The sequence below is a fragment of the Pleurodeles waltl genome, chromosome 12 (genome assembly GCF_031143425.1).
Source record: "Pleurodeles waltl isolate 20211129_DDA chromosome 12, aPleWal1.hap1.20221129, whole genome shotgun sequence".
In the NCBI taxonomy this organism is placed as follows: Eukaryota; Metazoa; Chordata; class Amphibia; order Caudata; family Salamandridae; genus Pleurodeles; species Pleurodeles waltl.
Window position 1 is genome coordinate 35,710,614 of NC_090451.1, and position 109,271 is coordinate 35,819,884.

The following is a 109,271-nucleotide window of genomic DNA, read 5'->3' on the forward strand; positions in this document are numbered from 1 at the left end:
CGAGGGGGCTCCATGCCCATTGCTGTATCCTGGGGAGTGCAAAGCCACAGTCTCTCAAGTCTCTCCACCTTTATCCTGGGGAGTGCAAAGCCACAGTCTCTCAAGTTTCTCCAGTGGCTGGGTTGCCCACTGCTTTATCCTGGGGAGTGCAAAGTCACAGTCTCTCAAGTCTCTCCAGTGGGTGGTTTGACCACTGCTTTAGCCTGGGGAGTGCAAAGCCACAGGCTCAAGTGGATAACAGTCTCCACTGGTTCTGGAGGGGGCCTGGTGCCCAGAGTGCTTCATCCTGCCAAGGACTGAGGTAGTGGATGTCATTCTCCACTGGTTCTGGAGGGGGCCTGGTACCCAGAGTGCGTCACCCTGCCAAGGACTGAGGTAGTGGATGTCATTCTCCACTGGTTCTGGAGGGGGCCTGGTGCCCAGAGTGCTTCATCCTGCCAAGGACTGAGGTAGTGGATGTCATTTTCCACTGGTTCTGGAGGGGGCCTGGTGCCCAGAGTGCTTCATCCTGCCAAGGACTGAGGTAGTGGATGTCATTCTCCACTGGTTCTGGAGGGGGCATGGTGCCCAGAGTGCTCCACGTGCAGTGTGGCCGGTACAATTCCCTCACCTGGGTGTGCGCGCCACGAGATTGCTGAGGAACAGGTAGCATGATACGCCATGGAGGCAGCGACGTACCCCACACTGCTGCGGCTTTGCCTTCCTCCTGCAGGTGCAAACAGTGATGGAAGTCATGCCTCATGGCCAGGGTCCAGGAACTCTCCTCCAGCCTTGGACGACTGACCACTGGGGATGGTAGCCATGTCAGCGGTGGTGCCACTGTCCGAGCACGTCGCGGGGCTGGTGGCGGTGCTTGCGGCGGTGCTTGCGGCAGTGTAGGAAGTTGGCTCTGTATGCACTATTTCAAAGTAAGGAACAGTATGCACAGAGTCCAAGGGTTCCCCTTAGAGGTAAGATAGTGGCAAAAAGAGATAATTCTAATGCTCTATTTTGTGGTAGTGTGGTCGAGCAGTAGGCTTATCAGAGGGTAGTGTTAAGCATTTGTTGTACATACACACAGGCAATAAATGAGGAACACACACTCGGGGACAATTCCAGGCCAATAGGTTTTTGTATAGAAAAATATCTTTTCTTAGTTTATTTTAAGAACCACAGGTTCAAGATTTACAAGTAATACTTCAAATGAAAGGTATTGCAGGTAGGTACTTTAGGAACTTTGAATTAGCAAAATAGCATATACAGTTTTCACATAAATGACATATAGCTATTTTAAAACTAGACAGTGCAATTTTCAACAACTCCTGGGGGAGGTAAGTGTTTGTTAGGTTTTGCAGGTAAGTAAAACACCTACGGGGTTCAAAGTTGGGTCCAAGGTAGCCCACCGTTGGGGGTTCAGAGCAACCCCAAAGTTACCACACCAGCAGCTCAGGGCCGGTCAGGTGCAGAGGTCAAAGTGGTGCCCAAAACACATAGGCTTCAATGGAGAAGGGGGCGCACCGGTTCCAGTCTGCCAACAGGTAAGTACCCGCGTCTTCGGAGGGCAGACCAGGGGGGTTTTGTAGGGTACTGGGGGGGACACAAGTCAGCACAGAAAGTACACCCTCAGCGGCACGGGGGCGGACGGGTGCAGTGTGCAAACAAGCGTCGGGTTCGCAATAGAAATCAATGGGAGACCAAGGGGTCTCTTCAGCGATGCAGGCAGGCAAGGGGGGGGCTCCTTGGGGTAGCCACCACCTGGGCAAGGGAGAGGGCCACCTGGGGGTCGCTCCTGCACTGGAGGTCCGATCCTTTAGGTCCTGCGGGCTGCGGGTGCAGAGTCTTTACCAGGCGTCGGGTCTTTGAAGAAGGCAGTCGCGGTCAGGGGGAGCCTCAGGATTCCCTCTGCAGGCGTCGCTGTGCGGGTTCAGGGGGGTCAACTCTGGTTACTCACGGTCTCGCAGTCACTGGGGAGTCCTCCCTGAAGTGATTTTTCTCCACAAGTCGAGCCGGGGGCGTCGGGTGCAGAGTGCCAAGTCTCACGCTTCCGGCGGGAAACACGAGTTGTTTCAAAGTTGCTTCTTTGTTGCAAAGTTGCAGTCTTTGGTGAACAGAGCCGCTGTCCTCAGGAGTTCTTGGTCCTTCTAGATGCAGGGCAGTCCTCTGAGGCTTCAGAGGTCGCTGGTCCCTGTGGAAAGCGTTGCTGGAGCAGTGTCTTTAGAAGTGGGGAGACAGGCCGGTAGAGCTGGGGCCAAAGCAGTTGGTGTCTCAGTCTTCTCTGCAGGGTTTTTCCGCTCAGCAGTCCTCTTCTTCTTAGGTTGCAGGAATCTGAGTTCCTAGGTTCTGGGGATCCCCTAAATACTGAATTTAGGGGTGTGTTTAGGTCTGGGGGGTTAGTAGCCAATGGCTACTAGCCCTGAGGGTGGCTACACCCTCTTTGTGCCTCCTCCCTGAGGGGAGGGGGGCACATCCCTAATCCTATTGGGGTAATCCTCCATCTGCAAGATGGAGGATTTCTAAAAGTTAGAGTCACCTCAGCTCAGGACACCTTAGGGGCTGTCCTGACTTGCCAGTGACTCCTCCTTGTTTTTCTCATTATTTCCTCCAGCCTTGCCGCCAAAAGTGGGACCGTGGCCGGAGGGGGCGGGCAACTCCACTAGCTGGAGTGCCCTGGGGTGCTGTAACAAAGGGGGTGAGCCTTTGCGGCTCACCGCCAGGTGTTACAGTTCCTGCAGGGGGAGGTGTGAAGCACCTCCACCCAGTACAGGCTTTGTTACTAGCCACAGAGTGACAAAGGCACTCTCCCCATGTGGCCAGCAACATGTCTGGTGTGTGGCAGGCTGCTAAAACTAGTCAGCCTACAAGGGTAGTCGGTTAAGGTTTCAGGGGGCACCTCTAAGGTGCCCTCTGGGGTGTATGTTACAATAAAATGTACACTGGCATCAGTGTGCATTTATTGTGCTGAGAAGTTTGATACCAAACTTCACAGTATTCAGTGTAGCCATTATGGTGCTGTGGAGTTTGTGCATGACAGACTCCCAGACCATATACTCTTATGGCTACCCTGCACTTTCAATGTCTAAGGTTTTGCTTAGACACTGTAGGGGCACAGTGCTCATGCACTTATGCCCTCACCTATGGTATAGTGCACCCTGCCTTAGGGCTGTAAGGCCTGCTAGAGGGGTGACTTATCTATACCTGTAGGCAGTGTGAGGTTGGCATGGCACCCTGAGGGGAGTGCCATGTCGACTTAGTCTTTTTATCCCCACTAGCACACACAAGCTGGCAAGCAGTGTGTCTGTGCTGAGTGAGGGGTCCCCAGGGTGGCATAAGATATGCTGCAGCCCTTAGAGACCTTCCCTGGCATACCAGGGGTACCAGTTACAAGGGACTTACCTGGATGCCAGGGTGTGCCAATTGTGGAAACAAAAGTACAGGTTAGGGAAAGAACACTGGTGCTGGGACCTGGTTAGCAGGCCTCAGCACACTTTCAAATCAAAACTTAGCATCAGCAAAGGCAAAAAGTCAGGGGGTAACCATGCCAAGGAGGCATTTCCTTACACAAGCCCCACCCCCCCACCCCCCAAACGAAAGAGGATGAGACTAACCTTTCCCAAGAGAGTCTTCATTTTCTAAGTGGAAGAACCTGGAAAGGCCATCTGCATTGGCATGGGCAGTCCCAGGTCTGTGTTCCACTATAAAGTCCATTCCCTGTAGGGAGATGGACCACCTCAACAGTTTTGGATTTTCACCTTTCATTTGCATCAGCCATCTGAGAGGTCTATGGTCAGTCTGAACTACAAAGTGAGTACCAAAGAAGTATGGTCTCAGCTTCTTCAGGGACCAAACCACAGCAAAGGCCTCCCTCTCAATGGCACTCCAACGCTGCTCCCTGGGGAGTAACCTCCTGCTAATGAAAGCAACAGGCTGGTCAAGGCCATCATCATTTGTTTGGGACAAAACTGCCACTATCCCATGTTCAGAGGCATCTGTCTGCACAATGAACTGCTTGGAGTAATCTGGAGCTTTGAGAACTGGTGCTGTGCACATTGCTTGTTTCAGGGTGTCAAAGGCCTGTTGGCATTCTACAGTCCAGTTTACCTTCTTGGGCATTTTCTTGGAGGTAAGTTCTGTGAGGGCTGTCACTATGGATCTATATCCCTTCACAAACCTCCTGTAGTATCCAGTCAAGCCAAGGAATGCCCTGACTTGAGTCTGGGTTTTTGGAGCTGCCCAGTCCAGAATAGTCTGGATCTTAGGCTGGAGTGGCTGCACTTGGCCTCCACCTACAAGGTGTCCCATGTAAACCACAGTTTCCTGCCCTATTTGGCATTTGGATGCCTTGATAGAGAGGCCTGCTGATTGCAGAGCCTTCAAAACCTTCTTCAGGTGGACCAGGTGATCCTGCCAGCTGGAGCTAAAGACAGCAATATCGTCAAGATAAGCTGCACTAAAGGACTCCAAGCTAGCAAGGACTTGATTCACCAACCTTTGGAAGGTGGCAGGGGCATTCTTTAAACCAAAGGGCATAACAGTAAACTGATAATGCCCATCAGGTGTGGAGAATGCTGTCTTTTCTTTTGCTCCTGGTGCCATTTTGATTTGCCAGTACCCTGCTGTTAAGTCAAAGGTACTTAAGAACTTGGCAGCACCTAGTTTGTCAATGAGTTCATCTGCTCTTGGAATGGGATGAGCATCTGTCTTGGTGACAGAATTAAGTCCTCTGTAGTACACACAAAACCTAATCTCTCTCTTTCCATATTTTGTGTGAGGTTTGGGGACTAAGACCACTGGGCTAGCCCAGGGGCTGTCAGAGTGCTCAATGACTCCCAATTCCAGCATCTTGTGGACTTCCACCTTGATGCTTTCCTTAACTTGGTCAGACTGTCTGAATATTTTGTTTTTGACAGGCATGCTGTCTCCTGTGTCCACATCATGGGTACACAGGTGTGTCTGACCAGGGGTTAGGGAAAAGAGCTCAGCAAACTGTTGCAGGACCTTCCTACAGTCAGATTGCTGTTGGTCAGAGAGGGTGTCTGAATAGATCACTCCATCTACTGAGCCATCTTTAGGGTCTGTGGAGAGGAGATCAGGGAGAGGTTCACTCTCAGCTTCCTGGTCCTCATCTGTTACCATCAATAGATTCACATCTGCCCTGTCATGGAAGAGCTTGAGGCGGTTCACATGGATCACCCTTTTGGGGGTCCTGCTAGTGCCTAGGTCTACCAGGTAGGTGACCCGACTCTTCTTTTCTAGCACTGGGTAAGGGCCACTCCATTTGTCCTGAAGTGCCCTGGGAGCCACAGGCTCAAGAACCCAGACTTTCTGCCCTGGCTGAAATTCAACCATAGCAGCCTTTTGGTCATACCAAAACCTCTGGAGCTGTTGGCTGGCCTCAAGGTTTATACTTGCCTTTTCCATATACTCTGCCATCCTTGAACGAAGGCCAAGTACATAGTCCACTATATCTTGCTTAGGCTCATGAAGAGGTCTCTCCCAGCCTTCTTTCACAAGAGCTAGTGGTCCCCTTACAGGGTGGCCAAACAGAAGTTCAAAGGGTGAGAACCCTACTCCGTTCTGAGGCACCTCTCTGTAAGCGAAAAGCAGACATGGCAAGAGGACATCCCATCTCCTTTAGAGTTTTTCAGGGAGCCCCATGATCATTCCTTTCAATGTCTTGTTAAATGTTTCAACAAGACCATTGGTTTGTGGATGGTATGGTGTGGTGAATTTGTAAGTCACCCCACACTCATTCCACATGTGTTTCAGGTATGCTGACATAAAGTTGATACCTCTGTCAGACACCACCTCCTTAGGAAAACCCACTCTGGTAAAAATACCAATGAGTGCCTTGGCTACTGCAGGGGCAGTAGTCGACCTAAGGGGAATTGCTTCAGGGTATCTAGTAGCATGATCCACTACTACTAGTATGTATTGGTTCCTTGAGGCTGTGAGAGGTTCAAGTGGACCCACTATGTCCACATCCACTCTTTCAAAGGGGACCCCCACCACTGGAAGTGGAATGAGGGGGGCCTTTGGGTGCCCACCTGTCTTACCACTGGCTTGACAGGTGGCACAGGAGACACATAACTCCTTGACCTTCTGGGACATGTTGGGCCAATAGAAGTGGTTGACTAGTCTCTCCCACGTCTTGGTCTGTCCCAAATGCCCAGCAAGAGGAATGTCATGAGCTAAGGTTAGAATGAACTCCCTAAACTTCTGAGGCACTACCACTCTCCTAGTGGCACCAGGCTTGGGATCTCTTGCCTCAGTGTAAAGGAGTCCATCTTCCCAATAGACTCTATGTGTTCCTGTTATTTTTCCATTGGACTCTTCAGCAGCTTGCTGCCTAAGGCCTTCAAGAGAGGGACAGGTTTCTTGCCCCTTACACAACTGTTCCCTTGAGGGTCCCCCTGGGCCTAGGAGCTCAACCTGATAAGGTTCTAACTCCAGAGGCTCAGTTCCCTCAGAGGGCAGAACTTCTTCCTGAGAAGAGAGGTTCTCTTTTTCTTGTTGTGTGGAAGCTGGTTCCCCAGTCTTCTTTCCTTTTCTCTTGGTGGGTTAGGCCCTTTTTCCAGGCTCCAACACCACTTTTTCACCCTGAGCCTTGCACTGTGCCCTTGTCTTGACACACACCAGTTCAGGGATACCCAGCATGGCTGCATGGGTTTTCAGTTCTACCTCAGCCCATGCTGAGGACTCCAGGTCGTTTCCCAGCAAACAGTCTACAGGGATATTTGAGGAGACCACCACCTGTTTCAGGCCATTGACCCCTCCCCCCGCTAAAGTTACCATAGCCATGGGATGAACTTTAGTCTGATTGTCAGCGTTGGTGACTGGATAAGTTTGTCCAGCCAGGTATTGACCAGGGGAAACCAGTTTCTCTGTCACCATGGTGACACTGGCACCTGTATCCCTCAGGCCTTCTACACTTGTCCCATTAATTAAGAGCTGCTGCCTGTATTTTTGCATGTTAGGAGGCCAGGCAGCCAGTGTGGCTAAATCCACCCCAACCCTCAGAGACTAATGTAGCTTCAGTGTGACCCCTGATTTGCTCTGGGCACACTGTTGATCCCACTTGGAGACTGGCCATTCCAGTGTTAGCTGGAGTAGAGTTTGAAGTGGAACCTTTCTTGGGACTTGCCTTGTCTCCAGTTTAGGTGGAGAAGTGTGGCTCAATGGTTAGAGCGGCAGACCCTGAAGCAGAGATCTGGCTCAAGACCAGGGTTCAAGTCCCGCTTCAGCAGGTCTTGGGCTCAATTCCCCTTGACCAGATAATTCTTGCCTCGGTGCCTAATCTAATTCATGGGTCCCACTCTGCAACTCTGGGCAATAGCTTGCTTAATCTCCACAACGGCCCCAACAGCGCTTGGATGCCTGGCTTCACCCTGGGGGTGCTCAGGAGTGGGTGCCTCACAGGGAAAAGCCAGGAGGGGTTCCATAGCGGTATGAGTACAGCGCCTTGAGACCCTAACGGGTGAGTAGTGCGCTATACAAGTGCTAATTTACATTTTACATTTACATTTACAGTTTGGTGTCCAGGCTGATTACAGCTACGACACCAGGCCTTTTTGGGATCAAAGTTTTTACCCTTGTACCCAAAATTGGATTGTGAAGAGGCTCTGGGCCCACCCTCCTGAGCAGGTTTTTGGGGGCCTGTAGAAGACTATTTACTATTTTTCCCTTTGGATGTCTCAACACTCTTCCCCTGGGGAGGCTTTGTGACCCCTTTCTTTTGGTCACCCCCTGTGGAAGTCTTGGTCACCCTAGTCTTGACCCAATGGTCCGCCTTCTTTCCCAATTCTTGGGGAGAAATTGGTCCTAGGTCTACCAGATGCTGATGCAGTTTATTATTTGAACAATTACTCAACAGGTGTTCTTTCACAAATAAATTGTACAGCCCATCATAATCATTTACACCACTGCCTTGAATCCAACCATCCAGTGTTTTCACTGAGTAGTCAACAAAATCAACCCAGGTCTGGCTCGAGGATTTTTGAGCCCCCCTGAACCTAATTCTATATTCCTCAGTGGAGAATCCAAAGCCCTCAATCAGGGTAGCCTTCATGAGGTCATAGGATTCTGCATCTTTTCCAGAGAGTGTGGGGAGTCTATCCCTACACTTTCCAGTGAACATTTCCCAAAGGAGAGCACCCCAGTGAGATCTGTTTACTTTTCTGGTTGCACAAGCCCTCTCAAAAGCTGTGAACCATTTGGTGATGTCATCACCATCTTCATATTTAGTTACAATCCCTTTTGGGATTTTCAACATGTCAGGAGAATCTCTGACCCTATTTATGTTGCTGCCACCATGGATGGGACCAAAACCCATCTCTTGTCTTTCCCTTTCTATGGCTAGGAGCTGTCTCTCTAAAGCCAATCAATTGACCATCCTGGCTAACAGTAGGCCATCTTCACTGAGGCTATCCTCAGTGATTCCAGAGGTGCTGGACCCTCCTGTGAGAGAAACAGCATCTCTGACTATCACAGTTGGAGTCAGGGCTTGAGGAGCCCTGTTCTCCCTAACTAGGACTGGAGGGGGGGAGTTCTCCTCCACATCACTAGCTTCCCCCTCTGGGAGGTCATCCTCAGAGGGGTTGTTTTGGGCAAACTCTGCCAACAGATCCTGGAGCTGTAATTTGGTAGGGTTTAAACCAGATTTAATATTTTTTCATTTGCAGAGAGACCTTAACTCTCTCATCCTAAGATGGAGGTAAGGGGTGATGTCGAGTTCCATCACATTCTCTTCTGCATTAGACATTATGGCCCTCATTACAACATTGGCGGTAAAAGGCGCTTACCGCCGTGGAGAAGACTGCCAAAACACCGCCACGGCCGCGGAATTCCGCCACAGCTATTATGACCCACATCTCGGAATCCGCCGAAACTCAGACACCCACACAAGACCGCCACACCAAAGGTCAGTGATAAACTGGCGAAAACAAAACCGACACCGTCACGCCAACAGAAACACGCCCATGCTATTACGACCCACGAATCCACGCGGCGGTCTTTCAACCGCGGTATTCCATTGGCGGTACACACCGCCGCGCTCAAAATACACACACATCTCCAAAACACCGTCACATTGGACAATTACAAATACACACACCTGATACACATACAAACACCACTCCCACACACCAAACACAATATAAAACACACACCCACATCACCCACAAACCCCTACGACCAAAAATTAGGGACGAAGGCCAGATAGACAGAGAGCACAGCAACTGAGAACCCCACCACACAGAGGCACACAACACCATCATCCATACAACATTACACGCACAATATACCACACACCACTACACATCACCACACACATCACCCACACCATCTCATGTCACTCCAAAGACACCCCAGGTTTTCCGAGGAGGAGCTCAGGGTCATGGTGGAGGAAATTCTACGGGTAGAGCCACAGCTATTTGGCTCACAGGTGCAGCACACCTCCATAGCCAGGAAGATGGAGCTATGGCAAAGAATTGTGGACAGGGTCAACGCTGTGGGACAGCATCCAAGAAATCGGGAGGACATCAGAAAGAGGTGGAACGACCTACGGGGGAAGGTGCGTTCAGTGGTATCCAGGCACAACATCGCGGTACAGCGGACTGGCGGCAGACCCCCACCTCCTCCCCCACAACTAACAACATGGGAGGAGCAAGTCTTGACCATCATGCATCCAGAGGGCCTCGGAGGAGTCGGTGGAGGAATGGACACTGGTAAGTTAAATCTCAACTATTATATCCCCCACCCTACCTGCATGCCATCACACACCCCCACCCTCACCCCCTCCCCTATCACTCCAACTCCTCACTAATGTACTCCTAACACAAACCACCCATCCCAACACCAAGCCCCGCATGCAAAAACAAAGCATGGTCAGCCCTCACCAAAGCATGCTCACTGCACATACCCATAACAACCCCCTAACCATCATCACACAAACCCACACACAGGAATGCTTGCACTGGGGTACACAAACACCCACCCATTGCACACCATTACTCACACACATGCACTAATCATGCTCTTATATCCCTGCAGGACCACTACGGAATGTCACCACACCGGAGGGTCCAGACATCTCCACTCCACCCACAGAAGAGGCCCACAGTGACGACAGCAGCTCTGCCCTACTGGATCCTGATGACCAGCCAGGACCATCGTGGGCCTCGGGACAGTCGGTTCCCCTTGCACAGGCACAGCCCAACACTAACCTTCCACCCTCTGGTAACACCAGCACAGCACCCACCCAGCGGGCCCATACCTCTGTACCCAGGGCACGTCAATCAGCGGTGTGTCCACCACTACAGGGAACCCAGGATAACCCACCACCCCAACAACAACAGGGACCTGGGGGCAGTGGTAGTGGGCACACGGTCCAGGGGACAGAGGCACAGGAACACCGGGGAACTGGGAGGGCTGCTGTGCGACAGGGGGCGGACAGGCCAAGGGAACCCACCCTCCACGAGGCCCTCTCCTCCATCATGGGAGCATACCACTCCCACGGTACTGGCCAAGTATCAGGAGACCCAGCGCCTGCAGGACGAACTGTATTTGGGGTTCAGGGAGGAGCTCAGAACCATCAGCTCTGCCCTGGGCACCATCGTAGGGGTGCTGAAGGACATACAAAAAACCATGAGGGACATCTACAGGCACTAGGACTCGCACCAGAACACCCAGCACCACACCCCGCTCCCCTGCCCTCACCACCCCCACTCCCATTTACACGTCCCCTGTGTCCTCTCCCAGTGTGTCTGTGACGCCCCCTCCCAAAGTACTCAAACGCGGGCACCCACACACCCAACATCCATCCACCTCACGACAGCCTCCAGTACCTGCACCTGCACCCACAACACCTAAAGTGACACCTCCTACAACCACCTCCTCTTCCTCCACTCCCAGACCCCCTCCAGCGACCCATCCCAGTGTTCGTCATAAACTCTCCCTCAGCAACGTTGACCTCTTTGCCCCCACCCCCCCCCCCTCCAATTCATAAGTCCCGTAGTAGCGCCTCAGCCAAAAAGACTCCTGTACCAGTGGTGCGTGTTACAGGTGTGTGGAGTGCACCGGCCACCAGGGCAGGCAGTGTGACACGGAGCCAAAGCACTGCCAGTCCACCCCCTGTAAAACATCTAAAGTTGGAAAGTGGCCGACGGGACAGGGTGAAGACTCCGGGCGGCAAAACTGCTCACAAGGGTCCCAGGGGGATTGCAGAGTCAGCTGTGACTCCTCCAAAGGTGGTGAAGGGCCAGAGGAAGTCTGCACAGTCTGGTGCGAGCAGCACGGCGGAGAAGGGCGCCATCCTCCCCAGTGGCCGGGACGCCACCGCCAGCACCGTCGTCACTGGTCAGAAGACCACCACCAGAATCATTGCCCAGGAGGGCACGAGTATCGTCACTGGTCAGGAGACCACCGCCAGAGTCATTGCCCAGGAGGGCACGAGTATCGTCACTGGTCAGGAGACCACAGCCGGAGTCAGTGCCCAGGAGAGCCCCGGCTGCCACAGCCCCGCTGGAAAATGAGGGACCGTCATGCCACACACCAATGCACAGGTCAGAGACCGCCATGGCAAAGCCCCGCTGAACAAGGGAATCACTGCCATGGTGAAGACCGCTGAACAGGGCAGAGAACCGCTGAACAGATCAGAGCCTGCCATGGCAAAGCCCCGCTGAACAAGGGAATCACCGCCATGTTGAAGACTGCTGAACAGGGCACAGCACCGTTGAACAGGGCAGAGAACCGCTGAACAGATCAGAGCCCGCCATGGCAAAGCCCCGCTGAACAAGGGAATCACCGCCATGGTGAAGACCGCTGAACAGAGCACAGCACAGCTGAACAGGGCACAGCACCGCTGAACAGGGCGGAGAACCGCTGAACAGATCAGAGACCGCCATGGCAAAGCACCGCTGAACAAGGAAACACCGCCACATCAAGCATCATTATCCCATGTACAGCTGGGATTGTGACGGTACAGGAACCGTCACAGGGGAGCTAAATGCAGTGTGGGCACCATTCCCCCTCCAGAACCAGTGGAGACTGTTATCCACTTGAGAGACTGTGGCTTTGCACTCCCCAGGATGGTCCAGTGGGCAAACCACCCAATGTAGAGACTTGAGAGACTGTGGCTTTGCACTCCCCAGGATTGTTCAGTGGGCAACCCACCCACTGTAGAGACTTGAGAGACTGTGGCTTTGCACTCCCCAGGATGGTCCAGTGGGCAAACCACCCACTGTAGAGACTTGAGAGACTGTGGCTTTGCACTCCCCAGTTTGCCCTGGCCTAGGGGAACACACTGCCCACATCCCCAACCCAGACACCTCGTAAAGTGCGCAGTCAGCTGAATGAGAGTGTACTCACCCCCTTGTGGCTGTTGTGATGCCCTCAAGCGCCCATCCAACTCCGGATAGGCCACCGCCAGGATCCGGGACATCAGGGGGGTCATGGTGCGACGGGCACCCCTTCCACATTGGGAGGCCATCCCCAGCTGGCCCTCTGCCGTCTTCTTGCTCTCATCTTTTACGGCAGTGGGTGCTCCGTCTGTGGTAGACCCCGAGGGTCCGGACGTCCTTGGCGATGGCACGCCAAATACCCTTCTTCTGGTGGGCGCTGACCTAGAGGAATGGTACAGGGGGATAGGAAATTACTCACCCGTCCGGACCGTCATACTCATTGCCCACCAGTTCCCACCCTTGCCCTGACGCACATACACTCACCATCCACACATGCAGGCCTCAGACCCTCCATGTATCTTCCATCCACACCACTCTAAGCAGGCATTGCCCATGCAGAATGCTCACAGTGTACTCACCTGTTTGTCTGGAGGACCATGCAGTCGTGTGTACTGGGGGAGGACCCCATCCACTAGTTTCTCCAACTCCTCTGAAGTGAGGGCAGGGGCCCTTTCCCCAGACACTGTAGCCATTGTCGCTTCCAGATACAGGTCACAGCAGTACTTGCAGTGTAGGTCCTCTCCTGTTGAGGTCAGGTATCAAGTGAGTGAACAGACAGAAAATGGTGGTCACTTCCGCGGCGGTGCGTACCGTCACCACCGGCGTACATCGTCATTGGCTCCTGGGACCCATAGGGCCCAATGTTAACCAATGCAGAATTGCGCCGCGGTCTTCGACCGCCCACCTCGACGGTGTACAACGCCAGCGCAGTTACCTCATTTCCCCTTGTCCCACCTTACAGGTCAGGCAGCTGCCATTTCAGGGGGCCACATGGGATGGATGAAAACTGCGTCACACCTATCTAGGCCGGGAATACAGACAGATGCCAGCACATTGCGGATTACAAACGTTTCTGCAAATAACACATTGTGATACCTCAGTGTTGGATGACTCTCTGCTCGCTGTTCTCCACCATAGGGCACGTCTGCTAGGGCAGGTGATGAGATGGCGGCATCCTCCGGTGTACAGACCCCTGGTGGACCTGTTGACAATGGAAGAGAGACACATCATAATCACAAACAGACTTGATTGTGCAACAATCCTGGAACTGTGTGCCCAGTTGGAGCCAGATCTGATGTCAGCTATCCGCTATCCCACAGGGATACCACCTCTAGTGCAGGTCCTGTCTGTACTCCATTTCCTGGCCAGTGGGTCTTTTCACACAACAGTGGCCATGGCATCAGGGATGTCCCAGCCAATGCTCTCTAACGTGCTGTCCAGAGTGTTATCTGCCCTGCTGAAACACATGCGCAGCTACATCGTTTTCCCTCAGGTGGAGGATTTGCCCACAGTGAAAGGTGACTTCTATGCCCTGGGACATATCCCCAACATCATTGGTGCCATTGATGGTACACATGTGGCATTTGTCCACCCTGCAGGAATGAACAGGTGTACAGAAAACGGAAAAGTTACCATTCCATGAATGTGCAGATGGTGTGTTTGGCAGACCAGTGCATCTCCCATGTGAATGCCAAGTATCCTAGCGCTGTGCACGACTGTAGGAAAGTACCATCTTACCTGGCATGTTACCCCCATTTTTCACTGTATATATGTTGTTTTAGTTGTATGTGTCACTGGGACCCTGCCAGCTAAGGCCCCAGTGCTCATAAGTGTGCCTGAATGTGTTACCTGTGTAGTGACTAACTGTCTCACTGAGGCTCTGCTAACCAGAACCTCAGTGGTTATGCCCTCTCATTTCTTTCCAAATTGTCACTAACAGACTAGTGACCAATTTTACCAATTTACATTGGCTTACTGGAACACCCTTATAATTCCCTAGTATATGGTACTGAGGTACCCAGGGTATTGGGGTTCCAGGAGATCCCTATGGGCTGCAGCATTTCTTTTGCCACCCATAGGGAGCTCTGACAATTCTTACACAGGCCTGCCACTGCAGCCTGAGTGAAATAACGTCCACGTTATTTCACAGCCATTTTACACTGCACTTAAGTAACTTATAAGTCACCTATATGTCTAACCTTTACCTGGTAAAGGTTAGGTGCAAAGTTACTTAGTGTGAGGGCACCCTGGCACTAGCCAAGGTGCCCCCACATTGTTCAGGGCCAATTCCCCGGACTTTGTGAGTGCGGGGACACCATTACACGCGTGCACTACATATAGGTCACTACCTATGTGTAGCTTCACAATGGTAACTCCGAATATGGCCATGTAACATGTCTATGATCATGGAATTGCAGGTGTTGCTAGCCTATCCTCTCTCCTAGGTAGCCAAACCCACTTTTCTGGCTATTTAGGGTCTCTGTCTCTGGGGAAACTTTAGATAACGAATGCAAGAGCTCATCGGAGTTCCTCTGCATCTCTCTCTTCACCTTCTGCCAAGGAATCAACTGCTGACCGCGCTGGAAGCCTGCAAAACTGCAACATAGTAGCAAAGACGACTACTGCAACTCTGTAACGCTGATCCTGCCGCCTTCTCGACTGTTTTCCTGGTGGTGCATGCTGTGGGGGTAGTCTGCCTCCTCTCTGCACTAAAAGCTCCGAAGAAATCTCCCATGGGTCGACGGAATCGTCCCCCTGCAACCGCAGGCACCAAAGAACTGCATCACCGGTCCCCTGGGTCTCCTCTCAGCACGACGAGCGAGGTCCCTTGAATCCAGCAACTCTGTCCAAGTGACTCCCACAGTCCAGTGACTCTTCAGTCCAAGTTTGGTGGAGGTAAGTCCTTGCCTCCCCACGCCAGACTGCATTGCTGGGAACCGCGACTTTTGCAGCTACTCCGGCTTCCGTGCACTTCCGGCGGAAATCCTTTGTGCACAGTCCAGCCTGGGTCCACGGCACTCTAACCTGCATTGCACGACCTCCTAAGTTGTTCTCCGGTGACGTGGGACTCCTTTGTGCGACTTCGGGTGAGCACCGTTTCACGCATCCTTGTAGTGCCTGTTTCTGGCACTTCACCGGGTGCTACCTGCTGCTGAGAGGGCTCCTTGTCTTGCTCGACGTCCCCTCTGTCTCCTGACCCAATTTGCGACATCCTGGTCCCTACTGGGCCACAGCAGCATCCAAAAACCCTTACCGCACGATTTGCAGCTAGCAAGGCTTGTCGGTGGTCTATCGGCAGGAAAACACTTCTGCACGACTCTCCACGGCGTGAGGGATCCGTCCTCCAAAGGGGAAGTCTCTAGCCCTTGTCGTTCCTGCAGAAACCTAAGCTTCTACAGTCCAGTAGCAGCTTCTTTGCACCCACAGCTGGCATTTCCTGGGCATCTGCCCATCTCCGACTTGCTTGTGACTTTTGGACTTGGTCCCCTTGTTCCACAGGTACCCTCGACTGGAAATCCATTGTTGTTGCATTGCTGGTTTGTGTCTTTCCTGCAGAATTCCCCTATCACGACTTCTATGTCCTTTGGGGAACTTTAGTGCACTTTGCACTCACTTTTCAGGGTCTTGGGGTGGGCTATTTTTCTAACCCTTACTATTTTCTAATAGTCCCAGCGACCCTCTACAAGGTCACATAGGTTTGGGGTCCATTCGTGGTTCGCATTCCACTTTTGGAGTATATGGTTTGTGTTGCCCCTATCCCTATGTGTCCCATTGCATCCTATTGTAACTATACATTGTTTGCACTGTTTTCTAAGACTATACTGCATATTTTTGGTATTGTGTATATATATCTTGTGTATATTTGCTATCCTCATACTGAGGGTACACTCTGAGATACTTTGGCATATTGTCATAAAAATAAAGTACCTTTATTTTTAGTATAACTGTGTATTGTGTTTTCTTATGATATTGTGCATATGACACTAAGTGGTACTGTAGGAGCTTCACTCGTCTCCTAGTTCAGCCTAAGCTGCTCTGCTAAGCTACCATTATCTATCAGCCTATGCTGCTAGACACCCTATACACTAATAAGGGATAACTGGGCCTGGTGCAAGGTGCAAGTACCCCTTGGTACTCACTACAAGCCAGTCCAGCCTCCTACATTGGTTGTGCAGCGGTGGGATAAGTGCTTTGAGACTACTTACCACTCTTGTCATTGTACTTTTCATAAGAGAAAAATATACAAAACAAGTTCAGTGTATATACACATAACCAAAAAGTTTTGCATTTCCTCTTTTCACTCTTTTCTAAGTGCTGAAAAGTACTTCTAACTTTCTAAAAAGTTCTAAAAAGTTACAAAGTTTTTTCTGTCTTTCTAAAAGTTCTGAAAACTTTTTTTTCTCTTTTTCTATCACTTTAACTCTCTCTAAAAATGTCTGGTACAGGCCAAAATGTTGATCTGTCCAAACTTGCATATGATCACCTTAGCTGGAAAGAAGCAAGGAGTCTCTGCACAGAGAGAGGTTTGAGTGTAGGGAAGAATCCTTCCTTGGAATTATTGCTTAACATGCTTAGAGAACAAGATAAGGCTAAAAGTGCCCCATCTGTTGAAAAAGTAGCTAATGGTTCCCAATCTGATCCAGGGACTCCCCCAGGAAAAGATTCAGGAAAGAAACTTCCAAGCCTGCCCATTACTAGACAGTCTAGCATAGTTGGTACTGATGTTGAGTCACACCATACAGATAGTGTTGTCTCACATCATAGCAAGAGCATTCATTCTCATCACAGTAGAAATGATTTTTCTGTTAGCCAAGCTGTTAGGGTGCCCTCTGTAAGGGACAGGTCTCCTTCTGTCCATTCTCATCATACTTCTGTTTCAAAACATGTCCCTCCCACCCACCCTGATGACAGATTGTTAGAAAGGGAGCTCAATAGATTGAGAGTGGAACAAACCAGACTGAAGCTCAAGAAGCAACAGCTGGATTTGGAGAGACAGACTTTAGAAGTAGAGAAGGAAAGACAGAAACTGGGTTTAGAAACCCATGGTGGCAGCAGCAGTATTCCCCATAGTCATCCTGCAAAAGAGCATGATTCCAGGAATCTGCACAAGATAGTTCCCCCTTATAAGGAGGGGGATGACATTAACAAGTGGTTTGCTGCACTTGAGAGGGCCTGTGCTGTACAGGATGTCCCTCAAAGGCAGTGGGCTGCTATCCTATGGCTATCATTTAGTGGAAAAGGTAGGGATAGGCTCCTTACTATGAAAGAAAATGAAGCTAATGATTACAAAGTTCTTAAGAATGCACTCCTGGATGGTTATGGCTTAACCACTGAACAATACAGGATAAAGTTCAGAGAGACCAAAAAGGAGTCTTCACAAGACTGGGTTGATTTCATTGACCATTCAGTGAAGGCCTTGGAGGGGTGGTTACATGGCAGTAAAGTTACTGATTATGACAGCCTGTATAACTTGATCCTGAGAGAGCATATTCTTAATAAGTGTGTGTCTGATTTGTTGCACCAGTACTTGGTGGACTCTGATCTGACCTCTCCCCAAGAATTGGTAAAGAAGGCAGACAAATGGGTCAGAACAAGGGTGAACAGAAAGGTTCATACAGGGGGTGACAAAGATGGCAACAAGAAGAAGGATGGTAAGTCTTCTGACAAGGGTGGGGACAAATCTAAAAATGAGTCTTCATCAGGCCCACAAAAACACTCTGGTGGGGGTGGTGGGCCCAAATCCTCTTCTAATCAAAACAAGGAAAAGAAACCATGGTGCTATTTATGTAAAATAAAAGGCCATTGGACAACAGATCCCAGTTGTCCAAAGAAAAGCACCAAGCCTCCTACCACTACAACCCCTACTGCTACACCTAGTGTCCCTACTAATAGCAGTGGTGGTGGGAGCAAACCTACTAATAGCCAATCCAAGGGAGTAGCTGGGCTCACTATTGGTAACTTAGTTGGGGTTGGTCTTGTTAGGGAGACCACAGAGGCTATATTAGTCTCTGAGGGGGCTATTGATTTAGCCACCTTAGTTGCTTGTCCCCTTAATATGGATAAGTACAAGCAGCTACCCCTAATAAATGGTGTTGAGGTTCAGGCCTACAGGGACACTGGAGCCAGTGTGACTATGGTCATATAGAAACTGGTCCACCCTGAACAACACCTACTTGGTCACCAGTACCAAGTAACTGATGCTTACAACAACACACTTAGTCACCCCATGGCTGTTGTAAATCTCAACTGGGGGGGGGTTACTGGTCCAAAGAAAGTTGTGGTAGCCACAGATTTACCTGCAGACTGTCTACTAGGAAATGATTTGGAGACATCAGCTTGGTCAGATGTGGAGTTGGAGGCCCATGCAGCAATGCTGGGCATCCCAGGGCATAGTTTTGCTTTAAACAGGGCTCAGGCCAAAAAGCAAAAAGGACAGGGAAGCTTGGATCCTGGAACAATGGACCAAGTGCTCCCTAAAGCTAGGGCTAGTAGAAGTAAAGCACTTCCTACTATCCCTCCCTCTACAGTGGATTCTACTTCTGAGGAAGAAGAATTTCCACCCTGTGCAGAACCTACACCAGAGGAGCTGGAAGCAGACACTGCTGAGCTTTTGGGTGAAGGGGGGCCTGCCAGGGAGGAGCTGAGTGTGGCACAGCAAACCTGTCCCACACTAGAGGGTCTAAGACAGCAAGCTGTCAAACAGGCTAATGGGGATGTCAGTGACTCTCACAGAGTTTACTGGGAGGACAACCTCTGGTACACTGAAGCAAGGGATCCTAAACCTGGAACTGCAAGGAGGTTAGTGATTCCTCAGGAGTACAGAAAGTTCCTCCTAACTCTAGCCCACGACATTCCCCTAGCTGGACATCTGGGACAAATGAAAACTTGGGACAGACTTCTTCCCTTGTTTCATTGGCCTAGGATGTCTGAAAACACAAAGGAATTTTGTAAGTCCTGTGAAACCTGTCAAGCCAGTGGCAAGACAGGTGGCACTCCAAAGGCACCCCTTATCCCACTGCCTGTGGTTGGGGTTCCCTTTGAAAGGGTAGGGGTTGACATAGTTGGCCCCCTTGACCCTCCTACTGCTTCAGGCAATAGGTTTATCTTGGTGGTAGTGGACCATGCCACAAGATATCCTGAAGCAATTCCTTTAAGGACCACTACAGCACCTGCAGTGGCAAAGGCCCTTCTGGGAATATTTTCTAGGGTGGGCTTCCCAAAGGAAGTAGTATCAGACAGGGGAAGCAATTTCATGTCTGCATACTTAAAGGCCATGTGGAAGGAGTGTGGTGTGACTTACAAGTTCACTACACACTATCATCCACAAACAAATGGACGGGTGGAGAGATTTAACAAAACTCTCAAAGGCATGATTATGGGTCTCCCTGAAAAACTCCGCAGGAGATGGGATATCCTGTTACCATGCCTCCTTTTTGCCTACAGGGAGGTACCCCAGAAAGGAGTGGGCTTCAGCCCATTTGAACTCCTCTTTGGACACCCTGTTAGGGGTCCACTAACACTTGTCAAGGAGGGTTGGGAACAACCTTTAAAAGCTCCAAAACAAGATATTGTGGATTATGTACTTGGCCTCAGATCAGGGATGGCTGAGTATATGAAAAAGGCCAGTAAAAACCTTCAGGCCAGCCAAGAGCTCCAGAAGCAATGGCATGATCAGAAGGCTGTTTTGGTTCAGTACAAACCAGGGCAGAAAGTGTGGGTCTTGGAGCCTGTGGCCCCAAGAGCACTCCAAGATAAATGGAGTGGACCCCACACAATTGTTGAAAAAAGGGGAGAAGTCACCTACTTAGTTGACTTAGGCACTGCCAGGAGTCCCCTTAGGGTGCTCCATGTCAACCGCCTGAAACCCTACTATGACAGGGCTGATCTCACCCTGCTCATGGCAACTGATGAGGGACAGGAAGAAAACAGTGATCCTCTACCTGATCTCTTCTCTTCCACAGAACAAGATGCTCTAGTGGAAGGTGTAGTTTTGGCAGATTGTCTTAAGCAGAAAGACCACTGCATAAACCTCCTGGGTCAGTTTTCTGAACTCTTCTCTACTGTGCCAGGTACCACTTCTTGGTGTGAGCACACTATAGATACTGGAGACAGCTTGCCTGTCAAAAGTAAGATCTATAGGCAGCCTGACCATGTCAGGGACTGCATAAAGCAAGAGGTGCAGAAAATGTTAGAACTGGGAGTGGTTGAGCACTCTGAAAGTCCATGGGCTTCTCCTGTGGTACTTGTACCAAAACCTCATTCCAAAGATGGAAAGAAGGAAATGCGGTTTTGTGTAGACTACAGAGGTCTCAACCAGGTAACCAAAACTGATGCTCACCCTATACCCAGGGCAGATGAGCTCATAGATACACTGGCATCTGCCAAGTATCTAAGCACTTTTGATTTGACTGCAGGGTATTGGCAGATCAAATTATCAGAAGATGCTAAACCTAAAACTGCATTTTCAACCATTGGAGGCCATTACCAGTTCACAGTAATGCCTTTTGGATTGAAAAATGCACCTGCCACTTTTCAGAGGTTGGTGAACACAGTCCTGCAAGGGCTGGAAGCTTTTAGTGCAGCATATTTGGACGATATAGCTGTCTTTAGCTCCAGCTGGGATGATCACCTGGTCCACCTATGGAAAGTTTTAGAGGCCCTGCAAAAGGCAGGCCTCACTATCAAGGCTTCAAAGTGCCAGATAGGGCAGGGTAAGGTGGTTTATCTGGGACACCTTGTTGGTGGGGAACAGATTGCACCACTTCAGGGGAAAATCCAAACAATTATTGATTGGGTTCCCCCTACCACTCAGACTCAGGCGAGAGCCTTCCTAGGCCTCACTGGGTATTACAGGAGGTTCATTAAGAACTATGGCTCCATTGCAGCCCCTCTTAATGACCTCACATCCAAGAAAATGCCTAAAAAGGTATTATGGACAGCAAACTGTCAGAAAGCTTTTGAGGAGCTGAAGCAGGCCATGTGCTCTGCACCTGTCCTGAAAAGCCCTTGTTACTCTAAAAAATTCTATGTCCAAACTGATGCATCTGAATTAGGAGTAGGGGCAGTCGTATCACAACTTAATTCTGAGGGCCAGGATCAACCTGTTGCTTTTATTAGTAGGAGGTTGACCCCTAGAGAAAAGCGTTGGTCTGCCATAGAGAGGGAGGCCTTTGCTGTGGTCTGGGCACTGAAGAAGTTGAGGCCATACCTGTTTGGCACTCACTTCATTGTTCAGACAGACCACAAACCTCTACTTTGGCTAAAACAAATGAAAGGTGAAAATCCTAAATTGTTGAGGTGGTCCATATCCCTACAGGGAATGGACTATACAGTGGAACATAGACCTGGGAGTAGCCACTCCAATGCAGATGGACTCTCCAGATATTTCCACTTAGACAATGAAGACTCATCAGGTCATGGCTAGTCTTATTGTCCTTCGTTTGGGGGGGGGGGGTTGTGTAGGAAAGTACCATCTTGCCTGGCATGTTACCCCCATTTTTCACTGTATATATGTTGTTTTAGTTGTATGTGTCACTGGGACCCTGCCAGCCAAGGCCCCATAAGTCTGTCGTTTTCACTTGTCACTTTGACTTTCCATTTCACAGATCTGGGTCCCACATTGTGCTCTCTGCTATGTTTACTCCTGGCCTACAGCTGTGTTACATTGGTATGTGAACAAGTAAATTGACATTGCTGTATTCCATAAATATTGCAATTACACGTTTGTGAAAGCACAGACTGACTTGATTGTTTTGTGATTGAAGTGTGTTTATTCCTGTGCAAATAAGTGGAGGGGGTTGTAAAATGGTCAGGGGTGATGGTGGAGGAATGTCCATGGCAGAGCCCAGTCTATTTGTTTCACAGGTGCATTGTCCAAGGGGGCATAGGAAGTGGAGCAATGGCAGTTTAATGGCAGTTTAAGCTGGACAGGGTGACATAGTGGGACAGAAGGGTGACATTCAGGGGGGTCTTATTTCCTGGAAGGGGTCTTGGCAATGTTCTCTGTCTTGTTCCTGGATCTCAGGAACTGTTTGCGGGGTGGTTCTCCATCTGCAGGGGGTGGGGTGCTGGTGTCCTGTTGTTCCTGTGGCGGTGCCTCCTGTCCACTAGCGCCGGCAGAGGTTGAGGGCTGTTCATCGTCCAGGCTAGTGCCAGGGGCCCGTTGGTGTGCCACTGTGTCCCTCCTGGTGTTGAGAAGGTCTGCCAGCACCCCTGCAATGGTGACCAGGGTGGTGTTGATGGACTTCAAGTCCTCCCTGATCCCCAGGTAGTGTTCCTCCTGCAGCCGCTGAGTCTCCGGAAACTTGGCCAGTACCGTGCCCATGGTGTCCTGGGAATGGTGGTAAGTTCCCATGATGTTGGAGAGTGCCTCGTGGAGAGTGAGTTCCCTGGGCCTGTCCTCCCCCTGTCGTACAGCAGTCCTCCCAGCTTCCCTGTTATCCTGTGCCTCTGTCCCCTGAACTGTGTGCCCACTGCCTCCAGGTCCCTGATCGTCCTGTGTTAGTGGGGTTGCCTGGGTTCCCTGTAGTGGCGGACACACTGCTGATTGACGTGTCCTAGGGACAGAGGGATGGGCCTGTTGGGTGGGTGCTGTGGTGGTGTTTCCTGAGGGGGGAGGTTCATTGGTGGTTTGTGACTGTGTCAGGGAAACCGACTGTCCCGAGGTCCCTGATGGGCCGGGCATCTTGATCCAGGCGTGCAGAGCTGCTGTCGTCACTGTGGGCCTCTTCTGTGAGGGGACTGGATATGTCTGGCACCTCCTGTCCGGTGACGCTGGGTAGGGGTTCTGTTGGGGTGTAAATGCATAGTTATTGTATCTGTGTGTGCCATCTTGTGCAATGGGTGAGTGATCCTCTACTCCTGTGCTTGCATTATTGGCTTGGTCCTTGTGTGATTGGTGATTTTGGGGCATGAGTGAGTCTCTCTACTGGACATGCATTGGTGTTACATGCAGGGCTTGGTTTTGGGATGTGTGGGCTGTGTTAGTGGGGTATCTGTGGGTTGTTGGGGTGATGGGTGTGAGGGTAAGGGTGGCGGTATGTGATGGCATGCAGGTGGGGTGGGGGGATAAAGTGGTAAAGATATGTCTTACCAGAGTCCAGTCCTCCTGCTACTCCTGCGAGGACCTCAGGATGCCGTATTGCCAAGACTTGCTCCTCCCATGTTATTAGTTGTGGGGGAGGAGGTGGGGGTCCACCGCCAGTCCTCTGTACAGCAATCTGGTGTCTGGATACTATGGAACGTACCTTCCCCTGTAGGTCGTTCCACCTCTTCCTGATCTCATCCCGTGTTCTTGGATGCTGTCACACTGCGCTAACCCTGTCGACAATTCTGCGCCATAGCTCCATCTTCCTTGCAATGGATGTCTGCTGCACCTGTGATCCGAATAGCTGTGGCTCTACCCGGACGATTTCCTCCACCATGACCCTGAGCTGCTCCTCAGAGAACCTGGGGTGTCTTTGAGGTGCCATGATGTGGTGTGGGTGATGGGTGAGCTGGTGTCTGTTGTGATGTGTGAGGGGATGTGTTGGTGTGTGTTGTTTGAGGTGCGTGGATGTTGTGCAAGTGATGGTGTTGTGTGTCTGTGGATGCTGGTGTTGTTTTAGGTAGTCTCTCTCTCTGGCCTTCTTTCAAAATTTTGGTTGTAAGGGTTTGTGGGTGATGTGGGTGGGTGCTTTATATTGGATTGGATGTGTGGGTGTGGTGTGTGTATGTGTATCAGGTGTGTGTATTTCGAATTGTCCAATGTGGTTGTGTTTTGTTAGTGTGTGTGTATTTTGAGCACAGCGGTGTGTACCGCCAATGGATTACCGCGGTTGAATGACGCTGCGTTGATTCGTGGGTTGTGATACTGTGGGCGTATTCCTGTTGGCGTGACGGTGTCGGTTTTGGTATTGCCAGTTTATCACTGACCTTTGGTGTGTCGGACTTGTGTGGGTGTCTGTATTGTGGAGGATTCCGAGCTATGGGTCGTAATACCTGTAGCGGAATTCCGCGGCCGCAGCGGTATGTTGGTGGCCTTCTGCACGGCGGAAAGCGGGATTTACCGCCAGGGTTGTAATGACGGCCTATGTCTAAGTGGGCTACGGTATGAATGGACATAACTCCAGACTCCTCAATGCCTCAAGATGCTGGTTCTACATCAGGGTTGCATCACATGTGGTTAAATGTTCCTCAGCCCTCAAGGAGGCCAGGCCTATTTACCTAAGATCGCTTCCTTTTCAGGTAAGAAACACCACCTTTGTGCCTGGACCAGTTAAATACTGCCCTCTGCATCATGGCATCCATATCCAAAGCCATCATCAATCCAACTCTTTAGAATATTACAAACCAAGGGTGGCCAATATGGGTCCAGGACGGCCAGAGTTATTACACAATTCCAGAATATCCACATACAAAACAGTACAATGAATTAGAATAGAACTCCTTTACATAGACAGGGGTCATCCTCAAAGTCTGGCATGGATTTAACCTCCGGGACCGATGCTGGGCATGCCTAGTAAGAATCCTCAATGTAGGGATAAGCATTACTCATTTGGAGGTCTGCTGGGAACCAGTAGATCATCCAGTGAGTACAGCATTAATTTTAGGACATCCTCATCACTACTTCTCCTCCCTACTTCTCCATCATTCGTACTTCTCAACTCTCACCCCTACTTCTCATATCTACTTCTCATTTATCATCCCTGCTTTTCATCCCTACTTCTCATCCATCATCCCTACTTCCAGTGCTTAATTTATAAAAGAAAGATTGTCAGTGCTGAAGCTCTGGTCGCAAGCCTTCAGCCAGAGCAATTAAACATTGGCTCACTCTACATCAAGGCTCTGTAGACTTGAATCCACCTGATGCCTATTTAATCCACTGCAAGACACTCCCTCATCTTCATCTCAGGCTTTCTCCATTTGTGACAATTTTATCTGTCTTTCCCTTCCCCCTGCTTTCACCCTTTTGTGTTGTTCTCTCTCTGGCTCTCAAGAAAAGTTCAATGAGGAAAAGAAAAAGTGCTGGTCCTCAAAAATGAGTGCTGGTGGCCCCCAACAGCAACCATGGGCTCACATTAAGCACTGTCTACTTCGCCTCTCTCAATGCTACCTCTCATCTGTACTTTTCACCCATCATCCCTACTTCCAGGCATCATCCTTACTTCTCACCCATCATACATTCTCCATATGTCTCATCTCTGCTTCTCATGCGTCCTCTATCATGCCTACTTCTTATCCATCATCACGCCTCCTCTGGCATCATCTTTACTACTCATCGCTACTTCGCATCCATCATCTGTACTACCCACTCCCGATTCTCATCCCTACGTTTCATGTATCACCCATCCTAACCTACATTTCTTCCATTATCCCTACTTCTTACCTGGCATTCCTACTTCCATGCATCATCCCTACATCTCACCCTACCTGCCATCCCTACTTATCATGCATAATCTATCATCCCTACTTTTCATCCCTCATACACATTCCTAGTTCTCATCCGTACTTCTCATGTATCATCCATCATAACCTACATCTCTTCCATTATCCCTACTTCTCATCGCTGCTTCTAATTCCTCACTCTTCAGTTATACCAGCACAAATTTAATGTTGTGAAACACCCTGTCACATTAATTAGTCAGCAACAACCAATTAGATTGACGGAGAGGGTTGCATTATACTGGTATAAGCACTGAAAAACATCCTTCTTATCTGTATGTGCTATTTGAGTGCAGAGGAGAGGAAATACAACTGTGTGTGTCTGCTTTCAGTGAAATCACAGTATTTCATTTTATTTCTGTAATTGTTTTTCTGTTTACACAGGACTCTATGGGAAGCTCAGATGGTTTGGGGACGACAAGAGGCCGCTCGGGCTCAAGTCATAAATCAACACTTGGAAACAGCGTTATACAGTTCATTTGATTTTTGAGTGCATATTCAAACCCTTGTTCTACTTGAAAAAAAACAGAACAAATACTTAGTGTGACCTATTAAAAACATTTTTTTTTACAGGTACATGAATTAAGTAAACACCTATTGCTGTGTCTTAGATGCCTAATGTGGTGAAACAACTTTGTTTTGCACTATATGTTATAACTATTGAATGCATAAAAAGTCTCTGCAGTCGAGATATATATACAACTATGTTTTTTAAATAAGTGTTTTGTTTTGAGATGTTTTTGCAACATCATTTTATGTGCTACAGGAGCCATGAGTCTCAAGTGGCAAAGCTTAGAGTGGGCCATGATGGCCCTCCATTCCCATTACCAGAGATTTTTTTGTTTTGCCGTTTTATCTAGGACAAACTTGAAAAGGGTATTAGAGCTGTTTACATGAGCACAAATTAAGTTACCCAAGGACACATTCATTTCTTTCTGCACAGGGAGATTAAGTGAATCACTGAAGTTTGAGCTGACATAGAGACTCGGAATTAAAGTTTGCAGCTCTGGCCATTATGCAACATGCTCTGTTTTTGTATGTAAAGTGATTGTCGTATAAAATCTGTGAGGCAGTAAACATTTGCTTAGATTAATGTGTAACTCAGCCACACTTGTTTCACTGCCAAAAGGTCTGGGTACATATGTATATTCTAGCATGTACTAAACATGTTTCTGTGCCCAGAGCTTCCAAAAATACCAATCAATAGCAAGACAGCTTAGGCTAATACCATTTCATAAAAGTGGCGATATACAGAAATATAAAAATGCTTTTAAATGTATGCTTCCTTATGAGGATACTGTAGTTAGGGGAAAGAAGTGCAAACTGAAAAACAGCATGGTAGTAATTTTAAAACCAAAATATCGCTCTAAAAGATTTAGAAATAAAATCTAAATGTTCAGCCTGAAAAACACCATGCATGTCATAATCCCACTTGGGATGTAAAAACTGTGTGTTTCACATTTATCTACACAAGTGATGCCAGATACTGAGAGGGAAAGTTGCCTGTCACTATCAAAGGCTCATTTTGAACCTCCGCGCTTTACTCTGGTTGAGATTACGAGTTTAGGGGTTATTATTGCATCTGAATGTAAGAAATAACAGCAATTATGAGTCTGTGTGGAATAATACGCAGATTTTGGAGCTTGACGCATTAAGATCCACATGATACTGTAAATACTGTAGCGTTTCCCCCTTTAAAGTTAGGCAGGTTCAGCCTGACAAAATGTAATGAAGGTTGAGTTATTTAATGCTTCTGATAATTATCTGAAGTTTTAATTACCATCAAACTACTAATTGCAGCCTACTGGTAATCAGGCCCTATGTGTATTAAAAGCACAAGTCCAGTTGCAGAGGCCACTGGTTGCTTCCAAGGCCAAGATGGCCGCCTTCCTCGCCCATGTGCACACAGCAGCGGGGACATCTTGGAATGGATACCGTTCTCGTTTAAGGAATATAACGGTCTTCTGGAAAATCTAAAGAATAGAAAGTAAATGTAAACATAATGTTTAACTGTTAGAAGAACTAGAATTACTGCAGGAAATTAATGCATTAAAATTTTAAGATTTAATATTGAGTTGAATCTGACTAGTTAATATTTCTGCGCAAAAAAAAATTATATATATATTTTTCAAATACATGTATTATTGAATGCACTATCACCTCTTTCACCTAGTTGTTTCTCACTTTGCCTTCAGAGTCCCGCGATCGGCTCCTTGCTAAGATGGCGGCCGCCTTGTCTCGGTCGAACCGCCTTTCTCCCATCATGGCGCCTGTGGTTGGCGGAAGTGAGCGGCACGGCGAGAGCTGGGCGCTTGCTCCTGATGCTTGCAGCCCCCTGGTGTGTCGGGGGTCGGCGCGCGTGCCTCGGGGGTAACAAGGCCTGGGTATACGTCTCTTCCCGCCAGCTGAGGCACAGAGCCCTCCCCGGCTGTGGTTGGCAGATGTGGCCCCTGGTGCTGCATGGACTGTGCCTCGGGGCCAGGAGGGGCCCCGTCCTGTCCAGGTCAGTGCAGTGTGTGCGGTAACCTGCCCTGGGCTCGCGTGTCACCGGGGATAACAATCCATCCAAGATGCATCTGCAGAGGCTTATGGTTTCGCGTTTCCTTTTGTGAGCCCCGTTGTATTCTGGGACTTGTAGTCCTGCACGAGCCGTAGTTTAACCATAACCACGAATACCAACATTCAAAGAAAAAAAAAATAACTTGAACCTGACGCGTTTCTCAGCTCATGGAATCGGAACTCTTGAGAGGTCTGCAGTAGATGCAGAAATGTAAGCATGTGAGGGCAAAGGTTACCACTACGATTTGGAAATTTGTTTATTGACAGTTTTAAGAACAGTGGCCGTGTTAAGGGCTCGTTCTTAAAATCAGGATAGTAAAATACCCCAAAATACATGCAAATGTATTGCCCGCATGCAGGGCTGCCACTTGGACGGTATTCCAATGTCCAGGGCAGCAACAATAAAATTGATAATCTGTTATTTTCCCCTTTTTAGATATCAATTTAAAAAACATAGAAGCACGAAGAAATTGCTTAAAAAGTATTTGAGTTGGCCACATTATTTCTAAATGACTAGAACATCTAACAGTTGTTTATTTGCCAATAAAAAAGAATATTGTGGATTCCCCCATAAATTCATATCGTTTTACCAGCTCCTGCCACTTCCAGAATAGTAAAACAAATTAATGGCCTGTATGTTTTTTTTCTGGCAAAAATCCTATCGGCACGCGTCCCAACAATAGAGACTACACCCTTCGACCTCCTCGGATGGGAGCTAGTCTGTCCCCTGTGATAGATGCCTGTCTGGGGTGCGGTGGGTGTCGTCTACACGAATGGGGCTCCTCGCGCCATGGGAATGTCTCCTCCCCATGTGTTGAGTTTGCTCCTCGGTAGCATCGCCTAGTCCCAGTTTCAGGCTTGAGCCATTTTCAGTGAATCTATCTTCCCAGGTCCTTGTGTGAGTAGCTCGTCCAGTGCAGGTTAATTTTGCATTCTGTGATTTGTAGCCCCGATTTTATTACTGGATAAATGGATTGCATGTCCCTGGATGCAAAGCATCTGGTTTTCTCGGGCATGGACCTGGGGGCTCCAATTACCATTGACTTGAAGATGGAATCCCTGAGCCTTGGGGAGCTCTTTCAGCAGGATCTGATCTCCTGGGTATCCAAGAAAGACCTCTTTGAGACTTTGTAAGATTTCCTTGTGCCGAAAAGGCCTCCTGGAGGGGGGCAGGTGGTTCTCCCTGGGGTTGGGACTTTCTAGGTCCTAGGAGTCTCCCTGGCTTTCGGTACTTTTACTAGGCCTGAAGATTCTTCTTCAGGACGAGGAGACATCCCGGGCATTGGATGTGTTGTTTGCGTTCTTTTACAATCGCATTGTTCGCCCTGGCACCGGAATGGCCACTCCTGGCTAACACTATTTATTTATAGTGGTTTAAAAAGCACAAAGATGACCCAGGAGTATCAGAGCGCTGTACACAAGATTGGGAAAAGAAAAGCGTACTACGCGGCTGCCCAGATACATTGGATATCCACATGGGGCGGTAACCCACCTGGGGCTGAAGCTCAGCAGGTGCTGTTAGAGCTCGGCGGTACGGAAATAATACAATACCTCATGAATCGAACCGACCCAGCACACACTGGCAATGTGCTGCTGCGCACAGCACACTGGGCCTGGGGCCGATATGCGATGCAAAACGCAAAAGGTCAGCAGTACTCACCGAGGATACCACTGTTAGCTCTCCCGAAATTAACAAAAATAGCAGCCAAAGTGGGCCTGAACACGTGGGGCAACAGGGGCATACACATACTGGGAGATATTTTCCAGGACGGACAAATCCTAACCTATGAGGCACTAGCCGACAGGCACGCGTTGGGTATGGGAGGATTCATAGCCTACGGGGCAGTTCGGCAGGTAATGCGTGAATATTGGAGAAATGGCAACTCCGAACCAGATGTCTCTCCTCTGCTACACGAGCTGTTGGAGTGTACAAACGCCACATCAAGAATATCGAATATATACAATATCCTGACAACCCAGACGGAACACAAACAGGAGCAAGCAAAAAATAAGTGGGACCAGGTACTACCGGAACCACTGTCACTAACTGCATGGGAGCAGGCGTTGAGAATGATACAAGAGGTCTCTCGTAATCCCCGCTTTCGGTACACACAGCTTAATTATTTGCATCAGACTTACCTGTCTCCGCACCGCTTAACACGCATGTTCCCCCGTTCACCGCAAACATGCCCCAGATGCGACACAGTAGAGGCCACTTTCTATCACATGACATGGGAATGCCTCCCGATCCGGAACACATGGATAGAGATAATAACGTTGCTAGCTGAATGGACAAACACCTCACTAACTCCCACTCCTGAGGTGTGCCTGTTAGGTATAACACCCCACCCCAAGAAACGCAAACGCACATATAAATGCATTGCCCTAGCGTTGGTGCTGTACAGACGCCTCATTGCCATGAAATGGAAGGCCCCTAGCGCCCCAGGCGTTACCCAGTGGCGAGAAGAGGTAACACGTTGGACCAAAGCAGAAATACAGACATTACAGAATCTACTGGATAAGGGTATACTAGCTAAAGGCCTAGAGGTATGGAAATCATTTTTGTTAGCCGTAGAAAACAAAAACGATGAACGCCCTCCCTAAACAGACGTGAATGAGATAATTGACAACATTAATGACCATAATAAAATTATATCACACCACTCGATAGAGGGGCACATGGGAGGGGAGAGAAAAGAGAGGGGAAAAAAAAAAAATATATATATATATATAAACTCAGGGGCTCTTGGTGTATGCCCTTGGGTGCTACGTGGGAGTCCCGTGGTGCGCCAGTGGACAGGGGGGCCGGGTGAACTTGAAACTCGCTGATTCCTCCAATTGTGGCCAGCTCCCCATGCGCGGCAATACACGGCTAATGGTGGGCTGGTCCCCTGTCGGCCTGGGACAACAAAGCTTGGCGCTGAGGCGGCGTTATTGAAGGGATGTACGCGCAACTGTTATGCACGGCTCATGGATGGCAGCTATAGCCTCCCCGGTGACTGGTTCTCCCCCTCTCTCCTTGGGGTTACCCCCTCCTCTTGCTAGTTTCCCCCCCCCCCCCCCCCTCGGGGTGGGTCCTCCGGTGCCGCCTTAGCTCCTATCTAACTCTTTTTCCCTATATCTTTAGTTTCCTAAATAACCTTTGCACCCGTAGGATGTACCTCATGTGTGGAAGAATGGCTTCTAGGCCCTAATCGGGCAACAGTGCACTCGCACTGGATGCGCAAAACGTGCATTCGTTAAAATCACAAATATAATGTATGATGGAACAATATGTTAACCTAATGTATCTCAGTTAAATGTTGCCACTTGGCTGATAAAACAATAAAAATATATTAAAAAAAAAAAAAAAAAAAGATTGGGAAAAGAATAAAAGACCAGAATCATAAAAACATAGAACATAAAACTTAAGCAGTCTCCTGGATGGAGTATGTCTCTCTCTGGGGTGAGTGTCTCTCTGGGTTGACAGGGGGCTTTTATCTTGCTTGAGGAGAGGGTACCTCTGGCCTAAGGGAGATGTTCTTTGAGCTCTGAGGTTTCCCAGGTCCTGGACTTCCTTCGTTTCTGGAGAGTGGAGTTGGGAATCCTGAAAGCTGTGGGTGGAAGCTGGCTCCCTGGTGGCCAAGACTGCCCATTGAGGAGGCTTGTCTGCCAGTTGGCGCCAGTCTATATCCAGTTTCCATAACAATAGACATATTAACAGTGGCAAAGGCCTCGTGCGCATTAGACCCACCTCTTAATGTTTGTGGACTGAGGTGTATTTGCATTGCCAGGGAGTGGGGCGCATGAAATGTGTTTGCTTTTTATCTCACACTGTTTGTCTCTCCGTCCTTTATCTATAGTTTAATAAATATTTTATTTCTTTCAATAGTATTTATAAAATGCACGAGGTAAGTAAGATATGAACATGACCACGTAAAGTGTCACGCAACCTCACGCTGTAACGAAACCTTTTGCCAATTTTTTCGTTCTTACCAAATATAAATTTTGATCGATCATTAAAATTTAAAAAGCATTTAAATAGTTAATTTTATGCTACATTTAGTTCCTTAGGCTTAAATAGCCTTCCTGCTGTGCTCATGTAAACCCTTATGAAATATCTTATTTTTCCACGACGCGGAAGCCATGTCTGGCTGTGGTTGGGAATCAAGCTTCACCCCGACTGAGCTTCAACACGACGGGATCCGTTTTGGGGTGCATGTGTTCTTGTACATTGTGAATGTTACATAGCAGGTCTGGCTGGTCTTTTCCTTTTCTGGTGGCAGGGCCAAGACCGATGAGTTTATTTTTCGTCTGTCTGTCGAGGTACAGTAGGTCGACTGGAATGCCCCCCAGAGTTCCCACCAAAAGTTAATTCCAGCCTTTAAAGCGTCACTTTTTGTCCCCCCTCCCTCCCCCCCTGAGTTGGTACTCTAGAGTTTTAAGCCACTTAAAATCCACTTTATCCACGTTAGATGTTGATTTCTTGGCTTGCCCAAGACCTGGTCCTGGCTTTACCCAGTAATCACTCTAGCTTTTGATATCCCAGACCTGCAGGTCTCTGACTGTGTTGAACGCCCTCCTTTCCGCCTTGTTTGCTGTCACGTGTTGTTGTTAACCCCCTCCAGGTTTCTGCGGCGACCCTTCTGCGTGGATTCTCTAAGGAGCACCATCTTTGCCTTGTCCTCTGGACATGGGAAATGTGGCGTTGCTGTGATCAGGACCAGTGGCCCAGCCAGTGGGACAGCCCTACTGGGGCTGACGGGGCGAAGGAAGCTGCCCCGGCCCAGATCTGCCTCCCTGGGCCTCCTCTCGCACCCCAGCTCAGCGGAGCCCTTGGACAGGGGGCTCGTGCTCTGGTTCCCAGGTAAGCGCCAACCCCGGGCTAGAGAACTGTGCATAGTCATCCCAGGCTCAGGGGGTAATGCTTTGCCAAACTGACCTTCAATTGCATTTCACAGCCCTCATTTGTATGGTAGATTCTGGGTAGAACAGGGACACAGTGACTTAAAGTGCCATCTCACAAGAGCTCATCGAAGGATATTTACATTTTCTAGTTGATTGAATGCCCACACACCACCGTCTAACATCTGCTAGACTGCTCACTCAGTATCTACCAAAAACAAACAGGGCACTTATCATTCTGTGTCTGTGCTAGTTGGTTTGCTACTTCCCACACACCAACAGCCAGCATCTGTTAGACAGCTTGCGGCCGGTCTGCCTAGATCAGTAGTTTTCAAACTTTTTAATGCTGCCCTCCCCCGGTGGAAAAAAATAACCTTTGGACCCCCCCTGCGAATTTTTCACCATTATTCTATTAATTGTATTTAAACATTGCAGTTAAGTTCTGTTACCTTATTAAAATGCAATACATTTTTTTCTGCTTAAAACAAAGCACTATTATCTGTATAATGCCTCTTTTGGCCAGAGCCTGGCAGCCCCACTAGTGGGGTCCGCCCCCCAGTTTGAACGCCCCTGGCCTAGATCAACATTAGCTTGTGAGCGGTGCTCTTACGTGAACTTACGTTTACTGCTTGGGGAAGCCGAGGGTGAGGGGCTTGGATGCCCCTGTTTTGTGCTCTGTCAAAACAAGGGCATCCCAGATGGATCCCACTGGCTTCAGTACTCAGACTGAGAGACACTTACAAAAAGTCCTCCAGAGACACTTGCAAAAAGTCCTCCTACCTTAAATGTATCATAGCTTCACTTCACTTGCACACAGGATGTTACCTCAAGGTTCAGGGTCTCAGTTAAAAGCGGAGCTTCATATGTGAAGCATCAATATATCACTCCTTCACTGATCAAGGGTAAATAGGTCTGATTATACTACAAATCATTACGGAAGGTGCTCTGCATCCACAGCATTACGTAATGGACCCTGAACAAGGAAAGAAGCCCATTGTTCAATTTAAAAGCAGGCTTTGTGCTTCCCTCTAGGTCACAGGACATGATATACATATCTCTTATCAGAGATATATATTACCAAAGTATATTGTAAAAAGGAAAGCCGGCACTCCAGACTCAATCTTCAAAACGGTTTGTCACATATCCATTCTCGGCTGTTTCGTATCGGCTGACGCGTTTCAACCGTTGCGTCTTCCTCTTAGCCCAAAATTCGATAACAGTGCCCGACCACCCTTAGAAACTATATTTTACGGTTTCATTGACATAGAAAAAACACTATCCGTTTTCCCCTTACGAGGCCAAACATATTTGTTTTCCAGTTTGTCCAATATTAAACCACAACATCACCTATAATTTCAAAATGAAAATAAATTGCCCATATCTACGTTTAAATTAAATTTGATTTCGCCCAGTGGCAATTTTCTCATATATAAATATAATATTCCTGCCCAGTGGCATTACATGTTATAAACATCAGATAAATCTTATAGTGGGAAAAGTGTTTAAACAGTTACAGTCTTCCTCATATTAAAAACAACTAAAAATGATGTGAACGTAATAGTACAAAAAAATCCTTTTAACAAAACAAAAACAAAGAGCGAGAGAACCCAAATTCTGTGGCACCTATACAAATAGTCACCATCCTTAAATGTACATCTTCAAAACTCAAATTCCAATACAAATTCTCAACCCACATGTACAAAAAGTTCTTCATCCTGGTTCAGTCCCCACGGATGTGTGCTGTTTAATCTGAATTTATAGTCGGATTCCATCTTCCTGAGAGTGCGTTCCCTGCCTCCTCCTCTCGGAGTCTGCATCACCCTGTCAATTCCAAAAAAAGACATGCCATCAGTCCTTCCATCATGCACTTATCTACAGTGTTGTGCCACTGGATAATTCACATCATTGTTTCTGATGGCACACCAATGTTCTAAGATACGTTTTTTTAACTGGGAAAATTGTGCTTCCCACATATCGGAGTCCACACGTACAGGATATAACATAAACAACAAAGTCAGAGTTACAATTAATACATTTTCAAATCTTCACTTCTCTACTTGTGGGTAATTCATATGTCTTACAATTGGTACTATATGCACCGGCATTGCACTTGGTACAGCTATAAAAACCCTGCGGACCGCCAAATAATTTACCCTCCTTTTTATTAGACATATAACTAAAATAACTTAATTCCCCTGCCATGGACACATTAAGCTCTGTGCACAGCCTTTGGATGTTTCATTGACCAGCAAACAAACTCAGCCCACAATACTTTTTATTTGATATTCTTTAAAAATAAATAATTTTTATTTCCACGTTTATCTAAATTTACCTCTACCAAGTGATTGTGGGCTAAGCTTTCCATTCATCAAACATCATTATTTTTTTATTTTCTCCTCCAACTGCATCCTGATATCGAAGATCTCAAGTGCGTCTCCTCTCGCACATGCAGGGCCTGGTCTGCAATCTCTAAAAACACAAAATAGATGAAAGTTAATGCAGTTTTTCTGTATTCTGTATACTGTGTTTTTGCATCCTCTGTGGTGGAGGCCTTGTCATTCGTGGAATCCTTGCCCAAATTTACAGTTTTGATTCACACGCCTCATTTGCCCTGCACCACACCAGGCCTCCTTCCTCTTTTTTTAAGGGATATTGAACCTTCTTTCAGGCTGAAAGTGCAACAAAACATTGTGCCTTGAACAAAATAAAGCAGGGCAGATGTAACAGGTATCACTCTCTGAGAAATAGGGTAATGCAGGGTTTAGGATGGGAAATCTTTTTACATATATATATTTAAAAAAACAAGAATTGAAATTTCTCTACACTTTGCATTATATTGAAATCTGATATATATATATATATATATATATATATATATATATATATATATATATATACACACACACACACACACACAAACACATCTACATTATTTCAAAGAAAGTATGTATTTGTAGACTTAAAACGTTCACACAAGTGTGTATTGGTACACAGTGCTTAAAAATTAAACTGATTTGAAATGGCGCAAATCCCACTTGAAATGTAAAATATTTGCTCATGTTTAAAAAGTGTGTATGTGTATATATATGTGTACGTAGGAGATGCTGTGAAATCAAACCTATATGAATGAAACCCACTCTTCGGCTCTGAACCACTGGATGACTTGTCGATGGGCTGACAATACCCTAGGGTGGGGGTGGGGTATTCTGACCCCAAACCCCTGAAGAGCCTGTAGAAATAAATGTAACGTGCTTTCCCTACACACGTAGCCCCCCCCCTCCCCCCCCACCAAAAAAAAAAATAGTTTTTTTCCCCCAGAAGAATGCTGTACCATGTTAAAATTTTGGAAAACCCGACGAGTGGTTTATCTGAATTCCAAAGCCTGGTCTTTCCTCTGATATTTTTTTACATTGCACGAAGCAGAACATCAGTTTCCTTCATCATTGCTCTGTCCATTGAGTGGAATCTATAGGGTGCTGCTCAAACCTTTTGAATTTTTACTCTGGCAGCTCTTGTGTCCCCCCCCCTCACACACACACAGACACACACAGCCCCCTTTGGAGATGATGAAACTGGCCACATTCTAATTCTTTTAGGGTTTACAGTAGGTTTGTGAAACGTAGGTCCATGGCGGTGGAGGTAATTCCAGATTGCGAGGATGACCACGTAAATGTACATACAACGAATCCAAGTGCTAGTAATTGGCAGCCACTGTTTACCCCGAACATCTGGAATTATTCTGCTCCTGCACCCCTATTGGCCATCGTTGGATAACTGTGCCCTGCTTCTCGGGCACTGCAAGGGATAGAGGGACTGAGGGGGAAGTCTTGTTCTGCAGGGCCATCTAGTGGTCATTCTAATGTATGGCAAGTGAATTCTGATAAAGCTGGATGTTGAGTGGTGTCTTTGCCCTCGCTAACTGTCCTATAAATACAAGAATCTCTGATGCCTGCCGAAAGCATTTTAAAAATGTACTTGTTTGCTCCACTACTGCCACCTACAGACTGCTGAAAGTGTGTGTGTGCCTGTGTGTGTGTGTGTGTGGGGGGGGGGGGGTGATGATGTTTGCAATAGAAACTCTGGCAAAGCATTTATTGACCAGTATACCCCTGTCTGATGACATTTCTCTAAGATTTATCAGAAACTTGACAGATGTTTGAAAGTCCTGCGAATGTCTCTGCCCACAAGGAATGACTTCCTTCTTGGGACACCCACACTTTCCGTCCCAGAGCTAATGCTGGCGCCCACGGTTTGTCGGGCAAGGCCAGGCCCGTGCCTGCGCAGAGGCTGGCAAAAGGTTCTTGTTTTAATGTGAACCACTCTTTCAGGTCCCAGGAGCTTCACGGGCGAGGACTGCTGCGAGTTCCACGTTCACGGAGGAGCGGCCGTGGTCAGCGGGGTCCTGGAAGCCCTGGGTGAGTCCCCTTCAGCCAATAATTGCAGTGCTTGCGTCTCGAGCACCATTAGCAGATGGTTATTAACTAAGAGAACTCAGTGTTGGCCCCGCAATCACGCGACTGATGTGTAGAGTTCCATGTCATACAGTAATTATGAAAGAAACATTAAAAGCACCCTCTAGGTGCATATAACAGATTTATAAATAGGAATATAAATGACGTTTTAAAAACTAGCCCTTTAAAAACATATCAGTAGCTCATTTAGCTCTTACACATATTTACAATCACCCCTGTGTTTATGTGTTCCTTGTTTTTGCCTTTACTAAAGCAGTTATTCAGCCTGTGAATCCGCGTCAGTCACAGGCACTTCATTAAGACCAGTGACGTGACACAATGTGTGGGTAGTTCAGTGTCTTAAACTGCTGTTCTTAGTGTAGTTTGGAAGCCCTGAAACAGAGTGCAGAAGGCGCTTCGATGCAGCATTAATACAGATTGTGTGCCACACAAATAAATAACTATCAGCTCGCTGAGCCATTGCTACGTCACCACAGGTCACTGTTGTAAAACTGGTGTGGTCATTATCTATCTCAGTGGCACAGAGTTTTATCAACCCCACAGAAGGGGAGGCCCAATGGAACTAGCCAGTGCAAACTTGACACCTAGGTCTCAGCAGTGGGTGGATTATTCCACTGAGCTATCAGACATCTAAGAATCTGCTTATCACAGTTTAGTATGTTTTATAATAGCTGTGAGGTTGGGAAATAATTGTTTAATTCACTATACCATGTCTCTGCCAGTCTGCATGCAGTGCATACTCTGTATTCAAGCAGTCTACAGGTGAACAAGATCAGACGTGTAACTGCTGCCCCCTGGTGGCGAGGAGTCTACCTGTCTCTTTTAATGACACTGACCAGTGCAGCTGCAGGAGCTCACTCCCTAAACAGCTGAATATTCTAGCTGTTGTCTCTCTCCCTGTTTCTGCTTCACTCTTCCTACCTCCTCCTGTCCCTGGGCGAGGCAGGGCTCGTCCTGCTCACCTCAGTTTGGGCTGTTAGTTCCACTGCTTTGTCTGGGTGTGTCTAATCAGTTCTATAGCTCTTAGAAGCAGCTCTTGAGATGTTATGTCAATTTGTATGGCGCAGCTTATCACCCCTGAGAGTATCCAGGCGCTGTAGCAGGCGTGTAGGCTGGGCAGTGCTCCCAAAACCAAATCTCCCATCAATTTACCGTAGCCAGGGGGTACGCTTGCACCGACTGGTGGTAAGTAACCTGGCTCGACACCCTGCGGAGTCTTACTTTCGGGCTCACCTCAACTTGTTGAAAGCAGAACAGGGTGGCCGGAGGACATTGGCTTTAAGGGCTCCAGCACCTGGACACTCGGCCAAGATCCTGCTGTCAGTGGAAAAGGACCAACTCTGAGATGGGGTGTAGCGCCTTGAGTAGAATCGCATGCAATTAAAAAGGACATGCTCACAAAATGGTGGGTAGAAGGTGCCCAGACTGAGCCCTCTATTCACCCACCACTGGAGACTCTTCTCTGGGGCGTGCCTTGACCACCAGGGTACAGTCTTCATCTGAGACCCCTGGCTGCACCCTACAACAGCACCTGCTGCGCTGTACAGAGCACGTAACATAACACACTGGTCTTCACTGAGGCTCCACAGCTCTGTAAGTGATCCATGGATCTTGTTCCTTTTCAGGTGGGATGCCCGGTTTGCGACCTGCTGAGGCTGGCGAGTTCACCAAGCGAGCCTTTCTCAACGGGAAGTTGGACCTGACCGAGGTGGAGGGCCTGGGAGACCTCATCCATGCAGAGACCGAGGCGCAGCGGAGGCAGGCTCTGCGGCAGATGGCCGGTGACTTGGGACACCTGTACCGACGCTGGAGTGACCAACTGCTCAAGGTTGGCCCAACTTACGTCCTTTGTGTTTCAATAATAATGTGACTCTATCCGCACAACGAGAGGAAGTGATGAGGCAAGCCTAGAAAATACATTGCGCAGGAATACGTAAATCACTCCCTCGTTTCCTCAGGATTGGCCTTAGTGTCCTCAGTGGGCTCTCAGTCAGTGCCCTTCGGTGGCCTCACACACTTCTGTACCGTCTCACCCATCAGATGACACGGACCTCACACACCTTAATGAGGCCACGTGCATTCATCAGTGCTGTTGTCCCACAGGTCCCTGGAGTCTGACTTGTTCTTAGCACTAGTCTCAAATATCCTAATTTTGTCCTATATAGGTATACTTGTAGTTCTGGTACACCACAGTCTCGCGTTGGACTCACGCCGTCTCAAACAATGGTACCCTCCACGACTGCGGCCTCTAACTCCATTTCCCAGGGGCCAAGGGGTCTGTTCCTCAACCTCCCACCAGCACTGACAAAGCTGCATTTCAGCAACATTGTGTTTGTTCCTGCAGCAATGCATTAACTCCCGTGTTAGCAGGAGGGCGCGTCTTCAACACAATGCTTGTGTGGCGAAAGCAGGAGTTGCTGCATGAGTCTGGTTGTGCATCATTCCCCATGGAACGTTTGCCTGATCTGGTGTTTGCACGTGTCTGGTTGTGCATCATTCCCCGTGCTAACGTTTGCCTGATCTGGTGTTTGCACGTGTCTGGTTGTGCATCATTCCCCATGGAACGTTTGCCTGATCTGGTGTTTGCACGTGTCTGGTTGTGCATCATTCCCCGTGCTAATGTTTGCCTGATCTGGTGTTTGCACGTGTCTGGTTGTGCATCATTCCCAGTGCTAACGTTTACCTGATCTGGTGTTTGCACGTGTCTGGTTGTGCATCAGTCCCCGTGCTAACGTTTGCCTGATCTGGTGTTTGCACGTGTCTGGTTGTGCATCAGTCCCTGTGCTAACGTTTGCCTGATCTGTTGTTTGCACGTGTCTGGTTGTGCATCATTCCCCATGCTAACGTTTGCCTGATCTGGTGTTTGCACGTGTCTGGTTGTGCATCATTCCCCGTGCTAACGTTTGCCTGATCTGGTGTTTGCACGTGTCTGGTTGTGCATCATTCCCCATGCTAACGTTTGCCTGATCTGGTGTTTGCACGAGTCTGGTTGTGCATCAGTCCCTGTGCTAACGTTTGCCTGATCTGGCGTTTGCACATGTCTGGTTGTGCATCATTCCCCATGCTAACGTTTGCCTGATCTGGCGTTTGCACATGTCTGGTTGTGCATCATTCCCCATGCTAACGTTTGCCTGATCTGGTGTTTGCACGAGTCTGGTTGTGCATCAGTCCCCGTGCTAACGTTTGCCTGATCTGGCGTTTGCACATGTCTGGTTGTGCATCATTCCCTATGCTAACGTTTGCCTGATCTGGTGTTTGCACGTGTCTGGTTGTGCATCATTCCCCGTGCTAACGTTTGCCTGATCTGGTGTTTGCACGTGTCTGGTTGTGCATCATTCCCCGTGCTAACGTTTGCCTGATCTGGCGTTTGCACATGTCTGGTTGTGCATCATTCCCCGTGCTAACGTTTGCCTGATCTGGTGTTTGCACGAGTCTGGTTGTGCATCAGTCCCCGTGCTAACGTGTGCCTGATCTGGCGTTTGCACATGTCTGGTTGTGCATCATTCCCCGTGCTAACGTTTGACTGATCTGGCGTTTGCACATGTCTGGTTGTGCATCACTCCCCGTGCTAACGTTTGACTGATCTGGCGTTTGCACATGTCTGGTTGTGCATCATTCCCCATGCTAACGTTTGACTGATCTGGCGTTTGCAGGCGCTGGCCTACATCGAAGCCTACATTGACTTCAGCGAGGAGGACAGCGTGGAGGACGGCGTGCTGTCGCAAGGTGAGCTCTCTCGGTAATAGACTGGCTTCTCAGCACTGGGTAGCAGGCTTGATGCCTCGCTCAGTGAACACCCCTCAAACCTGCCTCTGAGACTTGTAACACTGGGTCCCTCTGCACCCCTCATCCAAGTCTGTTTCACATCAGTCGTTCTGTACTTTTGCAACCTATTAAATTGTGGTGTCCACTGACCCCCTGTAGAGCCATCAGAAAGACCAGTTTGTGGCTTTAGAAACAGATGCTTCATCAGTGGGAGGCAGGTGGGGTGGGGCAGTGATGGAGGGGGGTATCTATGCTGTGACGAGAGGTACTTTTTAAAGTTGGTTTGGAAAAAGCCACTAAGTGTGACCACTGATGTGTGTAGCGTGGTGATTCTGTGAAGATGCTGTAGGTGTGGACTATACATGGTTTGAGGACACAGCAGGGGTGGTGGAGAGAATGAGGAAGTAACGTGGTGATATGTAGTGCTTGAAGCTGGGACAGAGAAGGAACACAGACCCTTCTCAGCTGATGGACTGAGGTAGTTGGTGCAGTGACTCCCATGGATGGAACAGAAACATGTCCTACTCAGTGGATGTATTGTGGTTGTAGATACAGTGATCGAGAGTAACAGAGGAGTGGGTCAGTGGCAGGGAAGTAGCAGAGTGGCTAATACAGTCCCAGAGGAGTCACAGAGTACTTGGTACAGTCCCAGAGGAGTCCCAGAGTACTTGGTACAGTCCCAGAGGAGTCCCAGAGTACTTGGTACAGTCCCAGAGGAGTCACAGAGTACTTGGTACAGTCCCAGAGGAGTCACAGAGCGCTTATATTACAATGCCAGAGAAGTAACAGAGTGGTTGGTCCAGTGGCAGAGAAGGAACAGAGGAGTGGGTCAGTGGCAGAGAAGTAGCAGAGTGGCTAATACAGTCCAGGAGAAGTCGGAGTGGTTGGTACAGTCCCAGAGGAGTCCCAGAGTGGTTATATTACAATGCCAGAGAAGTAACAGAGTGGTTGGTACAGTGGCAGAGAAGTAACAGAGTGGTTGGTCCAGTCCCAGAGGAGTCACAGAGTGGTTATTACAATGTCAGAGAAGTAACAGAGTGGTTGGTACAGTGGCAGGGAAGTAACAGGGTGTTTGGTACAGTGGCAGAGAAGTCACAGAGAAGTGGTACAGTGGCAGGGAAGTAACATAGTGGTTGGTACAGTGGCAGATAAGTAAGAGAGTGGTTGGTGCAGTGGCAGAGAAGTAAGAGAGTGGTTGGTGCAGTGGCAGAGAAGTAAGAGAGTGGTTGGTACAGTGGTATAGAAGGACGAGAGTGGTTGATACAGTGGTAGAAAAGTAACAGTGGTTGGTACAGTGGTATAGAAGCAAGACAGTGATTGGTACGGTGGCAGAGAAGTCAGAGTTGTTGGTACAGTGGCAGAGAAGTAACAGAGTGGTTGGTCCAGTCTCAGAGGAGTCACAGAGTGGTTATTACAATGTCAGAGAAGTAACAGAGTGGTTGGTACAGTGGCAGGGAAGTAACAGGGTGTTTGGTACAGTGGCAGAGAAGTCACAGAGGGGTGGTACAGTGGCAGGGAAGTAACATAGTGGTTGGTACAGTGGCAGATAAGTAAGAGAGTGGTTGGTACAGTGGCAGAGAAGTAAGAGTGGTTGGTGCAGTGGCAGAGAAGTAAGAGAGTGGTTGGTACAGTGGTATAGAAGGACGAGAGTGGTTGATACAGTGGTAGAAAAGTAACAGTGGTTGGTACAGTGGTATAGAAGCAAGACAGTGATTGGTACGGTGGCAGAGAAGTCAGAGTTGTTGGTACAGTGGCAGAGAAGCAAGAGAGTGGTTAGTACAGTGGTATAGAAGCAAGAGAGTGGTTGGTACAGTGGCAGAGAAGTCAGAGTGGTTGGTACAGTGGCAGAGAAGTCACAGAGTGGTTGGTACAGTAGCAGAGACGTAACTGAGTGGATGGTGCAGTGCTAGAGGACTGACAGTGGTTGCTGCAGTGGTAGAGGAGTAACACAGTGGTTGGTACAGTGGCAGAAAAGTAACAGGGTGATTGGTGCAGTGGCAGAGGAGTAACAGAGTGGTTGGTACAGTGGTAGAGAAGTAACAGTGGGTAGTAAGGGGCAGAGAAGTAACACAGTGGTTGGTACAGTGGTAGAGAAGTAACAGTGGTTGGTACAGTGGCAGAAACGTAACAGAGCGGTTGGTACAGTGGCAGAGAAGTAAGAGTGGGTAGTAAGGGGCAGAGAAGTAACACAGTGGTTGGTACAGTGGTAGAGAAGTAACAGTGGTTGGTACAGTGGCAGAAACGTAACAGAGCGGTTGGTACAGTGGCAGAGAAGTTAGTGGTTGGTACAGTAGTAGAGAAGTAACAGAGTGGTTGGAACAGTGGCAGAGAAGTAACTGAGTTGGTGGTACAGTGGTAAAGAATTAACAGAGTGGTCGGTACAGTGGCATTTTAGTAAGAGTGGTTGGTACAGTGGCATAGAAGTACCAGAGCAGTTGGTACAGTGGCAGAGAAGTCACAGAGGGGTGATTCAGTGGCAGAAACGTAGCAGAGTGGTTGGTAAAGTGGCATTTTGAGACTTGTTGGTACAGTGGCAGAGAAGTCACAGAGTGGTTGGTACAATGGCAGAGAAGTCACAGAGTGGCTGGTACAGGCCCAGAGAAGTCACAGAGTGGTTGGTACAGTGGATAAGAAGTAACTGAGAGGTTGGTACAGTGGCAGAGGAGTAACTAAGTGGTTGGTACAGTGGTAGAGAAGTAACAGTGGTTGGTGCAGTGGTAGAGGAGTAACAGAGTGGTTGGTACAGTCCCAGAGAAGTCACAGAGTGGTTGGTATAGTGGCCGAGAAGTAACTGAGAGGGTGGTACAGTGGCAGGAGAGTAACCTTGTGGTTGTGTACAGTGGTAGAGAAGTAACAGTGGTTGGTGCAGTGGTATAGTATTAACATAGTGGTTGGTACAATGGCAGAGAAGTAACAGTAGTTGGCACAGTGGCAGAGATGTAACAGAGTGATCGGTGCAGTGGCAGAGGAATAACAGAGCGGTTGGTACAGTGGCAGAGAAGTTAGAGTGGTTGGTACAGTAGTAGAGAAGTAACAGAGTTGTTGGAACGGTGGCAGAGAAGTAACTGAGTTGGTGGTACAGTGGTAAAGAATTAACATAGTGGTTGGTACAGTGGTCGGGAAGTAACTGAGAGGTTGATACAGTGGCAGAAGAGTAACTTAGTGGTTGGTACAGTGGTAGAGAAGTAACAGTGGTTGGTACAGCGGCAGAGAAGTGAGAGAGTGGTTGGTACAGTGGTAGAAAAGTAAGAGTGGTTGGTACAGTCCCATAGAAATCACAGAGTGGTTGGTACAGGGGCCAAGAAGTCACAGAGTGGTTAATACAGTGGCAGAGAAGTAACTAGAGTGGTTTGTAGAGTGGCAGAAAAGTAGCAGAGTTGTTCTCGTCCCAGAAAAGTCACAGAGTGGTTGGTACAGTGGCCGAGAAGTAACTGAAAGGTTGGTACAGTTGGTACAGTGGCACAGTGGCAGAGGAGTAACCTAGTGGTTGGTTCAGTGGTAGAGAAGTACCAGTGGTTGTTGCAGAGGTAGAGGAGTAATGGAATGGTTGGTACAGTGGCAGGGAAGTAACCGTGGTTGGTGCAGTGGTAGAGAATTAACATAGTGGTTGGTGCAATGGCAGAGAAGTAACACAGTAGTTGGTACAGTGCCAGTGATTGGTGCAGTGACAGAGGAGTAACGGAGTGGTTGGTACACTAGTAGAGAAGTAAGAGTGGTTGGTACAGTGGGAGAGAAGTAACAGTGGTTCATACAGTGGCAGAGAAGTCACAGAGTAGGTATTATAGTGGCAGAGCAGTAATAGTGGTTGGTACAGTGGCAGAGAAGTAACATATTGTTTGGTACATTGGCAGAGACGTAACAGTGGGTGGTTGATACAGTAATGGGGAAGTTACAGAGTGATTGATACAGTGGCTGATAAGTAACTGAGTGGGTAGTACAGTGGTAGAGAAATAAGAAAGAGTGGTTGGTAGAGGGGTAGAGAAGTAACAGTGGTTGGTACAGTGGCAGAGAAGTGAGAGAGTGGTTGGTACAGTGCCTGAGGAGAAACAGGTGGTTGGTACATTAGTAGGACAGTAACATAGTGGTTGATGCAGTGGTAGAGAATTAACAGGATGCTTGGTACAGTGGCAGAGAAGTAACAGTGGTTCGTTCAGTGGTTGAGAAGTCACAGAGTAGGTAGTACAGTGGCAGAGCAGTAAGAGTGGTTGGTGCAGTGGCAGAGAAGTAAGAGTGGTTGGTACAGTGGTTGAGAAGTAATAGTGGTTGGTACAGTGGCACACAAGTTACGGAGTGGTTGTTACAGTGGCAGAGAAGTAACAGTGGTTGGTACAGTGGCAGAGAAGTAACAGAGGGGGTGGTACAGCAACAGAGGAGAAACTGAGCGATTGGTACAGTAGCAGGGCAGTTATATAGTGGTTGGTGAAGTGGTAGAAAAGTAACAGTGGTTCATACAGTGGTTGAGCAGTAATCGTGGTTTGTGCAGTGGCACGGAAGTAACATAGTGGTTGTTACAGTGGCAGAGAAGTAACAGTGATTGGTACAGTGGTAGAGAAGTCACAGAGTGGTTGGTACAGTGGCATTGTAGTAAGTGGGTGGTACAGTGGCATAGGAGAAACAGAGCGGTTGGTACAGTAGTAGGGCAGTTACATGGTGGTTGATGGAGTGGTAAAGAAGTAAGAGTGATTGGTGCAGTGGAACAGAATTAATGTAGTAGTTGGTGCAGTGGCAGAGAAGTAACGGAGTGGTTGGTACAGCGGCATTTCAAGACTGGTTGGTACAATGGTAGAGAATTCACAGTGGTTGGTACAGTGGCAAAGAATTAATGAACTGGTTGGTACAGTGGCATTGTAAAAGTGTTTGGTACAGTGGCAGAAGTAACGGAGTGGGTGGTACAGTCCCATAGAAGTCACAGGGTAGAGAAGTAACAGTGGTTGGTACAGCGGCAGAGACGTAACAGAGTGATTGGTACAGTCCCATAGAAGTTACAGAGTGGTTGGTACAGGGGCCAAGAAGTCACAGAGTGGTTAGTACAGTGGCAGAGAAGTAACAGAGTGGTTGGTACAGTGGCTAATCTGGAACACATTTTGGCCCTCAGTATGTCATTGACGGCAAGAAACGCCTACCGCCGCAGCAATGGCCGCCAAAAGACCATCACCGTGGCTACCAGCCATCCGTCGTATTATGACCACAGCAAGATTTCTGCGGAAATCCAGCTGTGGCCATGCCGGCGGATGGTGGTGAGGGGGTGCTGCTGCCACCAGCAGCGCCACACCAGTAGACCGCCGCCAGCCATATTATGACCCATAATACGGCCTGGCGGTGTTCTGCTGGCAGACGCTGCTGCAGGCAGCAGCAACCCCTCCCGTCTCCTGCCGGAGGACCCCCTAAACACAGGTAAGTGGGTGCTCCAACAGGGGAGGGGGGTGTTGTGTGTGGGGGTGAGTGTTAATGTTTGTGCGTGCCTGTATGCAGGTGTGTGTTGCGTGTTGAATGTGTGCATGTATGGAGGTGTGAGTGCGTGTATGTTTTCTGTGAATGTTTGTCTGCGTGTATGTATGAAAGTGTATGCGGATGTGTGTGTGAATGGAAGTATGCATGCGTGCATGAATGGGGGAATGGGAGGGTGTGTGTGCGTGTGTGAAGGGGGCGTGAATGTAGGGGGGCTTAGAGAGTAAGTGGGGTGGGGGGAGTCTGGGGAGGGGGTTGATGGTGGGGAAGACCTCTATCAGTGAGAGGGAAGGGATTCCCTGTCACTGATAGTGCCTACCGCCATGGTTTTCATGGCGGTAATAGAGCCACGAAAGCCATAGCGGTAGGTGGGGTTATAATCCTGCAGGCAGTACAGTGACGGCCACCGGGCAGGGGCTTGATATCTCCAACCCGTTGGCTGTTACCGCCGTGGCGGTCAGTGTGGTACATTGGCAGTTTGGCTTCAGCCAAACCGCCAATGTCATAATATGGTGGAAAGTACCGCCAGCCTGTTGGCAGTATTTTCCACCATATTACCGCCGACCGCCTGGGTCATAATGAGGGCCATAGTCTCAGCTGATAAACTGAGGTGATGGGTTGACTGGTGGTGTATTAATACAAACCATACTCGGGTGATGTTGTGCTCAGGTGTGTGGCACTGCAGTGAATCGTTAACAGAGTGATTTGTAAAGTAGCAGAATATTAACACCACTCCCACTCAGCTGAGGTGGTTTACACGTGTTAGGTACACATGCGTAGCAGTAACGCAGACTCTTTCTCAGTCGACCTCGCAGTGAGGTCTTTGCAGGCGGAGATAGCAGCCCATTTGCAGGACAGTCGTCGTGGTGAGCGGTTGCGCAGCGGTGTGCAAGTGGTGATCGCCGGGGCGACCAACGCAGGAAAGAGCAGCTTGCTGAATGTGATCTGTGAGTACTCTCAACTCTTTATTTCACATGTGAGTTCTGATGGTGGAGTACACGAGGTACCAGATCACCAGTGCTTAATTTGTGCCAGTGTGTTCTAGTGCTGAGCGCTGCAGTTATTTATAAACACCAGCATATATTTATGAGAAACTACCACTTGGTGGTGCTGTATGTGTGTATTTGCAAGAAAAGTTCAATAGTGGGGCATTGTACTATTTAATATAGCCAAAACAATGATAAAACCTGAACTTAAACCTGCAATTTAAAAAGTGACATGGGTTGTACCAGCTGCAGAGCACAAGGGAGTAATACTTTGGGTCCTGGCACTTCATTTTTTATAAATTAAACACTGAAGCTTGCTATAGAGAGACCGTTAGCTGTGCTGAGCGTGGGCTGCCTTACTCACCATAAAGGCAGCATACTTTGCAGTATGTTGAGTTTTCCATCTGTTCATTGTATTCCCACCAGCAGATCGGTGAATGCCCCACCAGGGGGTGCTGTGCTCTCAGATCTCCTGAGCTGACTCTGTGTCCAACCAGAGACATGCCCATGCCCCCTCCTGATGCATTCTTAGGTGAAGGGAACATTTACTGAGCACGTGCCTCGCCAATTTGGGTGGAACCTTAGCCGCAAAGGAAGCCTTTTCTGTGACCCACAATGTTTATATATTTTGCGCATCCTTTTGTTCCATGTGTTTTTCTGTTTTGTTTACACAAGCTTTCTATAGCACTTCATTTACAAGAAAAGTGACTTGTTTCTACTTTGTTTGCTTAAGTCTTTCTTGCCCCTCGCCTTGTTTTTGTTATAGTGAGTTGAGTCAACACTGTGTGATTGAGACAGCTTCTGTTTCTGACACACATTGGCTGAGAGATCTTCTATAAAAAATAAAAAAAACAGGGCTCTTGCAGAACAAGCACACAACAAAATAATAACGTTTATTTTAATAAAGACAAATGAAAATGGCTTAAATGCAAGAGAGTGGTTCGATCTCTGCTCCCAAGGTCAAACTTACAACAATTTTAGCAAGAAATAAACAGACCCCTTCTTCAGAGGTTGAGAAGTGAATGTGTGTTTTTTTAAGGTATTAAGGCCCTCATTATGACCCCGGCGGTGGGTGCAAAACTGGCGCTAACACTGCCGACAGGCTGGCGTGGCGGACCGCCGTAATTTGACCGCGGTGGTGAACTGTGAGTAAAACATTCAGTTCACCGCCTGTACCGCCAAGGTTTAGCCACCGCTGGTTGCGGCGGTAGGCGTTTCCAGCCACTTTTTCAGCCAGATACCGCTGCAGCCATAACGACTGTCACACCGTTGCAAAAAGCCTGGCGGTCCCCGTTATATGTATAGGGGGATTCACACAGCACACCAGATCCGCCTCCCATGCACACATCCAACACCACCAACACACATACATGTCCCCACACCCCTCGCAGCATGCCCCCACACACTTTTACACAGACAAACACACATACATCAATGTGCGACATGGACCACAACCACGCACCCTGACAACACAGCCAAACACACAGGGCGCACACAGGGATACCCGCACACACCCATTAAGTACATATACCCTACCTTTGACGGGGGTCGGACGTCACACCTGCAGGGCTTCCCATTGTGTGCATAGGCCGCCCCACACCGCTGATGTTTTTCCGCCGTCAACACACCGCTGTGCTGACTGGTGGGTCATATTGCAGTCGGCGGAGTATTTCTGCCGTGGCGGTGTTGTTCTGCTGACCGCCGCTTTCAAACCGTTGTTCGCCCTGGCGGTTGTGGAGAACTGCTGGGTTACTGGCGTAGTTTGTTGTTAGTGTCAGAATACGGCGGTATGGTTACTGCCGGCACCAACGGTAATTTGGCGCCCGCCAGCACACCGAAGCACGGGCATGAACGCCAGGGTCGTAATGAGGCCCTAAATGTTCAGTCAAGGGGGCTGAGCTTGCCAAGCTGAAAAATGGCTGCACCTTAGGCAAGCTTCTCTGGCCACCCACCTATCCGACATAATTCTGCACCTAAAGACCCAACTTAGCTCTGAACAACAACACAACAATCGCCCTGCTCATTTACTTCTTGGGGTGGGGGCCGCAGAGACCTAGCATTGGCGGCAAGCACATCCCGGCTGGTGGAGGCCTAAATCGGGCCTGTGATCCTGGGCGCTGCAGTGGTGCAGCTGGCCCGGGGGAGCCAGGGGCGATTCTAGGGGAGCCGAGCACCTCTCCTGTGGCTGGGAGACCCCGCTGAGTTGGCTGGTTGTGGCCTTGAGTAGAGGGAGTGGCTCGGCCCGCCGCGGTGCCACTTTGGGCAGCGTGGAGGATCCCTTGGTGCTGGCTGCAGGGGCAGCATGAGTGGCGGGCGGAGCAGCCCCAGATGGGTCATCCTGCCGCGGGGCCTGGCGCTGATGAAGACGCGGGGTCAGAGGCAGTGAGTGGGGCCCAATTCCCTCCTCTGCTTATAAATTCATGCGCTTCCTGCTCTCCTGCGGCCTGGTTCATGCACACAGGTTCTGCCATAGCATTGGAAAGATGGATAAAACTGACAAGTGTCAATCTAAACTACAATTCAAAAAGCGGAAGACCCCAAGGTCCCGTGAGGGTGGGTCTGGTGAATCGGGGCCTCTGGCAGAAGAACCTGAAAGCAAAGCAGACTTAAAACATATCTTGTCTGCAATGCAACATAGTCTCGCCAAAATCGATAGCAAAATAGGTGCTCCTATTTCGCATGGATAGAGCAGCGGAACGGCTAGACAAGCATGTGGAGCGATTGGATGCTGTGGAGCGGCGGGTCTCAGAGACTGAAGATGAACAGGCATTAGCTTCTCCATCTCACAAGAAGATGGACAAATTACTCCTCTCATGACAGGCGAAGACGGAAGATTTGGAGGCGAGCTCTTGCAGGAATAATCTGCACATAGTCGGAATCACCAGAACAACTAACATTGATAATATAGAAAGGTATAGAGAATGCCTACTCATTGACTTGCTAGATCGTGACACTTTTGCTGGCCCACAACACCCACCCCCCCCATCCAGTCCCGGGGGGGAGGCTGATCCTCACCCGGCGATAGTGAGGCTCCTGAACTACAGGGACCGTGATGCAGCTTTACATAAGGCGCGTGAATTGAAAAGTCTCCGGCATCAGGGATACGAAATTTCACTATACCCCGGCTTTATGCAGCCATTGCAAGAGGCAAGATGGCTACTCATCCTAGCCAAGGGACAGCTCTGGGAACTTCAGCTGGGGTATAGCATGATGTACCCTGCTAAGTTACGAGTTATGGTAGACGGCAAGGTGTTTTTCACTGATCATAAACAATTGCAACAATTCCTTAAGCATAGAGCATCTGCTAGGGGTGGGTGTGATTCACCAAGTTCTCCGGAGGGAGGAGAGGACATACATGACCCCAAGGATTGAGACTTCAACTCTTCCTAGCAGGTACGAGGCCGGTGAGGTCTTTCTCTGGGTCTGGTATCAGGGTGGTGCGATATTCGCCAGAGTGAAACTCCCTGAATACCTATAGGGATCTTATACATGACTTTGCACACTGTCAGGTTTTTGGTCTCCCTGTAAAGTAGTAATGGATATTTCAGAGTGATATTGTTCTTCACTATGCCTAAACCTTTTATGCTGTGATACTCTCATATAGACTCCACATAGTGGAGAAGTGTGGCTCAATGGTTAGAGCGGCAGACCCTGAAGCAGAAATCTGGCCCGGGACCAGGGTTCAATTCCCGCCTCGGCGGGTCTTGGGCTCAATTTCCTCGGACCTGATAATTCTCGCATCAGTGCCTAATCCAATTCATGGGTCCCACTCTGTAACTCTGGGCAATAGCTTGCATAATCTCCACAACGGCCCCAACAGTGCTGGGATGCCTGGCTTCACCTTGGAGGTTGCCCAGGAGTGGGCACCTCACAGGGAAAAGCCAGGAGGGGTTCCACAGCGGTATGCGTACAGCGCCTTGAGACCCTAACGGGTGAGTAGTGCGCTATACAAGTATGAAGTTTACAGTTTGTGTCTCACAAGCGCGCGATTTGTTGTAATGTTTCTCTTTACTTTAGTTACAATTGATAGTACATAGATTGGCATTTCAGATCTGAGCGCAGTAGGGGTGGCTGGGCAACATCTGCCCCCATGTGTATTCCACCTACACTGGTATTGCACTGTTTTTGGGGTGTACGGGCGGGTTAGGGAGGAGTACTATGGTGCCATGGAAGTTGGGGGTTATTATGGAGTAGGAGGTGGGAGAATTACATGCTGTTCAACAGTTTGTTGTATGTTGTTTCTGTGGAAAAGTTTTATGTGAGAATGGCCAGGCCAGGCAAAATATACAGAGCAGGTATTAGCCTGTAACTGATGTAAGACAAGGAGTGGTGGACCCCCCGGGCCGTCCACTACTGAGATTTCTGACATGGAACGTCAGGGGACTCAATGAGCACAGAAAAATACGTAAGGTGGTGGCATACCTCAAGGGACATACAATAGAGGTAGCAATACTGCAAGAAACTCACTTGACACCAGAGAGCAAAGTCTTAACGCAGCATAGAATGCAAGGTCACTGACATGCCGCAGGTTTCACCTCGCATGCGCAAGGAGTACTGATATGGGTCAGCCGGGATCAGGGGTTCATATACAGGAGGTGTGCATAGACCCGGAGGGAGGTATGTGGTGGCCCCTTGCTATGAGGATGATCTGTCTGGGTTACTTGTGGTAGTGGACGGTCACAGTTATCATGACCCATAGTTACATTACATGCTCGGTGCACCCCTGTCACAGTGAAGCAATCTGCCATGGATCTAGGGTGGGGATTTTAATTGTATTTTCAATTTGGTATGTGACCGCTTCAGGGCCCCATCACCCTCCCCACCCCGCCGCCCTTCAGCAGTGGTGCGTGCTCTGGTAAGAATTGCTGACAGGGAGGGCCTCCTCGACGTCTGATCTCATAGGTCTCCCAATGGGCCGGGATACACACATTATTCCACAGTGCATGATATTCACGCATGTTTAGACTTCTGACTTGTCTCTAGAGAGTTGCTGCCTAGAGTACAGAGGACTTACTCCGACCATTCCCCTGTGGTGTTGGAACTTGACCTCCGAAGCCGTAGGGTTGCGGTGTATGCCTGGCTATTTCCGCCCCCCACTCCCTTCCCCTATTCTCTACTGGGTACAGTATTGAGAGACAAATTGGCCCAAGCTGTTGAAGAGTTCGTCCAAATGTGGGTATGGTTGACAAGTTTGGTACAGTGTGGGAGACATTAAAGGTCTATGTAGGAAGTTGGCTCTGTATGTTCTATTTCAAAGTAAGAAATAGCATGCACAGAGTCCAAGGGTTCCCCTTAGAGGTAAGATAGTGGCAAAAGTAGATAATTCTAATGCTCTATTTTGTGTTAGTGTGGTCGAGGAGTAGGCTTATCAGAGGGTAGTGTTAAGCATTTGTTGTACACACACAGGCAATAAATGAGGAACACCCACTCAAAGACTGATTCCAGGCCAATAGGTTTTTATATTGAAAAATATCTTTTATTAGTTTATTTTAAGAACCACAGGTTCAAGATTTACAGTTAATACTTTAAATGTAAGGTACTTCACTTAGATACTTTAGGAATTTTGAATGAAAACAATATCATGTACAGTTTTTGTAAAAATGTCAATAAGCTATTTTTAAAGTGGACACAGTGCAAAAATCAACAGTTCCTGGGGGAGGTAAGTAAAGGTTAGATTAGGTGGTAATTAAAACACTTACAAGTCTCAGTCCAGGGGCATAGGCAGCCCACCGTTGGGGGTTCAAGGCAACCCCAAAGTTACCACACCAGCAGCTCAGGGCCGGTCAGGTGCAGGTCAAAGAGATGCCCAAAACACATAGGCGCCCATGGAGAACAGGGGTGCTCCGGTTCCAGTCTGCCAGCAGGTAAGTACCTGCGTCCTCGGGGGCAGACCAGGGGGGGGTTTGTAGAGCACTGGGGGGACACAAGTAGGCACACAAAACACACCCTCAGTGGCACAGGGGCGGCCGGGTGCAGTGTGCAAAGCAGGCGTCTGGTTTTGTATAGGTTTCAATGGAGGGACCCGGGGGTCACTCTAGCGGTGCAGGCAGGCACAGGGGGAGCTTCTCGGGACAGCCACCACCTGGGCAAGGCAGAGGGTCACCTGGGGGGTCACTCCTGCGTCGAAGTTCTGTTCCTTCAGGTCCTGGGGGCTGCGGGTGCATTGTTGGTTCCAGGCGTCGGGTCCCTTGTTACAGGCTGTCGCGGTCAGGGGGAGCCTCTGGATTCTTTCTGCAGGCGTCGCTTTGGGGGCTCAGCGGGGTCGTCACTGGTTACTCACGGGCTCGCAGTCGCCGGGGAGTCCTCCGTGAGGTGTTGGTTTTCTGCAGGTCGAGCCGGGGGGCGTCGGGTGCAGAGTGTAGAGTCTCACGCTTCCGGCGGGAAACGTGAAGTCCTTGGAAGTTGCTTCTTTGTTGCAAATAAGTAGCTGGTTTTCAACAGGGCCGTTGTTCACAGGAGTTTCTTGGTCCTGTAGTCCAGGGCAGTCCTCTAAGGCTTCAGAGGTCGCTGGTCGTTGGTCCCTGTCGGATGCATCACTGTAGCAGGTTTTCGGAGTTGGAGACAGGCCGGTGGGGCTGGGGCCAAAGCAGTTGTCGTCTTCCTCCTTCTCTGCAGGCTTGTAGGTCAGCAGTCCTTCTTCTTTCTTCAGGTTGCAGGAATCTGATTTCCTGGGTTCTTTGGTGCCCCTAAATACTAAATGTAGGGGTGTGTTTAGGTCTGGGATGGCAGTAGCCAATGGCTACTGTCCTTGGGGGTGACTAAACCCTCTTTGTGCCTCCTCCCTGAGGGGAGGGGGTACATCCCTATTCCTATTGGGGGAATCCTCCAAAATCAAGATGGAGGATTTCTAAAGGCAGGGGTCACCTCAGCTCAGGACACCTTAGGGGCTGTCCTGACTGGTGGGTGACTCCTCCTTGGTTTTTTCATTATCTCCTCTGGACTTGCCGCCAAAAGTGGGGGCTGTGTCCAGGGGGCGGGCATCTCCACTAGCTGGAGTGCCCTGGGGCATTGTAACACGAAGCTTGAGCCTTTGAGGCTCACTGCTAGGTGTTACAGTTCCTGCAGGGGGGAGGTGTGAAGCACCTCCACACAGAGCAGGCTTTTGTTTCTGTCCTCCGAGAGCACAAAGGCCCTCACCGCATCGGGTCAGAAACTCGTCTCTCAGCAGCAGGCTGGCACAGACCAGTCAGTCCTGCTCTGAAGGATTGGGTAAATTACAGGGGGCATCTTCTAAAATACCCTCTGTGTGCATTTTGTAATAAATCTAACACTGGCATCAGTATGGGTTTATTATTCTGAGAAGTTTGATACCAAACTTCCCAGTATTCAGTGTAGCCATTATGGAGCTGTGGAGTTCGTTTTTGACAAACTCCCAGACCATATACTTAATATGGCCAAACTGTACTTACAATGTCTAAGAATGAACTTAGACACTGTAGGGGCATATTGCTCATGCAGCTATGCCCTCACCTGTGGTATAGTGCACCCTGCCTTAGGGCTGTAAGGCCTGCTAGAGGGGTGACTTATACATGCCACAGGCAGCATTTTGTGTGCATGGCATCCTGAGGGGGATGCTGTGTCGACTTTGTGTGTTTTCGTGGGGAGAAAAAGGCAACCTGCAATGGCAGTGTGCATGTGTTGGGTGAGGGGTCCCTTAGGGTGGTACAACATGTGTTTCAGCCCTTATGGACCTTCCTTGGTCACAGGGCCCTTGGTACCACTGTTACCTTTTACAAGGGACTTACCTGGGTGCCAGGGTGTGCCAATTGTGGAAACAATGGTACATTTTTAGTGAAAGAACGCTGGTGCTGGGGCCTGGTTAGCAGGGTCCCAGCACACTTCTCAGTCAAGTCAGCATCAGTATCAGGCAAAAAGTGGGGGGTAACTGCAACAGGGAACCATTTTCCTACAGTCTATATCAGGAGTGTCACATTGTCCAAATATGCGGGGTCCTTAAATCCTTAAGGTGTCACTTGAGACTACTCGAGGCGGTAATAGCAGAATTGGAGAGGAAACATAAAAACTCTGCAGATAACCGTTTACTAGGTGTGATCAAGACAACGAGGATGAATTCCACAAGACGGCTCAAAGTGAAGTCCATCACTTCAGAAAGTACGCTATAGCCCGTACTTATGGGTACGGTGGTCGCTTTAGTGCCACACTTGCTGCTTTGCATTGCCCTAATAGAGAGGCTGGTGTCATTTTAGAGGTCCAGGATGAGCAGAGGCAGCCTATTGGTGATCCAGGTTAGGTTGCGGATGGATTCCGTAGATACTACGCTGTTTTATACAAATCGACACTTCCACATGACGACGCTTAAGCTGCTGACTATTGAGCACGTAAAGTAAGGACCTGGCTTACCAATGAGCACAGGGTACGTTTATGGCACCGCTGCGACCTGCGGAAATATAACAAGCACTTAAAGCCATGCAATCCGGTAAAGCACCAGGCACCGACGGACTTACTGTAGCCTTCTACAAAGCCTATGAAGATCTACCGAGTCCTCATCTGGTCACACTGTTCGAGGCGATGGCGGAAACGGGTATCGTGCTGGCATCTATGCGGGAGGCCCCTAATGGTTAACACTATTAAAACCCGGCAAATCACCAATACAGTGCTCGTCTTACAGGCCTTCTCCACCGTTAAATGTGGATGCTAAACTTTATGCTAAAGTTCTGGCCAATAGGCTGACTTTGATCCTAGCTGGAGTGGTGAGAGGGGAACAGGCTAGGTTTGTCCCAGGCCGTAACCTCACCTTCAATCTCAGAACTCTGTTCGGAGCTACACAGAGAATTGATCCTGAGGTCCGGGCGGCTGCTGTGTTCTTGGATGCAAAAAAGACATTCAACTCTGTCGAATGGGGTTTTATGCTAGATGTGTTAAGCCGCATTGGGGTGGGGGAGGTGTTTCTGCACCTGGTAAAGGTGCTCTATACCTCACTGACCGCTTGGGTTCGTATCCGTGGGAGTGTCTCTGATCCTATTATGATCACCAGTTGTACCAGGCAGGGTTGCCCGCTGTCCCCATTGCTATGCACCTTGGTGGCTGAACCATTGGTGTGCGCGCTCCGCGAATATCATGGGCTTAGAGGCTTACACTTCCCAGGGTATAATTTGATATTATCAGTGTTTGCAGATGATACGCTACTCTACGTATGTAACCCAGAGTGTAATCTTACCTTTATTCTGCATGAGGTAGTTTGATTCTGAGGCATTTCTGGCCTCCGGGTGAATTGGGATAAGTATATTATTTTCCCACTAACCCCGGCCATGGTACGTATCCCACTGGAATTTCCACTCCAGTGCACAACAGAATCGGCAAGGTACCCTGGAATACAGGTGCACACGGATCCGGAAGTAGTGCTCCGCAGCAATTATGGCAAAGTGGTGCAAAAGCTCTCTGAGGCAGTGGACCGTTGGACTAAAACACCTTTGTCGCTAATCGGACGAATAGCCGTCACGAAGATCGTGGTGGTCTCAAAATTCTTATTCCTGTTCCAGAACTTCCCAGTGTTATTGACACAAACTGTGCTTGATAACATACGTTACCTGATGGTGAAATTGGCCTGGGCGGGGAAGCGTCCGAGGGTAAGCTGGGAGACACTCACACAACCTTACGACCAGGGAAGTCTTAATCCTCCAGATATGGAGACATATTACAAAACGGCGCAGAGTATGTTCGCCCATTACTGGATACATGGCCCTCAGAAATTACCGCATCTGTGTCTGGAACGGGATGCCACGCACCCCTGCATACTCCCCTTACGCACTACCCCAAAATCTGTTCGACTAACCAAAACGGAGATATGATGTGCTGGATTACATAAAGGGCACAGTGTATGCATGGCACTGCCTACTTGATCGCCAAGCTGGCGTTATATTTTATTCCCCACAGGTCCCAGGTGCCTTGGAGCCCTATGAGCCAAGAGAGAGGGGCCATACAGTCTTTCAATTTGTTACCCATTGATACCGTGGGTGACCTTTTCCAGGGAGCCACAATGCGCACCTGGGATATGGTACAAGAACGGAGCGTTGCACCATCCACCCTCACTCGCTACCACTTTTATAGAGCTCGACATACAATGCGGGACCTATTGGCATGCCTACGCTGACTTCATTGCTACAGGAAACAAGCAGGCTGGGGCGTGAGACTTTATGCGTAAGAGACGCGCAGACGTGGGCTCATTGCGGCTGGATTAGAATGGCAAAGGGACCTTGGTGTTGCCACCACAGACAAGCGCTGGCAATATTGCTGCTCAGTTGTGAAGATTTCTTAAAATGGCAGACATAGGTTGATATATTTCAGATACCTTAGTAGGGCATATTCATACACAGCCTTGAGCAAAGCACAGAACGAGAATGTCAGACTAAAAGGAATGAAAACAGTTCCTAGGCTGAAAGTGTATGAGATAAAAGAAATACAACATCACGCAGAATGAAGCTTCCGCTCAGAAAATAAAATGAATACAAATAAATTGTTATTAAGCTGAAGGGCACAAACTAGAAGCCTATAGCTAAAGTAACATGACCATAAAGAGCATTTAAAGTATCCTCTTGACAGAACGACTATTTACATACGGCCCGCGGGACTCTGCGGAATGCCAATGGTGCGAAGAGAGGGCGGCTGTATTCATGCATATGGCATGGGCTTGTCCCTGGGTACCAGAATTCTGGAAATCATTATTTGGTGCTTTGGGGGTTATTGCTGGAGAGTCGCTGGAATTTACACCGATGCTGGCATCGTTTGGGTACGATAAAGAAACTTAGGGTTAAGTCAGGCGATTGCTATCCATTGACTTACTCCTTGGTAGACAACAAATGTCTACGAGATGGGCCCACGGCCCACTCCCAACTCTGAAGGAGTGGCATACAGAGATGGTATACTGTACCACACAAACTGATATGTACAGTGAACTGCTCCCACCCCAAATTTGACCCAAGAACCATTGTGGTCCCTAATTGACCTATCTAATTGGCAAGGAGACAGAGGAGGCGGAGGGAGGCGCGGGCAGTGATGAAGGCAATGAGTGAGACCACCTCCACGAGGTCTGCTAATGTTGGTGGGAGTTGCGTGTGTCGGGGTCTCTTTGATTGTGCACTTTACGCTCTGAGCCTCGTCGATCTTTTTCAATATGCTACTGGTGACCGACTCCCACCGTTGTTGTATTACAAGTCTTGTCATGTGTCAAATGTGTCATCTGCTGAATATCCTACTGCCCCGGCAAGCAATTTGATGTTCTTTCTCGGGTTCTCAACACCTAATTCTCAAGATTGTAACATGCCAAATCTAGTCACGCCTGGTCAGATTGTATGTTCTTGTATTTTTGTTTCTATAAACAAATATTTTTAATTTAAAAAAAAAATGTTCAGTCAAACCATCCATTCATATTTCCAACAATTATTTTAAGGGGAAGGCCAGTTACAAAGAACCTTCAGTATATTTGATAACTGACAAAGCTGATCGGGCCTACATGTTTCGGCACCTGCTGTTGTGCTTACAGGCCTTACGCAGGCACTTAAGTAAATGAGCACTTTGTGGTGCACGGAACACAGACACGTACCTGCAGCTTCATTATGAAATTTGAGAGCTGCTTATTTTGATGTTGGTATTCTTGTCCACGCGGGACAGTGGTGGAACTCGGAAATACCTTGGCCCTGCCCCTCTTTCAGAAAGCACACCATGTTCTTCAGTTGGAGCCCCACGCAACGTAAACAGGAGTATTGCAGTTGTTGTTTTACAACTTTTACTCCTGTGCTTTTGTATTCAAGGCTTTTAGAGCATTTAGACACTGACAGAGGTGAAAAGCTCCCATGTGTTATATATTGTGACTGTAGATTCAATTAACCACACAGACCAGATTTCTAGTGTTTCACAAGCACCTATTGGCAGGGCCTCTGGAATTATGCGGTAGGTGAGGGCCAAATTCTGCGTCAAGAAAAGGCAAATTATGCAGCCCTGTTTGTAATAGTATTAATCATTTCATCATTTTTACACTTGGTAACACTCTCTTGTCATTGGCTGCACCTCTTTAGTACCACTTTAGCACCCAAATATAGCAATAAGCAACAGAAAGGGGACCGGTCCAGCTTTCCACCACGCAGCTACATGCATTTTTGCATTTTTATTAACTTCTGAACTATTTGAGCTAGAAAAATGTTTTTTATTCATATCCATGTGGCAGATGGGGCAAATCTATAACTATACGGAAATTGCCGCGCAATCTTAGAATTCCAGTGGCACTTCCTATTGGCAATCAATCACTGCTGGTAGGTTAATAAATGCTCTAAAGACTGAAAGCAAACAGAACAGGGGACTCCCACCCTGCTTATCTGTTTTATTAGAAGTCTGCCTCCTGGATGTTAAGGTACCCTAGTTATTTGCCCATTGCCCCCTATTCCCCCCACACAGTGTGGCATGAAAATAATCGTGCGGCCCTAGTTTCTCGCGGAGCTGCACCAGTTCCGGTTTCTAGGCACCTCAGCAGCCATGAAGAACACCATTGCTGAATATACCGAGCTGGGTAGATTTTAACGCTCTCTCTGCCCCTTATATCATTTAGGGCTCATTTGTTGCAGTGCCCATCTACATCGGGACCTCTGCCACTTAGTTTAGCTTCAACTTTGGTGGCCCTCAAAGTCACGGACATTTTTAAATCTTTCTTGGCTGCTCCCGAAATTGTGCCATACTGCATTTTCACACAACATTTTTAATTTCTCTTTTCCACTCACACAGAAGCTAGTTTTAATCAGTGGTCCACTGTATCCATCCAACTGACTTTTTTAATGCGGTCCCTGAAGAAGGTACATAAGTTACGAAACGTGGACCATGAGTGTTATCTGTAGCCTGTAAAATGTAGCTAATAAAATATTGAAATGCGTCACCTGCTTAAAGCTGACTTGGGGACTGAAGGTAACTTGGAAAGTCCACATACTATTTTGCAAGACATCTTTGTGTTTTTGCAATAAATACATTAATTTTAACACAAGTAGTGTATTGCAACAAGTAGCACAGGCTAGCCACCTGGAAAGCACTCTGGATCAGAAAGAACTACTGCTATTTGGGGAAAAAAGAAAACTGCTCCCCTTCATTCACCTCCCCCCACAATTGTCTTGCTATTCTTCGGTTTTAACAGAAACGTAGTTGTCTCGAAGTGCTCCAAAGTGGGCTTTGGTGGACCTCTTAAAACTATATAAAAGATGTTAACAACCAAACCTGCAGCACATCCTGCTAAAATGTTATTCGCCGGTAAGCACTGATTTACAGTTACTCAGATGGTCACACCTCCATTTTCTTAAAACTATTGATTCCACTCTCCAGAGCGAACTGCTTTGGTTAAATCTACTGTTGGACCTGGCCATTTTTGCAGGGTCACCTCCAAACATTTTGTCTCCTTCCTCCTATTTTTTCTGACCTGCTTTAGGACTCTGGGCACTTGACCACTGCTAACCAGTTCTGAAGTGCGTATGCTCTCTGTCTAAATTGGGTTGGTGATTGGTTTCTCCATGATTGACATATTTGATTTACAAGTCCATAGTAAAATGCACTAGAGGTGCCCAGTGTAGAAAAGTGCCTCTTTTGGCATGGTTACCCCCTCTGCCCCCCCTGCTTTTTGCCTGATATCTGATGCTAACTTGACTGTGTGTGTGCTGGTATGCTGCTAACCAGGGCCCAGCACCTGTATTCTTTCCCTGAACTGTACCATTGTTTCCGCAATTGACGCACCCCTGGCACACAACTAAGTCCCTTGTAAAAGGTACCAGTAGAACCAGTGGCCCTGTGGCCAGGGAGGATCTCTACGGGCTGCAGCATGAATTGTGGCACCATAAGGGACCCCTCTGCTTCACACCTCCCCCCCTGCAAGAACTTCAACACTTGGCGGTGAGCCGCAATGGCTCCTGCTTCATGTTACAATGCCCCAGGGCACTCCAGCTAGTGGAGATACCCCAACCCCTGGACCAAACCCACTTTTTGCGGCAGGTCTGGTGGGAAAATTAGTAAACACCAGGAGGTGTACGCACCCCAGCTAGGACCACCCCTAGGGTGCCCGAGCTGAGGTGAACCCCTCCTGGCAGAATCCTCCATCTTGCTTTGGAGGATATTAGCCAATAGGGTTAGGAATATGCCCCCTTCCCCAAAGGGAGTGGGCACAGGAAGGGTGTAGCCACCCTCAGGCACAGTAGTCATTAGCTCCTGCCCTCTGACCTCTGTAACACCCCTGAATCTAGTATTTAGGGGAACCCCGAACCTTGCTCTTGAGATTCCTGCCGGCTTGACAAGAAGAAGGACTGAAGAGCCGCACCGGCAGAGAAGACTCCAGACAACTGACTTGGCCCCAGCCCTACCGGCCTGTCCGCAGCTTCAACACTCCTGCTACAAGAAGGCGACTCATCCTGCGGAACCAGCGACCTCTACAAACCCCCAGAGGACTTCCCGGTCTGTATTGGGGAAGCTTGAAGAATTCTGTCAGTATAAAAGCAGAGTCTGTTTGCAGCAGTGCTTTAGATTAATTCCAAAGAGAACCTTGGTTACACAGGCATGGTTTTATTTTTGATACCAGCAGTGGGACTGAAACGACTGAAGTCAACAGGCGAGCACTGAAATTTCATGGGGGGTATAGCTGCCCCCCCATGAACTACGTACACATGTTCACGCCCCCTTCGGTTAGAGTAAATGCATCGCTCCTCTAGGACGGATGGTTGCAGAAGTTGAAGAAGAATATGTGAAGCATTGACCAATGGTTGCCCTCTCCTGCATCACAGAGACTCCAGATTCCGCCCAAGGCCCAGTGTGTCCATTTGCTTCCAGAGCCCTTGTTGTGCATGTTCACAGCTAGAACTACTCCAGCACTAAAGGGCGATTAGTCTGTATTTTTATCGGCAGGCAGACAGCTTCACGCCCTATTGAAGGCTTGCATTGTGTCTGGCCCATACATCATTGCCACAGTTTGGCGTCGGAGTCAATGCTGACTTTCCAGATTTCCACAGGAAGGAAAGGACGGGCCAGTAATTTCCTTGCAAGTGCAATGTCCTCCGAGATAAGAGCTGCACCCGCTTGGTATGTAAAAGCCACATTGCTGCAGAAGGCTCGGAGTTTTCTCGGGATTCATTCATCCCGTATCTCAGATATGACCAGATTTCTGTGCAGTGTAGACGGATTCATGTTTCGTCAGCATTTAAAGGTGTATATTGATATTTTTTTTATAGTAGGTCAGAAATATTTGTGTTCAGTTCACTGTAATAGGAGGTGCTCTTGAAGGCATCTTAAGGGGCCTGTAATCTATGGATATGCGGACACACCTCCTTTGCAGGGGCCTGCGGCCTACTGATATGTTACACACCTCCTTTGCAGGGGCCTGTGGCCTACTGATATGTTACACACCTCCTTTGCAGGGGCATGTGGCCTACTGATGTGGTACACACCTCCTTTGCAGGGGCATGTGGCCTACTGATGTGGTACACACCTCCTTTGCAGGGGCCTGCGGCCTACTGATATGTTACACACCTCCTTTGCAGGGGCCTGCGGCCTACTGATGTTACACACCTCCTTTGCAGGGGCATGCGGCCTACTGATATGTTACACACCTCCTTTGCAGGGGCATGTGGCCTACTGATGTGGTACATACCTCCTTTGCAGGGGCCTGTGGCCTACTGATATGTTACACACCTCCTTTGCAGGGGCCTGTGGCCTACTGATATGTTACACACCTCCTTTGCAGGGGCCTGTGGCCTACTGATGTGTTACACACCTCCTTTGCAGGGGCATGTGGCCTACTGATGTGGTACACACCTCCTTTGCAGGGGCATGTGGCCTACTGATGTGGTACACACCTCCTTTGCAGGGGCCTGCGGCCTACTGATATGTTACACACCTCCTTTGCAGGGGCCTGCGGCCTACTGATATGTTACACACCTCCTTTGCAGGGGCATGTGGCCTACTGATGTGGTACATACCTCCTTTGCAGGGGCCTGTGGCCTACTGATATGTTACACACCTCCTTTGCAGGGGCCTGTGGCCTACTGATATGTTACACACCTCCTTTGCAGGGGCCTGTGGCCTACTGATATGTTACACACCTCCTTTGCAGGGGCATGTGGCCTACTGATGTGGTACACACCTCCTTTGCAGGGGCCTGCGGCCTACTGATATGTTACACACCTCCTTTGCAGGGGCCTGAAGCCTCCTCATATGTGGGGCCGGCTTATCTGTGGGCCCAGGGGAATGAAGGCTCACTCAACTTCAGTAGCGGTCGAGCAGACCAGGTTTTCCATGAGATATACAATAAAAAAACACAGTTTCCTCTTTTATGTGAAGTTGAACTTTTATATGCAGTTAAAGTAGAGACTGTGGTCTCTGTGAGCCTTGGTCAAGGCAGTTTTGTGACTGTGTCTCTCACTATGTGGTGGCCCTGGGAGAGGTGCACCCGACAAGAAGGTGGTTTCCTTTCCACTTTGTTTATTATTGAGGAGGCCTCACCTGGAGGACTGCGGCCAGGTCCCACATTTAGATCTCCAGAATGCCAACGGCGCTTTAGAAGACACCCAGGTGTGACGTGAAGAGAGGGCGTGAGGTGTGCATGGACATCTAACATAGTTGTGAGGCCTTGCGCTAGTATGTTCTGGAAGCAACAGACTAGAGCAGTGGTTCCCAACCTGTGGTCCTGGTACCTCTGGGGGGTCCGCAACTGCTTAGAAAATTAAACAATATTAACTGATTAGGTCCCCAGCTTTTAGTAGTGACTCAGTGGGGGGCCCCTGGATTCCAAAAACGATTCAGTGGAGGTTCCCAGGTTCCAGTAATGATAAAGTGGGGGTCCACAGAAGTCAAAAGGTTGGGAACCACTGGACTAGAGCACAGAGACATCACACAGCTTTGTGGAGTGACTGTGAGTTTTCACCAAGTTGTATCTCATTGCAGCACCGACTAATTGCTTTGGTCTCGTGTACACGAGGTTTACATTCCTGTCGAATCAAAGTCCTAAATTCAACCACACTCGTTTTATACAGTTAAATACATAATGCCTCATCCTTCAGTCAACATGGTGTAATATTTTACAAATAAAAGTGTAAAATATGCAGGTTTTCTTCAATTCAGTTTGAAAAACAAAATGCCTTAAAAATGAGTTTCTAAATTGTAAGCAACTGAACCAGTTCGAGCATTTTTTAAAATACTGTTGCTAAATGTGAATAGTGTTACATTTTCAACATGTTTTACGCAGTGCAGATATATAGGGCCAGATGATTGTACGTTTGGAATTGCGACTTCCTAATTGTGATTCAATGCGAATCGCAATTAGGAAATCGCATTTCCAAATGTTCAAAATTCCACTGAGTTACATTTGTGATTCCCAGTGAGTCACAAATAGACCTACCCAATGTTCCCTGTAAGGCGCGCGCGCACCTTTCCTTCCCCCATCGCGCAGGCCCCTTCGGCAAGCGCGCACGTTAATAAATAAGCCTTTTAGAGCGATATACGTGCTCCCCTAAGGCAGATAATGCTCATATTTGAATCTGGATTGAAGTGAATGAAAACAGCGTTTAAACGCCGCGGGAGTGTTTTAAACATCATTTGACGTAGTTTAGCATACAAGCGAGCAAGTGATATTTATGTTGAAAATTAATGGTTAATGAGCTATGAAATGCTTCAGAACAGTCGGAAATGTGCTGTTATCAACTTTTCCATCATTGTCATACTTCATAGTTGTTTATATGCATTATCACTTTCTCAGCTCAAATAAGCCTTTTAGAGCGATAGTCGTGCTCTCCTATTGCAGAAAGTGCTCATATTTGAATCTGGATTGAAGTCAATGAAAACAGCGTTTAAAGGCCGCGGGCAATGTTCTTCTGTTTTCTCTAACTGGGGTGTAGGTGGCACTTAACAGGTCATGTCCTTGGGGTGTGCAACCAGGTCACAAAACTGCCTTGATGCCCTATTGCATGGAGCAATGATATCCCTTTTTTGCTTTAGTGGTATGGAGAGGCTAATGCCAAAGATCTTGGCTAGTTATGCGCTGCGCGCGCGTGAATGGTCAATTTCTTGGCGCACGTATCCTTGGCTGCAGCGCACAGAGACCGCACACAGTGGAAAAAAATTGAGGGAACATTGGACCTGCCTCATTAATATTCATGTGGTAGGTCTCGCTTTGCAACTCACTGGGAATCGCAAAACATCACATCACATCAGAGGCAATCTTTTAAAAAAATAAATAAATGCAACCCGTTTTCCCTAAAGGAAAACGGGATGCATTTAAAAAAAGAAAATTAAAAGTTGTCTTTTCATTTTTTTAAGAGCAGACGGTGGTCCATGGGACCTCTGCCTGCTCTTAAAAAATGCTTTTACAGACATTCACAAACGGGTAGGGTCCCTTGGGGGACCCCCTTCCCGTTTGAGAATGGATTACCATGCAAATGGGAAATCTGCGAATGTTTTGCCATTGCATTTCGGTCGCAAAACATTCAATCATGCCACTGCAATTCAGTTCTAGGACGGGACGCCCTAAACATGCCCGTTCTTAATACCGAATCGCAATGTCTAATTGAGATTCAGTAGCCTGTTACCGAATCACAATTTTGCATTTGGAACATGCCAGACCGCTTTTTAGTGGTCGCAAACGGCCCGATTCTGCGAATCGGACCGTGTGCGACCGCTCAATAGCTTTGAACATCTGTTCCATGGTAAGCAGTATTTGCATAACACACAACGGTAGTAATAACCTGCCTCTGTTAAAGCATTTAATTCCACAATTTGTGACATTTTCTATATGCTGTTAATAAGGCGTCAAAAGAATAAATTGCTGGGAAGGTTCTACCGGGATTCAGATTTGTGACCGGCTGATCACATCAGATGTCAGCAGCGAGTGTTTCAATACCCTGAGCCGTCTTTCTAGTCCTATAAATTATAAAATCTTGCCACAGTATAAAAATGGCTGTTTAAGGCTTACAAAATAAGTAATCTGTGCCCAGTATATATAGATATTTTAAATAATTTTTAAGTGAATGTCCCAGTTTGCGTAATTTTTTTGGTAGTGAGTATGCGTTATTCATTACCGCGTAGAAGTGTCCCAGCGGCGATGAATGGTCTGTGGTCTGGCACCTCTACTGCTCTGGTCAGGGGACCCCTCATTGTCTCTCGCGCCCCTGTTTCCTGTTCAGTCTCACAGGATGTTTACCCTCCGGGGTTCAGAGGTGTGCGCCACACTGGCTATTTTTGGATGAACGGGCGTGGAGGGCTGACCTCGCATTCTGTGCTGGTGGCACTCGAGGTACCGGACTTCCACCCATTCAGAGTGAGGACAACAGCTACTCTGGGATTCCTGCATCCCCCAGGAACAGCACTAATGCTGGTCCCCCCCCCCCCCCCATAGTACTGACTGCTGCTGTTGTCTCAGTGGAACCCACATCCCCTCGGGTACTGGGCCACCTTTCTCTGCCCTCTGCGTCCACACTAATGCGTTGGGCATCCTTCACTGATCAAGTCAGGGGGAAACGTCTCAGCGGTGCATTTATTGTCCCAGAAGGGGATTGTCTCTTGCATGCAATGTCCCTAATCCCATCAAGTCATTTTCAATAAGCAACTGGTAAATTTGCTGTTCAGGGTGAGCTGTGCAGTTTCACCCTACACAGAGGGGCTGTGGCAGTCATGTCCTCTGAGAGTTGGCACTTGCAAGTAGTTCAGTTGTCTTTTTCAGGCGTATGGTTGAGTGGTTGTCTATTCTTACGTGTGGTGTTGATGTCTCTTTTTTTGCTGTGAGCTGGTTGCTTGCATTGTCTCTTCTGTGTGGTCAGAATTAGTAGCTGCCACTTCCTGGGGTTCAATGCCCACTACCAGTGAAGGGCTCCAGCGCCCATCAGCCAGTTGGTGTTTCCGCACACCGGTACCCGTGCCCGCAGACATAGTGGGAGATTTCTCAAAACTGTCCTGCCACCCCGCACAGCTGGGGCATCAGTGACTCTGCAGCGACCTTGCCTGATTTTATGGTACCTGGCCTCTTTGCAATGGGCTATTTCCCCATAGACTAGTCTATCACAGTAATAGTGGACTGTGTCACTGTTACAGCCAAACCACTGTCGAGTTCTGAGAATATTTTCTTTGCGTGGCTCCCCACCCCACACCTCTGACTTCCCAAACTGCTGCTAACCAGCCCCCCCTACTGAGTGCTCATTCATCTCAATCGACTCACTCCGTCTGAGCTATAATTGTTTAGAAGTCAGCTTCTGGATATGCAAAGTGCAAAAACAAAGACCCTAACATCCTCTTTGACCCTCCACCCCACATCTGTTTCATTAAGGAGAGCTCTAGCCATACTGTCCCTTCGCCGGAGTAGTCCAAATACAGAATTGTTCCTCTGTAAACAAAGATCCAGAATATTGAGACAATTCTTTTCTTTGGAGTCAACACAGAAGTGAGGCTCCTTCCTTTAAAAATGATTGGGCCAGATTGTCCCTGGAAGCACTTGCCAGCCTCAGGTTTATCCCGTCAGTTTCTCAATCCAGGAAGAGTTTGCTTCTTGTAAAACCTGATCACACCACAGCCAGATCTTGCCCAGTGAAATGGGATGTTCCATGCAGGAAACTCCATGTCCCCTGAAACAGGTGTAAAGTCGCCCAGAACCACCTTGTGAAATGACACAAGATGCGTAGACTCATAGCAGGAGAAGACAGTTGATGCTGTGCTGTTACTAAACTCAGATTTTCAATGTTATTACTTTTATTTGGAATCGGTACACTCTACTTTACATTAAAGCACATTATACAACTTTAAGACCAATAACTGATTTTAGGTGAGAAAGGTCGATGTTTATTTACAGAAACTAACAGTTCATGTTAGTCAGGACCAGTGCCAGCACTTTGTATAAGTTTCAGAATGTATGGGCACACATTTTAATTGTATACAGAGTAGTGGAAATTGAATTAAATATGTTTCCTCAAATCAAGGCACCATAAACCTTCAGGTGCCAGACTATTACACAAATAATAGCTATAAGTTGGGATATATATATGGATTGACGTCTTTCTACCTGTACACCAGCTCCCTAGGTAAGCCAGTATTAGAGTGCAATATAGCCATTATCAGTGTTATGCATGGCATATTTTCATTGTGTTCTGTGCCCCGGGTTGACAAGAACAGAATGAGAAGAACACAGGATAGTATTTTGGTATTGCTTCCACAAAACTGCGCAAGTCTAACACTTGGGTATATACCCGCGTCAGGCTTATTTTGCAAGAACGAAACATGTCCCTTATATAAAACCTTGTAGGACAAAGGGCATTAGAGGGGGTTCCAGACAGAATTTTCCATCTACACTGCACTTCAGTTTGTAGCCGACCTCAGCCTTTGTGTCTCTACAAAGCCTGATCTGGAAACTGAAGGCCTGACCTTGTACCAAAGTAACGGGGATGGGGTGTGCTTTTCATGGACTCTGCACAGACTGATTTGGCCTACACTGCCATGCTCTTGCTCGAGGTTAAAGAATAGGCTTTGTGTAGAAATTATATATTCATGTTTATTGCAATATGTTGGGGTTGTACATCTTTACACCTCTGATATTCACAATCCTGATTTTGTTCTTCCTCATCATCCGAATCATTGCAGCTCATGCATTTTATCGCAGATTGCAGTCTTTTCAATAAATGTATTGAAAACTGTCCTGCATCTTCTTTCTTGCCTGTGTGTGTGTGAAAGACTTGTATTTGGAGAGAAAAGGGTCAGGCTTGTTCACCACAATTTCGCTGAGGGGTCTTCAGAGTTCCATGCGCTAGGTTCACAAATCACCCTCACCGTTGGGTTTGGGAGAGATGCTGCTAGAGAGCCGGAAGGGCTGGGCTGACAGCTGCCAGCTGGTGTGGGAGTGAGTCAGACACCTACAAGCAGAGGTGCTGCCGTCTCTAATCCAGCAGTCTTGTTGAAATACGTCAGTCCTTACAACACCATAAAAACTCTGACAGGTAGTTGGGTGTAAACAATCAGTAAAATAACACTGTGGTTCATATTTTGCAGAACTAACCCACATTTCCTCTCCACCCTTAGGCCGATGTGCAATGACATAATCCTCATTAAAATGTTGATTTTTGTGCAAACCCATAAAAAAACAATATTCAACCACATTCGGGTTCATATATAGACATGGGCCAGTTTTTCAAATGTCTTGCAGGTGAACTCTACCTGTTGATAGTTATTTCACTTCATAAGATGCCTCTAAGGGATGTATATAAAAAATACTGCAGTGTGAAAATGGATTAGGAAGACAGGAGAAAGGGTTGCCCTTCACATAATCAGGGCTCCAGCACAGAAGACTAATGGAGCGGTGTATATATAGCGGGGATGTGTTACGTTCACTCTATATTAGCCACAATGAAACAATTGATTGTCATTGGAAACCTGATTTCATCAAATACAATATTCAAGTTCAAGAAAAATTATAATAATTTCTACCCAATAATTACATCTGGAGTGCCCCACAGTCCATAAGTATACATATTTGTCCAAACCTACATGAATGAAAAAACAAGCATGAAAGTACACAAAATGCACCAGAAACAACTGTATACACGCCACAAAAGTTACAAAACTTTAAATATACACTCTTACCCCGCTGAATAATTAAACTAAAAGTGCCCTGAGTCCTCCTCAAAGGTGGTCAATCTGGCAAGGAGAACACAGTCGAAACTTCACTGATTTCTTTCCTCGTCCCAATACATTGGAATATCTTTATCCATTTTTTAGAAGACCCTTTCACAGAAAAGGTTGACATGTTTTAGAAGTGACAATTTATAGCTTCCTCAGGACCAAAAAGAAAAACAAGAAGGCGGTGCCACGCAGGCACTAATGAGTCAATCAGATCAAGCCATTAATTGTCCAACCAGCTGTACACATCAAAGGCAGAGTCTAGAACCAGGAACCCCATGTCATGCTAAGGGAACCACAGGGTACTCGCACAACCGCCCCGAATTGCCTGGATTTGCAGGACCGCCTTAGCGCTCCATAAATTAATTAGGGCTGCATTATCACTAGTTTACCAACCACATCATGTCCCAGCTCTAGTCTGATCAGTGATTATGGAGCACTGCTCCTAGATCCAGAGATAGCGTGTGTATTAATTTCTACCAGTTCATACCCCTAGTGCACATTGCCTCGAATGTATGTGGAACATAGCATAATATGCAGTCTGTGTTGGCACTATAAGGGCCATATGTACGAACACATTTTCCCATTGACACAGAATGGGAAAAACCCTTTGCTACATCTGGCCCTAAGTACCTTACATACTGATGTAGTGGACATCACTCGACTGAACCTTGAATAGTTTGTCTGCCACCGCTTACCTCTAACAATTGTAATCTTAAGGTTTCCATATTCGACCCAAGTTAAATTGGAGTGTGGAGATATAGCTCGATATTTACACTGATATACATGTTCCACATGACCGCTGTAACTGACCATGTACATTTATTGTTAATATTACCAAAAGGCACATTATTGTCAAGGACAGGTTACCTGTTAGAAAGTTCTTTTTACTGGGACCATGTAGAGACGTTAAGAGGTATTGAAAGGTCTATCTGGTAGGTATCCATGAAGCGAGTCAAACGATCTCCCTCGCCAGCTGCCACCACGGCACATGGCCAGCCTTTTTCAGAAAGATTCTTGGTCTTTTTTTTAAAGAATGATTCAAAAGTCCCCTCTCACTACCTCCTTTTCCAGTAAAATGGTAGAGTGACTTGCTTCATAAACGTGGGGGGGGGGGGGGGCGCAGAGCAGTGTTTCGTACAGCTTGTCAGGCTCTTGAAACCAGCCATCAGCGAGCGGCCTGGATCCGTGCCAGAAATTGTGACACCAGCCAGGACAGCCATAATGTGAGGAGTGAAGATAACAGTGAAGACGGGTGACAGATCCGTCAACAAGAAGAAAGATCATGCAACTAAATAATATATGGGGTCCATTATAAGGTAAGCCACACACAATCTACTGATAATGTGTTTGGGAGCACAACAGCCACAATATTGAGGTTTATGAATGGGCAACATTCCTTTTCTCCAGATGAGGGCTTGGTTGTATAATTTAGGTCCAAAAACACTATGAACACCATGGATGACGGTTTATAAGTTTAACCAGATTCCTGGTGACCTGACAAGGAAGAAGGACTGCTAAGATGAAACCCCAGCAGAGGAGAAGAAACACGACAACTGACTTGGCCCCAGCCCTACTGGCCTATCTCCATTTACAAAAAACTTGCACAAGAACAGCGATGCATCCAGCGGGACCAGGGACCTCTGCCAAGCTCCAGGGGACTTCCGTGCACCCAAAAGGACGAAGAGCGTCCCTGTCCAAGAACAAACAACAAACAAGGACTGCAGCACCACTCCGAATACGTGAGTCCTGACCTCTCTGCACCCGATGCCCACGGCCCGTGTCCAGGTGGCCCAATCAGCTAGAGAGGATTCCCCAGGTGATTGCGAACAAGTGCACCCCCCCAGATTGACCTCTGCACCCCTCCACGACGATGCCCGCAGAGGGAATCCCAAGAACCCCCCTGACCGTGATCGCGGGACAAAGATAACCTATGCCTAAAAGACCACTGCACCCGCAGCCCACAGGCCTTGGGTAACCCGACCTCCGGGGCAGCAACGTTCAGCAGGCGGCCCTCCTCCATGTCCAGCATGTGGTTTGCCTGAGACGACCTCCTGGACCTCACCTACAGCCTCTGAGTGACCCCTGTGGTCTCATAGAGAATCACTGGAGACCAGAGATCTTGTTTGCACCCTACACCCAGCTGCCCCAGCGCTGCTGAGGGTGAGTGTTTGGTGTGTACTTGTGACCCCCCTAGTGCTCCTCTAAACCCCCCAGGTCTGCCCTCCGAAGACGTGGGTACTTAGCTGCCTGCAGATCGGATTCCGAGTGCCCCTTGTCTCCATAGGAGCCCACGTTAAATTTGCTTCACTATTGACCTCTGCACTGGCCGACTCTGTGTTGCTGGTGTTTGAGGTTAACTTGAACCCCCAGCAATGGACTTCCTAACCCCCGGAGACTGGAACTGTAAGTCAAGTACTTACCTGTAAATTGAACTAACATTTCTTCCCCCCAGGAACTGCTTCTGAAAATTGCACAGTGTCCATTTTTAAAACCGATTATTGTCAATATTTAAAAAACTGTATAACTCATCGATTTCAAACAAAGTACTGTTGATACATGTGTGAAATACGAATCTATTGAAGTACTTACCTGCAATTTGAATCTTATGGATCTAGAAATAAACTAAGAAAGTATATTTTTGCTATATAAAAACCATTGGTCTGGAGTTAAGTCATTGAGTGTGTGCTTCTTCTATTGTCTGTGTGTGTACAACAAATGCTTGGCACTACCCTCTGATAAGCCTAACTGCTCGACCACACTACCACAAAAGAGAGCATTAGTATGTTCTACTTTAGCCTCTGGGGGAACCCCTGGACGCTGCGCACACTATATCTCATTTTGCTATAGTAAATGCAGAGCCAGCTTCCTACGTAGTTAAAAAGAGAAATAACAAAAAAAACATTGAATGACTGTGCGGAAGTCTAAGGAAAAACTGTGTGTTTCCATTCGCCTGCAGTGGATCCAAGAAACTAACACAAGGCGCAGCCATTGAAACGAGAGCCTGGTACTAGGCGTAGCGTCAGAATTCACCACATGATGTATTTCTTGTGCATGCCCCGGTCATGTGCTACACTTATGTGGCTGTCCAACTTTTACCAACTCAAACTTTTCTCCAGACCTTCACGATAACACAAGTCATCCCCACACGGGGATTGTGAAGCTGCGTCCTGCAGGGTGTCCAGTTCCACAGTGAGTACCAGTGCAGCATCAGTCACAGACTGAGGGTGGAGTGAGAGCCGCCTGCCCTCCATAATCCAGGCACAGTGGGTGGGAGTGAAGCCACAGCCCCTCCTTGAGACCAGTTTCAGGGCCAGAAAGTAAGAGTTCATGATTTCCCATGGTCTGTTTGGTGAATCCAGTAATTGGCTCCTTTCGAGGTCCCACATACAGATATCTTTAGCGGTCTGTTGTCAAAAGACCCGTTGTGTACAATTTTCGCCAAACGTGTCTTATCATTGGTTTGCCTTCTTGTCGGTCTCATTTGTTTTCTGTTAGTTTGATGACTTCCCTTCCTTGTGGTATGTTTGTGCTTCCCCTGGAGCACAGGTTCTTCACCATGCTATGGATTGGGTGACTTGTATCCTTACATTCAGGGAACATCTTTTTTTATTTTCTGTTCATAACTCCCTAGGATTGCATGTATGTATTTTGCTGGCCACCCTTTGTGAGGCTCCCACACTTACATCACAGCCTCTGCGCTCTCCATGTTACTTACTCACCTTACCAAAAAATAGTTAGCAGAGCACATGTATATAAGAGTTCCTAAATTTCAACAAATTTAATATTCAATTATATATCAATGTAGACATGTTATCTAATTATAAAATCTTTTTACACAAAAATAGAAATGGGTATGTGGCAAATTAAATCAAATGAACAATTTATTAAACACAAAAATAAGTCCATATCAAAATACATAAATTACCTTACAAACCTAAAGTTATAATATAAAATTACATGAATTTTAACCGAATTTGAATAATTAATCACATTCTGTGACCAAATCATAAGAGGTCCAACTAAAAGCAGTCTTCACAGATGTTAACAGGATTCAGCCATTAGCTGAAGTTGACAGGATTCAGCCGACACGTGTTTCGTCCTGTTATAGGACTTTTTCAAGGCTCTTAACATGAAAAATGCATATACAAATATTAAAAATGATCCAACATATATACTAATCCATACAAGACCACATACCCCTAAAGGACACCAAGTGATTCATTCAATCTACTTAGAACCTACACCAATCACCAAAGATATTTGGGATGTAGTGAGAATAGAAAGAATAGAATAAAACAGGCCGACACAAAAAACAATTGACCCCATTTTAACCACGTGATGAATTAATCCAAAGTGTGCAACCAGCAAGTAGTTTATAAATAGAAATTGTCTCCTGTAATTATAATTCTTTATTTTAAATGTACCTCTTAACATGAAATGTGATCCATTTTCTTCTATGACAGCGCTAATAATGGAGGAGAATAGGCCAATGTCATATAACCACACAATCTTCTGATATATATCACATCTGGGTAGCCATTCTATTACTTACACCAACCTTATAGATAGTTATTTGGTTAGCAAGTGTAATCCAATTTTTCTGTAAACTTGATCCAAAGCCATCATTTTCCCTGGGAATTCCATCTAGGGTATAGCCACTTCTCATTTTAAGAATAACACATGGGTAATCCCTAATAAATGTAAAAAGAAAAACAAACACATAACAACCAAAATAAGTATATAAGAAATATAACCCAGCAGCTGATCAAACGGAAAAACGTCAAAGATTAATCCACTAACCTACAAGAATAAATGTTCATATATGACTTGTATGATCCTAAACAAAGCGACCTTTTGAAAAAATGGCTATCCCCAAAGCTGTTATTACTAACACTTTTCCAAAATGCTATATTCTTGCTACAGTCGATCTCGAAAAAATTGTGGCTTCTAATAACAGTATTTAATAAAGAAAGATCATTTCAGTATTCAAAGTTGCAATTACAATATCGTTATATGCTTCTCATTTGAAGTTGTGATAACAAAATAGATCACTACCTCTAATCAATTCCCTTTGTGCTTCGCAAAGTTGTAATCGAACCTCATGAAGGCATTGTGTCCATCGAGACGCCAAACAACCTGAACACATCCTGTTCTATCCTCATATAGTGCAAGCGACTCGGATTAGGCGTGTCTGCTGACGTCATCAAAAGCATCAGACCATGCTTTAGTCATGATGGTCGCCATGTTTGAACTGCACGCACTCGTGCTTTGAACTAGGTAAATCATTAGAATACCGTTCAAAATAAAATGAAAAAAAAAAGAAAAATTGTTCTATTTGATGTTTTTTTTAAATGAAATTGCCAACAAATTACTTGACAATTAACATAAAGCAGCTGCTTATTAATAATCAACCACAAGACATAACAACATTGTCGCTTCTAAACCAACGACCATTTTCAGGTGAGTCGAATAGAACCACAGCAAACAGGCTGACAAAGGGTATAAACACATTTATCTACATCGATCCAAAAAAATATTGGAATATTCCTCTATCCTCACAAAATAACGTAATAACCTCAGTAAGTCATTAGTTCTCCTCTAATATTTATACAAGTAACAAAGACTTTGATATGCTAGTTCACTTAAAAATCCAATTGTTAACAATGGACCCAAAGTTCTCAGCATGTTCATCTCAAATACGGCAGCCATATTGGAATTAACCAAAAAGGGAACTAAAGTAAACATGTTTGCAAGTCAAGTCATCTCATATACATCAAATGATTTGATGATGTATTATTTTTCCCAAAATTCTTATATGACCATATTGATTAAAACAAATGTTATCATCATTTCAAAACATATCTCGACCACTCCCTAAAAAAATCATGAGACAATCCAACATTCAGATATGAGTCCAGATGTGTATTCCTTATTCAGTGTTGTAGCCATTTGCCATATACAACACCAGAAACTCCAAATAACTAGTATACAAATTTGGTCATATAATTCACTCCACAAATCATCAAGAAATAAAATACAATCATATATAAGAATATTATTTCAAAAACTGAGGTATCTAAATGAGAAAACAGGGGACAATATCCTGTTGGAAAAAGAACCAATATATTACCACATAGAAAGTGAAAGGTGACATGATTTTAGTTGCTTCCGCCTTCTCTCCACTATACCTCCACTGTTGCCCCGGTATCCTTTTTTTAATTTGATTTTTTATCTATTTCTTTTATTTCTTTTATTTTTTTCACTTTTGTTTTGTTTTTGGAGATCATGCAGCTACTAAGTTGCTTTGTTCTTCATTATGCACTTTTGTACCCTTGATATTTCTTGATTTATCACTTGAGGACAGGAATCTCCCTTCAGGGAAGGGTAAAAGTGAAACAAAATGCCCCCCTCTGCCTCATGATGCATAGGCGCACGTGCACTGGAGCTGTTCTGCTAGTTCTTTTAAAGGCAAGACTCAGTGCATTACAACTGCTTGATTCACCAGTTAATAGTTTTTTACAAGTCAATTTTGTGTTTTTTGGGGACCATTGGGCTCTGTGGCGTTGGTTATCATATACTCGCCAGACCACCTCGGAGACCGAAGCTGCTAGACATTGGAGCTATATTGCTTGGGATTTTGCAGTGCCATGCTGACTTTGCTTATTGTTGTTGTTGTGTCTGTGCACATCCATGCTGTGTGCTCTCCTCAACTGAATCGTCCTATGACGATATCCAGTTCCAGAAATCCCTCCTGTGGTCGTATGTTGAGAACTGCTTCAGCTTTAGTAATGGCGCGTGCCTATTCTCCTGAAATTGCCTGGACACATCTGGCTTCCAGTGATGTGCACTCTAGGACACATAGTATCAACATTTTGGTTTCTTTCGATAGGCCAAAAGCCTGCAGCCATCGTCTCTCCGATTGCTGGGACGACGAGGGACGTGGTGGAGACCGCACTGAATGTCGGAGGCTACCCCGTAATCCTGAGTGATACAGCTGGGCTTCGGGTGACCCAGGACCTCATCGAGCAGGAAGGGGTGCGGCGTGCGCGGGGGAGGTAAGGGCCTCTATCTGACTGTTGATTGACAGTCCTCCCAGACTTTGATACTGTTTAGTCATTCCGTCACTTGTTAACTAATAATTAATGTATTTCTGGGTTCTTTTTCCCATGTAAGAGATTTATTTGTAAGCCTGAGGTCATGGGTTTGATTTCTAGCTGTATCACCTTTCATCTTTGTGGAATTGATAACATGAAAAAAATTGAGTTGTGGTCTATTTTTGTTGCTGTTAAGGCAGATGAATGAATTTGTATCTGGTATACTTCAATCTCTTCGAGTGGTAGCATAGCTGACGGCCCACTCTCTGAGCTCCCATGATGTTAGCATGTCCTGCTAGGCGTGTACAAGGCTACTCGCGCTTCTAGAAAATTAAAACATTGGCTCTCACATTAATGTGTAAATTCTTTAAATATTAAACATTTGAAATAACTCATGCTTGAGCATGGCATCCCACAAATGATTTATATCCAACATGTATCTGCGGTTGGATGCAAGTATAAAATTGGAGGGAGTCCCACAAATTACTGCTCAGAGAGAAAGAGATTAGAAGGTGTCGGTAGGATATCGCTGTGAGGAGAGGGGTTGTGGGAAGTTGTGGAAGATTTTAGGGCAAGGGCGTGTGGCTGTAGAAGTAGACATGAGGGGTAAAGATGTGTGGAGCTTGGGGATGGGAGTTTCAGTTGAGGGATGTGGTTGTGGACAGAGATACATACTTTAAACGGAAAAGAGAAGTTGTTCCGGGAGGTGTAGTGTTAGATGGTAATGGAGTTGTCGCAATCCTGGTCACAGTTTGGCTTTAGGTAATTTTTAAATTGTTCTTTTGTAACGATCTGTTGCGAGTGCTTTGGCCTTACCCAGCACACAGCACCGCCCTCATTTGCTAGATTCAAGTACCACTGTCCCGTTGGGCGGATCAGCACGGAACGCGTTATGAAGGGCATTGGGAAGGCGGGCCAAAAGACAAAACCAATGGAGTTGTTATGATGGACTACATGTACTTTCTTCGTAATGACTCGTATTGGAATATTCAATTTTTTTGGGGGGGGGATAATTTCATTACTATGGTTTTGAAACAATACATTGGTGATTTTAGTGTCAAAGCTTTCTAATATTTTGCATTTGCGAATAAGAATAGTCCTGTGCCCTGATGGGGAAAAGAGCAAATAATGGAATTTTGTTTCCTTCGCGTCTCATGTTGCATTGTCTTAGGCTGGAGGAAGCCGATCTCATACTGGCCATGATCGATGCGACGGAGATCCCTACAGGCCATGTGAGTGGTGGGCCTTTCTTGGAGCGATGCCTCGAGGACATCCTTCCCTCCCCTCCTCAACAGTCCCCTGAGTCCAGGGACCCACCTGGTACACCCTGCATCCTGGTCTTAAACAAGATGGACTTGCTGGGAGCGACTGCTCCGGACACCATACGTGAGATGTGCAGCAAAAGGAACCTACCACCGGTCTGCCCGCTGTCCTGCCAAACTGGAGAAGGACTGGAGAGCTTCCTGCACCTGCTGAAGGGCAAATTGGAGGAAATGCAAGTGGCCTTTTTTGTGTTTATTCTCCATTCCTGAGGGTCTTCCTTACATGTTTGTCTTCGCTGCTTGCATGTTGTGACGACCAGTTGCTCGAACGGCCAGGGTATGGTACAACGCCCCACCGCGCCACCTCAGCAATTTCAACTGCTATCTGTGGCACAGGGCAACCTAATCTAAAGGATTCTCATCACACATATGTAGGGCACACCCTTCATGCCCTGTTTGTGCCATATACAAGGCACATGTGCTGGAATGTCCTAAGTTCACTTCACCTTATGTGAAGGCAGGTCACCTCGCGTGCTGAATCCGGCCTTGCTGCATGCTCTGCCCAGTGCTCGAGTGGTAATCCCTGTACGGTTTCTGAGTCCTGAGTTTGCCCAACACTGGCATCATGACACATCAACGCCATACAACTTAAAAACCACTGAGATTCACTTACGAAAGTGACTACATTATTACAGCTATTAGAAACAATTTACAACTTCGCCAAAAAAATCATCAGTAGAACGGGTATTAAAGTTTCAATCAAAGTCATAAAAATTCCCCAGTTAATATTAGTCATGCAACCTTAGCTACTTGGCCCATTTCCTGATAGAACCTCTCACAAGGCATTGACTGTGCCATCATTGATGATATAATACCCTCAAACAGTGCCCACATGGGAGTTCCTCCATGTCCTTTTGCTTAACTAATGTTCATGAAACTTCTGCTCATTCCTCTTCTCTGTGACACTCGCGACCCTGAAGTATCGCAGTCTGGTCACTTGTTAAGACCAGCTCTTCCTACATGAAGCCAGTTGTCCTGTAGCTTGAGACAAGCAAGAGGTTCTAACAGAGCAGGAGAGCTCCTCTGTTGTATCAAAGCCTAGTATGTAGCTGAAAAGAAAGCTCACAAGTACATGCACCTGCTGGAGACTTCTATGTGCCCCCTGACAATCCCAAGGGGAATCAGCCAAGAACCATTGACTTTTTTGTATAATGGTGTGAGCATGTGGGGCTAATTCAAGCAGAATGTTGAATTCTATACACGTTTTATACCTGGCATGGGTGCATATTTATAATTTTGTTTTTAAATTTACAAAGGTTTTTCAAAGTTCTAGTGGGCCACGTTTGTGACTTCCCACTTGTGCTCATGTGGACAGCTTTCTGCATGTGCACTTGTACATGTTGTACAGCTCCTTATGTAAGAAGAAATTTTAAAAAATATGAAATTGTGCTTTTTGTTTGGTTTCTGCAGGGAAAATATACCCCCCCATCCCGGAGAAACCTCTCCCACACCCATTCTCCAGTGTTGGAGATTCTCTCTCTCCATTCCTGCTATAGAGTTCAGGGCTTGATCCTGCCTTTCCAATGAGTAAACCTATCTCTTTGTCCAAGCTGTGAATGGTTTGAAAACAAGTTTATGATCGTTCACAGGTTTGTGGGAGGGTTCCCAAACTTTCTACACCATCACCACCCTGGCACCCCCACACCCTTCCACTTTCGTAATAGTACACAATCGTGTAATCTTATGCAGACATCTCCTTGCACGTGCAAATTCTGGCTTTGAGAATAGCAAACCTGGCTTTGCACATGTAAAACAAACTATGTCCTCTGCATGGATTATGCTTGTGCAAGTGGCTTAGTGGCTCCAGCCTTTGAATAGTAAAGTGCTCTATAACTCTATCTGTTACTCTAGGAGCTGTGTCGTGCCATCCAGACATTCTGACTTGAGCCTCACTGTTTCCTTTTGTCCTTCCCAGGTGTGGGAACCCTCTCGTGGGCTCACCCAGTCTCACCCAGACCCGGCACCGCCACCACCTGGGCAGCTGCCTGGAGTGCCTTTCCCAGTATCACAGCTACCGTCATCTGGACCTGGTCCTGACTGCGGAGGAACTCCGGATCGCCCTGCGCCACATTGGGAAGATCACGGGGAAGGTGGGCGCAGAGGACATTTTAGACGTTATATTCCGAGACTTCTGCATTGGGAAGTGATGCTGGTGCCTGAATCTACGGCTTCCCCCCAGATCCGGGCTTGCACCGTGAGAACTGCGAGTAAACTGTTGGTGTTCCTCAGAGCTTCAGGAAGCAGAGGTCAGGAGAAGCTTTGACGAGTGATGGACACAGTGTGGCTGCTGGGGGTCTCTTTTGTGTATTGGGTGTGAATGTACAGATAGCACCAGGTATTGGAACAGGACTGAGGGGCACTGTCAGATCTCTGCTTTGAACAGCTCTAAAAAGAACAGGTGCAAGCTACTGCCTTTACGGAATGAGAAGCATTGGCAGAGCTGTGCATGGGTCTCAGTACAAGAATCACGCACTGCTGCATCGGCAGAGCTGTGCATGGGTCTCAGTACAAGAATCACGCACTGCTGCATCGGCAGAGCTGTGCATGGGTCTCAGTACAAGAATGAATGACACAGTTCTGCAACTCAGGACACTGGTGCATTGGCAGAGCTGTGCATGGGTCTCAGTAGACCTGCAAGCAGTGGTCCCAGTAGACCTGCAGGCAGTGGTCCCAGTAGACCTGCAGGCAGTGGTCCCAGTAGACCTGGAGGCAGTGGTCCCAGTAGACCTGCAGGCAGTGGTCCCAGGAGACCTGCAGGCAGTGGTCCCAGGAGACCTGCAGGCAGTGGTCCCAGGAGACCTGCAGGCAGTGGTCCCAGTAGTCCTGCAGGCAGTGTTTCCAGTAGTCCTGCAAGCAGTGGTCCCAGTAGACCTGCAAGCATTGGTCCCAGTAGACCTGGAAGCAGTGGTCCCAGTAGACCTGCAAGCAGTGGTCCCAGTAGACCTGCAAGCAGTGGTCCCAGTAGACCTGCAAGCAGTGGTCCCAGTAGACCTGGAATCAGTGGTCCCAGTATTCCTGCAAGCAGTGGTCCCAGTAGACCTGCAAGCAGTGGTCCCAGTAGACCTGCAAGCAGTGGTGTAACACACGGCTATACCCCATCCCCAGAATGTGAAGTAGGGCCCTGAGCTTCCCTTGTTTCACAGACGTTCACTGGTCTTGGGCTGAATGGGGCCCCCCTGAAGGGTTGAGTGGCCCCTGAACAGTTGCTTCCCCGCCACTCAGCAAAGCGGGGCTGCAGGGGCCTGCGTTTTGCCCCCGCCTGCAACGGCCTTAATAACCGTGTCATTGAGACTTCTTCCAGACCACTGTTAGTACACGCCCGCCATCATTCGGTGACCCAAAAGCGCTAGGAGTTTTACACGTTTCAAAAGCATCATGTGCTGCTGAGTCTATCTGAATTTCGTTTTACCTTTTGGGTTCTAATTGACGCGCTACATTCCACATTTCTTTACATATCTCTGCTATGACTAAAGGGGGGGTCTAATCGGCCCGATAATCATGTTTTTGTTACGGTCTTTGTACATTTGAACACCCTCTGGCTCCTTGTGGCACTTAAACTTTCATTAAAACCGCAAAAACTTGTGTATGTATCGTCTCGATTTGGGCGTTCGACCAGGTCTAGTTATAGAATCGTCCGGACGACCCTCGATGGGAAACGCCAAACGTGATTTCTTTCGTTCAGTTAAGGCAGACATAACTCTGCACATAGTAAACGCTTCCTCAGGGGTCTTTACCTGATAAATAATGTTTGTTTCCATTTATATTTTTAGTGCTTTATCTTGAACAGGACTAGTTTTAGGCCCTGAAGCCCTAATCCTGCTAAGGTAAAAAAGCTCCATAGTAACGACAGTTTGTTGTTTTGGTGACTTGAAGAATCCTTCTGGGGGCACATCTGAAGGGGTCTACACCTGACCATGGGTTCTAGGATCTCCTGCATCCGACCTTTCTTCTAGTCTTCAAGTCTAGGACCCTTGATCAGGGATGCAGTCTAATAGCGGTATCCTAGCCAGCCCTACTCATGTAGGCGGGCACGGCTGCCTTTCCATCAGTTCCACCCCTTACCGACTAATGAGGTTCGTCCTATGACTATGTGACGCGAAACTGAGGGACAACTGCAGGGCTTCCATGGTCCCTGTCCTGCCTCCGAAGACCCAAGGCTGACAAAAACCTGGATATCCAGTGTCCGTACCAGGGGGGCTTCTCAACCAACAAGCACCTGCGTGAGGCCGCCTCGGCTTCAGAAGATCCACTCATCACCAGCTCTTGGTCTCTGTACTTCCAGGAGCAGGTCACTTCCCAGGAGTCAGAAGTGCAAAGGACTGAACTCTGAAGGAGCTTCAACAACAAATTTACTCCCAGCTTAAGACCAAGGATAGAAAATTGAATTCTCTCAAATATTACTGTTCTGTCAACAAGACCTTGATCGACTACTCTAAAATCATACGCCCTGTACGCTACTTTTTTCTGCTGCAACTAAAAGACGAACACGCTTGGGGATCAGCCTGGTCACATCTCACGCCGTCTGCAGATTGCAGCAGAAAGCTGCCCTCGCCCAGTCTGCGATACGGCTCCTTGTTCTGAAGTCAGCCTTGGATCCGCGATCTTCACCTTCTGAAGTTGATGGAGAGTTTTTTGAGGATCGCACATGAAGAGGCCGAGCATCGCCTCATCTGGTCTTGACTCTTGGATCGATCACTAGAGCTCTAAATTGTTTACGTTTGTGCAGCTTGAAGGATAAATTAGTCACCAGTGACTTGACCTGCTTTTAGAGATGCACTATTGTGCAAAATGACCTCTAGACTACTTGAACTGGACACATAAGGATATTTTGGTGAAAGCACCAAACTGAGTGAAAGTTCCTTGACTTGAGGGAACCAAAACATGCAAATACTCCAGAATCAATTCCAAGAACAAAAGTGATGGGTGAAACCCTCAGCCACCGGCTGGTGCTCGGCTGCAGAGTCCTTCTGTGCACTCTAGACGTGGACAAGCTGTGCGCAGCTCTACTCCAGGAGGAAGTCACTGCCAGGTGACACGTCTCTGGATAGGACCACAAACAAACCCAGCCTGAACAGTGAGCTGCTGCTGCAGGCTTGAAACTGCGAGCATCGCTCCCACGGGTAGGATCGTACCTAGAAAAACAAAATGTGATCGGGAAAATTGTTGAAATAATCTCAGCCACTGGTAAATTCTCTGTACTCAGGTCCACGTTGTCTTGCCAACAATGCCACATTGAAAAGGGGAAGCTGTATGCAAATCAGCCTTTGTTCTGCAATGGGTTTTAAAGCTGGTTCTGGTATCAATCATGTACAAGAACTGTCAGGCACTAAGTCCCTTAAATGTGCAAAATTGTTTTGGGTGCAAATGCGTTTGCTCGGACCATGACTGAACTACAGCCCTTGTTTACCAAAGCACTGTTAATTGTTTTGTTTCAGGCAAGCTGGCCCTTGCGCCTGTCGCTTCTTTCAGTCCTAAAATTGTGCGCAAATATTTGCGCCTGTTTTCAAGTTTTGCTTGTCATTTTTCTGTTGCTAAGGCTTGTAATGAAAATCATTGTCAGCACGAGAGCTAGAGGAGTAGAAAGGCCAAGTCTGGATGCCTGGGGACCTCTTGGACGAGTTGTTGACAGAGCGATGCCTTTCAGCTGAGCGCATCCTTCATCACCTAAGAACTGAAAGCCAACTTTGCGCAGTGGATGGCCACGCGCTTCCAATGTCATGCAATATGTGGAAATCACTTCCGCTGAGACTTGCTGCCCATTGATCCCGCCTAAGGCAGAAACCTGACCCTGGCAGGCACGCAGGGCTGCAGCTTGCCTGTCTACCTGGCCCCGTGCTTGCACCCTCGAGCCATGATGCTGTTTCCATAGCACCTGTTCTCTGGGGTGTTGGACGGGCGGACCCCGTAGCCCTCCCTTGGCTGTTTTACTCTAATCAGGAGAAGAGAACGCTGGACGACAGAGCTAGCGCCGCCCTGCGCATGCGTGCTGTGCTCCCACAGTACATTGTTGGAGTAAGCATCAGGACACCGGGTAGGAATGACTGGAGATGCACCGTGTGATCTTGGTACAGGTGACCCATGTGCCGCAGTCTCCGTCGGCGCTCTCCTCCCAGTTTTTAGGTTCCCAGTATCTGGTGAAGTTTCTCCGACCACGCCTTTGGGTGCTGGCGAGGGGGGGGGGGCAGGGGTCCCAGAATCCTCATAAATGTCACTCCCCGTGAGTCCACAGGCTTCTGCCCGTGGAGATGTAGGTGACCAGGCGGTGCACGCGTTAGTTACAGGTCAGTGGCCCTCAGTTACTGTGTGCGTGTCCTTCTCAGATTCCAGATCCACACTGCTTGGGTATCAGTCACTGGGGACCCAAGGCAGGAATGATCCACGCACTGACATTACTCAGGACTTGCAATAGCGCCCTCGTGCAGTTACCCATACACTGAAATCACACACGGCTGCCACAGCTCACTCATGGAGGGATCAGTCACTGACATTACTCACTCCTTGCAACAGCTCACTTATGGAGTGACACTTACACTGAAATCACACACTGCTTGCAGCAGCTTACTCATGGGGAGTGACACACTGACATCACTCACTCCCTGCAGTAGCTCCCTCATGGAGTGACCCATACACTGAAATCAAACACTGCTTGCAATATCTCACTCATGGAGGAGTCATGCACTGACAGTACTCACTCCTTGCATCAGCTCACCCATGAAGGGACCCAGAGCAGAGGTATCATTGCACACACTGACATCACGCATTCCATGCAGCAGCTCACTCATGGAATATATCGGATTCATGATATAATCTTTCATTATTTCGTGGCGCGCATGGCCGGGCCAGTGATATCCAGATGGACCCCAGTCCCCAGGAATCTGCTTTACGTAAGAGTTGGGGGCGGAGGTACCTGGCCCGGGCCGCTGGCAGTGTGCACTCTGTTACACCTGTGCCCCCAGCCTCAGCCTCCCAATACCTAGTCCCATCCGGGCCCCCAACACTTACTGGTCAAGCCCGGGCCGGGCACAGCCTCACCATGGTCTGGTTCGTTGCCAGCCTCTGAGCTGGGGCACATCTAGCCTACAGATGTGCCCACAACCTACCATGAAATCCCTGGTGTGTCTGGTGTGAGGCGCAACCAATCATATCATGTATTCTGAAGGCAAAAGATCATTCGGAGCCTCAAAGCACGAGAGCTGTTCATTTAATGGTTAATTGGCGCCGCAGTTCTCTCCCACACACAGCAGAACACTTCACAAGCGAGTCCTGTCGCGGCCAAGAGCTTCCTTCCAACTGTCCAACTTGTACCCAAGTTGGAAAACCTAACCCGAGACTTTTTCTGTTAGAAAAATAGAGTGGCTTTTATCTGACACAGGCCACAATATCTGTGCAGTGTCCTTTGTGTGGTGACGCATGTCTGGCACGCAGTGAGTGAGCACTCTGTGGTGTTTTCAAGTGGGGAGGCTGTGTAAATGCCCCACAATCACTTTGTTACTCCTCGGTGGGGCTGTTAATAACATTTAGACATTGCCTACGGGTTTCTGTCCCCCCCCCCCCAGGACTATTTCCTGTTTCTTTTCCTCCTTCCCCTCAAGTTTCTCCCCTTCTTTCCTCACCATGTTTATGTTCATCTGTTTTCCCCCCAGTCTTTGCATGTCCACCCACCACACCTTCGTATGCCCACCCACCACACCTTCGTATGCCCACCCACCACACCTCGGTATGTCCACCCACCACACCTCCGTATGTCCACCCACCACACCTCCGAAGGTCCACCCACCACACCTCCGAAGGTCCACCCACCACACCTCCGAATGTCCACCTACCACACCTCGGTATGTCCACCCACCACCCCTCGGTATGTCCACCCACCACACCTCCGAAGGTCCACCCACCACACCTCGGTATGTCCACGCATCACACCTCCGTATGCCCACCCACCACACCTCGGTATGCCCACCCACCACACCTCGGTATGTCCACCCACCACACCTCAGTAAGTCCAACCACCACTGCGCTCTACAAGGCCAGTAAGATCTTAGTGGTGTGGTCCCTTTGCCATCTCGCGGGCATCAAGGGCATTACCAGCCGTGGCCTTTCTGATCTGTCCACTTTGCACCATTGATTGCATATGAGCTGCCCTCGTTGGAAGCCCAAGGGTCCTTAAAACGGGGGACGGGGTAGAGACGCCACAACAGAGGGCTGTTCCCCCTGTTCCCATACCCTCATCACCCCTCAATCATGGCATCAGAAAGGGGGCTGAGGTACTGAACGCCCCTGGCATCTTCAGTGCCTCAGCGCTTGGGACGGAGCCCCCGGGCAGGAGGGGGCTGAGAAGTGTTTTATAAAACAAGAGGTTAGATGTTCCCTGGTGAGGCAGAGTGTGAAAGGACCACAGGAGCGGGGTCTGTTAGGGGCACAATGTTGACAATGATTCAGGAATGGTCTCAGGTGTGCCCCTCCCCCAGACTTTGCACCCCACCAGGTACACGGGGGTACATGCCCTGTTCCAGACACCCTTGAACACAGTGATGGGCAGACCTCTCAGACCATACTGCAGGAACACAAAAACGGTGACGACCCCAAAGCTTGATAAGGTGATGATGTAATACAGGATGAAGGCGGAAGTAGAGTTGTGGTGGAAGGGAGATCAAAGCGCGGCAAAGCACCCGTGAGGGTCTCAAGGCGCTGCTAGCTCATTCGAACAGCCATGTCTTCAGTCTTTTCCTCCCTTCCTGGAGCGGTGAGGGGTTAATGGGGTTAGGTACCCGCTGCTCACCGGCTTTCGGGGTGCTCTTCCCGTCTCGTGGCCAGTTGTGGGGACACATTTCCTGATTAGAGGGTGTAGTTGTCATCCTGGCGCGTGGGGACAGTCCAGGCCACCCGTGTCCCAGCTGCTACGTACAGGTGACAAGGCAACTGCAAAAACACCCACATGTGGGCACGAAGGGGGTGCAAGGTCTGGGGGTCTGTTCAGTGGGGTCTCGCGATAAGGACCATTTGAAAAATATTGAGCACTCGTGGGGACACTTTCAGGCCAGTGGGGTCCAGAAACGGGCCCGAGACCACCCAGAAGTTGGACAGTACCAGGTCTCTACTCGCGTGGGCAGCAGCCTAGGCCATTTCATCGCTAGGTAGGCTGAGTGGCCTGTAAATGAACCCCACGCCTTCTTTAATAAACCTGCCGCATGCCTTATCCCTGCTAAAAGCATGTGTTGTTATTGCAGCGGCCCCTTACATGCGCGCCGCTTCAGTGCGCTTTGGCTGTCGGGTGACCACCCGGCCCCTCGAGGGCATTGGCAGCCTGGGCTGCTGCAGATTTCTCCTGTTTCCTGTATCCGGGAGGAGAGGGCATCAGGGGCTCTGGTCTTGGTGTGGGGATGTGTGAACCGACCCCCCCCTCCCCTCACCCTGCTAAGCAGTCTCCGGTGCCGGGGGTGACAGGCCAGGAATGCCGGGCTTCCTCTGGGAGCCGGGGCAAGGAAGGCGCGAATTAAGGGGCCGGAAGCGCGGCCTACTTAGGGAAGCCGGCGGGTGATGTCCCTTTGTCCCACGCAGGGCGCGCCCTACTTATCCGCAGCGTCCATCAACGGTGCGCCACCACTCTGGGTACATAGCGCACAGACCTTAGGGGCTTCTAAGCACTTCCAGGGGCCTGGAAAGCTCGTTATCTGCTTAGCTGTGCACTCTCATGGGTTCACATCCAGGGGTATAGCTTCGGGGGGCGTTTGGAGTATTACACCCTCCCCAATAAATGTATTTCTTGGAAAACAGCTGGTTACATGCACTTTCACTCGGGTAGGGTGCGGTGTCTGTCGTATTTCACCAGCAATATTTATAAGCACGCAGGCAAAAACACACGCGCCCTCTCTGTTATGGAAGACTTAAAAAATGTGGGTTATTTTACAAAAGATCATGTTTTTTCTCACTTAGTACCCACCCTATCCCATATTCCTCTCCCTTTCCACTGCCCTTAAGCCCCCCTCATGCGCCTTGCTTGTCGCATAATGTATTTTAACATATACCAGCCCCACAATCTTACTGACCGAGCTACCTCCCTGTTCATATTTGGAGATTGTGTATGTTCGGATACCTCAGTGGTGGAGTCACCTAAAGATACTGTGAGGCTCAGAAGCACCATCTTTTAACCCACTGGGTGTCCCACACATAGGTTTACGCATCGCGACTTCTCTGGCGCCTGCAGAGAACATAAAAAGAGTCCAGGATGGACCACACCAGGCCCAATCGGGAGGATGGTAGACAAGACCTCATGCGTAATGACGTCAGACCTATGTGCCCTACGCCTGAACACTGAATCGTGACTGCGGTGACATATTGAGAGCAAGACACTACGCCTCAGGCGGACACCAAATCACTCCCACAAGGGCCACACTATAAACACAGACCCTTCCAATCAAGCACTGTCCATGGAGCTGTGGGTACCCGTTTCCCAAGGTGCTTCAAGGCCTTGCCCAGAGGTAGGAAGCACTATATAAACCTGGCCTTGTGTAGATGAGTGAAAGTTCTTTATTGTATGAACTCTCCTGAGCCAATGTCAGACTTTGAGTTGGTTGGTTGGCACTTGTACGCGCCATGACAGGGCTGAGATCTGGGCAACCAATTTAATGACCAGCCCCCCTCCATGTCAGGACACTCATACCTGACAAGAGGGGGCCCTAATCCTCTGCCCCCCACACTCAGGACCCCATGCTGGTTCCTGAGGAGGGGTCACACATGGACACGTGCCTAGTTTGGGTTCTTCTCTGAAAACAGCGACAGTGAGGTATACACCTCAGAGCATGTTTCTAGTGTCCTTGCCTCAAAGAGCAGTTGGCACCCACAAAAGTCAATTATCTCTTTATAGTTTTTAATATTTACGTCAAGAGGAAAGGAAGGAGCCGTAGGCTGTGAGGGTTTTGTACAAGACGTTCTGTAAGGAAGATATTTTTCGTGTTGTTTTTGTACTTGTAGACGTGGCCATTGCTGGGAAGCAAAAATACAGGTCATTGTTTAGAAATGTGGCCTCCTCCACCCAGTGTTATTTATTTATACAGTTTTATATTTTTATATATATATATATATATATATATATATATATATATATCGTATTGATTTTGTGGATCCCAGGAAAAACATATTTTGGTATCCCAGTCAGTGGCAGCTACTCCCCTATGGTGGAGGAGCGTTCCCCCCTCCCTATAAACAAAGTTTATTATCCTTTTGTTGTTAAAGGGGCGGGGCATTGGGGGTGACGAGCAGTGAGGGGAGTCACTTCAGAGCACGTGTGTTTGGCCGGCCGTCGCGGGCCAGCCAAACACACTTGCGCAGTAGGCTGTCTCTGGCCCGGCACTGTCACTGGGCTGTAGAGAGCAGGCTCCCAGTCTGTCTGGGAGCGCCCTGATTGGGCGCCCCCAGCCAATCCTAATGCTGTTTTGAGCAGCATCGTGATTGGCCACAGGGCAGGCTGGGAGCCTGTCCCTGCCTGCTGAGGAGACGAGGAGATGACAGAGGATCAGGGGCGCAGGCAGATGTACGTTTTTTTTTTATTTATTTTTTTAATTTTTTTATTAGTCTCTCTCTCCCCCCCATGCACACCATCCCCCCACCTTGTAACTGCCGCGATCTGCAACTGATCCCAGTATGGAATACAGTTGAATCTTATTACCCCTTTCCCCTTTTCTGTTACTTAAAGCCTGCATGATGCCAAACAATAGTAAATTAGATCTTACATTTTGAGAGGGTAAGTGAAGGTCCATCGAAGAGTGCATGGGCTCCCATTGACAGAGCACGGCTTCTTCTTGGAGAATGCACGGTCTCCATCGAAGAGTTCATGGGCTCCGATTGACAGAGCACGGCTTCTCCTTGGAGCATGCACGTCTCAATCGAAGAGTGCATGGGCTCCCATTGACAGAGCACGGCTTCTTCTTGGAGAATGCACGTCTCCATCAAAGAGTGCAAGGGTTCCCATCTATGGAGCACAGCGTCTCCTTGAAGGATGCACGTCTCCATTGAAGAGTGCATGGGCTCCCATTGAAAGAGCACTTCTCTTTGGAGAATGCACATCTCCATCAAAGAGTGCATAGGCTCCCATCTACAAAGCACAGCTCCTCCTTGGAGAATGCATCTCTCCATTGAAGAGTACATGGGCTCCCGTGGACGGAGCACAGCTTCTCCTTGGAAGATGCACGTCTCCACTGGAGAGTACAGGGGCTCCCATCGACAGAGCATGGCTTCTCCTTGGAGAATGCACGTCTCCATCGAAGAGTTCATGGGCTCTCATCAACAGAGCACAGCTTCTCCTTGGAGAATGCACGTCTCCATCGAAGAGTGCATGGGCTTCCATCGACAGAGCCCACCTCCTCCTTGGAGAATGCACCTCTCTATTGAACAGTGAATGGGCTCCCTTTGACAGAGCACAGCTTCTCCTTGGAGGATGCACGTCTGCCTCGAAGAGTGTATGAACTCCCACTGACAGAACACAGCGTATCCTCAGAGAAGAACATCTCCATCAAAGACTGCATGGGCTCCCATCAACAGAGCATGGCTTCTCCTTGGAGAATACATGTCTCCATGGAAGAGTGCATGAGCTCCCATCAACAGAGGACGGCTTCTTCTGGGCTCCCATCAACAGAGCATAGCTTCTCCTTGGTGAATGCACGTCTCCATCGAAGAGTGCATAGGCTCCCTTCTACAAAGCACAGCTCCTTCTTGGAGAATGTATGTCTGCATCGAACAGTGAATGGGCTCCCGTCCACAGAGCCCACCTCCTCCTTGGAGAATGCACCTCTCTATTGAACAGTGAATGGGCTCCCGTTGACAGAGCACAGCATCTCCCTGGAGGATGCGCGTCTGCCTCGAAGAGTGCATGGACTCCCACTGACAGAACACAGCCTATCCTCAGAGGAGAACATCTCTATCAAAGACTGCATGGGCTACCATCAACAGAGCACAGCTTCTCCTTGGAAGATGCACGTCTCCATCGAAGTGTGCATGGGCTCCCATGAACAGAGCACAGCCTATCCTCAGAGAAGAACATCTCCATCAAAGACTGCATGGGCTCCCATCGATGAAGCACGGCTTCTCCTTGGTGAATGCACGTCTCCATCAAAGAGTCCATGGGCTCCCTTCTACAAAGCACAGCTCCTCCTTGGAGAATGCATGTCTGCATCGAACAGAGAATAGGCTCCCGTCGACAGAGCACAGCTTCTCCTTGGAAGATGCACATCTCCATCGAAGAGTGCATGGGCTCCCATGAACAGAGCACAGCCTATCCTCGGAGAAGCACATCTCCATCAAAGACTGCATGGGCTCCCATCGACAGAGCACGGTTTCTCCTTGGAGAATGCACGTCTCCATCAAAGAGTGCATGGGCTCCCATCGACAGAGTGGCTTCTTCTGGGCTCCCATCGACAGAGCATAGCTTCTCCTTGGACGATGCACATCTCCATCGAAGTTTGCATGGACTTCCATCGACAGAGCACAGCTTCTCCTTGGACAATACATGTCTCCATAAAAGAATGCCTGGGTTCCCATCGACAGAACACAGCTTCTCCTAGGAGGATGCACGTCTCCATCGAAGAGTTCTTGGGCTCCCATTGACAGTACACAGCCTATCCTCCGAGAAGAACATCTCCATCAAAGACAGCATGGGCTCCAATTGATCGAGCACGGCTTCTCCTTGGAGAATGCACGTCTCTATCGAAGAGTGCATAGGCTTCCATCAACAGAGGACGGCTTCTTCTGGGCTTCCATCGACAGAGCATATCTTCTCCTTGGTGAATGCACATCTCCATCCAAGAGTTCATGGGCTCCCTTCTACAAAGTACAGCTCCTCCTTGGAGAATGCATGTCTCCATCGAACAGTGAATGGGCTCCAGTCGACAGAGCACAGCTTCCCCTTGGAAGATGGACGTCTCCATCGAAGAGTGCATGGGCTCCCATGAACAGAGCACAGCCTATCCTCGGAGAAGCACATCTCCATCAAAGAGTGCATGGGCTCCCATTGACAGTGGACGGCATCTTCTGAGCTCCCAGCGACAGAGCATAGCTTCTCCTTTGCGGATGCACATCTCCACTTGCATGGGCTCCCACTGACAGAGCACTGCCTCTCCTCGGAGAGGCACTTCTCAGTTGAAGAATGCAGGGGCTCCCATCAACAGAGCACAGCTTCTCCTTGGAGAATGCATGTCTCCATAGAAGAGTGCATGGGCTCCCATCGACAGAGCACAGCCTCTCCTTGGAGAAGCACATCTCTATCGAAGAGTCCATGGGCTCCCATGTACAAAGCACAACTCCTTGGAGAATGCACGTCTCCAGAGAAGAGTGCATGGGCTTCCATCGACAGAGCATGGCTTCTCCTTGGAGAATGCACATCTCCATCGAAGAGTCCATGGGCTCCCATGTACAAAGCACAACTCCTCCTTGGAGAAAGCACATCTCCAGAGAAGAGTGCTTGGGCTCCCATCGACAGAGCTCAGCTTCTCCATGGAGGTTGCATGTCTGTATCAAAGAGTGCATGAGCTCCAATCGACAGCACAGCTTCTCCTTTTGGAATGCACGTCTCCATCGAAGAGTGCATGTGTAGGAAAGTACCATCTTGCCTGGCATGTTACCCCCATATTTCACTGTATATATGTTGTTTTAGTCTATGTGTCTCTGGGACCCTGCCAGGCAGGGCCCCAGTGCTCATAAGTATGTGCCCTGTATGTGTTCCCTGTGTGATGCCTAACTGTCTCACTGAGGCTCTGCTAACCAGAACCTCAGTGGTTATGCTCTCCCTGCTTTCCAAATTTGTCACTGACAGGCTAGTGACTAAACTTACCAATTCACATTGGCATACTGGTACACCCATATAATTCCCTAGTATATGGTACTGAAGTACCCAGGGTATTGGGGTTCCAGGAGATCCCTATGGGCTGCAGCATTTCTTTTGCCACCCATAGGGAGCTCTCTGACAATTCTTGCACAGGCCTGCCACTACAGCCTGAGTGAAATAACGTCCACGTTATTTCACAGCCATTTACCACTGCACTTAAGTAACTTATAAGTCACCTATATGTCTAACCTTCACCTGGTGAAGGTTGGGTGCAAAGTTACTTGGGGGTTATTACAACTTTGGAGGAGGTGTTAATCCGTCCCAAAAGTGACGGATATACCACCAGCCGTATTACGTGTCCATTATATCCTATGGAACTCGTAATACGGCTGGTGGTATATCCGTCACTTTACCGTCACTTTTGAGACGGATTAACACCTCCTCCAAAGTTGTAATAACCCCCTTAGTGTGTGGGCACCCTGGCACTAGCCAAGATGCCCCCACATCGTTCAGGGCAAATTCCCCGGACTTTGTGAGTGCGGGGACACCATTACACGCATGCACTATACATAGGTCACTACCTATGTATAGCGTCACAATGGTAACTCCGAACATGGCCATGTAACATGCCTAAGATCATGGAATTGTCCCCCCAATACCATTCTGGTATTGGGGGGACAATTCCATGATCCCCCTGGTCTCTATCACAGTACCCAGGTACTGCCAAACTGCCTTTCCGGGGTCTCCACTGCAGCTGCTGCTGCTGCCAACCCCTCAGACAGGTTTCTGCCCTCCTGGGGTCCAGGCAGCCCTGGCCCAGGAAGGCACAACAAAGGCTTTCCTCTGAGAGAGGGTGCTACACCCTCTACCTTTGGAAATAGGTGTGAAGGTTGGGGAGGAGTAGCCTCCCCCAGCCTCTGGAAATGCTTTGATGGGCACAGATGGTGCCCATCTCTGAATAAGCCAGTCTACACCGGTTCAGCGATCCCCCAGCCCTGCTCTGGCGCGAAACTGGACAAAGGAAAGGGGAGTGACCACTCCCCTGACCTGCACCTCCCAGGGGAGGTGCCCAGAGCTCCTCCAGTGTGTCCCAGACCTCTGCCATGTTGGAAACAGAGGTGTTGGGGGCACACTGGACTGCTCTGAGTGGTCACTGCCATCAGGTGACATCAGAGGCTCCCTCTGATAGGCTCTTACCTCTCTTGGTAGCCAAACCTCCTTTTCTGGCTATTTAGGGTCTCTGCTTTGGGGAATTCTTCAGATAATGAATGCAAGAGCTCACCAGAGTTCCTCTGCATCTCCCTCTTCACCTTCTACTAAAGGATCGACCGCTGACTGCTCAGGACGCCTGCAAAACCGCAACAAAGTAGCAAGAGGACTACTAGCAACATTGTAGCGCCTCATCCTGCCGGCTTTCTCGACTGTTTCCAGGTGGTGCATGCTCTGGGGGTAGCCTGCCTTCACCCTGCACCAGAAGCTCAGAAGAAATCTCCCGTGGGTCGACGGAATCTTCCCCCTGCTAACGCAGGCACCAAAAGACTGCATCACTGGTCCTCTGGGTCCCCTCTCATTCTGACAAGCGTGGTCTCTGGAACTCAGCAACTCTGTCCAAGTGACTCCCACAGTCCAGTGACTCTTCAGTCCAAGTTTGGTGGAGGTAAGTCCTTGCCTTCCCACGCTAGACTGCATTGCTGGGTACCGCGTGAATTGCAGCTGCTCCGGCTCCGGTGCACTCTTCCAGGGTTTCCTTCGTGCACAGCCAAGCCTGGATCCCCGGCACTCCTTCCTGCAGTGCACAACCTTCTGAGTTGTCCTCCGGCGTCGTGGGACTCCCTTTTGTGACTTTGCGTGGACTCCAGTTCACTTTCCTTCCAAGTGTCTGTTCAGGTACTTCTACGGGTGCTGCCTGCTTCTGTGAGGGTTCCCTGAGTTACTGGGTGCCCCCTCTGTCTCCTCCTCCAAGTGGCGACATCCTGGTCCCTCCTGGGCCACAGCAGCACTCAAAAACCTCTACCGCGACCCTTGCAGCTAGCAAGGCTTGTTTGCTGTCTTTCTGCGTGGGAACATCTCTGCAAGCTTCATCGTGATGTGGGACATCCACCCTCCAAAGGAGAAGTTCCTAGTCCTCTTCTTTCTTGCAGAACTCCAAGCTTCTTCCAACCGGTGGCAGCTTCCTTGCACCCTCAGCTGTCATTTCCTGGGCTCCTGCCCACTCTCGACACTGTCGCGACTATTGGACTTGGTCCCCTTGTCTTACAGGTACTCAGGTCCGGAAATCCACTGTTGTTGCATTGCTGGTGTTTGTTCTTCCTGCAGAATCGCCCTATCACAAATTCTGTGCTCTCTGGGGGTAGTAGGTGCACTTTACACCCACCTTTCAGGGTCTTGGGGTGGGCTATTTTTCTAACCCTCACTGTTTTCTTACAGTCCCAGCGACCCTCTACAAGCTCACATATGTTTGGGGTCAATTCGTGGTTCGCATTCCACTTTTGGAGTATATGGTTTGTGTTGCCCCTATACCTATGTGCTCCTATTGCAATCTATTGTGATTCTACACAGTTTGCATTACTTTTCTTGCTATTACTTACCTAATTTTGGTTTGTGTACATTTATCTTGTGTATATAACTTATCCTCATACTGAGGGTACTCACTGAGATACTTTTGGCATATTGTCATAAAAATAAAGTACCTTTATTTTTAGTAACTCTGTGAATTGTGTTTTGTTATGATATTGTTCATATGATACAAGTGGTATACTAGGAGCTTTACATGTCTCCTAGTTCAGCCTAAGCTGGTTTGCCATAGCTACCTTCTATCAGCCTAAGCTGCTAGAAACACCACTTCTACACTAATAAGGGATAACTGGACCTGGCACAAGGTGTAAGTACCTCTGGTACCCACTACAAGCCAGGCCAGCCTCCTACAGCATGGTCTCCCATCAACAGAGCACTGCTTCTCTTTGGAGAATGCACGTCTCCATCAAAGAGTGCATGGTCTCCTGTCTACAGAGCACAGCTTCTCCTTGGAGAATGCACGTCTCCATTTAAGAGTGTATCGGCTCCTGTCTACAGAGCACAGCTTCTCCTTGGAGAATGCACATCTCCATCAAAGAGTGCATAGCCTCCCATTTACAAAGCACAGCTCCTCCTTGGAGAATGCATGTCTCTATTGAAGAGTGCATGGGCTCCCATCGATGGAGCACGACTTCTCCTTGGAGAATGCATGTCTCCTTTGAAGAGCTCATGGGCTTCCATCAACGGAGCACGGCTTCTCCTTGGAGAATGCATGTCTCTATTGAAGACTGCATGGGCTCCCATCAACGGAGCATGGCTTCTCCTTGAAGAATGTACATCTCCATTGAAGAGTGCATGGGCTACCATCGACAGAGCACGGCTTCTCCTTGAAGAATGCACATCTCCATCAAAGAGTGGACATCACCGCCAAAGAGAGCAAGGTTTTCTTTGTAGGGTGCATGACTTCCCTGATAAAGTGCACAATCCCCTTTGAAAGTGCACCGTTGTAGGAAGTTGGCTCTGTATGTGCTATTTCAAAGTAAGGAATAGCATGCACAGAGTCCAAGGGTTCCCCTTAGAGGTAAAATAGTGGTAAAAATAGATAATACTAATGCTCTATTTTGTGGTAGTGTGGTCGAGCAGTAGGCTTATCCAAGGAGTAGTGTTAAGCATTTGTTGTACATACACATAGACAATAAATGAGGTACACACACTCGGAGACAAATCCAGCCAATAGGTTTTGTTATAGAAAAATATATTTTCTTAGTTTATTTTAAGAACCACAGGTTCAAATTTAACATGTAATATCTTGTTTGAAAGGTATTGCAGGTAAGTACATTAGGAACTTTGAATCATTTCAATTGCATGTATACTTTTCAAGTTATTCACAAATAGCTATTTCAAAAGTGGACACTTAGTGCAATTTTCACAGTTCCTGGGGGAGGTAAGTTTTTGTTAGTTTTACCAGGTAAGTAAGACACTTACAGGGTTCAGTTCTTGGTCCAAGGTAGCCCACCGTTGGGGGTTCCGAGCAACCCCAAAGTCACCACACCAGCAGCTCAGGGCCGGTCAGGTGCAGAGTTCAAAGTGGTGCCCAAACCGCATAGGCTTCAATGGAGAGAAGGGGGTGCCCCGGTCCGGTCTGCTTGCAGGTAAGTACCCGCTTCTTCGGAGGGCAGACCAGGGGGGTTTTGTAGGGCACCGGGGGGGACACAAGCCCACACAGAAATTTCACCCTCAGCGGCGCGGGGGCGGCCGGGTGCAGTGTTAGAACAAGCGTCGGGTTCGCAATGTTAGTCAATGAGAGATCAAGGGATCTCTTTAGCGCTGCAGGCAGGCAAGGGGGGGCTTCCTCGGGGAAACCTCCACTTGGGCAAGGGAGAGGGACTCCTGGGGGTCACTTCTGCAGTGAAAGTCCGGTCCTTCAGGTCCTGGGGGCTGCGGGTGCAGGGTCTTTTCCAGGCGTCGGGACTTAGGTTTCAGAGAGTCGCGGTCAGGGGAAGCCTCGGGATTCCCTCTGCAGGCGGCGCTGTGGGGGCTCAGGGGGGACAGGTTTTGGTACTCACAGTCGTAGAGTAGTCCGGGGGTCCTCCCTGAGGTGTTGGTTCTCCACCAGCCGAGTCGGGGTCGCCGGGTGCAGTGTTGCAAGTCTCACGCTTCTTGCGGGGAGTTGCAGGGTTCTTTAAAGCTGCTTCTTGAAACAAAGTTGCAGTCTTTTTGGAGCAGGTCCGCTGTCCTCGGGAGTTTCTTGTCGTCGTCGAAGCAGGGCAGTCCTCAGAGGATTCAGAGGTCGCTGGTCCCTTTGGAAGGCGTCGCTGGAGCAGAGTTCTTTGGAAGGCAGGAGACAGGCCGGTGAGTTTCTGGAGCCAAGGCAGTTGGTGTCTTCTGGTCTTCCTCTGCAGGGGTTTTCAGCTAGGCAGTCCTTCTTGTTGTTGTTGCAGGAATCTAATTTTCTAGGGTTCAGGGTAGCCCTTAAATACTAAATTTAAGGGCGTGTTTAGGTCTGGGGGGTTAGTAGCCAATGGCTACTAGCCCTGAGGGTGGGTACACCCTCTTTGTGCCTCCTCCCAAGGGGAGGGGGTCACAATCCTAACCCTATTGGGGGAATCCTCCATCTGCAAGATGGAGGATTTCTAAAAGTTAGAGTCACCTCAGCTCAGGACACCTTAGGGGCTGTCCTGACTGGCCAGTGACTCCTCCTTGTTGCTTTCTTTGTTCCCTACAGCCTTGCCGCCAAAAGTGGGGGCCGTGGCCGGAGGGGGCGGGCAACTCCACTAAGCTGGAGTGCCCTGCTGGGCTGTGACAAAGGGGTGAGCCTTTGAGGCTCACCGCCAGGTGTTACAGCTCCTGCCTGGGGGAGGTGTTAGCATCTCCACCCAGTGCAGGCTTTGTTACTGGCCTCAGAGTGACAAAGGCACTCTCCCCATGGGGCCAGCAACATGTCTCTAGTGTGGCAGGCTGCTGGAACTAGTCAGCCTACACAGACAGTCGGTTAAGTTTCAGGGGGCACCTCTAAGGTGCCCTCTGGGGTGTATTTTGCAATAAAATGTACACTGGCATCAGTGTGCATTTATTGTGCTGAGAAGTTTGATACCAAACTTCCCAGTTTTCAGTGTAGCCATTATGGTGCTGTGGAGTTCGTGTTTGACAAACTCCCAGACCATATACTCTTATGGCTACCCTGCACTTACAATGTCTAAGGTTTTGTTTAGACACTGTAGGGGTACCATGCTCATGCACTGGTACCCTCACCTATGGTATAGTGCACCCTGCCTTAGGGCTGTAAGGCCTGCTAGAGGGGTGACTGACCTATACTTGCATAGGCAGTGAGAGGCTGGCATGGCACCCTGAGGGGAGTGCTATGTCGACTTACTCGTTTTGTTCTCACTAGCACACACAAGCTGGCAAGCAGTGTGTCTGTGCTGAGTGAGAGGTCTCCAGGGTGGCATAAGACATGCTGCAGCCCTTAGAGACCTTCCTTGGCATCAGGGCCCTTGGTACTAGAAGTACCAGTTACAAGGGACTTATCTGGATGCCAGGGTCTGCCAATTGTGGATACAACAGTACAGGTTAGGGAAAGAACACTGGTGCTGGGGCCTGGTTAGCAGGCCTCAGCACACTTTCAATTGTAAACATAGCATCAGCAAAGGCAAAAAGTCAGGGGGCAACCATGCCAAGGAGGCATTTCCTTACAACCGTCATCTCTTCCAGAGCACAAGGTCGCCGCTCAGACCAGGCACACCCCTACCCCCTTGGGAGTGTGTGGTCTCCTCTTGGAGAGTGGTGTATACCTTTGGAATGCACACGGTCCCCTATTAAAACTGCAGTCTCCCCCTTAGAGAGTGCATAGTCCCCAATGGAAAATGCATGGTCTGCTGTTTGAGAGTGCACGTACTCCATTTGCGAATCCATGTCTCCTCCTGCAGACTGTAGAGTCTCCCTTAGAAGAGTGCATGGTCTCCTCTTGCAGACTGTAAAGTCTCCCTTAGAAGAGCGCATGGTCTCCTCTTGCAGACTGTAGAGTCTCCCTTAGAAAAGTGCATGGTCTCCTCTTGCAGACTGTAGAGTCTCCCTTTGAAGACTGCATGGTCTCCTCTTGCAGGCTGTAGAGTCTCTCTTTGAAGAGTGCATGGTCTCCTCTTGCAGACCGTAGAGTCTCCTTTAGAAAAGTGCATGGTCTCCTCTTGCAGACTGTAGAGTCTCTCTTTGAAGAGTGCATGGTCTCCTCTTGCAGTCTCCCTTAGAAGAGTGCATGGTCTCCTCTTGCAGACCGTAGAGTCTCTCTTTGAATAGTACATGGTCTCCTCTTGCAGACTGTAGAGTCTCCCTTTGAAGAGTGCATGGTCTCCTATTGCAGACTGTAGTCTCTCCCTTTGAAGAGTGCCTGGTCTCCTCTTGCAGACTGTAGAGTCTCTCTTTGAAGAGTACATGGTCTCCTCTTGCAGACTGTAGAGTCTCTCTTTGAAGAGTGCATGGTCTCCTCTTGCAGACTGTAGAGTCTCCCTTAGAAGAGTGCATGGTCTCCTCTTGCAGACCGTAGAGTCTCTCTTTGAAGAGTGCATGGTCTCCTCTTGCAGACCATAGAGTCTCTCTTTGAAGAGTGCACGGTCTCCTCTTGCAGACTGTAGAGTCTCCCTTTGAAGAATGCATGGTCTCCTCTTGCAGACTGTAAAGTCTCTCTTTGAAGAGTGCATGGTCTCATCTTGCAGATCGTAGAGTCTCCCTTTGAAGAGTGAATGGTCTCCTCTTGCAGACCGTAGAGTCTTCCTTTGAAGAGTGCAGGGTCTCCTCTTGCAGACTGTAGAGTCTCCTTTTGAAGAGTGCATGGTCTCCTCTTGCAGACCGTAGAGTCACTCTTTGAAGAGTGCATGGTCTCCTCTTGCAGACCGTAGAGTCTCCCTTTGAAGAGTGCCTGGTCCCCTCTTGCAAACTGTAGAGTCTCTCTTTGAAGAGTACATGGTCTCCTCTTGCAGACTGTAGAGTCTTCCTTTGAAGAGTGCAGGGTCTCTTCTTGCAGACCGTATAGTCTCCCTTTGAAGAGTGCAGGGTCTCCTCTTGCAGACCGTAGAGTCTCCCTTTTAAGAGTGCATGGTCTCCTCTTGCAGACTGTAGAGTCTCTCTTTGAAGAGTGCAGGGTCTCCTCTTGCAGACTGTAGAGTCTCCCTTTGAAGACTGCATGGTCTCCTCTTGCAGGCTGTAGAGTCTCTCTTTGAAGAGTGCATGGTCTCCTCTTGCAGACCGTAGAGTCTCCTTTAGAAGAGTGCATGGTCTCCTCTTGCAGACCGTAGAGTCTCCTTTAGAAGAGTGCATGGTCTCCTCTTGCAGACTGTAGAGTCTCTCTTTGAAGAGTGCATGGTCTCCTCTTGCAGTCTCCCTTAGAAGAGTGCATGGTCTCCTCTTGCAGACCGTAGAGTCTCTCTTTGAAGAGTACATGGTCTCCTCTTGCAGACTGTAGAGTCTCCCTTTGAAGAGTGCCTGGTCTCCTCTTGCAGACTGTAGAGTCTCTCTTTGAAGAGTGCATGGTCTCCTCTTGCAGACTGTAGAGTCTCTCTTTGAAGAGTGCATGGTCTCCTCTTGCAGACCGTAGAGTCTCCCTTAGAAGAGTGCATGGTCTCCTCTTGCAGACCGTAGAGTCTCTCTTTGAAGAGTGTATGGTCTCCTCTTGCAGACCGTAGTCTCTCTTTGAAGAGTGCATGGTCTCCTCTTTCAGACCGTAGAGTCTCCCTTTGAAGAATGCATGGTCTCCTCTTGCAGACCGTAGAGTCTCCCTTTGAAGAGTGCATGGTCTCCTCTTGCAGACCGTAGAGTCTACCTTTGAAGAGTGCAGGGTCTCCTCTTGCAGACCGTAGAGTATCCCTTTGAAGAGTGCATGATCTCCTCTTGCAGACCGTAGAGTCTCTCTTTGAAGCGTGCATGGTCTCCTCTTGCAGACTGTAGAGTCTCCCTTAGAAGAGTGCATGGTCTCCTCTTGCAGACCGTAGAGTATCCCTTTGAAGAGTGCATGGTCTCCTCTTGCAGACTGTAGAGTCTTTGTTTGAAGAGTGCATGGTCTCCTCTTGCAGAGTGAAATGTCTTCCATGGTCCCACCTTTGAGAGGGCAGGGTCCCACCTTTGGGAGTGCACGGTCCAACTTTGGAGAGGGCCAGGTCCCACTTTTGAGAGTGCAGGCCCCGCCACTTTGAGAGTGCATGGCCACCCCTTTGAGAGTGCACAGTTCTGCCTTTGAGAATGTGGGGTCCCATCTTTGAGCGTGAACAGTTCTGCCTTTGAGAATGCAGGGTCCCACCTTTTGAGAGTGCACAGTTCTGCCTTTGAGAGTGTGGGGTCACACCTTTTGAGAGTGCACAGTTCTGCCTTTGAGAATGCAGAGTCCCACCTTTTGAGAGTGCACAGTTCTGCCTTTGAGAATGCAGAGTCCCACCTTTGAGAGTGCACAGTTCTGCCTTTGAGAGTGCAGAGTCCCACCTTTGAGAGTGCACAGTTCTGCCTTTGAGAGTGCAGGGTCCCACCTTTGAGAGTGCACAGTTCTGCCTGGGAGAGTGCAGGGTCCCACCTTTGAGAGTGCATAGTTCTGCCTTTGAGAGTGCGGGGTCCCATCTTTGAGAGTGCTGGGTCCCACCTTTGAGAGTGCACAGTTCTGCCTTTGAGAGCGCGGGGGCCCCCCTTTGAGAGTGCGGGGTCCCACCTTTGAGAGTGCACAGTTCTGCCTTTGAGAGTGCGGGGTCCCCCCTTTGAGAGTGCGGGGTCCCACCTTTGAGAGTGCACAGTTTTGCCTTTGAGAGTGCACAGTTTTGCCTTTGAGAGTGCACAGTTCTGCCTTTGAGAGTGCGGGGCCCCACCTTTGAGAGCGCACAGTTCCTCTTACTGAAGTCCCTTGAAGTGACATTTGAAGGTTTGAAGTTCTCCTCTAGATGTCCCTTCATTCCCCCACTCCACGCTGCGTCCATACAGAATCAAAAAAAACTACATGTTCCCTTAATAACAAGTTTTTTTCATTGCTTTTTCCATGTCCGATGGCCTGGGAACAGGAAGCACATTTAGATAAGATTCACAGCAGAGGTCTGAACTGGGAGGCCGCTCCTGTGTCTTTCCTAGCTGAGATATGAGCCCTTTCCTCCCAGAGGGGCATTTGTCTCCCAGCTGCCAGGTGCCAGCCTGTTTCCCTCTCCTGGCCGAGTGTGGACTGGTGTGAGTGAGTCAGATATCTAAAGGGGTGATTCCTTTAAAGCGGGGGTGCCTATGAGTCTCAGACTCGGAAAGATGAATCTCTGAGCTACAGCCAAGATGGAGAGCCCAGCTAAACATCTGGACTGTCTGCACTGGCCACAGACGCCATCTTCTGACTACTATTGGTGGCTGGTCCCAGCCACAAATTGGCCACTGTTTGTAGCTTCTGACTACAGACAGCTTTTGCTGTCTTTTGCAATCAGTCGTGATCATACAGAGACAAAGCATTTTGCGGATGGTTACACTGTGTGGCCGACTGTACTGTGCAAGTCAGATGTGTTGGTTTTGCCAGTGCTTGTTTACGATAGTTGTGTATTTTATCAGGTTATTTCCTAGAGGGCATTGTGAGTGCGATAAGGCTTCTCTCTCTTCGATACTACCATAGTTAAAATTAAATAAGTTCAGAGTCCCTATAGATTGTCGTAGGAGCCTACAGCAGTGGTTCCCAACCTTTTGACTTCTGTGGACCCCGCTTTATCATTACGGGAACCTGGGGACCCCCACTGAATCACTGTTGGAATCCAGGGACCCTCGCACTGAGTAATTACTGGAAGCCAGGGACCCTGGTCTAAACATTGTTGATGATTTGAAACGCAAAACAATACAAAATAATACGGAAAAAAGCATTCATCAAGAACATACAAAAATAACACATTTTATTTAATTTGCAAATATAAATTTTAAAAAAGTTTAAAATAATTTTAATAGGAAGGCTGGAGCTTCTCTAAATTCAATTGAAGCCACACATCGTCCGTACTATATTCTGTTCGATGCACCTGCTCTGCTCCCAGGTATCAATCTGAGAATACTAATTTAAATTTTAGCCTCCAGCTCAAATTCCTTGACAATTACAGTATGTTTTACAGTTTCCAGTTGTGCATTTAGCCACTTTATTTATATACCGTTTATTTTTCAGTTAATAATATTTAATTTTCTAAGCAGTCGCGGACCCCCTGAGGAGGCTTTGCGGGCCCCCCGTGTCCCCGGATCGCAGGTTGGGAACCACTGGCCTACAGTGAGCGCTGCCAAACGCTGGGGTTGACGCGGACCTCCGGCTCTCTAGTCTAGATCTCACCGGACACAATGTAGAATTAGAAAGGCCTAGTTGCGGACCTTGGACTGGCTCTGCCAGAGCTCTGAGGCCTGGTCACATACATAGTTACACCTTTTTCACGTGTGGCATTGCAGGGTTTACACTGCTACAGTCAGGCTAGCCGTGAAGCCACGTTTGAACTTCCAGGACCTGGATACATGTTCCACACCAGATACCAGTGACTTATAAACCGTTTACATTTGCCGATTAAGAATAAGCCAGTTCAACCATGTTTAAAGGGAGCGCACAAACACTTCCACTCCTGTTTAGCAGCGGTGAAGTGCAGAGTTCTAAAGCCATCAACAATTTAGGGACCTGCAAAGGTGAGAATTCCTGGTGACTGCGCAGAAAAGGCAGATTTCCTACAGATTCGTAAAGGATCCCAAAAGCCCTTTTGCAAGTCAAGAACACTTCTCTGTCTCAAGCAAGCTGGTTTACAGCCTCAGACATGTGATTTGTTTGTGAAGCACAGGCTTTACGGTGGCAATGAATTACTTGTTTCCACGTTCACCAACACAAGCCTGGTGAGTGTGCATGCACGAGCAGGACTCCGTGGCTGCGTGGCAGCACAGGGGCATGGCTCCTAAGGGTTATTTGGGTGGGCTGGTCCACTTGGCGCTGTATGGATGTGACGCTGGTAGTCTGGGGGTAAGGCTGGTATATTTCGGTGTGCCTGGTGCCAAGGATAGGAATTTTGGCCCAGGGTCTGACAAGCAGCACCCACTCTTGGGGACTGCTGACGCTAACTCCATGAGGGCAAGAGACCCTCTGGACTGTGTTACAGAGGTGCGCCGGGGGGCAATGCGTATTCGTGCCCACTTTGCGCACACCAGGGGCACTTTGGTATTAAAGTAGGGGCCGCACACCCTTTTTGTAAAACAGATAGCGCTGGTGCACTACCACCAGAGGTTGTTCCCTCATTTGCATGGGGGCGTGGACCTATGCAAATGAGGGAATCGCTTTACCTCTGTGCCATATAGACGAGGGTGCAGAGGCAAACAAGCTGTTAAGAGGCACACTGTCAGTGCGCCCCCTGATGGCAGCCCGGTGGTGGAGGGGGAAGGGGATCCCTGGACCACCCCCACAACTCCCCCCAGCACCACCACCTACAAGGGGATCTCTAATCCCCCTTAAACGTGCAGGCGGGTTTCTGCCTGCACAATGAAACATGGAGCGGCTTCAAAGCAGCCGCTCAGTTTTTCACTTGACTGCGCGGCCCCCAGGGCAGCGCGAGTTCGCAGCTGCCATGAGGGGGGCTGCGCATTCAATATAATACAGCGCATCCTCCTTGTTTGCGCCGGGTGCGCCTTTGGAAAGATGCGCCATGGATCAAAGAAGGAGAATGCGCCGCAGTCTGTAATTCGCCCACGGGTGTTGTCAGTGGCGTTGCACAAAATGAAGTGCCCCTCACCCTTGCAGGGTGTCGAGAAGGGCCACTGAGCCTCCCATACCTCACAGATATACATTGGCCTTCACTGAGCCTCCCATACCTCACAGATATACATTGGCCTTCACTGAGCCTCCCATATCTCACAGATATACATTGGCCTTCGGTTGAATGGGGGGCCCTGATGGGCAGAGGGGCCCCTGAAGGGTTGGCGGGCCCCTGTGCGGCAGAGGCCCGCCGTACGCCCCTGGGTGTTGGATGCACGCCTCCCCTCCGTGGGACCGAGCAGCGCTTCGATGACAGAGAGTTGAAGCGCTATATTTAAATATAAAATAAAAGCGATGACCAGCGCGCGCCTGCCAGGGGCCCGAGTCCTCGTCGCCACTGTTGCAGGAAAGGCACATTTAACGTCAGCACGAACAATGCTCTGCTTTTCCTTCTTAAAGAAATTGATGCGAAGTTTCCGGTCTCCCGAGAGCTGGAAAATAAAACACTTGACACCTGACCTTGGCTTCCACCCAGGAGCTTCTGAAAACTTGGCACAGCCCCGGTGTCCAGGAGAACCCGGGCTTCTCTCCGTATATTTATTTATTGTGTAGATTTTAATAGCGCTGTTTACCAGAACGGGCAGAGCTGACACGAAGGGCCTGGAAGCGCCTGCATGTCCGGACACGACATGGTTTACGTAAAGCGCCTCTCGCCGCAGAGATCGGATGCGATGGGCGCCAGTTTACGCAACTGGGGACGTGTTTATGCAAGATAACATATCCGAAGGCCGGAGAGGGCCTGTGCGGGTCACAGGGACGGCCAAATGTCTCCCAGTGCTAGACTCAGTGTTTATTTAAACTTACAGATGGAGCGCTATATATGTGACCAGGCCTCAGAGGTCAGCAGAACCAGTCAAGGGTCCCCAGCTGGGCCTTTCTAACTCTAAATGAAAAGCGTTGGGCACAAAACGGTAAAGGTGTTTTAATTAAGAGTAGATTTCCTCCTTATATTGAAGAGAGTCCTGATAATGTTTTGTTCTCCTATGAAGTTTGGGGCGTCCCCTTCTCCGTTCTGTCCTAGAGTTACACATAGTACACTTATCTGAGCAGTATGTGTACTTGCGTTTCCGGGGTGGGCCTGGCCCTGACAACTTGTGCCAGGTCTTTTTTTATGTTTAATTTCCAGTCCGTTTTCTTTGGGGGGGGGGGGGGAGGGGGCGGGAGGGGGCATTACGGAGGATCCGCCCCTGCATAATTATGTGGAATATACTTCTGTCATTTCGCGTTATATTTTAGCGCGAAATGCGTCTGTGAATCAAGTTTTGATCGAATTTGTTTTGACTGCAAATGGTGAATATACCAGGAATTTCGTGTAACAAGCATAAAGTGAAGTTCATGAAATTAAGCGAATTACTCTGGCGAAATGTAAATTTCACCCACTGCTACTGTTTATGTGGTCTGTGTATGCCAGGGTATGTCCGTTCCTTTACACAGCCTCTTCTGTTTTCATTGATTGTCATAGGTACCGTGGGCGAACCCGCCCGTTACCTGAAATCTTCAGGGCTGATTCAGAGTAACGCAAACTTGTCGCGGCTCCAGCTGATTATGAAAAGCATCCACAACATTTATAGAAAATAAATTACAAAATGAAATTTTATATCCGTGGTCTGCACCCCAATAAAAGGTATTGCAGATGCTATCGCAAAAATGTAAAAAAAAAAGTGCTTTAAATGTTTGTAATGGGTGCAAAAAATGTTGCTGAAAAATAACTGGACCATTACTTATACAATACTTTCTTCAAAGTTGTTGGTACACATAGCCTTGTTCTCGCACTTGGTTCTATTTCGAATCACTTCATCGCGCGCTGCTGAGTGGGTGCTCTGTTTATTGTTCTTTTGAGCTACCTGCTTTATGGGGTTCACCAGAGCGAGGCCCTCTGAGGATCTAGATCTTCTCCTCAGAGTGAATCCCAGGAGCTGCTGTTCCTTATTTACTTTCCCTCTCCCTGCACTTTTGGTGCCTTGACTGGTGTGTTCACTGTGGTAAGATGGTACCAGTGGACAAAGGTTCAGCATCCTGCTGTCAGATTCATAAATTGCTAGGCCAATGCCTATGGCAACACATTTCCTCACAGGAGTAGTGTGAATTTGTTTAAGAGCCATATTGCTGTTGTAGCCATAAAAATGCAAACAAGAGACAGATCGGTGTGAATTGAAATGGTGGCGGTTAACATCAGCATCCTAAACTTTGTCTCCACTTGATGACAGCCCTCCCTTGCCCCTCATAGCAAAGACTTTAAGGCTTCATGTGTCCGCCCAGCAACAAGGGACAGCCAATCAATCAGGTGGCGTTAGCACCAGCAGAGGAAGTTTGATACAGGTCATTTTCTGTGACATGGCGACCAATCGCTCACAGAAAAGTTTCAGTAGAAGCTACCTTTGGTGGAATGTGTGCATCACATTCAAACTCCTGATACATGCTTACGAGGCCCTACACAACATCGGACCCGCCAACCTCAATCACCGCCTCTCCTTCTACGCACCCTCCAGGCAACTCCGTTCTGCCCAACGGCCCTCGCCACCACCCCCAGGATCCGGAACACGGCTGGAGGAATCCTTCTCCCTCGCTTCACAGACCTGGGACACGCTGCCTCTCCACCTCAGGCAGCCCCCCATCGCTGGCTCAGTTGAGGAAGGACCGCAAGGTCTGGTTCTTCAACTCATCTGCGTACCCCCACCAGCGCCTTGAGACCCCCTGGGTGATAAGCCACGCTATACAAATATCTGGTTGATTGATCTCTCTGATGTTACACCTCCGTAATAACATTTAAATATGGTGATTCCTATTTATTTTGCCCATCCATTAGCAACATTTCTAGTTGGAGTTTGATATTTCTGGTTGTTGCTTTGAAATTACATATTAATGTTCCTGATATTAGCTGTAAATGCTGGGGCTTCTTCTATACAATTAAATGAAGCTCCTTGAATAGATCATTAAGAATGACTTCCAATTAGCTCTTCGTTCCAGTGGGTCTTTGTGCAGTTTAGATCTAGGGATTTGAATGATTTGACTGCTAGTAGAATTGAGATTCAGCTCATAGAATCTTCCTGGTTTACTCTCAACCATGTTCCTCCTTCACCCCTACGTTGTATCGCCTCAGTTTTACTTCGATCTGCTTACACCGCTATATGTAATGCATCTTTTATTCCAGAAAACACAACTTCTTCACAAATGCAAGTCACACTGATATACCACATTAGAATACCAAGGTGCCCTGACCTAGGCGCTGGTGATGCCACCATTGAGGGCTGTAGGTGGCGGGATTGAAGGAAAGACCCGATGTAAGATGCATCGCAACAACTCACCTGGACTCTGCATCTTCCTCCTCGATTGTCAGACTTTGTATCTCAATGAAAATATCTTGTGATTGGCTGAGAGCCTGATGTAGCCGTGAGTAGTAA

The 109,271-nt window shown here is 48.4% G+C and overlaps 1 protein-coding gene across 1 annotated transcript; it reads left to right on the forward strand.

Moving 5' to 3' along the window:
* The first annotated feature begins 27,922 nt into the window (after positions 1 to 27,922).
* Positions 27,923 to 82,372, forward strand: GTPBP3 (GTP binding protein 3, mitochondrial). Its single transcript, XM_069217094.1, has 9 exons — positions 27,923 to 28,140; positions 32,804 to 33,042; positions 37,409 to 37,495; positions 39,178 to 39,380; positions 41,206 to 41,278; positions 47,569 to 47,712; positions 77,264 to 77,429; positions 78,640 to 78,963; positions 80,706 to 82,372. The coding sequence occupies exons 1-9, from the start codon at positions 27,959 to 27,961 to the stop codon at positions 80,935 to 80,937; spliced, it is 1,650 nt and encodes a 549-aa protein (XP_069073195.1). The 5' UTR covers positions 27,923 to 27,958; the 3' UTR covers positions 80,938 to 82,372.
* The last annotated feature ends 26,899 nt before the right edge of the window (positions 82,373 to 109,271 follow it).

What these genes read in the sequence shown, in the direction of transcription:
- GTPBP3 (XM_069217094.1), top strand. Translation starts at nt 27,959, where the DNA reads ATGCTTGCAGCCCCCTGGTGTGTCGGGGGTCGGCGCGCGTGCCTCGGG. An exon ending in AGGGGCCCCGTCCTGTCCAG is followed by an intron (nt 28,141 to 32,803) that starts GTCAGTGCAGTG and finishes AACCCCCTCCAG; the next exon opens with GTTTCTGCGGCGACCCTTCT. An exon ending in CGGGGTCCTGGAAGCCCTGG is followed by an intron (nt 37,496 to 39,177) that starts GTGAGTCCCCTT and finishes GTTCCTTTTCAG; the next exon opens with GTGGGATGCCCGGTTTGCGA.